Here is a 125,206-nt window from a genome sequence, read left to right as displayed (position 1 = left end):
CTCACTGCAGAAGGAACATTAAGTCTCCATATTCTGAATTTTTCCAGTGACCTAATGGCATTGCTGCTTTTCAGGTAAAGCCCTCTATAGGAGTTGGTAGAGTGATGCAAGCATGGGTGCATGGCTTGGGATGCCAGAGGGCTGCTACATGTGGAAAAAAGAAATGGCAAGGACAGCAGGAAATGACCATCAAGGTGCAGCATGTGGGAAATGCATTTATATCTGAAGCCTCCAGGGGGCCCACTGATACTAATTGTCTGTTCCTTTTCATTTTTAATTACAGCACAGCACTAGGGCGACCATTCTGTAATGAACCCAGCTGTCTACACTCACACACAGGAGGATGAACGCACTCACGTCCACAACCTGAGCAACTCTCCTCTTTGCCTAACGTGCAAGGAAAGGAGACCTCCTCAAACCACAGGCATCGGTTGACTATTAAAACCCAGAGGTGTGTAACAAACTACGTTGGGGGTGGAAGGGTGGGTGGTAACGGCCCATCTACGACCAGAACCCAAGGTAAATACATTACGCCACTGCTCAGATGCCCCATAAACTATTGGAAGTTGTGTGCATGTGTGTGCATGTGTGTGGGAGAGTGAAGGACAGACAGAGGAAGAGACAGACAAGCATGCATCTGATTGTGGCAGCCCAAATTTCATAGATCTGTGACTTTGAAATCTGTTTATCATAACATTTAATTTATTTTCAGGGAAAGAAAAAATCATTTTCCTGGGAAGCTCTGGCTCTGACTGTTGGAAAAAACTAAAAGGAAAAAAAGGAAACTAAAAGAAAAAAAGAACCTAGCCTATATTTAGACCATCAATGAAATTAGCCTAGAGTGGGAACTGGACTCCCGCTTTAACCTAAACCAAAATGATGATCACTTATAGCTCTAAATATAGATAATTATTGTCTCGAGACTGCAGTATCTATCGTTTTAATTGAGGTTTTTAGTCAGTGGAATGAGTTTTGGAGAAGTCACCACAGCTGAGAAATGGGAGGTATTTTGGCTAGGAGATGATGCAGCACAGAAAACCTCAGCATTTCAATATTCCCATTATATTCCTCTTGTGGATGTGGTAGACTTTTTTTTTCTGCCATGAATTTATGACAATCTTGCCCCACTCTGTCTTCTCTACTTGTCCTAATACTCGATTTTTTTTGAATATGCTATTAATATTCAATTCAAACACACAGCTATATAGAATGTACAGTGATACATAGTATCAGAAATTGGCTTAAGCTTGATGTGCACGGAATGGAAATTGCAACGCTCCAGTATTTTAAAAGTCCAGCCGACTTCCATCACGTCCACGCAGGAGGGTGTATAGCGCGCAGTGGCACGTGTCTGGAGAAGAGCTTGATCCGTTTCCAGTTGTGTCTGTACCACAAAGTGAAGTCTTCTGCTCAATTCACGTCTGTTAAAAACTGCCCACGCTGTCCACACACCCTCGATTTGGCCCAATCAGGGCACTGAAGTGGACCACAGGCTCGTAATAGCGTGTGCATCACCGCTGCCTACTGACGCTGCATTCAGGCCGTATGGGAAAAACAACCTCTGGAGAGTTTAGGCACAAAAACCTAATGACCTTTCTGCTGTGATCATTGGCATTTTAACAGCCACAGTAACTTTCAGCAAAAGTGTCACTCTTGGCACGTGCACTTGCTTCTTTCTGCAGCTTTTTCACAGGAATACCTGAGTCCTCAGCGAGTCAGTGCACATCAGCAGTTTGCAAACTTCTTCTGGCATGCTTCGCGTTGGAAGCAGAAACAACTTCACTTCGTTCACCATCCACCACATTAAAAAAATCAGTCGTTAAGAATGAAAAAAAGGATCAAAGTTGAATAAAGTGAAATATTTAGGCAAATACAATAGCATCAACATTTGTTTCACTTGGTTTCACTGTGTACACCCCATTTGCAGTGGCTCTATGTGGAGCCTAGTTGGGCCTGTCATACAGTTTCAGAAACACAGACAACAGAGAAATCACCAGCTGATGGACACCTAGACATGTAAATTTTTTTCATTTATTTCTTTTACCTACAAGATAAATGCAGTTGATGCTAATATCGCAACTCGAGAGATGGTTCACAGGTTTTGTGGCATTTTCATCCTTTTCATATAATTGTGCATCCCAGTATTTACAGATAAGATAACATAAGACTTTATTGATCCCACGACAGGGACATTTTTGCATTACCTCAGCTCAGGTACAGATATCTGAAGGAAATACAAAAATACAAATAAGTACAACCAATGAAAAAAAAAGTTACTTGGTGAATGGTGGAGAGACGAGGACCTCTATCGCGCAATGCATATTTAATGTTTTACTTGAATGCAACACAAAACACCAAGCATTGGCACAGAGAGCCAGAACATTCAGTGGTTTGACAAACCAAATGAATGACATGACTTAAAATGTTGTGCACAAGGTTAAAGATAATCTTATGCTGTGATCAGACATTGTCCAGCTGCAGTATAGTTTCAAAACACAGCTGTAAATTCGACTGAAAAATCTCACATAAACGTCCATTTAGTGACTAATCTGCACCTTTAGTCCAATCGCTTTGTCAGTAGCAGGTTAGGTTTACTACTTGGTACCCACTACAGAGGTTAACATACTATGTTTTAAGTAATGTCTTGCCATCTATAAAGTCTACAGTGCTGATTTGAGCTATTTTCACATTTTGGGGATGTGACAGTGATGCTGCGCATCAGCCTCCAAGCACTTGTCATTTACATGCATGCATGCAGAGCAGTGACGGTTTGTGGATGAGAGACATCTAAAGTGTGAGCATCATTGTGGTCTGGTTCACGTGGCAGCTAAAGCTGTTATTTTTACTTTTTAACTGTGTTTTGTTTTTGGTGTATTAAGAATATTTTTCATGTTTACATTGCACGAAGGCATTGTCTTCTTGCGGTGACAGCGTCCAGAAAAGAGACAAGTGTGCTTTGACAGCCGTAACGTTCATTCACTTTGACTGCTGTACTGTAAACATACAGAAAGCGGACATGTGTTCTGAGTTGGGACCCCTGGGGCCCTGGCAAGTGACCGACCAATGAAACCACAACAGAGAGGCCAAGCTGGGGTGTGTGTGCAAGTGTGTGCGTATTTGTGTGTGAATTAGGGGGACGCTTCACTGCGAGAGAGGCTTCTGTGACAGCAATTAATGTTACTAGTTTACAGACTCTTTACGGTGCTTTACGGGAAGCATGTGTGTGTAATTTGGTTACAAGTTCAGGCTTTGTTGTGGAAAACTGCCGGACAATAACTCCTGAGTGACCCCACCGAGGATTGATTCGAAACCTTACGGTATCCCGTGCTGTCAAAACAGTAACTTAAGAAAAAAAAGCCACCTCAGGTGATATTATTTCTGAACGTGCAACTTGTGTCTGTTTTTTTTCTTTTTAATCTACACGTAAAGTGCAGTTTTATGCTGACAAAACGAGGTTCCCCCGAGGGCGTAATACAAGACTATCTCGCTGTTTTTCTTTCTTTGTGCTAAGTACAGACATGTGCACAAGTGGTGCCAGTCTTCTCAAATAACTCCCAGCAAGAGAGATAAAACGTAAACTATACCTTTAAAACCAAAATATATGCTAATAAAACTGCTATATAACAGTTTTTAATACTGAGTTAGTCGCTTGTGCAAACCAACCCAACCAGTGAGCCACTAGAACTGTGTGATGACATATGACCTCTATATCACTGACATAATTCTACTCAAGCATACCACGTCTTTACTTGCTACGTTGTCTGAGGGCTGTTAAATAAAGCCACAAAAAAACCTTAATAAAAACGATGCTGTAAAAAAAAATCTAAGCAGTAAATCAAAGCAGAATTTTAAACTTTGCTGTGTAAACATAACTCAGTAACTCTCTCAGAATAGAAAGCGCACGAGAAAGCAGGAGTGCTGGGCTGGGAGAAGAAGAAGCTGTGAAATATCACATACCAAAGTCTTCGAGGAACCTGAATATGATATCTTAGTTTCTAAATCTGGCTCAGTTTATGGCTGTGTGCATTTGTGTGTGTGTGTGTGTGTGTGTGTGTGTGTGTGTGTGTGTGTGTGTGTGTGTGTGTGTGTGTGTGTGTGTGTGTGTGTGTGTGTGTGCGTGCATGAGATGTTGCCTCCTCTCCTTGCATCTCCCAAACCCTGACCACATTCAAAACTTATTTTATAAGACCATTCCGAATTTAGGTGTGTTTAGATTAAACTTTTTTTGTGAGTGTGCATACAAATTCGCAGTATTTCAGCAGCAAGCTGCAAAGCTTTTCCCGGTCTCTTGGTGTGTTAACTCACCTGACTCGTGAAAAGAGAGGTTTTACTGGCCCAGCTCAGCAGGCCAGCTCTGGGCTGTGACTCCAAGTGGTGTGAAAGCACCACATTGCAGACCATCACTTAACTTGCCTCAAACAATGTGCTATTATAGAGTTTGCTCTGTATGGGTTATATTGCTACAGTGCTGGCAGATTACAAAGTGCCCCGTCTCATTACTGTCCATATAAGCCCACAGGCCTCGCCAGCACAAAGGAGTTATTGAGTGATAAGGGGAAAGAGATGGACTGTAGCTGCCTGTGAGAGCCCTCACCTTGGATGCGCTAACCTCGATTAGGTCAGAGGTGATGTCATCATGGCTAGAGACACAGGTGGGCATGCTGGGACAAAACGAGAGCAGCTGGGACACAAAGGCCCTGTTTAATGAGAGTGAGACATGAGGCCGGAGTGGACTACGTGGGTGGCACATAGTGTCATAGCTGCTGAAAAGACTGGTGAGCAATTAATCATCTGATTCAAGAATTGGGCAAAGTGTTTATTATGTAAGGTCAGCTTTGACATCATCGTCGAAGCAGAGGAAGTCTTTCTGGGTTACACTTCTGTTTGATTGCACTGATCACCCAAAATGTTCTTGATCCCATAATATTGGAGGGATGCTATATTTATCGTGGTGGTCAGGTCCAACAATTGTGCAACATAATATGACACACTTACCCCTCATTAGAAATGAAGGGTCCTTTGTGGCAGCCTGACAATCATTAAAACTTCTCCTCTGGCTTGGCTTGTTTACTCTCTGGTAATTACAAGGTGATTGTGTAGCCTGTGACCCATATTCAGAGTTAGGTCAGCCAAGACATGGGGGATATTCAGAGAAGTGCACGTAGAGAAAGAGTGTTAGAGTGGATAGTCATTTGGTGCTGCCTCATTAGACTGTGTTAGAAGACAAGCTGGCTCACAGTATTCTTGCATTGGAACACTGTAAGACTAAAATGCTGGTCCTGGCATATAAATGTGTTTGAGAGGGTATATGGCAACCTCATTTATCAATTTATTCACTTGCTAGTAATATGGAAGATACGTGAATGAGCTGACTGTGTGACGTATGCATATATATTTGAGGTGAAGTCATATTGACTTAATTTAGTTTCTGAAGGATTTTTCAACCACACAGCTTCTTCCATGTCATTCATTTCATCTGTCACCACATCTCCTGGCAGCACGCCTACCATGACAGATCACTGCCCTTTAATAAAAATGTGCACACAAAAAATACAGACACAAACCTACACAAACATAAACTTCTTGCAGTCCGTGATCCTGTGGCATATCTTGCTTCGGTACAATTAGATTTTTGCTGTCATTACATCATTATTGTAGAGTCTTTATCTTGAGGTGACTGTTGTTGTTATTTGGCACTATATAAATAAAATAGAACTGAATGTAATTGAATTACAGAGGCCTGTGTTCAGTGGCTGAAACCTCACCTTGATGGATTTATAAATAGGGTTTTGTATTAATGCTGAAATACGTTTTACACTTTTCAGTATGTTTATTGTGTAATTATCATCACATAGTAACACCAGCCTACATGGAGGCCAGTGAAACCTGATGTTAGGCCAACCTGTGAAAAACTAATAGGTTGGATGTCTCCAACATCACTAAGGCTGGCAAACTAAATTGAATTTTGGCGTGTGTTCGGATTTTTTACACATAAGGGCACTGTGAGGTCTTGGGCACTGGGTGTCAATCCAGGGCTATTAAAAGGTATCCAAATGTGAAGGGACATTTAAATCCATTTCATTACTCAAAACACAAAGGAAACAACTCAACAGAGCCCTAAACACAAGGCTCAAACAAGATATTCCAAGAAATGGCACTTGATCAACTGCTGATCAGCGGCAGTTAAATAATTGGCAACATGCATTTCTCCCAGTGCAAATACTCTCGCGTTACATGACCTTTGGACAAACTGACATGTCAGAAATGTCAGTACACCTTAAAAACAAACCTATTAGTCATCCATCCGTCCATCCATTCTCTTCCGCTTATCCTTCTCAGGGTCGCGGCGGGGCTGGAGCCTATATCAGCTGTCTTATAGCGAGAGGCAGGGTACACCCTGGACAGGTCGCCAGTCTATCGCAGGGCTAACACATAGAGACAGACAACCATTCACACCCACATACACACCTATGGGCAATTTAGAGTTACCACTTGTCATGTTAGGTGTAAAGCAATATTTGCTGCTATAATTTACAATAACGCTAAAACCAGAATCCAAAAACAAATAAAACTAAAATTGCTTAAATACGTATTACTCTTATTATTATTGTTTTTTTTTTGTCTTTTTTATAGTAGCACCAGGTGTATTAGTATCAGTAATTCTGGTGATATCAAACGAACCCTCTGTTGTTCCATTTCTAACCAGAGTCCAAAAATCACAATACGAGTACTTCATGGCAGAATGAAGCAAAAGAATTTAGTTAACCTCACGATAACCAGCAGGATAATTTTAGGCTTTTCACCAAAGCCCCCATTTAAGTTGAAAATCAGCAGCCAAAAATGTCTAGAAAAGCTACTTCACTCTTGGTGTGTAGTGCCAAACCTCAAAGTAAAAAATTGTGAATTTTGCCAAATTCTCAGCTTAGCTTTATGTGGGTTTGAAGAATCGCTGGTATATAAGCAGTTACTTTCTGTAGGAGGAGTAGCCACACTTTTATTTGGGTCGTTGATTAGCTTATGCTTCTCAGATACATCTTGGACGCAACATCCGCGAGCAATAATAACCCTGGTAGGCAGCTCATTAGAAAAGTGTTGTTTGACATGGCTTGATTGGAAAGCATTGTTTCTATTCTGGCGCCTGCATATGCAGAAAGCATTTGACTGTTATTGTGTTCATATAACCAGCTTATATATGAGTACCTGTCTTTAAGGAAAGCATTTTATTGTATTGCTGAGGATGCATTTACCACTTTTTTTCTTGTTTGGAAAACAAAAACACCAAGTAAGGAACTATTTTCTTATAGTGGTACAAATAAAGCACACGATATATTTAGAATAGTTGAGGTTAATTAGCCAGCTCATGAATTAGTGGTTGGGTCCAGATCAAACCAGCATGTCACAGATGTTTGTGAACCTCAGTGCCATGAGGTTACAATTGTAGGATGTTTTGGGATATTTGTTGTTTACGATGTGTTTTCTACAGTTAGGGGTAATTGATTGCCGTGATGGTGTGTGTTGGAACATGTTGTATTTTTCCATAAGGCCAGAGGCTGAGAGGGGGCAGGGCTGATGCAGCAGATGAAAAGCCTTCTAGGACCGTGTAGCCTTCCCAGGAATTCACAGAATTCCAGTTCCTAATTATGACATCCGTAGAGCAGAAGTCCAATAACCCCACCACCACCAGCAGGACTACAACACAGATTACACACAAAGATTTGTGCAAATACATGCGCACACATGCAAAAGTGCACTTATACTAATTACCACCCTTCTAACATCATCACAGAGGAGAGATTGAAAGTGGCATTGTACAAGAAAGGAAAGGATGCAAAGGAAGGCAAAGGAAGAGCAACTGGTCTTCAAGGGTCTCCTTGTTAAGGGTTGACTTATGAACTCTCAGATAATAATACTTCCAGGTCCAAGCCTCCTCTGTTTAGCTGGACTCTTGTCCCAACATGCCACAGTTCCCTCATCTTGTTGTTTAAAAGATATAATACCTAAAAAAAATCTTTTTTTCATTCAACCCTTCACAGCTTTTTATTAGCACTATGTGTGCTTAAGCTCAATTTGTAAAACTTCACAAAAACAGGAAGCATTTTGTTCAAAAGAGCATCTGGGGTCAGGGTCTAGGACACTAATATTTTAACCCAATGGCCAACTAAGAATTCATAATGAATGTTAAGCTTACCCGTGTCTTTTTGTAGAATATATGTCCAACCATGTGGCATTGGTGCCATCTTGGTCTGTCAGAACTTTCAAAATGCTGTGCTGACTGGACCTCAGTGTGTAGTGTACTGTTATTTAGAACTATTTAAGCCTCACCCTAAAAAGGCATTACCTGTGGTGATACATAGGTATTTTTAACCTAAACAGTCCCCCTGTAGCTAGCGACATGGTGGCAGATCATTACATGCCATCTAGCTTAATTTCACCAACTCACCAGACTGGACTGTTATAAGTTAGCTAATTATTGTTAGTTATTGCAACTGAGAGAATTATGACACTTTTTACATCTGCGTAGTGTACCCATGAAAAGCTAATTACATGCTAATTCTATTTCTGCTTTTCTATCTCTCCATGATTTTTAACAGTTCTGGAGGTATGTTTGAGAAAAACCTTATCATGGGTATTTGTTTATATAACGATATACTTATTATATTTCACAGTTTAATGTGTATACAAACCATTTGTGTTATTTATATTATTATTTATATTTATATTTATATTATTAGCACCTATTATTTTTTTTTAAAAACATTTCATATAAATTACTTAGAATTAAAATATACTTTGTTTTAGTCATTCATCATTTAGAAATATAAACTATGTTCTCTAATAAAGCAGAGCTGCTCACTGAACTACTGAGCTAAGCTAACATTAGCTGTCAATCCTTGCTACATAGAATTTAAATAACAACTACATTTTTACTTTTCTTTCTTTTACTTGAATTAAGCCTGTAATGTCTGACTATTTTGGCCACATGATGGCAATAAACTTTAAACAAAAAGCAAATGATCACTTTTTACCTTGACATGGTGCACTTTTTAGATAACTGTAAAAGAACCATCTGAAATGTTCAGTTTTCATTTGAGCAATTATTCACATAAATCATACAAACCAAAGTCCAGTATCTATTATGTGTCAGGAATCGCTGCGTGACAGGCAGGAAAAAGACCCCAATGCAGGACTGGCGAGACAAACTTCAACTCCAGGCGGCTTTATTGCTAAATAAAGAAAACAAAATACAAAATAATTCTGAGAAGGAAGAAGCCGGGATTCATGAACTAGACTCAAATGGATCACACAGCAAATGGGAGATTGCGACGAGGAACAGCAAGAGACTCAGACAATATATAAATGCAGTGAACAACATGGAACAGGCCACAGATGCGAAGACTGCTAACACTAATCAGACTGAGGAGACAGTGGAAGCAAAACTGAACATAATACACGTGGAACACAGGGTAACAAAATAAAACAGGAAGTAACAGAACATGGGAGCAGAAACCCAGACTTGACTCTGAAGGTGAACAAATACAGAGACTAAGACATGGAGATAACAGAAGATAAACATGGAGACATGACTAACACGTAGACCCAGACAAAGATGCTTGAGACAAAGATGCAGACAGAAGGAAAACAGAGATGAGGCCAGGATGGACGGGACACAGAAAAGAATTATCATCTAAAGAGAAATCTAGAACTAGAGTCCAAGATGACAAACTCAGAAGCACTACTATCATACACAGGGAGCATGAATATAATAACTATCACAAATCCCAAAGAATAAATCTTGAAGCCATAAAACTCAAAACTTTGGGTCACCAACCCACGGACCATGACACTATCCTTTCGCTCAGCTTTTTGGAGGAAAAAAGCCCAGGCTTTTCAATTAGATGTGCTAAAAAGCAAAATGAGGTTGTTTACAGTTGTTTGAAGTCGTTTGAAGTTTTACTTCAAAGCTTAAAACTGCAAGTGTGCATGATGGACAGAGGAACGTGGCAAAGCTTTTAAAAAAATACTGGCTTTATTTCTTAGTTTGTTTGTTTTTAATGGATACAAGTACACACTTACTGCTTCCATTGGAATTAAGAGGGTAAGTATCCGCCAGGGGCTGCAAAGCAAATGCATTTGATTAATTGATCATCAGCATCTGTGTCCAGCTCCATAAAAGCAGAAGTTTGAGCAGTTTGCTGATCTGCAGCATTGAAGTGTGTTTTAACACAATGCTACAATCTTTCCAGGAGTGGATGCCTCAGCAAATTCACCACATGCAATGCACAGATCAACTACAAAAAGCCTAAGAGCTATAACTCAAACTCTACAGACTTATTTAATGGGGGTGGGGGAAAAAATCGATACTGTGTAGTATCGTGATATTTTGTTTGCTAATAATGTATCGATACAGGGACAGCAGAAATCGATATTTTGTTACAAAAAAGGTTTTTGTGCTCTGACTTCAGAGCATGTTGATCCTTTTTCTGAGCAAGAATCCTGACATTCCTTCGCTGTCCAAATGTGTTTAACTTTTTTTTGGCAGCAATAAACATGACAGTTTACTTATTTTACTTTAAGACATGTATTATTTTAATTAAGTTTAAAACTTTTTTATTTAATGTAAAATTATATTTTGTTTTAATTTACTTTCAAATTCTTCAGTTGCTGAATGGGCTGCATAGTTTTCATAAATTGCATAGTTCAGAACAGCTATAATTGTACCAGATGGTTGCATTCAGTTAAGTTGGACTAGATTGTAATACAAACCGTTCTGTTTGTCAACAATAAAACTGACTGACTGAGAGAAAGACTGAGTGCGAGACTTTGTTATTAGATAAAATGAATATTGATAAAGTTTACCTTTATATACAGAATCTGAATATCGCAAAATATTTTAAAAAATTGCAATAATATCGTATCGTGAGTTAAGTATTGTGATAATATCGTATCGTGGGATGTATGGTGATTCCCACCTCTATTATTTAACATGTTAACTGTTAAACTGCATGACAGTACTATCAGGAAAATGCTTAACAAGTATGGTTGCCAGAAAAAATCCTCCTATCTCTAAAAATAACATAGCAGCACAACTTAGGCTTGTAGATTTGAAACTCAGAAGACCACAAGACTTCTGGATCAATGTCATTTGGACAGAAAATACCAATGTGGAGATGTTTGGCCATAATGCTCAACATCAACCAAACACAGCATATCAGGACAAACAAATTGTAGTAACTGTCAAGCATGGTGGCGGTGGGGTGATCATTTGGGCTTGTTTTGCAACCACATGACCTTGTTTTCATTGACATTGGGTCAGCCATGAATTCCTTTGTATTCCAAAGTGTTGTGAAGTCAAAGGTGAGGTCATCTGTCTGACAACTAGAGCTTGGTAATATGTGGATTGTGCAATAGAACAATAATCCCAAGTACAGCAGCAACTCTACAACAGAATGGCTGAGAAAGAAAAATTGAAAAAGAAATTAATCAAAATGTTGCAATGGCCCAGTCAGAGTCCAGATGACAACCCTGACTGTGCTGGTACCTTAAGAGAACTGTGTACAGATGAATACCTGCGAACCTCAATGAACCAAGGCAACACTGAAAAGAAGTAAGGACCATAATTTCTCTACAATGACATGATGGATGTATAAAGTTATACAGAAAACAATTCAAGTTAATGCTGCTAATGATGGTTCTACAAGCTACTGAATTATAGGGTGTCTTTAGAAAAAGAAATGCATGTAATTAGGTTCAACAGGACAGCAAAAGAAATAGCCGGGATGGAGCTTCTGCTCATAACTGGGGTGCTGTCTCTTTTTGAAAAGTCCAACCCTATCAGAAAAATGCACCTGCACCTGGATAGGAGCAAATGTGAAGCCTTTTAATGGGAGCAGTAACAGTCAATCAGACAGTTGAAATGCTAAAAACAATAACCTAAAAGTTGCCAAAACACAGATGATAAATTGCAGATTTTGCTAATGGCTTTCAGTGGTTTCACTAAGGGAAGATCCCAAGTTTTCTAGTCATGTGATCTGTTGTTACTAAAGAAATGTTAATCGACCACCCTAAGGAGGCAAAGTAATGTAGTCTCTCCAAAAAAATATTTTCTAGCTCCAACATTTCTCATTCACTTCAACTAGTGTATGGCTTATTAACTGTGTTGTAGGCTTGGCTCCACGTACAGCCTCTTCATTTCATGTGCCAGAAATGCTTTTGGACTCAAATTCTCTGGTGTGAATCGTGGGAGGTATGAACTGAGCATGGGTGTTTCTGTTTGCTCTGTACATTTTGTTCCTTGGGGAAATCTCGCTGATTAAGTGCTACTATTTTGACAATATGTCAACTCACAGGGAGCGAAGATGAATTTATGTGCTTGGCAGTTCTGTAAACAGCATTACTGACCAACATGTTTCCAACCTCATTCCAATGCTGTCTGAAAAAAGGGTCAGAAGACTGCCTTTTTTAGTGCTTTTGTCAGACTATAAAGTTTTAATGAATCACTTAAATTGAGAAATGAGGTTCCACTTTTGAAATAAAATTCTTCAAAATGAATATAACAACCAATGAGTATGCATGAATTCTCCATGACCAAAATATACCAGTGCCTAAAATGCATATGTATGTTTCTTTATTTTTAGGATTGAGGCCTTGGCCAGACCACTCAGTGAGTCGCTGTGGGAATAAAAGGGCCCTTTATTAGAGATGGCACAGAGGAGTCCTTCATGAGGCCCACATGGGCACTTTATAACATCTGACATAAGCATTTGGTAGTGTGATTACCAGTGCTTGTGGTTCCATCACTGATGGTTCATGGCTGATAGAGTCCAGTCTTACGTGGTTGGAAGGCAGACTTGCTACCAGAGAAGGAAAGAGACAGAATAAACCCAGAACTAAAGGACAGAGAAAGAAAGGGAAGGCAAATTCTAGATATACTGGACCAAGATCATACAGAAGTAGTTGGATAAATATCTTAAACTTCTTATAAAAGTTCTGAGCACCGCTTTTGGATGAAAAAAATCAAGCTACTAATTATTCTAAGCCAGTGCTATATTAGCCTACATCAGAAGTTTTGGGTGATTTATTGCTTGTTATTCAATCCAACTCTAAAATTACTGATAATGGTGTTTACTGATTCCATGCCCTTTTTGGTAGTATACTCATATGAGCACATTTAGCGCCAACAATTCAAACAATTCAAGCCACATTCAAAGTCACTCGAATCACCTTTTTTTCTCTATTCTGATGCTTGCTTTGAACTTCAACAGGTCATCTTCACCATGTCTGCATCCCTAAATGTACAGAGTTGCTGCCATATGATTGGCTGACTAGATATTTATGCTAACAAGTTGAATGGGTGTACCAAGGTATACAAAAAAGCATCTCTGTCATCAACAATTTTTATTTATTTCATTTTAAACTTCAATAACAGAACTTAAGAATAACTACATAAATAAATAGTTTAAAAAACAAACACAACAACAAACAACAACAAAACAAAACACAACAACAGAAACAAAAAAAAAGCAAAAAAAAAAAAAGCATCTCTAAATGTACAACATGTTGAACCTTGAAGCAGATGAACTGCAGCAGCATAAGATCACACTGTGTGCCATTCCTGTCAGCTAAGGACAGGAAACCGAGGGTAGGTCTGCCAAATCTTGATTTCTGCTGCAAATTTGATAGGGTCAGAATTTTGCATTAGTACCATCCGAGCTTTTTTTTAGATGCCGTGGCCTATCTGAGTCTTGTGCAGGGCTCTAGACTAACTTTTTGCCATGGGCGTACCGGTACGCCTAACTTAAAAAAGCTGCTCACTAGGGCTGGGTATCATCACTGATTTCTATAATTTCTATAATCCATTCGATTCTGGTTTTCAAAGTTTTCAAAGTCCCGATTCGATTCAACTTAGCCTCAGACAGTCAGAAATATTATAATTCTGATCATTTATCAGTACTGACTTCATCAGAATTGTGAACATCACAGCAGATGCCTTTGTGTGAAAGTAACTGAGAATAAAACACAGAAAAACATGAAGGAGATTTTCCTGGTCTGGCTTTTTATAGCAGATAACCTTAAAAATATTCTACAATGTTCTGCATATAAAGTTTACATTTCTTCAGTATTGAACAACAGAAAAAATAGGCTTTCTTGTCCGAGGTCATTTAAGTGAAAAAAAGAAAAGAAAAAGAAAAAGTGGGTAATAAGCGAATGAATAATACAGAAAACAGAGATTGGAGACGGGAAACTGTTCTTGAAGTACAGAGAGAGAGAGAGAGAGAGAGAGCTAGCTGTGCATGAATGTGATTTTAATAGTCGTGGAAGCAAAACAGCAAAATTCATGACGACATTGATCAAATGTGAAGCGCAGTTTAAAGAAGCTGCTTCTTTTGCTGCTGGCTCGGTGAATTTGGGTTGGAGAGAGACAAAACTTGCAGCTCAGAATCAGCGCAAAAAGACGTAATCACAGCGCGGACCGGACGCATCAGGATCGCTAAGCTCCGACAGCGTGTCCGTCTACGGGCCGTCGGGTGAGAAAGCCGAGAAAGACAAAGCTGATTCTGATGCGTCGGGTCCGTTCTGTTTTTACGTCTTTGTGTGGAATCCGTGTACCTGCTCTCATTTGCTGTTTGGTTGTTGTTGAAATGGTTTTGTGAGCTTTAATCTGAGAATCTGGCGTTTCTGGCAAAACACAGTTATATTTAAAAGTCGATTCAGGATTTAATGAATTGATATCGCTTTATTCAAGCTACTCACCTCCCACTTCCACCTGCACTTTCAACTGGACCACGGCCAATCAGAGAGGTCCCACCCCTTACTATCTCTGATTGGTTTAGTCCACGATAGGGGCATAATGTGTGTCTGTTGTTGACCACAGGGAAGGTTGCAGATTTTTTATTTTTTTTTGCTACCCGAACAGTTGGTCGCACAGGTGCAACCAAATATTTTTTTTTAGTCACACCACTGAAAAATTTGGTCGCATTTGTGACCAAATTGGTCGCACTCTAGAGCCCTGCTTGTGGCTGACCATGTCCATCCCTTTATGACCACACTACCCATCTTCTAATGCCTGCTTCCAATAGGATAAAGTGCCATGTCACAAAATACAAATCATCTCAAACTGGTTTCTTGAACGGGACAATGAGTTCGCTGTACTCAATTAGGCTTCTGAGTCACCCGATCTCAGTCCAATAGATACTGTTTGATGTGGTGAAATGATGAGATTTTCTTCACAAATGCGCAGCCATGAAATTTGCAGCAACTGTCTGATGCTATCATGTCAATATGGGCCAATATCGCTGAAGAACGTTTCCAGCACCTTGTTGAATCTGTACCATGAAGAGTTAAGGGAAAACCATATTAGCAAAGTGTGCCTACTAAAGTGGCAGCTGAGTATATGTGTTATTCTCATTTGGAAGCATAAGGAATCACACATAGTACCCCAGGACCAAGAAAAAATGTTTGTTTGTGTTTTTTAAATTACATAATGTAGTTCACCTAAAGTTAAACATCGTGTTTTTCAAAGTAAAATTGCAAAGAATTTGTGGTTTCCATCCATCCATCCATCCATTCGCTTCCGCTTATCCTTTTCAGGATCGCGGGGGGCGCTGGAGCCTATCCCAGCTGTCATAGGGCAAGAGGCGGGGTACACCCCGGACAGGTCACCAGTTTGTGGTTTCTCAATAGACAATTTATGGTATCTTTTCATCCAGAAATGCAACTTAAAACTCTAAAATGCAGAGAAAGAAAACCCACATATAAGATGTATTAATGCTGTCACTTTCTCTCTCGCGCTCTCTCTAGCCTGAGGCAAATTCAGATGATGAATCTACCTGATATATCAAACTTCTAAATTCTTTCTGCAAATCATGAGCACCACAGCTTCAGTGATAAAGAGGAAGGGAACTATCATTTATCAGCACAGAGCACAAACGCTCTGGCAAAAATAAGGGTGCATTAGTGCCTGTGGCATGGGTAAGTCTAGGAATAATCTAGGAATGCACCATTAGCACAGATCAATATATACAGTTTTTAAGGCAGCATATGTGGCTATATATATCTTTTTTAAGGAAGGTGTTACAAACTTCAGCAGGACAATGCCAAAACACATTCCTTGCATATAGACTGGGTTAAACTTGCTTGTACAAAATAGTTTGGAAGTTTGTTGAAATATATGAATGACTAGAGCCAGCATGGCATGGTGTTTTTGTTAAAGTTAGAAAAAGGGTATGGTTTGATAAAAATAATAATTAAAGGATATTAAAGGATCAACGTCACGGTGCTGAGAGCTGGTAGTGAATAGAACGTAAACAACAGCCCTGGTGTCTCCCAGATTTCTTCCATAAGAAGTTTTTTTTTTTTTTTTTGTGGTCCATTAACAACATCACACAGCTTCCACCTTCGCTTCTGACAGACAACAGTCATAATTCGCACAGCCACACGAGATCCTTCTCAGAAAAATCATAAACATAAGTCACTTAAGGCATTCGAACAAACAACCGGTGCTCTAGTTTTTTTCTGGTGAGGTCAAATCTCCAAATTTAGCCAATGCCGTTCAGGTCAGGAATGTTTGATAACCTTCTACCAGTTTTAAAGCCACGCCTGTTGAGTGTTTGTGTTTATATCTGTATGTGTGAACATTCCTGGCATGGGCACGCATCGGAGCTGAGTGCACCGAGAGGAGGGGCCAGTGGAGGACTTGTAGACCAACTCAGTGAACCCTGGAAGGCCAGTTCATCCTTCATCATTACTTTATGCTGAAAGATCACAGTAAGACAGAGGGATTAGGCTGCTTTTAGTTGTTTGTGCACACACAGAGCACACTTTTATCCTGCTCACAATCCTTTATCTATCCCTTAAACCCATTCTTTTCCATTGCCTGTGAGCAACTTTTACTGAGTCATGAAATAAATCTGTTTTGTGTGTGGTTGGAAATAAAAGGCTGTTATTTCTTACATTTGGATAAAGGTTTTTGAAACTTTTTGACCCAGTTTTCAGGTCCTGAAATCCTGTATGTCGGAATTCTGTTTTTTGATTTTTTTTGGTTTTTTTGGTTTTTAAGAGTAAAGTGGAATCTCCTAAAAAGATCCCTTGGGTGTTTGGATTTATTCAGAACTTCTTGTTTTTCATCTAAATATATCAGATGTTTATGTATCAATTTGACAAATCTCTTGCAACCGTGTTTGCAAATTAAACAACCAGAAATTGTCACGGTCTGACTGGGGCAGACCGTATGTGTTGCAGAGGAGGACTCAAACGCAGACCAAAACGTGGTGTGGATTAACAAAACAAGCCGTTTATTGAGGTTAGCAACGAGGGTACAAAATAATAGGGCATCGGTGAAAACTAAACAATAACCTAAACTGGGTGAACTAATAACAAAACATGAAAAACCTTAACCATAGTGAACTGACATGGGTACCTGGAGATGAGACATGGATGAGCAGACGACCTGACAATGGCATGCAGAAAACAAAGGGCTTAAATACATACATGAGGTGATCAGGGGAAGTGGAGACACATGGGGGAAACAGCTGACAGACATAAACCTAATGACAGGACCAGGAGAGGAAAGCTAAATACAATAAACAAAGAACACATGACATTGTCAGAATAAAACAGGAAATACTAAAACTAAAACATGACAACACAACTTAACAGACCTAATATGTGATGAATAAATACAAAACCCCAAAACATAGAAAACCCAGGAATAATAACTGCCTAAACTAAAGGCAGATAGGAAATAACACAAACTAAATCACATAACAAAATGAGACAAATACAAACATGAACTCAGAGCGCTGGGTCAGAGACCCAGCCTGTGACAGAAATAGCATCTTGACCCCACGGCTCAGAACTCTGGTGTAAACATTTAAAGCTCTGTTGCTCTTGTGCAACAAATTGAAATAAACTGGACCAACGAGTACTTGTTGCAACGCTAATGTCCTCCTCCTCCAGTGCGGACCTCTTTTTTGCCTCTGGGAGACCACATAGCAGAGCAAGACATTTTTAAAATCCAGGGAGCCTCAGGGAGGTGCAGCTTAGTTTTCATGACAGTGTAATGGTGGGCGCCACTCATCCTCATGGAAACAAGGCCAAAAAAAAACAAAATGTCCATCAAAATCACAGGAGCGCAGGGAACAGTTCATGACTCCTCAGGGGGCCGACCCGGAGGGTGACGGTCCAGAAGTCCATAGTTCATTTGATCAGGGGGCCGTCCGTGCGGACGGCAACGGCGGCGACACGGAAACGGTTCAGGGGGCCGACCTCGACGGCGGTGACGTGGAAACAGGTCAGGGGGCCGGCCGTGCGGAAGGCGACGGCGTGGAAACAGTTCAGGGGGCCGGCCGTGCGGAAGGCGACGGCGGCGACTCAGGCGATGGCGATCAGGGGGCTGGCCGCGCGGAAGGCAGCGGCGGCGCCCAAGTGTCAGGCGTACCGGCCGAGGCTTGGAGGGCACAGGCCCAGGCGACGCTGAAGCAGAGGCAGGCCCAGGCGACGCTGAAGCACAGGCAGAGGCAGGCCCAGGCGACGCTGAAGCACAGGCAGAGGCAGGCCCAGGCGACGCTGAAGCACAGGCAGAGGCAGGCCCAGGCGACGCTGAAGCACAGGCAGAGGCAGGCCCAGGCGACGCTGAAGCACAGGCAGAGGCTGGCCCAGGCGACGCTGAAGCACAGGCAGAGGCTGGCCCAGGCGTAGCAGAAGCACAGGCAGAGGCTGGACCAGGCGATGACGAGGCCTCGGATGCAGCCGGACCAGGCGATGACGAAGACTCGGATGCAGCCGGACCAGGCGATGACGAAGACTCGGATGCAGCCGGACCAGGCGACGACGAGGTGGTCGCAGGTGGCGGCTGGACAGGCTCCTCGGGCCCTCCAGCTGATGCGGCGTGAGGCTGAACGGGCCCCTCGGACCCTCCAGCGGAGACAGGAGGCTGAACGGGCCCCTCGGACCCTCCAGCTGACGAGGCGTGAGGCTGGACGGGCCCCTCGGACCCTCCAGTGGAGACAGGAGGCTGAACGGGCCCCTCGGACCCTCCAGCTGACGAGGCGTGAGGCTGGACGGGCCCCTCGGACCCTCCAGCGGAGACAGGAGGCTGAACGGGCCCCTCGGACCCTCCAGCGGAGACAGGAGGCTGAACGGGCCCCTCGGACCCTCCAGCTGACGAGGCGTGAGGCTGAACGGGCTCCTCGGACCCTCCAGCGGAGACAGGTGGCTGAACGGGCTCCTCGGACCCTCCAGCGGAGACAGGTGGCTGAACGGGCTCCTCGGACCCTCCAGCTGACGAGGCATGAGGCTGGACGGGCTCCTCGGGCCCTCCAGCGGACGTGGCATGAGGCTGGACGGGCTCCTCGGGCCCTCCAGCAGAAGCAGTGGCAGGACCAGTAGGTGCCGAGACTACTGGCTGAACAAAAGGCTGAGCAGGTGATGGAGCAAATAACTGAGCTGAACAATGGGCTAAGGGCTGAGCTAACGGAAGCACAGGAAAGTGAACTATGGACTGGGCTGCTAACAGAGCTAATGACTGAGCTATAGACTGAAAAGCATGCAGTAGTGATGGTGGTGATGGTTGTGGACTGAATTCTCCTGAGCCCTCAGTAGAAACAGGGACGGGTGCAGGAGCATGCCGGACACTAGCCACTCCCACCCGAGGAGTAGGTACGGGTGCGGAGACGGGCTGTATCCTGGCTGACCTCACCCTGGGGACCGGAACAGGCACCGGCAACGGCTGGGCAACTGCCCTTCCCACCCGAGGAGCTGGTACGGGTGCAGAAAGGGACAGAGCCTCAGCCGGCCTGGAAACCAGAGCAGGGACCAACTGGGCCTCAGCCTCCCCCACCCGAGGAACTGGTACGGGTGCAGAGGTACGCTGGGCCCGAGCTGCCCCGGGAGGAGAAACACGAGCAGGAAAAGGAGCAGGCTCAGAAAAAACAGTCTTAGAAACGGCAGGCTCAGGGTCGACAAAAACAGATCTATCAAAAATGAACCCGCCGTCCACTTCATGTTTTGCAGTCTTAGTATTAGCAGTCCTTGTTTTAATAGATTTTGAAATCCTTGGGTTGACAGTTGTAGAGTGAGCTGACTTGGGGATGACTGAACCGGACCTGACAAAACCCGAACAGACGGAACCGGAACTGAGTGTGTTTGACCTGGTAGAGTGGTTCACAGTTTTCCCTTTAACAGCATTTACAGCCTTTGGCGAGTGCTTATTGTCTGTGATTTCTCCCTGTTCAGAGGGAGCAAAATGAAAAAACTTCTCCCAGTCTATGTCATCGTCCATCAGGGACACATCGACAGGATCAGGAGTGTGTCTATTGTTCTTAATGTCCAGAGAAGCGGAAGAAGGATAATCAGTGTTACTCACCACCGGGAGTTGCTTAACATGGTCCATCTTATTGCGGCGTGTGCGCCGCTTCCTGCGAACAGAGGAAGCTGGCGGAGCGAGCGACTGAGCCCCTGGTGCACAGAACGGTGACACTGAGGCTGGAGCGTGAGCGCCTGAAGCCACACGGAGGACTCCCACCTGAAGCGAGCGAGGCTTAGATGCAGGCAGCGCAACAGGCGGGGACTTTCGGTAGCTCTTGGGACCTCCGAGAGCTAGCCGAGTCCCGTGGAAAATGCACTCGTAGTCGGGGGTACGCCACGGCTTCCAGCGGAGCTCCTCCTCCAGCTGGGCGAAGGCTGCCTCCCGACGCTCGTAAAGCTCGTGGTCTGCTGAGTCCATAGTGGTCAGGTCGTACTGTCACGGTCTGACTGGGGCAGACCGTATGTGTTGCAGAGGAGGACTCAAACGCAGACCAAAACGTGGTGTGGATTAACAAAACAAGCCGTTTATTGAGGTTAGCAACGAGGGTACAAAATAATAGGGCATCGGTGAAAACTAAACAATAACCTAAACTGGGTGAACTAATAACAAAACATGAAAAACCTTAACCATAGTGAACTGACATGGGTACCTGGAGATGAGACATGGATGAGCAGACGACCTGACAATGGCATGCAGAAAACAAAGGGCTTAAATACATACATGAGGTGATCAGGGGAAGTGGAGACACATGGGGGAAACAGCTGACAGACATAAACCTAATGACAGGACCAGGAGAGGAAAGCTAAATACAATAAACAAAGAACACATGACATTGTCAGAATAAAACAGGAAATACTAAAACTAAAACATGACAACACAACTTAACAGACCTAATATGTGATGAATAAATACAAAACCCCAAAACATAGAAAACCCAGGAATAATAACTGCCTAAACTAAAGGCAGATAGGAAATAACACAAACTAAATCACATAACAAAATGAGACAAATACAAACATGAACTCAGAGCGCTGGGTCAGAGACCCAGCCTGTGACAGAAATAGCATCTTGACCCCACGGCTCAGAACTCTGGTGTAAACATTTAAAGCTCTGTTGCTCTTGTGCAACAAATTGAAATAAACTGGACCAACGAGTACTTGTTGCAACGCTAATGTCCTCCTCCTCCAGTGCGGACCTCTTTTTTGCCTCTGGGAGACCACATAGCAGAGCAAGACATTTTTAAAATCCAGGGAGCCTCAGGGAGGTGCAGCTTAGTTTTCATGACAGTGTAATGGTGGGCGCCACTCATCCTCATGGTTTCAACCCCCCCCCCCCCCCAAATCTAATGATCACTGTCTCGGCCATTCAGGATTGTACAGTCATACCTGTGGGTTGGGTGGGAGATGCAGACAGCTAGTGAATTGAATTTGAGCGTTTATGGTGTGAGAAGAAGCCCTGGGTTTAAGCGTGGTTTTAGTGGAGTCTGTCATGGTAGGTTTGGTGAGAGAAACAGACAATGGCTCCTCTGGTGCTTCTGTGGTTAGTGAGAGCTGATCTCAGCTGCAGTACCACATGATTCATGTTAGGTTAAACCTATATGTCTTTGGGCTAGTGCCTTTAGTTAATAGCTAGCCAGTCTATATGCGCAGTGGGTAAAGCTGAGCTGATAATTGGAAGCCAGGCTTTGTTTATGAGATCTAAGCTGGATGACTTTGCTGTGTGGGCTACTTGCTGGTTGAATGTGCGCTGTTGGTTTGGGTTAGAGGGAGTTGGCCTGAGGAGCTGAGGATGTAGCAGACATGCACAGTGGTGGGAAGTATGTGGTAATTATTGTGTTCAGCACTGCAATCTGTCAACTCTCCTTCTAGATATTTACTGGACCTTCATTCCTCCTGCTGGGTTGATGGCTATGATGCACTTTATGTGTGTGTGTGTGCTCGCACACATGCGTGTGTGTGGTAAATGCATGCATTCAGTACTCAAAGTGTTGCATATGGTGTGTACCACCACATTCAAAGCCTTGGGCCATCTTCCATTGTAATGCCTAATTGTCCAAGTGCTCTCCCTTTCTCTCTCACTTCTTTATTTTCTCATGGTTTATATCCGCTGTACAGATTCAGTTTATCTTTTTGAGTTATTTACATTTTTCAGCGACTGAGTTATTTGCTGAATATACAAATATAGCTCAGTCTGTTTATATGTTGTGTGTATGTTAGATTCCAAACATTCTCCTTGTAATGATGTGCAAAGCCTTAGGTGCATTAGTTGTGCCTGTCTCCAGAGAGGATGAATTCTTTTCATTAGGAAAAAAGTGCTTTTTCGCATCTCTTGTTTGCACACTTTCCAGATAAGCAAAGATAGCAACATCTGCTTGGCTGACATTGCTGGTATGGGTTTGAAGTGTACCTGTTATGAAATGAGCTAGCAACACCCTCCATAAATACCTTCCAAATATCAGTCATGTGAAAAAGACAGTTTTCACAAGACTCTGTGAATGAAAAGGTAAGTACACCCATAATGCTTTCATAGGAATCGAGAGGGCAAGTAGCAAGCAGATACTGATGATCAAATGCACTTGGTTAATTGGTCATCAGCAAATGAGAGCACCTCTGAAGCCTGGAGCATTCGAGTGTGTTAATATAATTCCACGATCTTCTCAGGAGTGGATGTCCTGGCAAATTCACCTGATATTCATACTGTGTGATGGACAAATCTGAATGTTTGTCTATAATGCACAATGCAATATTTGGCAATACCCAAAAAGAAAAAAAGCTGTGAATACACAAATCCAAAATCCTCTAAAATGATGTGAGAAACTGATAAAGTCACATAGAAAATGATTATTTCATAATAATGGTGATTCTACAAACTACTGAATCATGTTAGCTTTTCACAGGACTGTAAATGAGCAGAGATCTTGGCTATGCAAGTGAAAAATCCAAGGAGAACTTGTGCACCCATGCACATGGCCCCATGATCGGAAGGTCGGGGGTTCGAATCCACTGAACGGTTACCCTGAGGTACCCCTCAGCAAGGTACCGTCCCTACACACTGCTCCCCGGGTGCCTGCTGAGGGGCTGCCCACTGGTTCACTGAGTGAATGGTTCACATGCAGAGAAAAACAAGTAATTTCCCCACGGGGATCAATAAAGTATACATTATTATCATTATTGCATGATGAATAAGTAATAGAGACCAGCAAATAAAGACTTTGCAGCTGCTTTATCTCTCAGCGATTATTATAATCCAGTCAGCTAACAATGATATTCCTTTACTAAGAGTTAAGGAAGGTTTTGAGGCTTCTAAGATCCAAAAGAGTGTAATTTACAGTAACAAAACTGTACATAGGACAGAATGCTGATGGAGACAGGCTGAAGGTTTTACAGGGACATACCAAGCCTCCTCTTCTTCTCCAGAAACCAGAGGTTTGCATGCATCTGATCATAGTTTCTTATAGCTTCACACAGCACTACCATCCATCCTTCCCAGGCTGCAACGTGCAGTAATGTCTGAGAGCCTGCTCCTGGCAAATGACCAGACAGGTTGGTTGGTAAACACAGCACAGGTCCCCTGTAGAGTGTTTGATGTTCAAGGTCCAAGCAGTGGTCATGGCTGTCACAGTGGGACCCTTGAAGAATGTGTTGTTACAGGAAGGGTCCCAAGCCACGGCATTAGCTCCTATTCCCCACAGCCACTCATGACAAACCAGCTGGCTTCAGATGTGGCTTTTTTGCACACACATGAGCAGAGTGGTTCAGACTAATATTTTATAGACCTATAAAAACAGCACCATAAACAGAGGCTTCACTGAGTAACACATGGGGGTCGCGTCCTGTAAACCAACAACTCATCAAGGCAATGGTTTTACTATATCTGCTTGTATGTGTGTGTGCTGCCTTTAAAATTCGGTTGTAACACAGAGAGTTTAACCCTAATCTATAAAATCAGGTGTGTGATTGTGTATACAGGATCACAGCAGTTAATAGGACCTGACAAGAGATGCTGCATATCTGTAGTCTTTTTAGCACTGTGTCAGCAAACTCCTTATTGACATCTCAGCTTTTCCTTGAATGCCTGGGTTTCTCATGGTAATAAACTTTATGTGTTGGCTGGCTCTCCCACTGGCTTGACTTTCAAAATCACAGGTCCCTGAATCAAAAATTCCAGTGAAGTATAGTTCTCAGAAATACTGCATGGTGAAGTGTTCCCAGAATTCCTTGCTCCTAGAAAACTGGGTGCAAAATCTCTGGAATGCCTCAAAAACCAAAATGGTTTCTACGAAAGTCAAACTTGGGATCAGACTAACACAAAGATATTTTGGGCAATCTCAATAGAGAACTTTATAGTTGCAAATGAGATGATATGGGGTTGTGGTTGGGTCTTATTACTTGTGATATGGAGCACTGAGATGACTGATCAACTGAGTGAGCATTCTTCTTTGGTAACTTTGATGGACCAGTTGGTGGGCACTGAGGCCTGCATTGTTTTCGAAGTCACACGCATGCACACATGCACACACACGCACGGCGATTGCCCAGAGCCAAGCCTGAGTGCCACCACACATGAATGGAGATAAATGCAGTGAGTGCCTGAGGTTTCCAGCGTGGCTGTGTTATATGAGTAAATGATTAATCCGCATAGTTGGACCCTGTCTCCTGTCTGCAGCGGCATACTCCAAGGCCACACAGCTGGTACCAATTTGCATTCCCCCGCCACATCGTGATCCAACTGCATGTGTAGGAATCATGGCTTATCGCGGCAGTAATTCACTCCTTCCTTTCATGCCAAGGCTATTCTTGGCCTTGCTGCCTCTTTATTTTTAGTCAGGGCTGCTTCTCTGGGTCATTTAAATGGCCTTGATGTGGTGTGTTAGTTCAAAACGACAGATCCTAAACTGTCATGAATCACCTTTAGGGATGCATTCTTCCCCACAGTCACAACCTTTCCGACCAACACAAAAAGGAGCTCTGTTTTGCTTTTAAAAGCCGCAGATGTGACCACTCACCTGGATCTGTTGGGAAACAAGAATGTGTCTGTCTTTTAGCTCTTCCGTGTGACGGCTCATGTTTGGGTGTGCATTTACAAGAAGGCGTGCGTGTTTGATTTCGCCCCTAACTCCATCAGGTTTAAATGGTATCATGCACTGAAAAATCTGAAGCTCATTAAAGTTTTGGCAAATGACAACACAATAAAAATAGACAGTCTGCTAAATATTCATTTGAGCATGACAAAGCATCTAAGCGGTCACTCATAGGACGTGCATTGTATTTTTGGACCTTGAGTGACCTCACACAAGCACAGATGCCCCCAGGCTCCTCGTTTCACGACCTCATTCACCGATAAGCGGGGAAATAAACTCCTCTGTGTCTTGGCTCGTCTGTAGGTTCCTGTGTAGACTAAGAGCCACAGGGAACATGGAGTGCATCCCAGATTAACATAATGGAGTTAATTGATCAACTAAAGTTCAGCCAGGGGACAGTTCTTGAATGCTCTCACTCCTTTTCTGTTTGTTACCCATTGAGGTCCAAGATGACCTCACTCCATTCACTGCCTCATACCTGAATCTGAGGTCTCAGCAATGACAGCAGCTTTTGTCTCTCTCTATTACCTTTTCATTATTCAGCTGGACAGCGGAGCCAGATGGATAGCTACCATCAATTCCTGAAGTGGATGCAGGTTACGTTTTTCCAAAGATACTAAAAAATCAGCTTGATAGTTTGAGAAACGGCTATATTTCTTGTGCCAAGAGTTAGGTGATAAATTTAATGCACCTCTTTTGGTCTTCATGCCAAATATGAGGCTGCAGGCCAGAGATAATTAGCTTGGCATAAAAATGAACTAGTAATTGTCCACATATAGTTCCAGGTGTCTTGTCATTACAAACGGTGGAGTTTCACAATCCAAGAGCACGGAAAAATGCAGCCGATTTCAAAGTAGATGTTCTTGGATAAAGAGGACACGTGTTTTAAATTCTGACTTGACAGAAATATCATCATGTTAACATGCCCATCACATGTCCTGGTACTTTATTTTTTTCTTTGCTTTTTCATCTGGATCCTCGTTAGATGGCAAGATCATGACTGAATCCAGCCTACTAGCCTGCAAGATATATGTATGGAGGCAAACCACAGTGAGTTCAGACCAACCTGTACTCTGGCTGGAACAGGAGCGTTTTTTGGTGTGACAACAGGCCAATGATTAATCCAAACGCTTGCCAAGTATTTTGTGAGAGCCTGTGAATGCCTTTTAGAGATAAATTTTCCTTACAATGATGGCTGTAATCACTGACAGCCTTTAAAGCTCCTTAAGCAGCTTGTTTTTCTGTGTGTCCTGCGGTTTGTTTATCTGATTGGTTGAAATTAGGCCGCGGTAGGTGCTGATAGATAGATGGCTCGTGCAATCAACAGCCAAGCACTTTTTGAAAGTGCCAACTCTTTCCCAGTTTACAAGGATGACTTTGCAGATGGTTCTGTGTTATGGGTATGTGAGGGTATTTGTGTGTGTTTGTCTACTTGCAAAATTCCTTCATTTTCAGTCTTCTTCTCTTAATGTGTGTGCTTTCGCTCATGTATGTGTTTTTTCCTCAAGGGCAACCAGAGCATAATGAAGACTTCCCAGCCTCAAAACTACTTTGACATAAAGAGATGGCAAAATAATTATAAAGGCCATGAACACAAAGCCACAGTTTTCATTTTGCCTGTTAAAATTATACTGGGACTGAAGAGAAGCCTGTTGTTAGCTTTGTCTTGTAATTCTGAGTTGTTAGACTCCTTCTTAGCTTCTTTAAACTTTCTCCAAAACTCACAAACCAATATCTCTGGGGTAATTGCATTGATAAATTCTTTCTCAAGTGTCTCAGATTATTCAATTAACTGGTCGAAATCAACAGTTCTTCCGATTAATTGCTCCTTCCATAGTTCTTCTCCTTCCCCACTGCAATGTGGAAATATAAAATATTTAGGTATTAATGTCTCTCCTAAACTTTCAGAATTAACTAAATTAAACCACATCCCACTTTTAAAGACAGTAGAAGGCGACCTGGCTAGATGGAAATCTTTACCCATATCACTCATGGGAAGGGTCGCTGCTATAAAAATGATGGTCTTGCCAAAAATAAACTATTTATTTTCGATGATCCCAAATAAGCCATCACAAGATTGGTTCAGATCTCTAGACTCGTATATTTCTAAATTCCTTTGGAAAGATAAACCCCCACGTATCAGCTTAAAAACACTACAAAGGACCAAGGATAAAGGAGGATTAGATCTGCCTAACTTTAATCACTATTTTTTAGCCAACAGGCTTCAGTTCATCTCTAGATGGTTTAAACACACCCTCTTAGATGAACCTTGGATAGATGTAGAACAGGCACTATGTAATAACCTAGAAATTTCAGACCTACCATTTATCAGCTCAAACATCAAATGACATGAATGCTTTAAAAGCATCAATATTAGCTCTTCTCTGACAGCATGGTGGGAGTTTCTAAAAATGACAGAGTCTTCATTAATCCCATGCAAACGTACACCTATCTGGAACAATCCGGACATATTACAAAACAATAATATGATAAACTTTCCAGATTGGAGTTGCAAAGGAATTAAATGGAACATATGTTGGAAGGAACAGACTTTATTTCGTTTGACAGACTAGTTGCACAATATGGGATCAACAAGAAACGATTTTTGGAATATCAACAAATTAAATCCATAGTAAAACAGAAATTTAATCCCAGTGAAGCTGAATTACAAACACCACCAAGTGTGGTAAAATTTTTAGTCTAAAACCCCCCAAATTATTGTCTAAAATATACAGAACACTTTCTAAAATAGATGAATCAATATCCCTTCCTATTGCAAAATGGGAAGCAGATTTATCAGTCAGCTTAGACCAAAACTTCTGGTCTCAGATTTGCTTAAAAACCTTTCAATGGATCAGAAATCCCAGTTTGCAATTAATACAATACAAAATATTACACAGAGTGCACTATACTGGTCATAGGATGTTCAAGATGGGCTATACGCCTTCCAACAACTGCTCACACTGCACAGCAAATACACCGGACAATTACATCCACGCTCTTTGGTTCTGTCCACCAGTTCAGAAATTTTGGCGTGAGATATGTGAAGACTTATCAAAGTGTCTGAAATGTAACATTCCAGCCTCCCCTTTAGTGTGCTTGCTGGGCAACTTGGATGAGGTCACTGCAGAAATAAACACAGCCCACGTTGTTTTTACGGCCCTATGCATTGCCAAGAAAATGGTCCTCATTAACTGGAAAAATAAAAATAATCTTAATTCTAACCAATATAAAGACCATCTAATAGATCACATTAGTCTTGATACAACCTCTGCCATTTGATCAATCCCTTTGGGCCCCTTTGATCGGCTTCATCACCTAGTGGGGGTGGGGGGTCATGGTTTGATCCTGCCTTCGCTATTGTGGTTGATATGGGGGTAGGGACGGCCTTGGGCATCTGGGGAGTCCCTAGGGACGTTTCCCTAGAGGGCCTAACCTGGCGGATGTGGCCATGACCTGGTTAGGAGCTCTGGGGGCTCTTAGATGGTGTTTTCCTTGTGGCTGCGTACAGCGGAGATGGGGGAGGGTCTGTGCTGGCGGACGTTGGTTACTGGCCTGGTAGCCTGGCTGCCCCTGGGAGGGTCCGGGACGGGCGTGGAGGCTAGGGGGTCTGGGGGTGCTCCGCCCACCGGTCTGGGGTGCTGGCCGGGCCTTGGGGCCTTGGGTCCTGGCTATTGTGTCGCCGGAGCAGTGGGCGGGTGGGTGCAGGGGGGCTCAGCCCCATGCAGTGCTGGGGACCTCTGGTGCATCGGCCCAACTAGGAGGCTCTCTAACTGGTGGGGAGGTTGTTATATCTTTGCAGGTGGTCTCCTCACTACAGGAGCTCACTCTGCAGGTGGGGGGAGAGATATAGGAGAGGTGGAGAATGAACTCAACCTGGGTGTCTATTGTCTTGTGTAGTTTGGGAGATGATTGGATGATGGGGTGGGTGCAGTTTTCTCTGTGGTGGAGTCGGGTGGGCTGCCCCGGACGCTGTGGGGCTGGGCGGTGCTGCTGCTGCGGGCCCCGGTCCGGATGGGCCTGGGCCCCCTTGCCCTGGTGGGTTCCAGAGTGTGGGGGTGCCTACTGGGGTCAGCGGGGGAGCTGGCCCCAGGGAGGGGCCGCTTGCCCCTCCCTTTCTTCCCTCCCCATTCTCAGCTGCCTCCCTATTCCCGCTCTACCACACCCACCCACACACGCAGGGCTTGGGGTGCAGGTATGTCACCAGGGTGCAGGGGAGGCACTCCCCCTCTGTCCCCTTCTGGCCGCCTGTGCCTCAATTTTATTCTGCAACCTAGACATCCACATTACTCACACTCTCACATAACACATACATATAGGGCCTTGGGGGTGGGCACGTTTTACAGCATCCAATCCAGAGGATGGTCGGTGTACTCCAACCCACCTCTGGCGCTGGTGCCCTACCCTCAATTTTAAATGCATTTAGACACTAAGGGTTTTTGGGAGGAGCCGTGCTGCTCTCTGAGAGGAAGCAGGAACCATGCTCTCCTGAGTTTTAAATGCACTTTAGAACAGCACACAGCAACACTACATATGAGCGGGCGTAGGGAGGTTTGAGGTCTTCACTCACCCCGGTTCTGTTAGCCGTCAGGGCTGGGGGGCTGGGAGGAGGTGCTGGGCGTCAGACTGGGGTCTGGGATGCGGGGCCTCCCTGCTACTGCAGATAAGGAAGTGGTCCACTTGCCTCCACCCCAGAGAGAAGGGTTACATCTCCTGGGTCTAGGTGCGGCTTGCCCCTCTGAGGGCGGGGGTACATGGACCTGGGATATAGAGTATGTTTGGGGAGTGTGACTGTCTGTGCAGTGTCTATTTGTGTCTGTCTACACGTTGGGTGAGTGCTGAGTATTTGGTTGTGCATATGGGGTGGGAATGCACGTTTGTGTCCGCGTGTGCCTGTTCGTCTGTGTCTATATGTCAGGTTGGGTCTTAGACTCAACCTCTCTGGGTACATCTCAGGCCCTCTAAAGTACGGAGGCCTATCTCCCCTCACCTCCCCTCAGGCCTCTGGCCTCTGGGCCTGAAGCTCGGTCCTCTCTGGCACAGCTGGCTGCCGGCAGAGCCCGCGGGCACGCCACTGCAACCCCCTCTGGCCTCTGCTCCGTAGCTGCGGGGTGACCTCTCGTTTGGGGCTCTACTCAGCTCTTCCCAGGAGGGTGGCACGGTTCCCCCCCTTTGGTGGTCCTCCTCGGGTCCTTGTACTCTGGGGCCTCTGGATATCTGGGGCCTGGATCTCCTCCATACCTGCTTCATACCCTGGTGGACGGGGCTATGGCTCCCCACACTCCCTAGCAGATCGTTACATGGAGAAACCTTTGGAATGCAAGCATGCTGATCCACACAGGTATGCACACAGGTGTACACACGGGTATTCACAGACGCGGACTACATCTTTCTTGGCTGCTGCCTCAAAGCACATTGTGCGCTGTCTATCTTGCGTGCTGCACAATATCGTTTATTATTTAGTATCTACTGTTATCTACTGCTAGCTAGTTTAATGTGATGGTGATGTTTTTTTTATTATGTTGCTCTTTGTTGTTTGCTTTCTCTTCTGTTTTTTTTTCTCCATACAGGTGATCCAGGTGTTTTGTTTGTTTGTTTGTTTGTTTGTTTGTTTGTTTGTTTGTTTGTTTGTTTGTTTGTTTGTTTGTTTGTTTGTTTTTCTTTCTTCCCCCCTTTCTCACCGTCTCTTCTCCCCTTTGGTTTTCTTTCTCTCCCTCTCTTTCTTTCATTCTTTCTCCCTGTCCTATCCCCCAGTCATGTCTGTCCCATTTGTAGCAACCGAAAATAAAATAAATTCATAATTATAATAAAGGTCAATCAAATGGACCAATATGGCAAGGCCATGATGATCCACTTGGTAAAATAAATCCGCTTGGCATCTTTCTTGGCCTTAAGACAACAATTCTGATGGTTAAAGATCCAAACGGGACACAAAAACCCCCCAAAAAAACCAACTTCCAAACCATTTTATAGAACCAATGCAGCTATAATACAGAGTTTAGCACAGCAAATGGAGAATTCTGGTGCAATCAACAAAGCTTTTGCTGCTAACTTACTTACTGTGATTATATAGATTTTTATTAGTTTCAATACTTGTCAAAGTACTTAAATTAATTGTTATTTGTTTGGGTTGCTCACATTGTTTGGTTACTATCCAGAGAAGGACTAAGACAGTCATTCAAGCTGGGAATCTGACATTATCCCTGGCAGCTGGGATAATTTTGCTGTTTAGGGCTGTCACAATACCAGGTTTTTGCTGCACAATTGTCATAACCAAAAGAATGGTCTTTAATGATGTTATTGCGATATCTATAGATAATTTGTGGTAAGTAAAGGTGTTATTAGTCAAATTTATTTTTATTAGAAAGTGAATTACAGATTAAAAGGGGGGGGGGGGGGGGGGAGGAGGAGGAGGCAGTCTGTAACCATAGTTGTACAAGAGCTATAGAAAAGGTACAATTGCTATTAGGATGTTGTGTGTTTTGATAAGAAGAGATATGGCTATTATCAATTCTGGTATAGAGACACATCAAACATTCAAATTTGTCCACTATTATTGTGGTAAGGGGAACGTGAACCACATTACAAATGCAAAACATCGGGATTAATAGACACATGCATGTTAGAAAGAAGAAGGTTTCAAGGTCTGTCATGTCGGTGGGTGCAAGGTCTGAAATTATCTAGGAGTACACCAGTCACAGCATGTAATGTAGAAGGCCAGTGTATAAGCCAGTCAGAGAGCGCTTTAAAACAACTTTGCATTCAAGCATCAAGCAAGAGTACGAAAAACATTTCACCCACGTTGACTGAAACTGATCATCAACAATATAAAACAGGCAGTGTTTTAGAAAGACCAGATTCCTGACTGGCACTTATTTTCACCATCGTTGCATGCCTTCTCTCTCCCTTTCCTCCAGCATTCTTTTTCTTTAATCAGCTTCACCAGACGACTTGTCTAACATTACCTGTAGATAAGCAAGTTCACATGCATTTATGTCCATATTATGAGTGTGCACTTGCAATTTATGGCAATTGCAGTGATAGAGAAAGAGCCTGAAGTTTGTGGCTGAGAGAATATTGCCTTATTTTTTTGTATAATGCAATATTTATTTGCTTTTAGAACAAAGGGAAACTGTCTTATACAGCCCACAACAAACATACAACTTATTGGGTTTCCTGAGAACATAACCCCAAACCCAAACCCTACAAGTCCCTTTCCTCCCCCTCCCCACCCCCGCCCTTCCTACCAACACATATCACCTTTGCAGTATAACCATAACATTCCAATGACACTACAGGTTAACATAATGAACAAGGAGAAATGTACAGTAGGTCAGTGATTTAAGACAAAAAGAGAATTACATGTATTAACTCCCTATTGCACATTCCTGAGTAACCTTTTGGTCTCTCTAATTCCCTTTAGCCAGTTTTGGACTGTTGAGGGGTTTGCATGATTAACCCTAGCTGAGGATAGTTCTAAGTACAAGATATCTAAGAAGGCATGTAACCAGTGTTTCACCGAGAGATCATGTGGTGGTACCCACCTCTGAACCACTCGCTTTTTGGCCGCAGTTATGCCTGCCAGCTTTCATTGTCATTGGAAGCCTAGAGTCATCAAGCAGAAGGTGTAGTAATGGGTCAACAGGAAGACTGATATTTCTCAGTGATGACAGTAACTTTATTACCTTGCCCCAGAATAAGAACATATCAGGACAGTCCCATAGAGAATGCATTAAGGTTCCAACAGTAGCAGTCGACCAGAATGTGCAGTAAGGATGAGAGGTTATTTTCAACTGGAATCTCTTCTGAGGAGTTAAGTACGTTCGAGGACATATCTTATAATGGATAAATTGGTGGCCGGGATTCTTTGATGAACTGGTGACATTGGCCCAGATTGTGGTCCTGGCCATCTTCTCCTGTTGGTCGACCAGGTCTTTTTGCCATTCTTTAATAGAAAAATCTTGGGATTTTAACCGCTTTAATAGATTCACGTAGATAAATGAAACTATTCTCTTAGGTGAGTTTTGTACTAGCTCTACAACTGAGAGTTTTAAATTGTCTCCCCACTGAATATTATGCGATTTGAGGGCCGAGTGTAATCTAAAATAATGAAATAGCGACTGCTTTGGGACTCTATAACGAGTAACCAGCTCCTGGAAACTGAGCGTGGAATTTGTACCATTTAAACCTTCTAACACCTGGATAGGGCGTTGAGCCCATGGGCCTTTAGCGAAGGTTTTGGACCCAGTTAGCAAGTGATAGTTTTGCCATAAAGGGGTGTGCTTGTGCCACTTTGTCACTCTACCTAAGAACTTTTCCGCAAGTCTTCAATAAATAAAGATTCTCATAATTTCAATAAATATGAAATTATGAGAATAATGTCTTATGTATAGATTGAGGGTGATCTGGGGACAGTCAGTCACTGTCAGGCCCCAGTTGCACAGAGCAGTCAGACCCTGACAACTCTGTGTCTCGAGAGAAAAATGTGTATTCTCAGACTTCTTGCTAGAGGTTTCTGAGAGTCACTGGGTAAAACTGCAAAGAGGTATATGGTGCTGCCCCCTTGCGATTTCTTTGGTCCCTAGCAAGTTGCCGGATTCCTTGCAAACACACAAGAGCTACTGGCCGAGCGGTGGTGAAACTATGAAAAGTGGAGCGCGAACCAGAAATAGACTACTCGCCTTCAAAGTAAAAGCTGTGCCTTTGAAATATGTTGAGAGCTGCGGTAAGGCGTGCCTTTTACTTTGAAGGCAAATGTTCTCCATTTTCTTTTTGTGACTCACTCTTTCAAGTTTCAACTACTACTCGATGAATAGTTGAGGAAGTTGGCATCTTCCCTGCAAAGTACCACTGGAATCTGTGATACCAAAGCAATCACAAGGAGGTTTTTGGTGCTGTGCCCTGTTTGCAACTGCCAGAAACCACTCACCAACCAGTTGGGAATTCCCCCGTTATTTCCTAGCAACCACAGGGGTTTCCAGGCGGCAGGCATCTGGTTGGAGGTGTTATGGCCCTGGCCATAATCTGTTTTGGTGGCTGTTTCTTTGTCTGTGTCTTTAAGTCTTTGCAGGTCCCTGAGTGGATGAGCTGACGGCTGCTGATTGGTCCCCTGGTCATGTGGTCTCATTCAAAATCCCTCACCAGCAGTTGTCCTGGGGCAGCCACTGACAGCAGCAGCAGACCTGACCCTGGCCTCCAAAACCTGTGACATTTGTGACTTTCTGAGTTCTGTATATAATGTGTACATTAGTTTTCATTGTAAATAGCACATTCTAAATAGCACTGGAACAGAAGGGGTGAGCTGCCTTATTGTTTTCCCTTGCACTGTTTTCTCCTGTTTATCTCAGTTAGGGAGTTAGGTGTAGCGCTTGTCTTTTGTTTGATTTTTGATTTCACATAGGGTTTTAGATAGCACCTCCTCCTGACTTAGCTTGTTTTGTTTGTTATTTTGGCCTTCGTTCACCCCGGAGCTTCATTTTGCAGTGTAGAAAAATAAACCACCGTTCACTAAGAAATTGGTTTTCCCTCTGTATGGTTTTGGGGACCAGGGTGGGGCAATCTTTTCAAACTTATGTTGCGTTCCTGTACCCCTAGACTGGGGCGTAACAGAGGCAAAGAAGGTGAGTAGGGCTCCAAAATGTTCTGCTGACCGTCACTTTTTTCTTTAGTTTATCCGGTGAAACTATTGCTTGACAGTGTTTTAATAAATGGCAGCAAACGGCTCTAGACCCTAGCATGGATTTTTGCAAATCCATTGCAGCTATAAGCCTCTTTAGCCTCCTAGTGGTTGATTACATAGTTATTTGTTTCAAAACAGCAAACTGATACACTTCGTGACATTAGCAGATCTAATTAGAGCTAAATAAAACAAGTGGTTTTAGTAGCAGGATATCTAATTAATAAACGTCAGCAAAGGACTGGGGTTAGTCTGATGTGCTGCAACTCTAATTTGCAGCTAACGAGACATAAAAAAAAATCTGCTGCTAACATCATAACACCAGATATTTCAGGGCACCTTCAGGGTCCATCCCTTGGCAGGTTTGAGTTGTTCTGCTGGCACTGACAAGGAAAACAGCATATTAGGTGGAATTGGTCACAATGTTTTGGCTCATCAGTGTCTCAAACAGTGAAAAGGCTTCTGTACTCAAGCTTGGGATAAACGTACACCATTCTGGAGTCCAAAACTATTTTTAAAAGCCTCAAGTGACAATGGTCAGTCAGAAAACCCGAGGTCATACTTAGGGATGGGTACTGGTATCCGGTGCCATGATGGCACCGGTTCTGACATAAACGGTAGTAACAAGACCGAAAAGCAGAGCACATTTCAGTGCTTTATTTCGGTGCTTTTTTTTCCTGAGCTGTGATACACTTTAGATTCTAGCCAATCATTTTACGTTTCCGAGAATAGTAGGCGAGTCCAGGTACGTACGTTCTTTTAGAGCAGAGCTACAGATTAAAACTGACCAAGGAGAAGCGGTCAAAAGTCTGGCTGTACTTCACAGCAAAATATGCAAACTCAGCAGCCTGCAACAAGTGCTTTAAGCTGTTACTGTGATACTGTCAAAGGAGGTAACACCTCAAATCCGATGAAACACCTGGCGACGCATAGTGTTTTTTTTAAAAGCCGAGAAATGCGCTGTATTTGATAGCTTGCTGCGAGACCTCACACTGAGCACATCTACTTCGGGTGTGGTGCCTGTTATCGGACCCGGAGTTAGCAACATCCCCAAAAACACGAAGAGGAGAGTCCTGGCCCCTAGTGTAGCAGAAATGATGACTGATGATGATGGCAGCAGCAGCCGTTCTTCTCTGCGTGAGTAGCTTAATGTTGTTCGTGTGTAATTTACGTTGAGTAGGCTAACCACGTTATTACATTAATGCATGTAAGGTGAACTAGCAAACATCATCATAGCTACATGCGGCTGTCTTCTTGTTTGATGGCAGATACTCCCTTCACCCTGGCCAAAAAGGCTAAAATGACCAAAGAAAAAGTGGAAAACAGCTAAACATGAGAGGTTTTTTTCCGTTGTTTAAGCACTGCTTCCAGCCAAGAGTGATACCATAAATCCCCTATAGCTGCAGAAAAGGCTAACATTGTTATCTTTTTACAAAAAAACAGCTGAACATGAGAGGTTTTAGGACCAATTTTGTGTTCTCCATTCTTTAAGCACCGGTTTGAGCACCTTTTAAGCACCGGCACCGTTTCAAAAGTACCGGTTTGGCACCGGTATTGGATAAAACCTAAACGATACCCATCCCTAGTCATACTGAATAACCATGTCTACTGCCAGAACACTTTTGTTGGAATGACACAGACACTGTGCCACGTTTGCGCCTCTGCGCACACACATGTGAAGGTATGTGCATATTCACACACATTCCACCATGACAGTGAATTGATGCTTTAAAGATTCTCACACTGAGAGGGTGTTGTATGGCTGGTGGTGAAAATTATGCTACTCTTTGGCTTGTCACAAAACATTAGCTGGGAGACTGATGTTGATGTTTGAGTCGACTCCAGAACTGTCATTAGGCTAGTTTTATATGGTCCAGGCAGAAGTACCGGCAAGGGGTACTTTTGCTCGCTGACTTGCATGAATGAGCCAAAAAGCTGTCATTCTTCTGCATTGATGAAACTCTAATAGATAGGGGGGGGGGGGGAACGAATACAGGTTAAGGATCAGAAAACGGAGCAGAAAACTAAATGGCACAAAAAGAAAAACAAAGTAAATGACATATTTCTGTAGCCATGAAAAATACAGAGGGAAAGAGAGAAAAAGATGCGTGAGCTGAGAAATTAGTGGAAGCATGAGGGATGAACTGAGGTAACGTCTAATGCCCTCCTGCTTATTGGCTTATGTAGATCAGAGTTCCCTCATTAAAATATCACCACGGGATGTACCGCGTGCACAGCTTAAAGGGAGCAAGACACTCTCTTTAAAGCTCCAAATTAGCTTAATAATGTGTGCGCAACCATGGAGGAGTGAGTGTTTTTGCAGCTGCAGGGAAACGTGTGTGAAAATCTGTACACAAGTGAGACAAGCTGAGAGAGGGTAGCTCCTGTTGTGACAGATAAGCTGCCACTGGCTATTCAGGGATTTGCCCACCGATATCAACTCTCATTATCAGACTCGCTGCTAATTACAGAGGGAGAAAAATACTGAAGGAATGTGGAATTTGGAAGGTGGGTGCAGCTGATATGCATACTTATGAAATTCATTTTTGAATATGTGTAACTTCTGTAATGAGTTTTAAGTTAGAACTTATGGCTGAAACAATATGAATAACAAATTAAGGATTCTAAAGATGCATGACAATTACTTTTCCATTTAGGTTTGGCTTTGATTTATGCTAGCATCAAAACAGGATCTGAGCCAAGATCTATTCAATACCAGCTTTTACACTATGTACCAAACTATCAAGTATGTGTTTGACCTGGCAGAGATGCGCACAAGGTGTTGGCCTTGACACAACATTAGACTCCAAGAGATAATTGTACTCTTTTAGAGAGCAATAAAGTCTAAATTACAAGGTTGGTTGTGGAGTAAGTTACAAGTTTGATGGCCATGACGCTGATGTTCATGTCTTGTGTAGTAGTTTTGTGTTTTGCATTTGATTTCAGTTTATTTTCCCTCCCTGTTTTGCTTTTCTTTCCCTCACTCTTTACTTTCACTGCTTGGTTAGCAAACCGCATGAGTGCATCACACATACACAGATAGCTCCTAGTTAGTGCTAATTATCAGACCAAAAGAGGCAACTACATTTAGCAAAACTGAAGCTCAGACATCTTGGATAGACTGTTAGTAAATACATTACAAATGTTCCAAACAAATGCCACAAATATGGCTGAGAGGGTAGAGTTCGGAAGCCTAGCAGACAGTTCTTAGCAACTGCCCCCTTTTATGGCAATGACGTATGAAATGGCAAGGAAGCTTTGCTCCTTATAAGCAAAAACTTAAAAACAAAAACTTTCCAGTAAGTCAGAGACTTTTTGTTAAAGTGGTCTTGAGTAACAGTTCTCCAGCCTCTTTTGACAAACTTTCAAAAGTTTTTTTTTTTTTTTTGTACTCGTTTTCAATCAAGTTCTTGTACCTGACCATTTTTTAGAGGAATTTTTTTTTGTTTGTTTGTTTGTTTGTTTGTTTGTAAAGCCACTTGACACCAGCCAGTCAGTCATTCAAGCACTAAAAAAAGGCACCTAGTTCAAGTGATGATTCAGAGTTGCGTCCACATAATGGACAACAAAGACATGATACAGGACCTGAGAGATTCAACTGATCCGTCAGTTGATGCATTTACTGTAAACTGTTCAAGCATCATCAGAAATGGTTTCAGTTGAAGGTTGGCTGTCAAGAAGCCATTAAGAGAATTAGGGACAAAAAATTCTGAGCTATGCCTAATAACACAAGAACTGCACTGATAATTAGTGGCAACATGTCTTCTGGAGTGATGAAATTTGACATTTTTAGTTCAAATCATCGTCAATATGTACTATAGGTGCAACAGCGAGTGTCTCCACCCATCTATAAAACACAGTAGATTCTCTGTAATCTTCGGAGCTGCATTTGAGCCAGTGGTATCAGGGATCTTGCCTAATTTGACTGAATTATGATCATCTTGACAGACAAGGAGCAAACGACAGCCATCATCCAAAGAAGAGCGCTGAATGTCCTTCAAAAAGCTGAGAATGAAGAAGTCCATACAGGGGCCAAGACATTTATCCTGCCTGTTTTTGTTTTTTGTTTTTTTTGTTTTGTTTTTTTTCTTTGGAGTGAGCCTCAAGTGGTCATTTTATGAAGTGCAGTTTATGAAATTTCCCAGGTGTCTTTAAGTCGTCGCATAACTAGCCATTGTGGTGAATGTGAATACGCATATTTAACAAAACCGTCAACTATTTATTTAATGTACTGTTTTTATCTCTCACTAAAGCCATGTAGGTACGTCATTATTGTGTGTGTGCATGTGTCTGCGTGTTTTTGCTAGCCTGGATTTCAATGTGGTCACCACATCAGCCTGCAAATGATCCATAAACAACCTAAGTCAGACAGAAGCACAATTAAAACCTAATTTGGGTCTTAAACCATTGCACCTGTTTGTGACAGGCTCTCTGGTTATTGTGTGTATGTGTGGGTGAAGCTTTGCCTGCTGCCATCACTTGAGTTTTTCCTACATCTGGCCAAAGATAACATTGGCACAGCAACAAAATGGCCATAAATAGGGCAGGGCCATCCAACAGGAGAATGCCAAGCTGAAGCGGCAAAAATCAAGTCTACGCAGGAAAAGGTCACACCCTCACCTCTGCTGCACACTGCAAGCTGCCACAAAACAGTCTTCAATGACAGATTAGCATCTCACTTTAAAACCCATCAACACACCACTGCTTGCATAATGCATCTTAACTTCATGGTCATATTTTCCGATGTAAGCCTTCAAGGAAAATGTAAGCTTCTGTTTAAAGGTAGCTAAATGCATATCATGAAGAGCAGAGATCCATGTCCACAGACTTCACAGACTTTGTCTCTCACTGAGCATTAATCAAACTCAAGCACTGAAATCCTTCCTGTATGTTATAATGGAATTTGTACATGTCTGCTGGTCGGGCTGTAAATATTTAACTGTTTTGTGGGAAAAAACGGAGCACTGATAGATATTATTTGTCAAGTCCAGTTTTTCCACCATTAATCACAGGGATTGGAGTAATTGTGGAGGGTACAACATATGGAACATTCCACCGAGGGAGGAATGTTGGGGGGTGGATAGATTCAGCATCTCCCCTGTGTTGGATGGAGCCTTCGAATTGTCCTCCATTAAGGCATGTACTCTGATGAGTGATTCAGTGTGTCTATATTCAGCAGGAACTCGAAACAGTGACATGAAAATGCAGTTGGCAGTGGCTTCACAAATCCCACATCAGGCCCTGGGAAACCATAATCACCACTTTCATTTTTCAGCCTTGTTTATTTCAGAGGCTGGGGTTACAATTAAGACCATTTGCCTTGCAATTACTGTGTTAAAAATAATAAAACAATTTCGGCCTACCTAAAATACCTGCATTTTGTGTAATGATTCAGGGCGTGCAAATTGAAATTGCAATGTTTGGACATTGTCGGAGAGCCTTGTGAAGTCGCCAGAGTGATAGAACTATGTTTATCTGGATGTTTGTCTGCTTTTGGATTGCTAGGACTTTGTCAGAATGCAGCCAAACCCTGGTCACAATTTTCTGCCTGACCTTTGCTGGATAATTTTAGGTGTGTGGATGTATAATGTCATGATTTACAGCGAGGATTAGTTTTTCAACAGCCACAGCGTAACTGAGGAACGTCTCCCGAAGGCCAGTAAGTAAATTCCGCTGTCAGTAACTCACCCCCGCCCACATGCTCCCCACCACACCACTTACCCTAATTTTCCCAATAAAGTCGCACAACTCAGCCAGCGTCTAGCCAGGGAAGTACACAGACGCTGTGGGGGACAGTGGATTGGTTCAAAACACGTCTCCAGCCTGCACACACCTTTCCATTGTACTGTCCTGATTCCTCATCCTGGCTTTGGTAATACCATCATGTTAAACATTTAAAAACCCAGAGTTTCTTGCTAATTAAAGTTTATCACATGCTTGTGGCAGTCCTGTTCAGTACAAGATCACTGTGTGCAAATAAAAACAACTGTTGAGCTCACATCTGTTGAGACAATGTGAAGTCCTTTAAAAAGGTTTCTGATAATGAGGTCACTTCATAAGTAATTCCTTACTACATAAGTTTAAAAAAAAGAAGCTATTTTTACACGTTTTAAAAAAGCTTTTCTACTTTTGAATGAGAAGGCTTATTACAACTGTGGAAGACAAAAACAAAGTAAAAATTCTGAAATTAAAGTCAGAAATCTTTGATTTAAAAAAAAAGCCTGAATTCTGAAAAGTACAGCACAGCGTGAATGTGTCGGCCAGGGAACACTTGTGCACACTTGATGCGGTGTGACGTACAGTGGGCATATATACAACACATGGAGACCATTAGTGGCCACAAAAATGACGTAGTAGAGGCACCGTGCAGCGGTCTGCTCAACACAAATTCTGGGCCGTTCGCTCAAACTAGCGGTGAACGCGGTGCATGCCACTTCCTGTGTGAAAGGGCCTTAATATAATCATCAGAGGCACAGAGCTCTGAAACCTTCTATTTGTGAGGGGCAGCCAATCAGAAGAAAGTTGACTTAAAGGGAGAGAAGCTTAAAAAACTCGATGAAGATAGTGTACACTGCTCAAAAAACAATTTAAAGAAACACTTTGGAAACACATCAGATCTTAATTTAATAGAAATCATGCTGGATCTCTATAATGAAATGAAAGGGGAACACATTGCTTAATGGAAATTGAACATTATCCACTTACAAATTATTGAAATCAAAGTGAAAAAAATGATGTAGCAGGCTAGTCCATTTTGATGAAATTTCACTGCAGCAATTCAAATTGGTCCTCAGCTGTTTTTATTGCCTACATGTCCTTGTATGCATGCCTGAAAATATCAGGGCATGCTTCTAATGAAATGAAGCGTGGTGTCCTTGAGGATCTCCTCCCAGATCTGGGTCAGGACATCACTGAGCTACGGAACAGTCTGAGCTAAAAACCCAACACCATCGGTGGACCAAAACATTGTGTCCCAGAGGTCTTCTATTGGATTTAGGGGGCCAGTCAGCCGTATCAATTCCTTCATCCTCCAGGAACTGTCAGATGCTCTCGCCAAACTGCCTGCAGAGTCTTACCACATGAGGCTGACCCAGGACCTACTGAATCAGTGTAAGGTCAGGCAATGGGTCCAAGAATTTCATTGCAGTGTCTAAGAGGTACTGGGATGAAATCGCAACAGCCCAGCATGTAAAGCTCTGTGTGTGCCTCCATGGATATGCCTCTTCAGATCATCACTGCCCCGCCACCTAACCTGTCATGCTGAACGATGTGTCTGCAGGTAACATTCACGGATTCTCCAGACCCTTTCACATCTGTCATATGTACAGATGTCAACCTGTTCTCACCTGTGAAAAGCACAGGTGGCCAGTTCACAGGGCCCACTAGAGGATGTTAAACTCTGTTTCTGACTGTTTGCTCCAAGATATTCACACCAGTGGCCTCCTGGAGGTCGTTTTGTAGCCCTGGTAGTGCTCATCCTGTCCCTCCTTGCACAAAGAAGCAGATACCTGTCTTTCTGCTGGGTTAAGGACCTTTTACAGCCTTGTCCAGCTCTCCTACAGTAACTGCCTGTCTCCTGGAATCTCCTTCATGCTCTTGAAACTGTGCTGGGAGACACAGCAAACTTTCTGTCAATGGCAGAAAATTGACGTGCCATCCTGGACTACCTGTGCAAGCTCTTTAGGGTCCAGGCATCACCTCATGCTACCAGTAGTGACAGTGACCCTAACCAAATGCAAAACTAGAGGAGGGAAAAATGTCAGAGGCCTCCACCTCCAACCCCTCAGCTACTTAACTGACCAGATCACTATCACAGAAGTTTAACTGACTTATGCTCTGACTAACAAGTTTTTCTATTTTTTTTTTAGCAGTATATGAACTGAGGCGCTGCAGCCTGGGTCTGTTTAAGATAAATAAAAGTTATCTTGAATACCAAATCATGCAAAGCTAAACCAGCAGGGTCCAAGAATAAAATGACAGAGATGCAAATTAGCATAACTCTCTCCTTTATGATTTTGTGATGAAAATGTTAGCAACATTTTTCTTATGTACACATCCAGCATGCGTCATCTGGAGTCATGTTTGTATCCACCCGAATCTAAGTCTAACATTCAGTCTCTGCCAACTTCTGACAAACAGTTCTCACTGTCATCATAACAGCGGTAAGATTGAGGCAAAGCAGTAACAATTTGGATCATAAAACCAAAACAATGCACTGAGGGACACAAAACAGCTCTGAATTACTGAGAACAGCTGAGTTGCAGAAGTTTTCTGTGCATTTGTCAGCACAAAAATCTGATTATGAATTATTAAAACTAACTGCAAAAATACCAACAAGTGGAGCTTTAAGGATGTGTTTTCCTGAAAATAAACATAAATAATCTATCCTAACAGATAAAAGCGTTAAATTCTTAGGTATTGTTCCATTCTCAGAAACCCACACCTATGTTACACCTATGCTTCGCAGCTTTTTCCCCCTGTAGTCTTAAAGTTTATTTTACAATGTGTGCATTGTACAGTGACATATCATATGAACTTTTCCCCACAAATCCCCTTCCTTGCAGCCCTCTGTTGTCTTTTAAAAGTTTAAATCCACCCACTCTTGTAAGCTTTGGAAGACGTTTAGCACTGATGAGCACCGTGATGTGTGTGCGAGGGCAGCACGGATACGGCTGTCCGTGTTTCATGTTTTTGATCCAGTTGTTGTGGAATCTTATTCAGACTGTGACACATGTGCTGTTAAGATGAGAAATAGAGAGCCCATAAAACTTGTGCGTCACATCCCACGCAATACATGCTGTATAGGCACGAGGTCTGGTTGTGCCGTGCAGGGGAGAGCTTGCAGTGCACGGAAAGCTCATGTCTCACAACAAGCTCTGTGCTGCAGGCCCCACAAACACTAATTAGACCTGATATACAGCCTGATGTGAGCTGATTGAAAGCAGGCTCATCTAACTCAGGACAGAGTCCTGCTGCACTGCTGTGGAATGCCGGAGGGTGTCATTTTGTTTCCAGGCACTAGTCTAAGGTCAGTTTCACAGTCTCGAGACAAATGTCTATGGTAGTGATTTAGAGAGGGTAAACTGATGCAGATCCTATGGACATTATGCATTCAAACTGATGTTGTAAAAAGGATGTGGCTGTTTGTGGGGCTGCACAGGCCTCAGCCAGCTGTCCATGTGGCGACAGCTTCAGCTTCACGCAGAAATGAGTGGCATGCACCAGGCAGCACAGGCCACGGCACTGTGCCAACCGTGCCAGGCACTCCCTCAAAAAGTTTTCCAGTATGCGCCTTGTGTTGGAAGTGCTAGACTATAGTATCTGTATCTTTCTTTTCTATGTGACTTAGTCTTGCAGTTTTTGTCTAACTTGAATGAGAAATGCTTGGAGGAAAACGGTCCGATGCCTAATTTTTTTTTTTCCAGGATTCTGTCTTCTCTATTCTCTCTGTCTCTCACAAAATGGATCACTTGGGAGGTAGAGAGATGGCAGGACAATTATCCAAAAAAGTTGTTTTCACTGGAACTGCAATCAAGCACCTGGAAAACCTAGCCATCTACAATCAAGCGCTTAGCCAAAGCTTTACTATTTCCTATTGAAGCCGTTTATAGATTCATTATTATAAAGCTGTTTATTTGATTAGTGTAGATTCCATCAGTGGCCTTATATGAGGTTGATGCATGGATCTGCATTTACAGTGGATATGCAGTGAGAATGCTCTCAATGACCTCCAGCAGTTTCACTTTAATTATATAAAGAATAAAGAAAGAAAGTGCTGGGACATTTTTGGCAGCTCATGCCAACAGCATTTAGAAAAGGGCCACACTTGTGATTTTACAGCTGGTTTGCAATTGCAGAGTAATTAGAGATTAAGAAAACATGACTTATGTCAATGAAATAATGGCAAGCCATTGACAAAAGTGCCTTTAGCAGCCCAAAAACTGGTGAAAGACCAATTGTTAGCCTTAACTGCATGCCAGCTTGAAAAAAAAACACCGCGGGTTCATTTTTCCAACATTAGTTCTTGTAATGAACCAACATTTTTTCTTTTGGACCTGCCATTTGTATCATGCTTAAACAAATTTTGTTCCAATAACTTTTTCAATCACCCAGAGGTGATTTGATTTTCCTTCAACTCACACATTATTAGTCAAAATATTACATTTCCATCTGCGAGGACTGCATGTACAATCACAGTGTCCAGTTGAGTTGGTGACTTGATTGATGGCGGCCTTGACTTAACAGTCCAGAGTTTTTGCTTTTTTTTTGGCCCTATTACATTCTAAACACAGGACTATTTAATCTGTGTGGCTATGAAAGTGGGGAATCTCAAACAGAAAGGTCTTCAAGCAATAGTGCACGTGCTTTCAAATGAGCAGTGATATTTTTTTTACCTGGCAGAGCATGCTTTCTTTTATTTTTTTAAGGGCTTTTAAGAACTTCCACCATTCTTTGACTGATGTTGTAGTCTTTGACATTGCATTTATCCCCTTTTTGTATAGCAACATGTAATATCACAGTGTGACAGTGGTTGTAACTTCCCTGTAGTAACACATACTTCTTCTGATGTGTCGTTTAACAGCAAATGTATTGCCATATCCCAGTAAGTATGAATTATCAGGTGTTATTTAGTTAAAAAGTAGTTGAATAAATCATAAATCATTAAGTCATTTTCATTATTTAACAAATTGTTATACTGACTAGCCCTCATTCTTGTTCATGTAGCATGTAGAAATAAGTTGGAACAAGCTAACTTAATTTAACTGCATCTGCCAGCGAAAGTTTACCAAAAAGCACATTATCAAAATAAAAGTCAGACAGAAAGCAAATAACCACATGTTAAAAATTTTATCTATTCTTATATGGACTTGTATGGTCCACGCAGGGACTACTTGTCCAGTTTGTGAATTCTACTGACATATTCTAACAACTATAAGTACAAATTAGTAATATAGACATCTACACTGGCAAAAAGTCATTACAGTAACAGCCTAGCTCGTGTTAATTTAGCTAACTGTAGCATAATGCCTCTGACAAAACTAGCATTACTGAGGAAACTGATCCCACTGGGGATAGGTGGCTGATTGAAATCACATCTAGACTGATGATTTTGTAGCGTTTGAGCCAAAGCAAGTCAGGTTTGCTCATGTCCCTTATGTCTATTTGGAACTACGAAGAAGTCATTCATCAGTTTGTGCAGCTAGCTTTAAAGTATGAGCTCACTGAAAATGGCAAAACAAATGGAAATCTGCTGAGGAGATCCTGCCCTCAAATTTGGCAACTCCAGCTGTCCCAGTGTGTGGTGAGTTCACTAATCCACTTGTGCACCTTGAGATAGTGTCTCTCCTGCTTTGTACACTGTGCTCCCCAAGACTTTTGAAAATGTGGCTACACTGACATTTTCCTGATATTTGTTCTTAATATTCTTGAATTTGTTATGTTGTCTATAAAGGTGCACCAGTGCATTACTTTATTAATTGCAGAATTCGTTTTAAAATGAAATCTTACACTTTTCATACTGTGCATCCTCTGATTTGCGTGTTCAAATACAAACACAGTTGTGCACATACTGTATGTAACAACTTCTCAATCATAGTTTATCCCTTTCTGAATCGGTTATCTAAAGGCCCCCACTGTCTCAAATGTTTGCCTGTCCAGTCCTTTTGTCGCATCCCTGCACCACAATAAAATGATAAAGGGCAGAACTGTGCAAAAGCCTTGAGCCACCCCTCATCTCTTTATATTATGCTTCCAAGGAGTTTTACTGTCTTGTAGTTATTGGTGATCTGAGCAGTAGTTCTCCAGGCTTTCTGAAGCTCTTTCGAAGTTTTTCTTTGCACACCTGCTGCTTTTTCAGTCATTTTCAGTCCACTCCTTGTACCTGACTATTTTCAGACAAATGTTTTTTTGGTTTCTGTGCGTCTGTTAAACCACTTAACACTGACGAATAAATCACTCATGTACAAAAAAAAAATCCACTCAACTCAAGGTCATGTGTCAGGTCTTTGCTTGAATTTTTTCCTATTTCTTAAGGAAATGACATGATACTGTTCATGTGCCACTCAACTGGTGTTGTCTTTACACATTGCAGACAACTTAGCAAAGATCTAATTGTGTCTTTAAGTACTTTGAGTACTGTCTCCAAAACACACAATTTTGTTCCCATTTCTTTACCAGATAATGAAAAGATGACACAGTTTGACTGAGTATTTTTGCACCAATAAGTTGATTCCAGTGAGCTATTTGGAAACATGGCTGAGAATGGTATGCAGTCTGTCCTTGAAAATTTGAAGAAACTGGACAACTGAAGGACAAAAAAGAATTGGCAGGCTTAAAAACTATCTACAGCACATGAACAGTATCATGTCATTTCCTTAAGAAATAGGAAAAAATTCCAGCAAAGACCTGACACATGACCTGAGAGATGCATCTGGCCATTCAGCTGATCCATCTACTGTTCACTGAAGCCTAGTCAGAAATGGTCTCAGTAGAAGAGTGGCTTTCAAGAAGTTATTCTTAAGAAAGGGAAACAGTAAGAAAATGCTGATGTATGCCAAATTACACAAGAGCTGGACTGAAAATCACCGGCAACAGATCTGATGGAGTGATGAATCCAAATATGAAACTTTTAGCCCAACTCATCATCATCATAATCGTCACGTTCTGAGGAGGTCAGGAGAGAGGTACAACAAGAAGTATCTAAAACCATCTGTAAACATGATGGAGACTCTTTCCTGGTTTGGTGCTGCATTTTATCATGTGGTGATCTTGTCAGAATTGATGGAATTATGTATGCAGAAAAGTCCGATTTTGATCCATTGTGCAATACCATCTGGAAAGAATCGGATTAGCAATATTTTCATTTATTTTTCAGCATTACAATGATCCCAAACACATTCCCATTTCAGCAAAAATTATACATGTATAGCGGAGCACTGTGTTCATCCAGCATCCAGAGCTTTGGAATATCTCTGGAGAACTATTCCTGAAATTTTCTTATAGAAATTACAAGAAAGCCTGTCTAAGAATACATATCACTCCATCTATTTCCCATCTTTTCTAGCAAAATTTCAAGAAATATGGGTGACACACTACTTTTGCACAGACTTGCACGGTACTATAACACAGGGAGGGCATCTTGGAGTGGTAGTTAGAATAACCTGACAGGTAATGTCCTGAGTTCAAATCTTTGGCCACCTGAGGCCTTTCTGTGTGGATGTGTACCCATGTTTAGGGTTCTTTCCAGGTACTCCAGTTTCTTCCCACAGACATGCATGTAAGGCTAAATTGGCTGGAGGTGTGAATGTTAGCCTTATGATAGATTGGCAACCTCTGCAGGGTGCACCCTGCCTTTTGCCATATGAGTGCTGAGATAGGCTCTACGATTATGAATTGAATGGGCAGAAGAAGATCGATGGATAGATAACTGACAATTAATACTGTATAATTGTTTAAATTTTAACTAACTGTGTGTTATCCATTTGTTTTGAGCCATTAACAGGCTGTGTTAAATCCACAGCTGAACTATGACCATAATGATGTAATAAAATCTGAATCTTCTGATTTTTTTCCTTGTTTAATATATAGATTTATTTTTGAAAATGATCTAGAAATAAGGATCGTGAGCTTTATTTAACCAAAGTAAATTTAAGGTTAGCGTGATTCTGTTTGCATTTGCTATGCTCCAGGTTTTATCTTGCTGCATTGTTAGCATTTAGGATAATCATTAAAAAAGGTCTTTTTTTCATGTATTTAGGCACAAAAATGATGTGTGTTCATGACTGTCTCACACATGGCTGACATGTTACTTTTTGACCTTTTATAAGAACATCCGTATTTCAATTGGTGTATTGGATTGTGTAATAATAGCCTAAATGACGATTTGAAATTATCTAATGATGTCAGGGCTCTGTGTGCAGGCGGATGGAGAGGAGGATCCAAATGCGAGACTCTGAGACTGAATTGAAACTGAGAACCTTAGCTTTATTGCTGGTGATAAACAAAAACATGAACTGAACAATGACACTGAGAACTGAACACACAGGCATAATTCTGAGGGTACGACGTGACACTGAGCACAGGAAAACACAGGGCTAATATACACAGGGTGGTAATCAGGGAATGGGCAATAGGAGGGAGACACAGCTAGGAGAAATTGGACTAACATAGACATAGACTTTCACAATAAAACAGGAAATAAGACACAAGGGCGCAGACTAAGAAACACAGACTTAACACGGGCAGAACTAAAAATAAACCAGAATAAGCTGGAACATAGAACATCATCATAATCATCATCATCATCACAAGCACTAAAAGAATAAGGAAACAATCAAACACACCAAAGTAACTTGAAATGCAGATTCAACATAAAACCCAACAAAGCACCAGAGAAACATAAAGAACAATCCATCATTCAAAAATAAACCAAAACATATCTCAAAATACTGGGTCAAACTGACCCAGAACCGTGACAAATGAACTTTTCTTTTCTCTAAGAATACAGGAAAAAACAAAAAGTGTATAAACGCAGCTGGGTATGACACAGTCCTACTTCATATATAGCACACACAGGCACCCATCATAATTGTCCCCGCCACAAATTATATTTTCATCTCATTATCCATGCACTTCAAAATTAAACTTCTTTCAAATACCAGACATTGTAGGGAATAACATAGCTATGAGCCAACGCAGAGACACAAGTCTGGTGTCTGAAAATGCTGACTCGGCCATACTTCACTATGCTGTGTTTGAAAAAGAGCAGGGTCTGTTACAGATGACAGAGGATAAATGCAGGAGAGATGCTTTATGGGGGATATGGTTTGTCCTGTGATTTAGCTACCAGTTGGAAGGTCTCACAGCGGCACTGATTCACTTATACAAGTCATGTCAGTAGCATCAGCTGAAGCCAACAGTAATGATGAGTACAACCCCTGCAGTACAACCACATGGCAGTTGCTGCCTTACTAGCAGCCTCCTCAGACCTCATACTGTCTGCACAGAGATACACTTTACTATTGATGTTTTATGCTTTAATTATCAAGATTTGTGGGCAATGGACCCCTCGTGCTTAAATGGAAAGACACGGACGTGCTATAACTTTGAATCCAGGTTAATAAACTTGAAAGCCAAGGCCGTCGCGTCGCTTTCCGTTCGTTTCTCCTTCTTTTTCATCTTGTCTATCTACTCATCTTCATCCATCGCTTTTCTGTCTCCCACTTTAAAGCCTCCTATACTCTCCTGTTGACAGCTTTGCTTGGCTGAAGAAAAAAAAGCAGTAGAATTACTGAGTAAAAGGGAAAAAGAGAGCAAATAACAGTTCTTAGAATGTTTGGATTGTGAAACCAGAACATTAGTACAAACCATAATGGCTGGCCCAAAGAGCCCGGTGCCTCTCCAGAACTTCACTCTCACAGGCAATGATGTAACGCCAGCCATTTCATATGAAGCATTCGCTTGTTGCACTCAAAGTCTATTTATACTTTCTCCGTCTACTCAAAATAAAGCAGCCTATGTTAGACTGATGCTCTTTAAATAGCCTGTTAGTTTAAGCTAAGGGAATTAGAATACAACTCCATGGTGGCGATCGCTCGCTATAATTATTATACTCTAACTTTAATTTGCTTAAAGCCTGAAAAGTAGAAAAAGATGTGAGCAATTCGTCATACAATGATGAAAAGAGGAACACTTTAATGCTTGTTTGCGATGGTGTCCTGCACTCAGATATCCACAAATGACTGAATTATTGGACATAAAACACAAGTGAGTCACTCAACTGGCAGGTACAACCTGTTCAGAATAGATACTTTTTACTACTACAAAGCAGTGTGTGTGAGTGCGTGTGTCTGTGTGTGTGTGGCACGTGTGTTTGTGGTGCCAACCAGGCCTCAGTGTATACTATGCAGCAGAATAAACAAGTCTGTCTGTGTTCACAGCCTGTAATTAAAGCCGTATAAAAGTGCACACGCATGCAGTAACACAGCACACGTCATGGCCCTGAGAGGCTCTGTTTCCCTCAGCCCTCAGCATGGGTTTGACAACAGCTGACCTAAACCACCTATGGCTAACGTCTCTGCAAAGACATATAGGAAAACTAGAAACATAACATGAGGAAAGCTGCGTAGGCCAGACGTGCAGCATACAGTAAAATGCTGTTTAACAACATACTTCCATTGCACACAGCAGCCCTGTGCAGCCTTGCTTCATCAAAACTGGGTTCTCAGTGCAGCACTCTGTATCAACCACTGCAGACAGCTTTGACTGTGTTGGCTTTTTTGAAGGGTAATCAGACCTCCCAGTGGTTTCACCACCACCTCGGCCATAAAAATAACCTAGACATGAGAAAAGACTGCATCGTGCTGAATCCTGCCAAAATTTGGCCTAAACGTAAGCATACCACAGGCCATAATCTGCCATGAGCTGAGCTAATAGACTGGAGCCCTAGCAGCTCAAACATGACAGTTGTGCAGATGTTAGTGGATTTAATTGCTGGGTCAGTTTATTAAGCCAGCGCTGGATTATTTCATGTGATAACACTGCTCAGCGAGATTGCTAGAAATCTAGATTGACTGTATACATTTTAACATTGGTATATGTAAAAGGGCTGCTGACATTTTAAAGCCATCTATGCACCTATGTTTGAGAATATGTGTGTTTCTGTGCCGTTTGCTCACGTGCACGTGAGCTCCAGAGACACTACATTAAGGTTTCTGACCAGATTTTGCCCCCTGGTGGTAAAATTTAGGCAGCACTGGTTTTGCCTCCCACCCATCTGAGTGAAAAGGACATTTGTGTACTGTGTATGAGTGATGAGTTTAAATGATTAAAGAAATGTAAGGCTCCAAAAGAAAACAATTGCAGGCGAGTAGCTTAGATGAAAAGTGATTGCCTTGCTGTTAACTCAATTGTGTTTATCTTTGTGTGTCCTTGTATTACTAATGTTGCGGGGATATAAACTTATTTCCACAACAGGGTCCTTACTCCTCTTACGGGGACAAAAAGCAATTCCCATTTGAGGTGGATAATTCTAATAAAAAAAAGACTAAATCTGAGGTCTGGATGAGGGTAAGCCAATATAATGTCATTTGATGACTTGTTTCCATACATATATGTGCATCAGTTACCAAACAGATCCCCATCATTGGTGCCAACGATGGACCATAAGTCCCACGCATTTCCCATGCTCACTCACACCAAGCAGAGAGTTCCACCTCACTCTCTCCTCTCTCTCTCTCATTTCACCCTGTATGTCCTCTTCTTTTCATTCACTCGCTTCCTTCATCACCGCTGCCATTATCATCCCACTTTGTTTTTAGCTGATTTTCAGCCTGACCTCATCTCTGGAGGAGGATAATTACTAAATGGGGACACTGTGTTTTAACAGTGATTTTTGAGGTCAGCAACTCGCTCACGTTTGCTAGCCTTTTTTGTTCCGGGCTGTCAGTAGGGAACTTGCCAATGTTCCCGTTCTCCCCAATAGTCTCTCTTTCTGACCCCCATGCATACATCGGTCCACACTGGGACTGGTTCAGGAATCAGGAGTAAACACTGTTATCTTTCACTGTTGCAGGACTTGGCAGGGCACTTTCTGTACACTGCGTCTTGGTACATTGTGTTCATGCAGTGTTAGATGTTAAAGAGTGGTGATTGCAGAGAATGTGGCATGGTTTTGCAGAATGCCAGCTTAATAAGTTCAGCCACGCCAAGAGCTATATTTGCATTCCAAACGCTCTGCTGCTCTACAATCCAAGGCACTGTACATTGTTTTCCCATGTCTGGAATATTAAAATGAAAAACTGCATATCGACTTCATAAACATCTGAGTTGCAACTCAGAGTCATTTGCAGCATGGGCGATTGCTAAGCGGGTTTTATCGGTGTGACCTGGATTGTCCTGAAGCAGGTGGCCAGTTATGCAAAGACTTAGGTACCCTGAGTGAGTAAAACGCTGGGCTAACAGAGCTGCGCTGGTATTCCACTCACCTTGAGCATGTAAAACACTATCCCTGTGGAAGCACGAGGCAGGCATGGGGGAAGGGGTCAAACTTTCTTCCCTGACTAGACATAGATCACATAACTGGGCCAGCATGGGTCTAAGTCGGCTTCAGCTGTGGAGGTAAACCTCTTGATAAAGGAAAGGGGGGGAGAAAGAAACTTGCCAATCAGTGTAAGTTCAGTGCTGCGTGTAAATCAAAACTAGAATGAAGACACTTCTGTGGCTGAAAGTCAAGCCTTATTACACAAATTCAGAACAACACGACAAGAGAGAGTGGACAAATCAATTTAGTGTCTGTTTAATGGACACATGCCTGAATTCGAACCCATCTATTTATTTCCCAGTAACAGTCATCACTGGCTCTACGTGTCAGTTTGAACGTGCAGCATTCAGGGAATGTAACTCCTGTCGTACGTGCCTCGAGGTTGCCACAGAAATTAAGCACATAGGTGTAAAGAAATGCCAGCCAGCCTCTCCATGGCTCCTTCAGTCCAGCTCCTGGCAGTGTGCTGGCAAGGTCCAGGCCCAGGAATGCTGTGCCCATCTGTCAACACAGAGCTGCCTTCCATGGCAGATGCCACAGAGAGGATTTTTGTAACCTGGCCCTGGGTGGATTTCATAACCTGGCCTGGCAGTAGCAGAGAGCCTTAGGGCTGCGAGAAGATTATATGTTAAGATAATATAGAGCTGCATGGATCCCTGTGTCTATGTGTGTGCATCCCAAGAAGGTTTTGCTCACCAGAGTGGTGAATAAGGGCATTCAAAAGCTTAAGTAGAATTCATTGGGCTTATAATGTGACAGATAACTTTTACCTGTGCTACATGCTCACCTCTGCTCATCTTTCTGTCCTGTACTCTCTTCCATCCCCTTCTCCTCCCCCTCTCATGTCTCTCCTAACCACTCCTCTGCTCTGAAATTTATAATGAATGGTGTTCTCTATGTGGGGCCTGAATATGTGTGGTGGACTCAAGGGATCACCACCTGAGTGATGAGTCTGTCTGCCCAAGTCTCTCTAGCTACCTCTCGCTCTCTCACTCTCTCTCTCTCTCTCTCTCGTTCACACACACACACACACATGCTTGACCTGCTGGGAACACAGGGTCTTGCTGTATCAGGCCTGTGTGGCAGGGGCAATTAGAAAGGTCCAGACGGAGCACAAGCTCTCTTCTCATACTGTCCCCATTAAAGAGGGAGAGACAGGCAGTGAGGGAAGACAGGAGGAGGATACACAATAACAGTCTCTCTCTCCCACTTATAAACACACAGTGGCCGTACAGTAACCTTATACAGACATATGCTTACTAAGGTAGTAAGCATGGTGTCTCAGAAGCACCAACAGTACAGTACAGTATGTTATAGTAAGCACTGAAAAAAAGTGTTTTTTTTAGCCTGCTTAAAAGACGCCCTATTCATTGGGTCAAGCTATCACATGGGTTTCCCAGAAGTCCACTGTCAAATACTGAAAATAATAGGCCAGAGTTGGATGAATCAGTGTCCAGACCTGCCCGGCAGGATCTGTTTGCCAAGATAACAACACAATGATCGAACCCCTCAACGCTGCAGAACCTGCCACACAATTAGAGGTGATGAAAATTGATTCAGAGCAAGTGAATGACGTGTTTATGTGTTTTTCCACAGGAAGCAGTCATGAAGATGCCAACGACATGATAGCTTCTGGAGGAATATGTTACAGCTGACAGTATCGTGTGTGTGTGTTTATGTGCATATCAGGATCTGATGGGTGGCAGATCACTCATCCATGAAGAGAGATCGGCGCTCTTTGTCTCCACATGAATTTTCATGCATTTAGCCATGTGTGTAACTCAAGCTATACCAACAAGACTTATTCTAATGTTGGTCATTTAGCCTATTAGCAATGCTCTTACCTCATTTCTTTGTGAACTCCAGTGGTGTGAAAAACAGACTACTCAACATGTGAACTTGGCTGGTAAACTCTGGGTAATTTAAGGACCATAAAGCAATGGCAGCTGATGCAGCACAAACGGGCTGGCAGTGAGAACCTACAAACCTCGGGGCACGTAGTCGGTCCCAGTTCACTTGAGGACCCATGAGCTGAGGATCAAGAAAACTAATATTTAAAGAAGGGAGAACGCAGAATTCATATATATTTATAAATAGGTAAACATTAGGGGAGTAATACAGCTCCTAATACATAATTTACGCAGAATTCAGATAAGACAAATACACTTTTATAAAGAACCCCATATTTTACACAGCACAGAGGGAGATTTTAAGGAACAGGGCTGTAGATGTTTATCTACCCTGCATTCAGAAATTTCCAACAATTTGGGTTTAAAAAAAAAAATCTGTCATTTAAATTTGACTGGAGTATAAGATAAAATATGTCATGGTGTTTATTTAGATAAACAATATGATGTTGATGTGTGACAGTTAGTAAGTACTATGTGATGCTGCCCCCCTGTGGCCAGTTTTCATGATAACAATAAATAAGTAATTCAAACTGATGAGGTCAGGGAATAGTGTTTATTTTATTTTATTTTATTTAAGACATTTTTACACAAGAAGTGCTTTACTATGAAATGTAAAATCTTGTGTTACTAAGAAATCTCTTTTTGGTTACAAAAAAGAAAACAGATTTATTTAGACTTTATTTAGTTTTTATAGCCTGCAACCACCTGTGTCACTGGGTCGCTGAACAGTCTCAACAGTTGGTGAAGGCAACATGTCAGGCAGCAGGACGGGAGGAAGGGTAAGGGAGAATCCAGAAGACAAAGCAATCACATGAACACCAGGAAAGGACTGCAAACCTGGTGGGTGGGTGCAAGCAAAATACACTAGCAAGAAAGAAAGAAAAAAAAACTGTGATGGCAGGTAAACACAGTGCAGGAAATCACCCTTGGTCAGAATGGACATGAAATAAGACAAGTGAAAAAGAGAAACAAATAAACAAGCAAAAAAAAAAAAAAACAACAACCAAACAAGTGTGACAAGATAAGGCTTTTTATGACTCTGGAGGGAACTTGTGTAACAGATGTGTAATAAAATGTAAAAAAAAATATGAGGGATGTTAAAAAGGACTTGGTTGCAGAGATAAGTGCATAAGTTTAGGAGTGGCTCCTAAACTGTTCTACTGCTCATAAGTGGATTACCCCCATTAAAATCACTGTAGCATGTACAATCTGTATATGTCAGCAAAGCACAATCTGCCCATTTAAAATCCATTCATCAGCTCATAAGCTACAACACAGTATCCCACTACTGACCTCAAACATCAGCTGTGAAGGGCCGTAGACAAAACTAAATTAGGCGCAGAGTTAGATCCATCCTCTTATGTCCCCTGGGGGCTCGAACATCACCTTGAACCCAGCAAAAGATTGTGTGAAGCCTTGCCAAGCTTATGAACATGACCTGGGGAGTGTGTATGAGGGATGGGGGAGGAGGGTGAGAGGATGGAGGGTAGATAAAGGGGATGCTGCTCTCTCCATCACAAAAAAAGATAAATGATCCACAGACAGATGGCACTCAACATCACTGCCATATTCAGATAGTTTCCAGTTACAACAACCTGAATCTGGATCAGCGGATGCTTATGGTTACACTTGTGTCGCTTGATGAATGAGACAGTGTTGACCCCTGAATGATCCCTGCAACAGCATGACTTCTATTGCTTTAATTCACTAATAAAAACCCACTTCATCACGACAGCAAGCACTTTTTTTGTTTCTTGTAAGAACCACATGGAAGTCTTAGAGCTTAAAATTAAGAGATAGATTTAGATTTGACTTATTGATCAGTAAACCACACCAGTATTAGCTACATAATAATCAGGTCCCCTTCTCTTACTTATGTTGTGAGAAACATCCAGGGTGCAGCGTGGATGGAGACACAGCATGAGAGTGCAGTTGCCAAGACCTGACCTTGAACTGGAAGCAAATTGGACTGTATAACCCATTATGGGTTATACATGGGGGGAAGAAGAAAGTACACAAGGAAACATAATATGTAATGAAGTCTTGAAAACAAGGATGGAAAAACAGGTGGTGATATGAATTTCAGCTGCATCTGACACTGTAGGTCTTCTGGGCCACACAAGAACTGTGATGTGTTATATTAAGACCGGGAGAAGAAAATACTTTAGGGCTCATCTGTAATTTGAATTTTAAGGAGATACATATTTTAAACACAGAAAAAACTGTGCACACAGTTCTGAAAATGGAAACTCATTTAACAACACTTTAACCCTAAGCACAATTCCACTGGTCTCACTCAAATAACATTGTGGAGGTTTTGCAAATCTCCAAACACAAACTGCATCATTTAGTACACTTTGTTCACCTAGAGACACAGGCATACAACACCCTGATTACCAATTAGTTTCACTCATGTTGCATCCGTTCATCTCAATTGGAAGAACCATTCAATTGTGTATGGATGTAAATATGTAGCATAGCCACATGAAGCTAAAACATAGATCAAATGATCACGTCAGTGTTTATTATGATACTCTATAAGACAGACATATAATTGCTGTGCATAGGCTGTTGTTTTGATGCAAGAAATTCGTTTTGAGAAGAGAGAGCACACCGTTGAGTGCTGTGTTTCATTTGTTAAGAGGTGTGTGGATTTTTGACAAACTCTTTAAGTATTTTCAGTCTGTGTTTGGAGTATTGAAAAACTGAGCCACAGTTTCTGGAGATGTGTTTAAATGTTTTTGGAAAAAACTGCAATTTGAAATCCAGTTGTAAGTTACAATGAATTACCTTAAAACGTGACATATAAGTTCAGGGTGGAGCAGCCTAAGTGGTCTCTGCATAAAAAGGTTACACTACAGTTATGCTGAACTAGGATACAGGATACAGAATTTCAATTTAACTACTACTCTTTCTGAGTCTTGGGACTTTGAAGATATTCAGTTAAACGTTTTTTAATGGTTCACAAATTTGAACTAACTGCTGTTCATGTGAAATTGATGGATTTTTGCTGAAAATATTCTCCTTTGGAGCAGTATAACATGCTGTTGTATGCTTAGATGGTTGGTTGGATTAGTTTGATTTTGACTTAGTGTATCACAGTAGGAGATATGTCTTGTTCCTATGGGACAAGTCACTCATTGTTTTCATTTCTGTAACAGTAGGAAAATGTAACTGTAATGAAAATGTTAATGTTAATCCATTAGTCACAGTACAGAAACGAGCACTGCGTATTATTCACAAGGCTGGTTATCTAGATCATACTCACAAATTCTTTCTTCAGGCAAAGTTACTTAAATTCCAGGATCTGGTTAATTACAATACATCCATAATTTTGTATAAAGCTTTTACTAAACTTTTACCGGCAAATTTACAAACTAGATTTGAAATTCGAGAAAAGGTTTATAATGTGAGAGGCTTTGGAGAATTCAAATTACCCAGAACTCGAACAACCCGTAAAGGTTTTTGTGTGTCTGTATGTGGTGTGAAAATCTGGAACAGTCTGAGTTTACAATTGAAACAATGCAAAAATATTCATAGATTTAAATTTCTCTACAAACAGTTGGTCTGGTCACAGTATACTCAATGATGGGTTTTAGTGTGCTCTGTAATGTCTGTTCTCTTACCATTGCTGGTATGGATTCCAAAAAAAAAAAAAGTGTGCGTATGTATGTACATATATGTACATGTGTGTGTAGATATATATGTATGTATATGTATGTGTGTTTGTTACTTGTAGTTATTACTGCCTGTTACCTGTGGTAATGCAATTTATAATTTATATATTCTGTATTCAGTTATGAAGGCTCTAATTGTTGTTTGCGAGCTGCCGTTTAGATGCTTGTATGTGCCCGGGGCTGTTGATGGGTCTGTATGCAATGATGGGCGTAGCTGCGGGAAGTTTGTTTTTTTTGTTGATGAGTGAGTATAGGGGTGGGATTTAATAAGTTTTCTTCGTCCCACTCCTTTTTCAGGCAATTTTTGTTTTTTGTTTTGTGCATTTTATGTTCAATATAGGTATTTGTTGTGCCTGAAAATGAACAAATAAATGAAATGAAATAAATGAAATGATTGGAAAATATAGCAACAGACTATGACAAATTTACATTCCAAATTTTCTGAAGGAGCTTTTTTGTAATTAAATAAATAATTCTCAAGCAGTGCTTCTTTTTCTTTTTTTTTCTTCATGTAAATTATTGTTTCACATTTAAATTTACATCAGATATCCCCTAATTAAATGGCAACTTTCAAAGAAGTTTAGAGCTGTTACAGAGTTCGGCATCATCCATTCCTTACCTCTGTATGAACTCGGGTGTGTTGCTGTTCTGACTGCCGGTATACTTTGGTAGAGCCTTCATGTTAAAGTCACCACACTAATTCACTTTTCTCTGCCTTTATTTCTAGCAAGTAAGACAAAAGTTTGAGCGTATCTAGTGTGTAAACTTGGGTGTGTTGCTATGTAAATGTTTCATACTCTACATGTATAATTAGGATGCATTTAAAAATAATAACATTAACATTTTGTATTTATTAATAAACATCATATAATCACATAAAGCTTAATAATAAACTACATAACATGGATTAAAAAAATTAAACTGATGCAGTGTCACAAACCTTTCCCTTGAAGAAAAAAGAAGGACTCATTTCTCCTAAAGAGTGTCTTCAAAGGTTTTCGGTAAGCAGGTTATCCCAAGCAGTTTGGAAAGCTTTGCCACAATTTCTCATTGTCTTCAGTCTCTTCACATAATCCCAGACTGACTATGATGTTGAGATCTGGCCTCTGCAGGGAGCGGACCAAATCTCCCACAGGCATTGTTCTCCTGTATGTTTGGGGCTGCTGTCTTCCAACAGACTTTGTGTGCCTGATCAGACTCTGACATAAACCTTTGCACAGTAATACAGTTTTCGTATTGTTTTGCTTTCTGTTTTTTAAATAAGTCTTTCAATAAGCACTATTCAGAACTGACCACATATTTGTGTTTTAGTGTATATATGCCATAATTGTTTATGTGCATGCTTACCTGCATATTTACATGTATTAACAGTAGTTTCTGTGGGTTTTTTGTTTTGGTTCCTTTTTTTATTTTTTACTTAACCACTGGAATAACAGACAAATTATAGAATATAATATAGCTGGTGTAATATATCATGTATAAAATGTAGATTATACTATTTCTTTGTTCTTCCCAACATTAATGGATAAAAGTATTTGGACTCACGAATTTCAATAAAATGTTGAATTTTATTTTATTTGAAGAATTCCTAGAAATGTCCTTTGTTTTCATCACTGACTGGTAAAGTTATTTACATTAGTACATTCAGCGTTCGCAAAATAAACCTGACTTTATATACATGCACGCACAGCTAAGGTCAGCTGAAGGACAATTTTTAATTGTATCGGTCTACTCTGTCCACCACTGCAATATTCTGACATTTGAAACAATAAAGTTAACGGGGAAAGTGTAATCTAATTGTTAACTATTATATAGCAAAACGCAAATAATCAGCCAGTTAGAGGATTTAAATTATCCAAAAGCCTCGAGGCCAGAGAGCACCAGCCAACGGTCTAAGACCCCACAAAATCCTGCTATCTTTCTTTCTCTTTCTCTCTCATACACACACGCAGTGAGCCTCCCTCTAACACACAACCCTCAAAATACCCACACGTTCCTGCAGCGGAAGTTTTTAAGCAACCTTATCTGAAGCTTTATCTGAGCTGGAGATGTGCTGCAGAAAGACAGGTCAAAGGGGACCGCGGGGCTTCTGCAGGACGAAGCATTAGGGATATGAAACACATGCCAGACCTGTCATGTCCAATTTACAGTTGACAGAATAAGTTAGTATCCAGTAGGACTGGGAGTTTCACTTAATTCTGCATGCATGTTCATAATATGGCTCCTTTCTTTAAATCTCTTTTTGCAATTGATGCTATAAAAAATATGGAAACGTTCATTCTGACTGCGCATGGGCAGCCTAAATTAATCATGTCGAAAACGTTTCCATCACGTTCTGAGCCTCCCCGAAGCGCGTTTACTTTATTTAACCAATTATTACGACAAGAGCCGGGCCAGTGTTGACTCTCGCTGGGCCGGAGAAAGATTTTATGGCCATTCATCAGCTCGCGAGGCGCACAAATAGTCTTTAAAACTATAAACACAATCGCTGGATCGGAGACGGGGGGACCCATTTACCCCGTGGCTGCGCTAAACGCTTAAGATAAAACAAACGATAATACTGTCTGTCTCCTGTGACCGTCTCCACAGGCATTAATAGGAGGTTTAGTGCCAATGGTGCGAGGGGGAACCCATGTAGGTTACGCGTCATTACGCACAGCTGTCTCTATTTCACTGCTGACAGCTGAAGTCATATTGCCCAAATTATCATTGTTAAATTAAGAACTAAATGATTGTATGCTTAATTGATATCTCAGTGCGCCTGTATTTAACAGGACAGAGAAGATGCACAGAAAATGTAAACCCGGCTGAACGAATTGGGACTTTCTGACTGCCATAAGACAAAAGTGTCACACATGACACTTTTTTAGGATAACCCGGCCTGCAGCTTGGGTGGGAGCTTGTTGTCATCTGTTATCACGTCCCGATAAGACAGACAGCGTCTCCAAAAATCTCTTAGAGGCAGACAGCAGAGTATGTCACTCCTGGTTTCAGGTTCCTTGTTCAGGGACCCAACCTGTTGTCTGCTTCCCTCCTTCTTGACGCTTGTCTGCTCCGTTTCCCCTCAGAAGAGCCACGGGCCGACACCCCAAGCACACACGCGCAGACGACCATCTAGGCGCATTAATGGATTTTGATTCCACCCAGAAAGTTAAACAATGCAAGTCAGTGGTCGCTAATGCAAGTTTTTGATGTGTATGTCAGATAAATTATTTATTTGGTACTTGAAGACCTGTATAAACATCCGGAGCTTGTATTGTGCGTAATGGACTACAGCAGTGCTAAACACTATCCGGCGAGATGGATACTTCATTTAGAAGCTTTATAAACCAGTGACATCCTCAATCAAAGCACAATAAGATGTGTTTCTCCAACAGGATGAAAGGATGTACTGATTTAGTGGAATATTTACAGCAATCCTATTTGCTCTGGGCAGAGTATAAAGGCTGGTTAAGCAGGCTACTTTGCTGCAAATTAAGAAATAGACCTATGACCAACATCAGGCCTAACATGCAACCTACCAAACATCACTTTACGTCAGTAAATGGGAGTACCAGAGCTCAAGGTCCCACTGGATCCCCCGTCCCTCCCTCATTCTCTGCGTCACTGAAAGGAGGGAGAGAGAGGGGCCAAGAAAAAAGTTTGGAGTCAGAGTTGACATTCAAAATGCACACTTCACTCAAGAACAGTCCGGTATACCAAACTTATACGTAAATCCAAGAAGGAAAGGTGGGTTTTTTTGTTTGGGGTTTTTTTTTTTTTTTTTTGGTGACTTCTTTTTGGCCTCCATGTGACAGATTAACAGATTATTTTTCTTTTCCTGGTTTTTGACAATGTTTCCCAGCCCTAGCACGTCCACTCCCTTCTCTGTTAAGGATATATTAAACTTGGAGCAGACTCATGACGTTCTGGCGTCTTCTTTGGACGATTGTTCTCGCATGGACTGCTGCACCGTGGCGACATCCTCCTCCTCCTCTTGTATGCTGGGCCGAATGAAGCAGGAGCCTCTCCGGGACATCTCGTCCACCGCCGCCTCGCTTCTTGTAGAGGACACACACGACTCCAGAGCCGGCAGAGGCAATGCACTTAACTTTGCTTCTACCTTTTATGGCAAATCCCTCATGGAGATGGAAATAGATAAGGGTGGAAAATCTGATGCGTTTGAGGGGAAAAGAAGAAAAGGTGAGCTAAAGAAAGAATTGTCTTTAGTTTGGAGGCCCATTAAACCTAGGCCTGGATACACATGTGCTTGATTTGAATAATGGCAGATTCTCTGAATGTTATCTGCACTAAAGCAATAAGTACCACAAGAAAGTATACAAGAAAAACGGGGGCTGCTGGACAAAGGCCCTAAAACGAAACCTTTGAAATTTAAACATAAATGAAAGTTGGTGAGCTTTAATACTGATTTGAAAATTAATTTGAAAAATGTAATAAAATCCAAACTATCATTGACGTCTTTGGTATGAAATGACAAATCATAGCGTTGTGCGTAAATCATATTAGGAATGATTGGTCGCACGGATGGCCGGGCAATCTGCCCGAATCTGTGCCAATTATTATGATCGTTATAACAGCGCAAAATAAAAAATATGAATATAAATTCTAAAATCGTGAAGAATTCTAATCTAATTCAGTTATTTCTCTGTGCTTTTTCTGTCTGTGTTTGTCTTAATCAGGCGAATTCAGTGTTCCGTCAGAGTCTGTGGAGGACATAAAGGCCGATGATCAGGACCGGCCCAAGCCTCGGAGGCGCAGGAAGCCCCGGGTCCTCTTCTCCCAGGCACAGGTGTACGAGCTGGAGCGCCGCTTCAAACAGCAGCGGTACCTTTCGGCCCCGGAGAGAGATCACCTCGCCGGTGTTCTCAAACTCACCCCGACGCAGGTGAAGATCTGGTTCCAGAACAGGAGGTACAAGTGCAAGCGGCAGAAGCAGGACCAGAGCCTGGAGATGGTGTCCCTGCCGCCGCCCAGGAGGGTGTCGGTGCCGGTGCTGGTGAGGGATGGGAAGCCCTGTCTCGCGAGTGACGCGACCAGCTACAATCCTTCCTACAGTATGGGTCACATTAACCATTTTAGTTATAACAACTACACAGCCTTCAGCAACTACACCGGCTCCAGCTGCAACACGAACTATGCATGCAATTACCCCGCAGCCGCAATGCAGACTATGCAAGGTACCTCCAGCAACGGCAATTACATGAACTTTGGGGTAGGGGATTTCAGTAACGTCCAGAACACATACTCCTCCAGTAACGGGGTGTCTTCCTTACACGGCATTAGGACGTGGTAAACAAGAGAAGAAGAAGAAAAAAAGATGTTAATTTACCTTAATAGTATTTTATGACTGCATGCGTGTATACCAACGAATTAAAACATTGAGGAGTTTGTGTAATTTACTTATATTTGATGAATTATTTCTCGTAGTTTCCGTTTGAATTCAGCACCAGTTTTTCCTCTAAACGTGTTACATTTTAAGTTATTTTCAGCGCACATTTAATTTGAGCGAAAAACAACATAATAAATGCCATTTTTTAATTTTAAAAATTGCCAGATTTCACTTTCTATTTTTCCATATCTTCCTTAAGGTGGTTATTACATATTTCTTTTTACGAAAAGTATTTTCGGTGGAAAACAAAACAACTTACAACTTAATTATATGATATAATTGTATATGTATTCTATATTATTATTGTTACTACCATTATTATTATCATTAAAATTTTTAGCATACAACCACGTCCTCATCGTGTCTGTTTTGGCTCTGTTATCTAACTGTACATCACAAACCCCCCACAAGAATTCAACTAAATCATCCAATAAAAAAACGATAATTTTAACAGCACATATAATGCACACCTGTGGGTTATATACTGGTAAACATGCATAAAAATAAAATAAAAAATCTGACATCTATCAAACCACCCCATGGTTTGTTTCTGGTTAAACTGCTCAAGTACCTATTAGAAAGCTTCATTCAGTAGGCTTCAACAAGGTAAAAGGTTGTTAAATGTTTACACTTTTTTTACAACCTACTGTCAGCTGCATGTACTTTTTACACATGTTTATAAGGTTGCTTTGACTAGCCGTGACCTTGACCTTTTAAAATGTTTCAAACTGGGTTCCAATACGGAAAACCTGAAACGAATGATCAGTTTTTTATGTAGATAAATTTTATATGAATTATTTCTTCATCTTCTCTTTGTTCCTGAAAGTCAATAGTCTTATTCCCTGAACTTGGAAACATGGTGGCAAATACAAGGTGTGACCAGATCAAATATATGTAACTTTTTATGGACAGTACACTGGATTACTGAAAATTACTGTAATATAACCTTTCGCTTTTTATTGTAACACAGCTGTTACTCTCCAACTGAACATACACCCAGTATCAAAATGATGTATTAAATACTAACAATACCAAAGCTCTATAAAGTCAAATTTACTAAATGAATGTGAAGTTGCAGAGGTCTCCCATTAGCCACCCGATCCCCGTGTTTACACCATCAGTGTGGTGTCGTGTACACTTCAGAGACCTCTGCCCACTTATCCAGATACAAACCCAAACACTCAATTGTCAGTATCTTGGTGCTAAATGCAAGAATGGCCCAATTTGCTTGACAGAGAGCCAAAGGCTTTGTCTAAGTGTGCGGCTATACGAACAGGCTGGAAATTGGCTCTGTCCAACTGCCGCCACTTTACACAAGTAAGAGATGCTTAGGCATCTCTCAGGTCTCTTCACACATACTCTATTGTCTGCTATCTTACTGTAAACAATACAGTGACAAATGCACATTTGAGACACACTAAAGAAGACGGGAGCCACTGTGTTTATTAATAATTAGCGATGACATTTACAAATAATAAAAATGAAACAGCAATGCCAGGCAATTGCCCAAAGGGTGGCAAGGTCATGTGGCTTCTCTGGCCACCCTCTCCTCTGTAGTGTTGAAAAGGGAACGTCAGATAACAGCGCCACACAAACCTAAAAATATCCCTCACCCTCCACTCACGCTGGAAAGGGAGAGGGAAACAGGTTGGAATAATCTGCTTTTCCGGGTCTTATCTGAAGAAAGGCAGGGCTGCATGCTGTCCTATCTCTGCCAGTGCGAACACTGCTGGTGCTTTTCGGAGCTTTTCTGCTCTGCTGCAGAGCCACACCGGCAGAGACGGAGCAGACTGCATCCAGTCTTACACTTAATAAAGGGTTTTTTTTTTTAACTTTGATTTGCATGCCAAGTGAATAAACATAGGGACAGTTAGAAGTGTATATACAACCTACGAGTGCTGTTCAAGTAGGAAAACACAGTGAGGAGTGAGTGCAATTGAGCCTGAATCATAATAAAGTTAAAAAGTACTTAAATATTCTTTTCACATAAACAACATTAATTCATCATTACGGAGTACAGTAATGTAAGTTGCACAGTGCATTCCCACAAATAGCATTTACATATAAAGCTGGAACGTTATTAACAGTAATTGTGGGAAACTGGATCGTGGTAAATGGCTTGGTTTCCACTGGTGATGCAAAAACATGTACAGGCCTTGTTTTGATCCCAAATATATATGTCTGTAATATAATGTCATTACATAGCATTTTTTGCCTTGAATTAACAGTAATTAATAGCATTGCATGCTACTTTAATAGTTCAGTGATTGACTTGCCAATAAAAAAACTGTTGAAGCTAAAAATGACTTTTCTTTTTTCCAAATGAAACCATGATATTACTCATGCTGTACCATATTTCATGTTTCATAATAATCAGCAAACAAGTTTCCCCTCACACAAAGACACGTTTTACATCCTGAAGCCAAAATATTTTTTTTCCTTTAGTCTGCCTCTGAGCTGCAGGCCTGTAGGTCGCTCTCCCTCTGTGTGGACAATATTTCACTCTCAGCAGCGTCTCAGTTCAGTCAAGTAAGCGGTTCGCATTCTGCCGTGCAGACACCGTAATGCGTCTAGCATAGCACGCAGCATTCAGAGTTGTTTAAATCATTCCCACTGACTATGGAAAGTACCATTCATGCTCACGGGAGAACCCTTCTGGTCTACAGGAAGGGGAACAGTCTCTTCTTTAGGATGTAGAGCACTGTTGCGAGAAACAGAGCTAACGCCAGGAAGATGAGCAGCTTGTCGGTGAGCTCCCTCCGGTTGTACTTGGTGATGAGTTTTCTCCCAATCTGAATGGTCCCTGTCATTGTCTTAAACTCATCATTTGTCTCTTGGATCGTTCTGGAGGAGGTTGCTTTAAACAGAAAAGAAAAAAAATGTGGGGCTACACATTTGTCACTGATATAAATAGACATTATATTCCGAGCGTGTGCATTAACACAGTATAACCTGTTAAATTACTCTCAGTAAACAAGAATGCTTCAATGCCATTTAAAATTAAACAAGTATATCAAAACAACAGGATACTGTTCATTCACCAACCTAGTGACGTTATGGTCTCCTCGCTCTGCTGAACTTGCTGGGCCATCATTCGGCTGATGCTCATAAGATTTTCGGTGATGTCGCTGGTGGTCTGGGCCAGACCCTCTTTGGTCATCTTCCTGATTTAAAAAGAATGCATGCAAACAGAATGCATCACATAATAATAATAATAATAATAATAATAATAATATTTTTATCTCTTTATTTGAAAATAAAGAGATAAATAAATAAATAAAAGCGATACACAGCAATACAAGTTAAAAACACAATAACAAGTTAAAAACATAATAAAAGTTAAAAACAATAAAAAAATTTAAAACTAAATGGCATAGAATTAAGACATGTAGGATAGGGTGAACAAGTGGGTCTTCAACTTAGCTTTAAAAACCTCCACCGAGCATGCCTGCCTAATATCTTGAGGGAGATTGTGCCACAAAAATGGGGCACATAAAGAAAAAGCATGCTCCCCGATAGTCTTTTTTCTTTGCATTTAAGCAAACGTTGCTTAAGTGCAAAGCTGAGATTTAGTGGTCTTTAAATATTAGGACAATCTTCAGCTCACCTCTGTCTCACAGAATCATCAGCTCCATTAAGAAGGGCCTGCTTTTCCATGTTGTCGATTGTAAGTTTGCTGGCCAGGTTGGCTTTCCTCCAGGTTGTCTGGTTACTGCAAAAAATACAAAAAAGAAAATGAATAAGCTTTTATTAAGTAGACTTTTAAAGTGTTAAAGTGGGCAAAATGCATTACCTGAGCATCTGTTTTCTGTGGCCTTCTACCTGAGTCATCAAGGCCTGCTTGTCTGACTCTTTGTCCTGCTCCATTGCCATCTGCTCAAAGTCCTAACATGGAAGCAAAACAACCACAAGGGCTTACAATTAAAAGAAAAAAAAGTTCAAGCAACCGATGTACAGCCTATTAATTGGGAAAAATCTCTCACCTGAATCCGTAGTCTTAAGCTGAGGAAGTTCTTTTTCACTTCTCCATTTAATTCTGTCAGCTTGCTTTGAGGGCCTGTGCACTCACTGATATCCTGGTAAAATGTTGAACCAAGGATAAAAGTCATGACATTTCATTGCTACACTGCTGTTACTGTTCACATGTTGAAACGACAGCTGTTCTGCATATTAACACTGCTTTCTCAAGCTGAACTGTGGAATTCGCACTGTTTTAGACCTCCTCCTCACCTTTTAACTATTTTCACTTTTTCCTGCAAAGCGGATTTTTTAATGTATTTATTTATCGACACTTCCCCCCAAATTAACCAGCTTTCTAATATTTTTTGACAAGTTTTGCAAAATAGAGTTTAACTTACCCATTTATATTTAAATATGCTCTAAAATCATTTTAAAATATGAATAGTTTCTACCAAATATGGTCCTACACTGCCTTGTGCTTACTAGTGTCGCAAAAGTGAGGCACTTGATCCGGTACATGTTTGGAAAATAATGCTTGATTTTCCAGCGCGCCTTTTATTGAACTGCTTTCCTGTCCATTGACTACTTGAAAAAGATTAACGTAGGTAGATTTTTATTTAGGTCCATAAGTTACATTAATCCTTCGTTTAAATGAAAACATCTAAATACCTGCTGCCAGAAAGATTTTTTTTACACCGATAAACAGGTTGTAGTCAACAGGAATTAAAAACAGAGAATAAAGAAATAAGAAACATTGCAAATATTTCTTAGCCTCTTGGCCACATCTCTCCTACAAAAAGGAGCTGTTTAATCTCAATCTCAATTTTCTGAATCTAAATGGTTTTCTATTATTCATGATAGAAATATTTAACACACTAGAGCTTTAAGTTATTTTAAACAGTTTAAATACAGGTGATGTACCAAAAAGTGATCTCAGATGTGTTTTCATGGCAAGTATTCGTTTTTCTTATAATGTAAACGGGCTGCAGTCAACGGGATTTATGAAGGGGTTATATATAAAATAAAGAAGTGACCTGTTTTGGGAGGATCATCATTTGGTATATACCGGAAATCACTAGTTAGCGCAACACAACACCGGCTGGTTATCTACATTATTATTACAACATCTTGTTCATAAAATCTTGGCTGAAAATATTCTTTTTTTACAGCCTCTTTGTAACTTTGATAGAAAATGTTCCGGTGCAGGCTTTCGGAGACGGTCGCTACACCTCATAAAATCAGGCCAAGTTAATACAACTCCGCTATGTGACACGCTCAAAAAATAACGTGTCCCGTCGCAGCACTAAGCAGTCTTACCAAAGAAATATTCGCACCTGGATGAGAGCTTTAATTTCCAAGTCATATTTGAGTATTTCTTGTTCGCATATTCGGACGTGGACATCTGACGACGCCATGTTGCCAACGTAGCCGGCTGGAGCTACGGAAAGCAAAGAGGCCAATTTGAAGTCCGTACGTCAACGTCGCTGTTTGACGTGTTTTGTTACGCAAAAAACGTCAACGATAATGACTGCATGAAAAATGTTTTATGGGGTCATTTTTTTCAGATAAATTACAAAAAAACAACAGCATTTTCTATGCCCTATGAAAATATTTTAGTGACATAAATGTGTTTAATGTGTAAATGACTTTCAACATAATTATGTAGAAAGGAACACTTTTATATTTGAAAAAAATATATAATTACAAACAATTATGGATGAATGATTTGTTTATTAATTTATTAATTATCTGATGAACCAGCTGACACAAACTTCACACATACACACACACACTCACACAACAACTGCTATCCATGCTAACAATATTGTTGAACACAATGTACATAATATATAAACAAAACTGCAACAAGGAAATGTTACTTTAATTTAGGTCACAGCACATCCACACAGATCTCACAGCCCTTTGGGAGTCATTATATACACAAGGCACTGGTGCCACTCAATAATCATACAGGGTTCAGAGTTTTAAGGCAATTGGGGACAACTGATCTCTGCAATGGCAAACATCCACTGGTGTGCAGCACTGCAAGGTCATCCTGCTGCTGAGAGAATAATAACACAACATTAGACGAGAGGCATCCAAGTATTAATATATTACATAAAAGTAGCATGTAGGTATAGTCTTAAGCTTACCTTAAGGGTTGGGAGCCCCAGAAAGGCAAATTAAGGCCAGTGATAGCGCAGGTACCAAATAACATCAGTGGACAGGCTAGGCCCAAACAGCGGGTTCAACTGGGCCAGAATGGCTATCAACCAGCTGGGTGAACAGAGAGGACACCATCAAGATCGCAAACAAAACACTCACATCATATTCTCTAATAAAAATGTCATCTTGAATGAACACCACGGTTTGTCACAACACTGCAACCAGCTCCTGGGTTTATTATAACAGCATCAAGCTTGGGGGGCATTTGGGAGATTAACCTCACATGGCTGTAACACTACTGTGACTATACTGCCCCCTTTTGTCTGCCAGCATGCAACAAAACACCAGATGCATTCAAAACTGTGAATGTAAATAATTTATGACTTAAATAAGATACGCATAGTCTGCTTTATTTTCAAGCAACGTGCATCAATTAACTTGGAGCAACAGAAGTGGACCAATTTGTAATTATCCAAATGCATTAATCACCTATCAAGAAGATAGTTCTCTTATATTTAACTGACTGCTCACTTCAGCCATTTATATTATAGGCCTGATTCATTGCAGGCTTCCTCTATTGTTTTTAGATATATATAGTACCACTGTGTGTGTGTGCCTGTCTGTGGAAAAAAAAAAAAGGAATCCGGATGGTGAATACTTACAAAAGGTAACAGCAGACTGCAGTTAGCACCAGCATCGTCACTATCACACTGTGGGGAAATAATATACATTTTAAATATATAAACAGCACATCTAATATTTAATGTCTGCGAGTTTTTGGATTTAAAACACATCCAGCCATTCATCCACATTCACGAGCTGGATCTCGTGATGCAACTGAAAATCAGACAAATAAAGGAAGTTGTACTGACTTTGGCATTTTTTTTCCAAAAATAGAATCCATTAATGGTCGTATTATGTACTGAAATACAAGAGCAGGATTCACTGCCAAGGGGTGTGAGGAACTTTAGCACGAAGCCAGAGTAAAATTAGCTTTAGTTAGCTAACTCTTAAGTTTTAGTAACTAGAGTAGCTAACAGGGTTTAAAGGTGATATGTAAGTGTAATAAACAGCTTTACAAAACGCCAACAGTAAATTTAGCTCACGCACACTTCACCTGTTTGTATAAAAACTAAGAAAATAATACAACGTTGACATAAAAACCTTCCGTAAACTCCTTATAGCCAGCCGGAGCTAAGCTAACCAACTTACCCTCTGTTTGGTCCTTTGGGGATAAACCAAGGCACAATTCCTCCAACAATACCCCAGAACACAGTCATCACGGAAATCGCGATCGCAAACGAAGTTATTGCCATTGTGAGTTTCGTCTAAAAACACAAGACTTCAGAGGTATAAACTTTCAACTAAATGTATGCTGCCCAGCCGACGACGACACGCAGAAGGCAACACGTATCACATGACTGTGAACCGGAGAAAGAGGAAGTGGAGGGACTGCACTGCAAATTTCAAAGTGCTTGTGTTGTGAAACGTTTTCATTAATTCTTAAATTAAATAAATGGCGAAAAGTATTTGCGTTTTAACCCAACTTTTATTTGTGGTTATATTCCATATGCATAAAATGAAGCGGACAAACTGGAAGACAAACTGTGCCATATTTATGTTTATTTCTACTACATTTCTCTCATTAACGTGAAAAATAGTATATGAATATTACACATTGTTATACAGGTGAAACTCGAAAAAAAAAATAGAATATCGTGCACAAGTTCATTTATTTCAGCAATTCTACTTAAAAGGTGAAACTAATATAGGTTCACCTTTTAGATATTTCAAGCCTTTATTTATTACAATTTTGTTGATCGTGGCTTACAGCTTATGAAAAACCTAAATTCAAAAGCTCAGAAAATTTGAATATTGCATGAAACCAATAAAATAAGGATTTTAAATAGAGAAATGTCAGACCTCTGAAAGGTATAATCATGCATATGTACTCAGTACTTGGTTTGGGCCCTTTTGCATGAATTACTGCATCAATGCAGCGTGGCATGGATGCTATCAGCTGAGGTGTTATGGAAGACTAGGATGCTTCAATAGCAGCCTTCAGCTGTTCTGCATTGTTCGGTCTCACGACTCTCATCTTTATCTTGGCAATGCCCCATAGAGAATCTATTGAACCAGGTTTTAGTACGTTTGTAGGTGTGGGCAGGTGCCAAGTCCTGCTGGAAAATGAAGCCAGCTTCAGCTTCAACAGCTGCCTTGACTCTGGACTTAATAAAGCACAGTGGACCAACACCTGCATGCCTCCCCAAATTAACACAGACTGTGGAAACTTAACACTGGACTTCAAGCATCCTGGATTGTGTGTCTCTCCATTCTCCCTCCAGACTCTGGGACCAAATGAGATGCAAAATTTTCTCTCATTACAAAAGAGGACTTTGGACCACTGAGCAACAGACCAGTTCTTTTTTTCTTTAGCCAAGGTGAGACACTTCTGACATTATTGTTCAGGAGCGGCTTGACAAGAGGAATATGACATTTGAAGCCCAAATCCAGGATCCGTCTGTGTGTGGTGGCTCTTGATGCACCAACTCCAGCCTCAGTCCACTCCTTGTGAAGGTCCCCCACACTTTTGAATGACCTTTCCCTGACAATGCTCTCCAGGCTCTGGTCATCCCTGCTGCTTGTGCACCTTTTTCTTCCAAACCATTCCCTTCCACATAACTTTTTATTAATGTGCATTGATACAGAACTTTGGGAACATCCAACTTCTTTTGCACTTATCTTTTGAGGCTTTCCCTCCTTATGGAGGGTGTCAATTATGGTTTTCTGCGCAACTGTCAGATCAGCAGTCTTCCCCATAATTGTGATTCCTACTGAACCAGACTGTGAAACCATTTAAAGGCTCAAGAACTCTTTGGAGATGTTTTGGATTTATTAGCTAATCAGAGTGGGACACTTTGAGCCTACAACTGGACCTTTTCACAATATTCAAATTTTCTGAGCTTTTGAATTTGGGGTTTTCACAAGCTGTTAGCCACGATCAGCAAAATTTTAACAAATAAAGGCTTGAATTATCTCACTTTGCATGTAATGAGTTTTTATTATGTTTCACTTTTTCAGTAGAATTACTGAAATAAATGAACTTTTGCACGATATTCAAATTTTTTCGAGTTTCACCTGTATATCTTTTTTTCCATTCAATTGGTAGCCTCTCCTCCTATGATGTTTTAGTTTCGCTAAATTTAATGTAAAATTTCTTGCAAAATCTATTTTTTTTCTTCTTCCCTCTCAAACACTGTCAGAGATGGCAGCAGGGACCCAGAGGCATTCAGTGAGGAGCAAGAGGTCACTGAATTACCTGCTGTCCACCATGGACAGCCCATCACGGTCACCACAGTCCTCATTCATCAGCTCGTTTAAAACCAAAATGGTTTCCTACTGTTCTCTTCTTCTGTGACAGGTGAACACACCTGTCAGGATATAAGATTTCATTTTTATCCTTTATCCTGGTGCCTTAAAAGTAATTTCCTTTGGAGGATTCATAAAGTATATTAATCTGGATCTGTTAGAGCAAATGCTGGGTTTCCATATTTTTGCTTAAATGCTTTGAAATATTTTTTTGTTTCTTGCACAGTATTTTGGATTTTCACCTCATCATTTCATAGTGAAATCAATTAACATAGAAGCTGAGGTGGTGTGTAGTCAGTCACATGAATTTCCTTGCCTGTAACAAAACTACACTCATATTTGCAGTTAATTGTGCAATTAAAGAACATTTCTTTGTGTAGTTCACTTTTAACATTTTTAAACAATAAACCTATGCAATTTTGGCCACAGCTTGTTTTTAATTAAGCAGCAGCACTGGCCAATTCATTAAATTCCTTATAATACAGTGTGCTGTTTAGAGATTTGAACATGACTTTGAAGGCATACAGTATACCCAAGTGTTAATTTCCATAAAAAAGACAAGCATGTTTAAAATAAAACATTAAAAAACATTCCCGAGTTTAGGGCGTTACAACGAAAATATGACAGACAACATGAGGTCCATTTACAGAGTTTATTGATAGCAAAAGATCATTTTCACTCCTGCATCTTCTCAATGGTCTCCTCCTTGTATTTGCCCTTCTCCTTTCCATCAGCACGAGACTTGGCCTTGCGCTCCAGGATCTTCTTGCGGTCTTTGTCCAGCTTTAGCCTGGTGATGACCACCTGCAGACACAAAAACATCTTGGTAAACAAACATGTATTCTCTCATGGATACATCAGCAATATGTCTGAAATTACCTTCAAATCTCTTTAATAAAATTTAACAAAAAGACATTGCTTAATAATTGAAACATTTCCCACTGTTTTTGTAACCAAGGATTATTATTTTTACTCTACAAGGAAAATCTTGCTTTTCCAGTTTACGTTTAAAAAAATTAAAAAAAAATAAAAAATTGAATCAAAAGGGACATGCTGAAATTCAAATATAATTCTTCTTAAATTACTAATGTTCCGCATCTAGGATGTCACATGCTCTCCCATTAGCTCTGTACTTGCTTCAGCTATCCACCAGTGTTTACAGATTTACAGAACTGACAGAAAGAGGTTCTGTGGTAGTTTAATGCATTACACTGCAATTTAAAACCGAACAGCATCAGCAAATTTAAAAAAAAAGAAAGAAAAAATCTATAATCCAGCTAAACCAGAGCAACTGCACTTCACAAAATGTTATTTGGTCACTTTGATTTTTCAATTTCAGTGCTCATAACACCAAGTGTCAGAGTATGATGAAACACTGTGTCAAATACCAAGTGAAATTTCTCTCAAGTCTACCTGTAATCAGAGTTTAGGGTGTGCACCCGGGAGCAGGATTAAGACATAATTAGTTAGAAGCAAATCTTAGCCCAACAGGCAGCTTTACACACGTGTAATATAGAAACCTGAAGTCTGGCTTAGATATGGCATCTTCTTATATCTAGTAATCCTAGACTGTCCACAAAAGAAGTCCTTAGTGAGTTGCTGGTGCATAGTGAGATTTGGTGTCATTTGGGCTCGATGTAAAGTTTCCTTTTCTTTTTGAAAACACTGCAGCCTCACTGGAGACAAGTGGGAGTGAGTTGGTCCCTTGATAAATTAACTTCAGGAACATAGGGATTTCCCAATAGCACAGCGGGATACTACCGCAGCAGTTGAAAAATTCTCCATAATAAAAATGTTTACTTGTTTTGACTTCTTCTTTACCAGCACTAATGCAGTGATTGAGTCTTGAAAATGTATAAATTTAGCAGCAGACTACAGCGACTGGACAACACCCAGTATCCAGATTTAAATGGGTCTAAGGTGGCGTTGAAGTGCAATGAGCAGAATCAGATACATCAGAGTCACCCTTATTTGGTTTGTGCTTAACAAGTAAGGAATTTGACTCCACTTTACTTTGCTCTCTGCATACATGTGCAGAGAGTATGCCAACGACATCAACCATAACACCAGTTTACAATCTCCAGATCACAACACACACCGCCTTTGGCTACTACCGTCCCACACAACCACAACTAGTCAAGTAGTCTGTCCGACTGCAAGATGAGAGAGTCAAGCACCTGAATGCTATTGAAGTTTACAACTGTAGTGACTGGGGCCCACTCATGGAAGCAGATTTAGCAAACATCCCTCGGTTTGTTAATCCAGACATGAGGAAAATGCTGGAATCCCACGATCCTATGATTCTGGGTGTCAGAGCTCCACTGATGGCTTCCTTTACATTTTTTCTACTCATGCATGTGCTTAACTAAAGGTGAACACTCAAGTTCAATGAAGATATTCTGATCAGCTGTTCTGAAACCAAAATCTTTAGCAGTTCAAAGCAATCTGGTAAGCAGACAACAAAAAGTGAATGATATTTGTCGACTTTGAGTGAAGTAACTGTTATCAATGTGAAGTAGGTGGGACCCCTCACACTTTCAGACCAGTGACTGAAAAGACTACCACAGAATGAAGAATACGGCTAAAAGGCACAACACGACAATTGTTTTCAGTGTGGACACAGCTTAAGAGTTGCAGATCTTAGACTTAAACTCAAAGTTTATATATAAACTTTATTTGTTGAACATGCTTCTTGGAACAGGGCTCTGAGCCAGCTGTTAGGAAAAGAAACAAACATCAAGAGCTAAAATACCTCAACTTTCAAAATTACAATAGATAAAAAACACTAAGAACCCCAAAATACCCAAGAAATACTTATATAGCTACCCTCCACATTGAATTTGTGTTGATCAGCTTAAGAGCTTGTGACATGAAAAGCTCAAGACTACATCTTCCTGACACAAACAAACCAAACAGATATGAAGCCAGTAAGCACCATGTGTGACTATACCACGGAACAAGTCTACTCACACAAACTCAGTATCTATTCAATTACGTCTCACCTTGCTGGGGTGGATGCCAACATGGACTGTTGTTCCATTGGCCTTCTCTCTCTGCACACGCTCGATGTAGATGACATACTTTTTCCTGTAGACCTGGACTACTTTGCCAATCTGCTGGCCTTTGTAGTGTCCACGGACAACCTGTATGTAAATACACAAGGAGGTCAGACTAATCTGCCTAACATGTTGCACATCAGCTATAAAAAAGAACCACTCAGCAATACAAACCACATTACCTGGACTTCGTCATCTTTGCGGATGGGCATGGACCTCACGTTGTATTTCTGGCGGAGCTCCTTAGACAGGGGGGAAGACATGATCTTCCTCCTGATGTGTGAGGGGGCATTGAAGTGCCTCTTACGGTTCTTGCGACGGGAGGATGTTACAAAGGGATTGAGCTTCATGATGCTGTAAAGAAACAAGTAATGGCACATTGACAAACCCAGGCGATAAAGGCTGCACTTGCTTGCAAAACAGTCCACTCAAATTGTGGATCAGGATCGACAGTTTTAAGAAAATATAAGAATGTAGGGTTAAAGTACACACTACTATCTTCCGACACCACATAAAGCAACTGAGAACCCAAACCTAGAATGTCCACTATGTGTGTTATTTTGCTGTATTAGGTACCTGGCTAGGTTGTGCTACGTTTTAAAGGCGACTATTAAGCTAGCTCAAGTAGTTAGCATAAGATAGCCGTCAGACCGAAGCGGGATATTTCTGCAACATAAACTCGGTACAGTGGTTGAACAAACTACACACTTCCAAAACAATGTTTTTAAAAGCCCATTACAGTTACAGAATGTAAAATTGGTCAAATATTAAAGGCTAGCACCAGGAGTAGAGCTGGTTCACTATCGCTAACCGACATGCGGATACTGAAGGACCTAACAGGGAGACCAACTACTGACAGCGTTTATTTAGTAATCCATCGTCAACACGAAGCCAATATTCGCTGATTTTTAATTGTACTGAAGTATATGTGGGGTTTACACTTGTATACGGACACACAGTGGTATTAAAAGCAGGATGGATAACGATAACTTTGGCGAATTCATCTGCCGGGAATTCTTACCCTGCCTTTGCTCCTCTATGGCCGGCGGAAAAGAGACTCGCAAACTACTTCCGCTGGCATTAGTTCACACTCAAGTCTCGCGAGAAGTCAGTGTTTAAAATGATAACACAGATAAACGCAAGCGTAAACACAGAGGGGTCTGGCAAAGATGACACAATTTCGTCGTACTGAAACTTGTTTAAGTGCTGCGTGTGCTACGAGGAGTTAAATTCGACTAAAAGAAGGTGACCGTTAAGATTTTTATTCACCATAACAAATTTATTTTTTAAATAATGCCACGTAATAATTTTTAGTTGATAAAATTGCAGGGGCGTTTTTAGTAAACATGCACAACGATGTTTACTAGGTTTGTTTTTTGTGACGTTATAACTTATGTTTTCTAGCTACATTAAATATTTCCACAAGATGGCGCTAAACTTAGTTAATCGGTAACCTGGTCTACAAACAAGTTTTGTCTATGATTCATCAAGTTCTGGGCTCTGTGCACCACACAACCCTCTTTTAGGCATCAGGGATAAGTGTGAGTAGCACTAATAGATCGGCAAAACACATGTTCTATCGGTAATACACACCCCAAAAAACATTCAGTGTAATTTCCAATCAAAGTATTTGCCCTTAGCTACATTTAATATAAAACAGACTACCAAATTTATAAGGCAAAACTTCCTGGCTCTCGCAGATGTAATTGCGCTTTTCCTGCTCTTTTTTTTATTTTATTTAAACCCAAATACACTGAGAAATAAACACGAGGAGGGTGTTCACACCAGCAGACCACACATACATTGACCTCCCATGATAAGAGGACAGAAGCGACCCCCTGTCCTGCTCAGACAAACTCGCCCACATACACGGAGAGACCTGCCGAAGCGGAGACGCGCTGACACCGTGCGCTATTCGCTCCCCGGGTGAAGCGCAGATCTACCGGAGCCTACTGCCTGCCTGCCTCCCTGCCTGCCTGTGAAAAAGTGATGCTGTCATAGCCCCCCTGCACCGCGGACAGAGCCTATTTCACTCCCCCCTCCTCCTCTCCGAACCTCCCCGGATCCTCTGTGGCTGGCTGTCGGCGGCAGCAGTGCGGATGTGGAGCCCGCAACGCAGCGCTCTACACCCGTTAGCAAGCACCGGAGAAGAAGATGAAATGTTTTTCCCGTTATCTCCCGTATCTCTTCCGCCCTCCGAGCACCATCCTGTCCTCCACTTGCCACACCGAAGGTAGGGTGGAACGCTTAACCGGGGGTGGCTTTCACGGGTCTGTGAGTCGCTTAGTTTGTGCCTTGTGACATCAATGTTTTTATGCTGCTGCACATATGATACACATGTGCAGAAGTTAGGCTGGCCACTTGAAGGGCTAAGGCTTAACCAGTAGTTAACCCAGACCAATGCAGATTTGACACTATGCATGAAGTTGAAGGAGCCCTTTCTCAATTTCTGATGCAAATTATAGAAAGTGTTCCAAGGCTCTGTGTGTGTGTGTGTGTGTGTGTGTGTGTGTGTGTGTGTGTGTGTGTGTGTGTGTGTGTGAGAGACTGTGTCTTGTAAACAGTATCACTCCATTCGCATTTTGCTCCCTTTAAAGGTGTCAACACACAGGCCTACAGGATGCCAAGAGAGAAAGTCAGTTTGTGGAGTTGCATGACAAGTACCCACATTGCTCCTTACTCATGGTTCTCTCATTCATTTCACCAGCTCACACTGCCTAGATCACTTAATTCAAGAGCATCTAGGCATCTCCAGATATCGCCCAAACCTCTCACATTCACCCATTCCAGTTATTCCTCTGGAGTCCCTGAAGTTAAAATGGTGAATTGACATGCCGTTAGACCGAGAAATGACTTCATAATCCTGTTGATTGTGCTGTCAGACACAGCCCAAGAGGGTCTGAGTGTTTGTATAACCAACCACTTACTAGGTCATAATGTGGAGACTGAGGCATTGCATTATTTAGCTTTGCATGGTTGCCCTCTTTCCTGTGTGCGCTCTGCCCTCAGCCTTCTGGTAGAAGGGAAGATAGTGTGATACACTGTACATCCCAGTATGTTGTGGGCATCAACAAGGTCTTTCACAGCATGTAGAGCTGACCTATATACTGTATATATTCACCAAAGAAGAAGAAGCACTTGAGGCTACCTACTCTTGCACTTTTTACATGTCTTCTCTATTTCATCACAGATCTTTCCCGGTCCTAAATTTCATTTTTCTCCCCCCCATCCTTCTGGCTAATTTAATCTTGATTAGCCATTAAAAGTATGAATATCAAACATTAATTACAGCACTTAAAGCGGCATCAGATGTGAAATTATGGCTAACAGTTTGCCTCATAGCCAGTGCCAGTTTATTTTGTTTTTTGTTAGCTCTGATTGTGCAGTGGAAGTAAATCTGAGTGCATTTTGAACATATACCTGTTTCAAAGTCATTTAGATCTCCATCACACAGCTTTTGAACATTTAATCAGCACAAAAGTGACACAACACATCAGATCAGTATCTGACGTCAATAAACTTCATCTTATTTATATCGGCCACACTAATGTTGAATCTGTATAAAATCCAAGGTCCAAGGTTTAAAGTGTGTTTATCTAATACTGGATGCAGGCTATTAATGAGATCAGGAGCAATGCATTGCACAAAATGTGAATCACAACAAAATAACTTACAAAAAAGGTTTTTAACAAATGAGTTTGGAAAACATTTCTTTTATACTCAGAGTGTACATATGTGTATTTTAATAAATTTGTTATATTTATCTTGTAAAATATAAATTGACCTGCTTGTCCTGTAGCCTAGTTTCTCACCATGATCACATGGCGTAAATATGATAGAAATGTTTATCATTACTGCATTCGATCGCAAATACAACCCAGTTTGAGCTCCCCGATGTTAAGAGGTGCGGCCAACATACAAAATGTTTTTCACTGCCTTCACTCCAAGCTTGTTTACTCACTTTCTGAGTCTCCATCCCTCCGCCTGACATGAGAGAGTGGTATAATAGAGGAAGTGATAGATCAAGAAGAAGAAGAAAAAACCCACGGCTGCCTTGTTCAGCCTCAGTAATATGATACACGATCCTGTGCTGCTCCCTGTGTGAAGAAATATGAAACAGTTGTAAGGAGAAAGCAGGAGTAAGAGATGTTGAATCTCATGTGCTGGAGGCCAGCAGAGTGAGATGACACAGCAGATCACCTTAGAAATATGATGTGTTAAAAACAAAAGAAAGAAAAAGAGAGATAAATACCTCTGCACACTATGTGTTTGGGTGTGTTTTAAAAAGTAAGAGAAGGTAGATGTTTTTGTGCTAGAATCTATGCATGCGCTTGCGTTGCGTAAAAGCTTTTGCTCGCGTGTCCCGTTTTGACCTTGTTGGCATTTATTGCCCCTTATTCAGACATGCTGGTCTGAAGGAAGCTGGGTGGTGCATCACTGTAGTCCTCCTTCATGTCCGCTCCAGCTGAGCGGAGTTCACCGCAGGGAAGATGAGTGTGCAGTTACCATGTTAGTGGAAAATATATTATATAAGCACTGCACTGACCATGGTGTGTGTGTCGGTGTGTGTTCTCTTTGTTTATCTGGGCCATTGTAGAGAGCAATGTGCCAGCATCATTCGGATTCACCTGGGTCCAGTCTCTGAGGGATACACTGCAAGCTTTTGTCTGCCTCCCTGTATAAGTTTATAAGTTTGCATTGGTCTCTCTGTGGCTTTTATCTGTCTTTTTTTGTCCCCTGGTGTTCACTTTTCTCCTTTTTTCATGAGTCTGTCAGTAGGGGTGTGATGGATTAAGTCTTCAAGTTTTCTGAAGGGACTGCATATGTGTGTCTCTCTTTGCTGATACTTTGTGTTTGAGTCAGGAAAAAAAGAAAAAGTGCAACCCCCAACTGACATCTCACCACATCTCAAACTGCCATCAATCAGCAGAGCAAGTCCTGCATCAGCTTCCTCGTCTATTGGCTGTAGTGTCTAAGGGGAAACCTGTGGTACATTATTATGCTAGGGGGGAAAAAAGCTGAAAAGGGAAGTGATTTTTAATTAATTAATTAAACTTTTGAAGATTAGATCTGTGTCAAGTCTCTGTGATTATTAGGTATAGCTGACACGTGTCTCGTGCCACGCATGTGCATTTGTGTATTTTTGCTACATCGTGGTTTTTTTATTTGTAAGAGCTTTTCGTGGCATTGCCGGAGGGGAACTTCTGTCGACAGTCTGACAAAGCATGACACTGAGTTGGAGTTTTCTGTTTGAAGAACACAGCATGTGTTTGTGTTTGAGGAACATCGCATATGCTTGTGTGTGTGTTCATTCCCTTATCTTACATCCTGCTCTGTTGTTGTTACCCTGGCAGACACCCAGTTCACGGCTCAAAACACACTTGTCGTAATCATCCTGCCCTTGCATGCCGTTGGGGACAAACACCCTACATACCAAACTCACATAATTCACACACTTACAAGTGTGACTGTTCTGCTTCAGCTTGTCAAAAAGGAGACAGCCCTTGAAGGGATAGGATACTCCTGCAGTTAGTATCGCATGTCCATTAGCTCGCTTTTTAACTCGTTAATTAAATAGTATCCAAGCTGAGATAGGAAAGATCAAATGGGGTTATTTCCACATATTCTAGAAAGCTTATCTAAAACAGAGAAGACAACTAATAGGAGGTTTCAAAGACTGAACAGTACCCTAATGACAAGTAAAGTAAACTTGAAAAGGTTTTCTTCCCACCTGGATTGCTCCTCTGACGTCCCATGCTGTATCTCCCCTAGAGCAAGACACTTTTCTGGCTTGTTGCCTGCAGGTGCTCTCATGACATAGGCCTAGTGGTGTAAATGTAAAAAGAAGTGTGGCTGCATGCAAAGGATTAGAATGACAAAGTAGAAGATTTGTTTCGGTTTTAGCAAACGAATGACCAAAGCTGTAGTCATGCATCCATTCTTTTTTCCCAGCTGTGTAAAGATTAAAGTTGTACTAAATAAAAATGTATTTTAACATGGGGCCGAGCAACTCCAAGTAACTAAACAATTATGCGGATCCCTTTAGTGTCATTCAGTGCACTGTTTATGTTTTATGACCTGTATTGCTTTGGTTCACTGTCACTGTTCTTAACCAGTAGATGGACTGGCCCGTCCTAAATGGGAGATAAATTAGGTGGTTTGTCAAACGAGTGGCAGCCTAGGCCTAAGCTTAGAAATATGTATCTTAGTCTGGTTCTTGACAGCTCCTGCCCTTGCTCCACAGGCAGTTTACAGTAACATGAAAACAAAACTGTTCTGTTCTGTTTAGTGCCACTTTAGAGCTACAACCATCTCGGGTTGCTCTATATTGCAAGGTAAAGAATTTACAATAATTTGAGAGAAGACCTTAAGAGGAAAATTCCCTATAATCAGTCACCTCGGAATATTGGGGAACTTTAACAGGACGAGACCTCAAGCAGAACCTGGCTCAAAGAGGGGCAGCCATCTGCTGCAACCTGATGGATGTGAGAGGAAAGAGAGAGCAACAAAAGGAGAGCCTAGATAGACAATGGCGAGGAATATGAAGTATACAAGAATTATTTAAATACTGAATTAAATAAAGCGAGACAAGTTGGGTGCTTGTAACAGACGGAAATAAATGGCAGATAATACACTATCTGGAAAAAGCAGAGGATCTCAGGAGCCACTGACAACTGAAAGAAACATGACGTTCTCTTGCACAGTGAGACAAAAACACCATAACATATCAGTGTCCTCCTCACACAGGATTTTCCCGTAATCTCACTTTACAGCAAACACTTCCTGCTAAGTTTCCGCAGCAAATCTGCAGGAAAACAAGAAAAGAAGCGCACATTTACAGTATGAGTGAGACTCTGTGCCTCACAGGGGTTAGTGTATTATTACAGCAAACACAGTAACACAGGTCTCTTTGTCCTGTTTCTTTATCGCTGTTTCGTCATATGTGGAAGTAGAATAAACATTATGTTACATCCTTTGGCCTGCAACTTAACGGTGAGACGACCCCCCCCCCCCCCCTTTCATTTTTGTTAAACAGCATCGACTGTGCCCCGGTTGGGAGCCAGACAAAGGGGCTCCTTTGCAAGCTTGACTGCTGGGCTTGTGCTCCAGCTGACGGGCTGCAGCAGAGACACAACTACTATTGGGACTGAGGTATATATAGAACATCAGGATGGGCTTCCTCTGCCCTCTCTCTGCCCATCTGCCTCTGTGGTTTTATAAAAGAGATGTTGAATGAGGCAGGTTATTGTGAACATGCTCACAGTGGTGCAATAAAAATCAATTCATTAAACCCTTGGCATGACAGTGCTCCTGTATCTTGTATTATTATTAGGCCCTGGAAAAAAAAAGATAAGGCAGTCAGTGCAATATATAGTCTTGAGTGTGCTAAACAAGCTTATAGAGGAAGTATTCGTTTGATACTGTTGTGGTGTAATTAAAATAGTTTTGATACCTAGCTCTCGTCTTTAATTCCTATTTTGGTGATTTCCATTATGAAGCGCACACAATACGATTAAAATTAGACTTCCCGGAGTGGAAGGCATAACAAGTGTTCAGCATGCCAAGGTGACACACACAGACTTCTCTTGTTTGCGCTGCAGCCTTTTAAAGCTTTGTGAATTTAGACTGGAAGAATAGACTAGCTTGGATGAAACTTTAATGAGACTGTGCTGCGGCTGTGACAAGAATATACAGCCGATTAGAAGCACAAATGGTACAAGAGATGACAAAACAAAGCGACCACGCGTATTTGAAACAATGCAGCCCAAAATGGAAGAAATCAGGTTTTTCACTTTAAGCAGACGTACCGATTGTGTGGGTGTTGTTGTATTTGTTGTGTAAGGGTTGAGGTACACACTGGCACTTGTAGTTCAGTGGGGTTTTTTGTACAGTTCAGATGTAGGGGTTGAGCTAATGTGGAAAAAAATAGAACTTTAGGAGTGCAACAGAAACATGTAGCACAAATGCAAACCAAACTACCGGCACTTTTAACAATGTCCAATTTTATTACAGTTAATAGTCTTAAAGTAGCTATAAATAATGTATCTGTATTAATGGATCATAACTGGATGCTTATCAGAGGGATTATAATAATAAAACCACAAAGAGCTATAAGGTTTATGGCTTCATAGCCTACAACATTATTTTTCGGTCCAGTCTCAGCAATGGATCCATATGAATAAATTCACATGTTACAGCAGCACAAGGCTCAATGAGAAAAAGTGAATTATTAGAAATATTAGATATTAGAAAAAAATGGAAAATAAATAAATAATGGTTTACAAAAATAGTTGCTATATACAGTAAATACAGTCACAGATATTTTTTTCATATGTATACTGAGTGCAGTGGGGATGATAACATATATATGTGTATACTGGGGCAGGTATCTATTTTTCTTGATACTGCATAGTTTGCAGCACTTAAAATACAAAGTTAAGGCTAGCTGGTGAGGCCAGAATAGTTAAGCTAGAGTTAATATTGATACCTGTTTATTCACATGTAGTTTCCGCTGCCCCCAAGTGGCTAAAAATCTTTTTATTTAGGTTTCGAAAATATACAGAAAATAATTTAAACTAACAATATAACTGCATGAAAATTGTAGTGTTACTGTACCATAGTTCTTTTTTGGGAATAGTGAAAATAAAATAGAATAATGCTGTTTTCACATGAATCCTACCAAAAAGCTGCAGGAAAACAGTGAAGGAGAGGTGACAATGTCATCTGCTGTGAGGATAGTAAGCATTCAGTTTAAGGAGCAGACATGACTTGGTATTCCTTTCAGCTGCCTGTAGAAACCCAAACCCAACCGCACCCATAGAAGCAATAGCTGTGATCCAATTAGATCTTGGTTTAGGTGCCCGTTTTATGGTTTCCCAGCATAGTTTTTCCTATATCCTTCTGAAAATAGCCATCCACCGTTGCAGAGTCATTGCACTTCTGATTGTACAAAACAACCTGAGCATTAGGGTCGATAAGAGGCAGGAATCAAAACCAAAACATTGTCTGGAGCAGAGACAGCTTTAGATAGCAGGATGTTTATGAGTCATCTGTTATGTTTTCTATCTGTCAGAACCACAGAGTATAGTGTTGCATGTGTGTGTGTGAGGGAGAAGGGAAGAGGGAGGAATGCTTCATCACTGCTCGCGCCATACTGCAGTGAAAGCTTTTACTGTCCTATCTGAATGGTGTTATACACTGAAGACATGGCACTGGATAAATAATGTAACCAGATGTTACAGTATGAAGCAGCAGACAACAGCAGTACACGGAGTACCAGTCAACCTCTCCCTGCGGTCTCTTTTCACTCACTGTGCTACCCCACAACCCCCGAGTCCTGCACATGGAAGCGCACACAGAGTACAGAACATCCAGCTCTCCGACACATGATGTCACATGAAAACCAGAACTCAGTCTTTTTATATTTTGTTCACCTATAAGTCACGTCTGATATTGACGACTTGTGATAAACAGCAGCTATCTGCCGCACACTTAAAGTGAGCAATTTAGTATTTATGATTGCTTATATGTTTCTTGGGTGTAATAAAAGATTTGAAGTTGAAGGTGTAGAGTGATGTCAACAATCCATTACACTTTGGCTTAAATCCACCAAGGTCTTCAGAGTCAAGCTAATGATTTATGCTATACAGGGCTATTAAAACTATGTTTCTTACTGCCATTGTTTGTACTGACAACATATAAGTATATGGTGGATGATATATGAGCAGAGATGGGCAGTAACGCGTTGTAATCTGATTACTTTTTTCAAGTAACGAGTAAAGTAAGGGATTACTATTGCAAAAACGGTAATTAGATTACCATTACTTTCACGTAGGAACGCTGCGTTACTGCATTACTAAAACTGTGATTTTTTTGCGAGAATGTCTCATGACAGTGACGTAAGCAAGTGCAACATTCGTGAAAACAGCTGTGTGCAGATCAACAGTGGATAATATATCGAGTGCGGGAGCGAGTATGAGCTTGCAGCGTTTAAAGCGTGGAAGTACTGACCTTAGTTTAAGTTTGATTCCATAAAAAGTGACAAAAACATTAGCGTCCATCGTGCGTGGGAAGAAAACTTCTTTTTACAGCAAAAAACCCCCCTAAACTTCCGAGCAAGCACCGAGAGCGCTACGACGTAATGGGAAACTCACAGAGAAACTCGCGGATTCTTCCACTGACCGCTGCGGCACACCTGCACCAGGGTAAACCTCCGCCTACCCTGCTCCTGCTTTACAGGTGAAAATAGAGCAAAAGGGCCGCTGAGTCTTTGACTTTATTTATTTTCTGCTGTGTTTTACTTGCATCTATTTGAAAGAGTGAGTGTAAACACAAAAAAACCAATAATTTTATGTGCTGGAATGTGCAGAAAATAGGTTTAAATATTAAACAAATTTCTTCCAGTCAGAGAATGTTGCATATAATTAAATTTTTGCTTGATGCATAAAGTTAAAAGATTAAAACTAATAAAACAAGTTTTAAAAAAGGGACTTTTCCATTTGATTACATTTTGTATGATGGATTATGTAGAAAAGGTAGAATTGGGCTGAAAGATCTATCGCTTTATCACCTCTTCAGGTTGTAAATCGTGTTTTTAAAAAGTAACTAAGTAACTAAGTAAGTAATTACTTTTGAAAATAAGTAATCAGTAAAGTAACGGGATTACTTTTTTGGGGAAGTAATCAGTAATTAGTTACTGATTACTTTTTTCAAGTAACTTGACCAACACTGTATAGGAGGACTCTAAATATCGCTTTTCTTTGTTGTGACTTTGTTATGTACATTACAGTACCAGGTAATAACAGCTTAAATTTTGAATACATTCTGAATATGCTTTGATTTGATTCTAGAAGAAAAATATCAAATCAAAAATATTTGTGCTAGATATTTATTACATAACATTTAAACTAATTTTACAAAAGAATGAAATGAATGCAACACATGTACTATATCCACATGCTTAAAAATAATTTAAAAAGTAAAGGATGTCAGGCATATTAAAACAGGTTTTAACTGGATGAATATTTTTCAGTAGTTCTGCTTTTTAAATAACTCTTAGCCAAGTGTTCTGTTGACCACCTTTGTCTCACTGCAACCAGATTTTAAATCCCACCATGACACCAGCACCATACTCTGGGATTATGCAGACGTGACTGGATGACAGTCTGTCAGTTCAGCACTTGTTATCTCATTTGCTTAGGCGCCATCTCTCGAGCCTGCTGAGGCTCAACAGAAACTGATTTGAGTCAGAAGGCAATGAGTCCAAAAAGGAGGAAAGAAAAAAGCTTAACTCAAATTAAATTAGACAATGCGATTTCCCAAATCACATTACTGATTAAATCTCAGTCTAATCAGCCCATATTATTAAACCCCAATTTACATAATTGCTTGTAAAGAAGAAATTTTCAAAAACATTTTAAAGCTCAAACATTGCATTTCTTACATATAAAATTGTGCAAGAGAATTAAAGACAAACAGGCAGTTATTAATCTTCCAGCACCTGTAGTCTGACTTTAACTCAGACTACAGTGGGTTTGTACCCACTCTGTTACGATGTTCGTTTCCTTCTTAACCGTGGCTTCCTGTGATTAGTTCACATTGTTCTGACCAAATGCCTCTGTGACCCACGTAGCACAAAAGGTGTTTGGCGGCCCGGCAGGTGACAAAGCACAATACTGAGGCTAAATTAAGTTTCCCTCCAGCAGCCAATTTTACGCTTGATAGTAAATATTTTTGAAGGCCAAGACCCAACATGCTCTGACTGATCTAACATGAGAGGTATTGCTTTTTTTCCCCTTAATGAGCCACACATTAATTCATACTGTTAGACCTGCTCACAGTGATCCAGTGCCAAGCTGGTTTTGCAGCAGTCACTTTAGCAAAACTGTACTTGGAAGTAAAACAGCTCAGGAGGCCGGTAGCATTACAGTGATGTCGATGGCAGCAGACAGTGGGGTGTACTGAGCCCATCTGGTCTGTTTGAAAGTGTGGCTGAGTAAAAGGAGAGGCGGTCGGGCTGTGGAATGGAGTGTGTGATGGATAGGGTGATGCATGCAGGAGGAGGGGTAGAAGATGAGAGTGCAGATTTTTTTTTTTTTTTTTTGGTGGGGGGAAGGAGCTCTCTTCCGGCAGAGTTAAATCTCAGGCTTGGCTGCCGCACACTGCTCTGCCTGTTTTCATACCAAGCACTCGCCTCTGGCTCCAAACCAGCTTCAACCAACCATTGCCTCCAAACCCCACAACTCACCCGTTCCCCCTCTTTCTCTTTCCTTCTTTCAGGCAATTGGCTCACCCTTGATTTCACCCGTCTTCATTTTACTGAATCTCATTCACTAGCTTCCATCCTTTAGCACTCTCTGTTTTTGATTTTCCTTACCTTCGCTTTCATTTTATTTCCCCAGTTGGGCTTCTTTTTCTTGCAGCCTTCCGGTAGTACACAGGGGTGTGGGACAGACCCAGGGCCTCCAGGTTTCCATAGTGATACTTTGTGTCCTGATGTCATTAGTATTGACAGTGTGCCGCTAGACCAAGCTGTCCTGGCGCACAGGGCTGTTTACTGTTTACCTCAAACTTAAGCCATTAGCTGTGAGATTAGTACGTGTGCCCCGCAGATGTGTGTGACATATTTCAGTGTGTCTGATTGCTGCTATTTTACATTAACATAGCACTTGAGTGGAAAAGCAACAGTTTGAACATGTAACATGTGATTGTCTGAGCGTACTGGTTTTCACTGTAAGCAGCAGGGTCAGGTTCCAGGAGCTAGATTTGCCAGGAAGAACCTCCGCATGGAGGAAATGGCTGTTTCACAAAGAAACATCCTATCTGTCTGCCTCCTTGCTGTGTGATTACTGAAGCATGTCTGTAAGGCAAAACTCCCAGCCCGACTCCCCGCCTCGTTTCACATTCTCTCGGCGGTTTCACTCACTCGTTTGTCAGAGGAGATGGAGGTCCTCTTAGCGCCACTGCCCTTAAAAATCCGTATGAATGTGTTTATCTGCATACTTGTGCAGCCAAGTGTATGGCCTCTAACATCTGTGGTGAACACTCAGAAATCACAGATCACAGGGCCGCTTCCACACGTCGACCTCTCGCAGCTAGTTCAGCTCAAAGCTCTCCTCCAGGCCCTCAGCTGGCAGCTTGTGCCCTCTGTGTCACCAGAGTAATTAGCTATGCTTTGTTTCTGAGGCCAGGGGTGAGCAAATTATGGATTCCATATTGATGCTGTCACATCACATGCAGGGAGAGCAGTACACATGCATACATGCACGAACCTGGCATGACCATGAAAAATGTGTAATCTTATACTCACATGTACTTCTTTTAATTCTTTGTACATGATGATACAGTATATGATAACTGTTCCTACTGACATGTGACCCACATCTTATACACACACACACACACACACACACACACACACACACACACACACACACACACACACACACACACACACACACACACACACACACACACACACACACACATTTAATTTATGTATAATTCATATCACATGGCAGTAGGGTGACCAGATCCCAACAAACTAAAACTAAATCTGAAGCAAAGAGTGTGTTTGTCTGAGACACTAAAGCTGAAAGTGAGTCCACATTGTGTATTCTCCATTTGTGAAATTGAAAAATAACACAGTCACCTTCCACCAGCTTCAAGTCCTAAGCAAATTCCCAGTGTTTGTTGTGGCTGGTCCATCAAATTGTGGCCAAATCAGTGTACCTGGTGACTTTTTGAGGGTGGCCTTGGAAGCAAGTAGACTTTAGAAAAGTTCCTGTCCCTAGGGTTGAGTCCATAAAAATTATGGGACATTTTCTCAATGTGGAACAAAGAATGAGAAGTTAAAATGCTGATACGCCTGATCAAAGTATATATATCTATATCTATAGATAGATAGATATGAGGGGTGCAACGATACACAAAATTCACGGTTCGGTTCGATACTTTGGTGTCACGGTTCGATATTTTTTCGATACAAAAAAAATGTTCATGCCTTTTTAATTTGTCATTTATTAAAATTATAAATATATATTTTAACTCAAAAGTACAGTTTTTAAATTTAATGTTGCTGAAAGAAAAAAGTAAGAAAAAAAAAATATCTCAGGGCTCGCAAAATTTCAAAATCCCTGGTAGCCCTTCGGGCAGGGACTCTTCAGTTTTTGGTAGCCCAAAATAAATTTCAGTAGCCCGAATAAAAAAGAGAGCAATTTTTTGATTGATGTTTTGTTTCCTGTTTTGTTTCCTTTACAATATTATACATTAAAGTATAATACTCACTTGCTCATCATATCTTGAGGCTTTATAACACAGCCTCACAAACCAAAGAGAGATTCATTAATGGCTACAGCCATCTTTTATATGCAATCTATATTTTATCAGAGAAAACTACTATTAACGTCTGCTGTCCTGGCAACAATTGCATCTCAAATCGTCATGAATCTATTAAAAAAAATCCACAAACTTTCTTGGGATTCAAGGATAAAATGATTAGATTTCAGTTTTAACCTCACAAAGCAAGTTCTTAGGAAATAACTCAAGAATCAGTGTGCTGGAAATAATAAACACATTTTTCAGAGAATTATGAATTGATGACAAGTTATATATTGAAAGAGTCAACGGTGAATTTCACTTTTATCTTAATTTGGCTTACTATATTTGACTGTTAATATATTTTATTTGTGTGTGTGTTTAATTAATTTGGTTCATTCACAGTAGAACAATAAAAAGGACACCTGTTTGTTTAATCATTTATAAATAACTGTTAATGCCCGCTTCAATGTCTGAACTGTGTTATGACCCATTATACTGGAACATTCACAAAAGTACTTGTTAAAATGACATCCATTACATTATATGTTTATGACATTTTTCTTTTTCGTGCTAATATTGGTATATTTCTCTGAATTCTAATATGGTTAAGGTCTGCTTTTTGTTATCTTTGACTAATTTATTCTACAAAATATATTCAAAACAAGGGATGCACTATAAAATTTAGTGTTTGAAAAAATGCATTTGCCTGCCAGCTGGTTACAAAATCAATAGCAAGATGGTTTTTTGTATTGTTTTGATTATTATTTATGCCTTTTTGCACCAGATAGACAAGTGTCAAATAAATAAAGTAATTACATCTTTGAATGTTGAACACAAATTCACCCCTCCCCCCTCCCACACACACACACATACAATCAATGTGCCACGACTTTCAACCAGTCAATAGGTCTCTTCCAGTGAATGACCTTCTCTAAGCTTAGCATCACATGGAGACACTTTAGTAAATGAATAGTGAATACAAAAGGGCGAATAAGATGGGTGCATCCCTGCTCAACAATGCACATGCACATCCTGCTTTTCTGGTCTTAACAAAGACAGGACCCAGCCTCATTTATCTTTAACAATGTAGGCACACTTATGTCCAAAAAAATCAATAAATATGTGAATGTAATAGTAAACAAACCCAAATTACACAGATGCATAACTGTGGTACTGTAAACTGTACAGGCTGACAAACAGCTTTTAGGGATCATGGCCGGAGTTAAAATAAGCTAAATCAATCTTAAATCGTTGCCTAGGTTCAAGCATGTAATATTAATTTTTTACCAGTTGGTGGTGCTATAAGATTATCTCCTTTAATACTGGAGCCTCGAGCACATGACATGCTGTCATTGTATGTTTAATCTTATTTTGTATACATTTGTGGATGCTGTGATGGGTGGATATAGTTTGTTGTTGTTTTTTATTAGATCTGTAATGCATATGAAAGATTTAGAATGATTTTAATATTTTATTTTATTATCCAAGTCTCATTTCACATCAACAGAGAAAGTGTTTTTGACAGCCAGCCAGCACGATAAGCAGACAGATGGACGGACCACTTTTGCCAGAAAGTCTCCTCACATCATGCTACATCAAAAATGGCAAATCCCTGCAGCTACGTTGCAACATAGATCCCACTCATACCAAATCAATAAATTAAATAACAAAGCAAAGCCCTGTTTAAATGAGAAAAAGGCTGTTTGAGCTTATTGACACCTACCTATTAGAGTGGCAAATGGCAAGAATTTACCATCACAGTGGTAGGGCCTGATCCCATCTTAAGCTCATCTTTAGGTGTGCGTGTCGGTTTCGGGGGTGGGTGGGTGGTTGGCGACTCTACTTGATAGAAAAGTGTGGATGGACAGCTTGCTACCCTGTGGGCACCACAACTACAGTCTATCTGTGATCCACGCTGGCAGCTGCTCTGCCAAATGGGATTTTCCTGGAGATTACAGCCTCTAAGTGTGACATGCTTGCATGTGTTTGTCTTTGTTGTTGACGGAGTGCGTGTGTGTGGACTATTGTAATAAAGCAATGTGCATTTGCGTGTGAGAGCTTGAGTCTGTGTGTGTGTGGGTGGGGGAGTCTTGAACCGAGGTGCACAGAGAACATGTTCTGTTGTCACATGGGGCTGGTTGAAACATGACTGAATGGCTGCAGGGAACCCTCTCTGGCAAGCTGTAGCAAAAAAAAAGAAGAAGAAAAGAATGTTCAGATGTGGGGTCAGGCTATTTCCACACTGCTGCTTTTCTTGTTAGTAACAGGAGTTCTTCTTGAATAGACACTCCCTGTCCAACAAGCGTGATTACCTACATGCTGGCACATAACAGTGCTTCAGCATGGTACTACAGCACACACAGTAGGCATGTACATTACAACAGCGTATAATTGTGTGAAAGCTGGAAAAGAATTCCATTTACAGAAAAGAGTTTCTTTGTTTTGTTATTCTTAGTTTTTGATTGTTAGTTTGATACAGAGAAAATATTTGAAGACACAAAAGGCTGTGAAAACTCGTGATAGTCATTTTTTATTATACTGACTAGTTAATTCATATTAGAAGCAGCTCCTGAACTAACTCCACTAGCTTTTCTCTCTGATTTGTTCAAATGAAAGCCGAGCTATACGACATCTGAGAAACATTTTATAGAAATTGTATTTCCCCTTTAGGCCTTTTTCACTTTCTGCTAGCTTCAGCACAGTGCAGAGCTGTCCACGGTTCTGAACATAAGCTGCGCATTGATCCCTACTTGTGTATGGGTAGGTGGCTTTGTAGGCACTCACTAACCTGCTTAACCTACTTTCTACCAGTCGGTCTTTCATGCGTCCACACATAGAGGAAAGTCCTGTAGGTTAAATATAGCATACTTGACAACACACTGTGTTTGTCCAGTCTTTCAGGGCCGCACAGACAGACTTTGTTTTTGCTGTTTTCTCCCAATAAAGCGCTGATCATTTTCACTAATGAAAGCCAGCGTTCCTCCGAACATGAGCCCTCTGTGTTCTTCCCATTAACCCAACTAGTACAAAATGTGTTGGGACGTGCTTGAGCCTTTATAGAGATGAATATAACCAAAATAATGACATTTTAAGATCTTAATTGTCCAATTATGTGGACAGCTGTTGTGTTGCATTGCAATGCCAGTTCAATTGCAGTTACCTAGCAACCGTAGCAGCGCAATGCAATGATTTTCTGTTAAGTGGCACCATTTCCTCTCAGCAAGACTAGACTGTGTAGTCAGAAAACAAATCAAAATGTGTAGCAGCGTTGTAGGATTCTTCACCTGTCGGCCAATTTGTATGTTGCTTTATTGCTCGTAACATTTTAACACAACAAAGGCTATTATAAGTGTGTATATGTGTGTGTTTTGTGATTAGGGTACCTGCTTTATATAGATGCCAATGTGGGTCATGCATCCATGCCTCTGTTCTTGAGGTGTGTACATGCAAACACAATCATTTCGCTTGATTAATGTTCAACCAAAATGCTACGTCCTGCGCTAATCATTGTACATGCATTCTTTTCAATTAATTTATTATCAAGGGAGGCAGAGAGAGAGCGAAGGAGGGAGAGATAGAGAGCTAAAGGGGGGGAGGTTGGGGGAGGGGACTAGAGAGTCAGGGGGAAACAGAAAATCCAGTCCTGCTGGTCTGAAGTCTCGGAGCAATGGAGCATTAGTCTCATCCTGATGTAATTGGAATGACACCAAGAGTAAAGCCTACTGATTTAGGGACAGCCTCTAGGCTTGATTTAATGCCCTCAACCAAAACTATACATCCATCTTTTTATCTTTCTCCCCTTCCTTCTTCCAGGCCCTGAGTTCTCCTCTGTTATCCCTCCCCCACCCTGACTCAATTCATTTGCCGACTACATGTATCTCCATCTGTAGTCTATTAACAGAAGAGTAGCAGCATTTTATATTACTTAAAGCCAGGAGGTTATAAACTCCCACTAGAGACTGTATTTTCCAGCTTTTTACCTTTTCTTTCTGGCATTTATGTGCTTGAATGGCAGTGTTTTAGTTTCACAGAGGTTACATTTAAAAACCGTATAAATATTTCCGTAGTAGACCGCAAAGAAAGGGCAGAATGAGAGAGCGTATCCAGGCCAGGTACTTGTTCCTTGGGGTTTGCTGCTACTCAGTCCCCTGACAGATGGACTGCCAGGCCAATCCTATTACCCCCGTGTGTTTAGCTGCTCTTAATGCCAGGGTGGGTTGCATGGCTAATGGCAGGCAATGAATGTTTGGAGAGGGAATTTAATGCCATTGAATGATTATCATCCTGATTTGTTGGGTAACACAGAAAAAATCTAAAACCGGTGAACAGACATTAAAAATTATGACCATAACAACTGTGTAGCTCAGCATGTTGTGCTCTGATACAGCTTGTCCCACTGAGGCATGTCATACGAAATCAGCTCAACTACTAAATAGGCTTTACTGTATATGTTTTGAATTACAGCTTTACCTTTCTACCTTAAAGAGGAAGAAAATGGCCTTTTTTAGTGTTTTTAATGTATTTTGTTTTATTTTGCATTTTGTGCTTTCAAACCTCTGGACTATTATAATATAATAATACAGTCCTTTCTTATGTTCAGTTAAAGCATCCTGGTCAAATGATGGCAGTTTTTAGGAACAGCTGTTTTGTGAGAATACCTGCTTCATAATTCTACAATAAATCTTGAAACAAAGTAGGTCAAACATTGCCTAGGGTTAAATCTTAATTCTGTAACCACAGCTTTCCTGAGTAAAATAATCCATAGTTTTCAATTTGCATGATTGTATGACTTCAGGCAGTTTAGATTTGCTTTCCATCACAGATTTTGTTGTGCTGTTCAAGGGACGGCAGCTATTCATTTAAAATATCTGAATGTATTAAAGCATTGTGGGTAGTGCTGTAAATCAATTAGCAATTATGGCAATATTGGATTTGAAGCTGCAGCAGCGAGCAGTTTTAGGCAGCCTCAGTCGGTCAGTCCACCACTTGTTCCAAGTGTCAAATAAATTGTCAAGAAATTTTGAACATGTCATGCTGTGAAATCTTTTATAGATATTATTATTGCTCAGCAGCTCAATCTTAATGCTCCGTTCATCATTAATCAAATGTCACGTGAACATGTTTCTTCATATTTGAATGAGTGCCCTGGTCATGTTGCATCCAGTTAAATGAACAGGTAAGACTATAACATTTGTGTTCTGCCTTCTGACATGGGCATGTTTCAGTCAAGCTGTGATGAACATGAACATAAAATGAATGATAGAAATTACTTGTGTGGAAAAAAAGCTGACTTTTAGTCTTACTCTGCCAGCACATCAGAGTTTTGACATCTGATGAAATATATGATAAACCAGCTCGATGGCCCGGGGCACAGTTTTTTGCGTCTTCATTTATGTTTCCAAATGGCGTGTCCCTATGACTGATCATCTCTTGACATTTCCCTCTGTGAAACCACGAGGTTCTCTGTTGAAACGCCTCCAACAGCTACTCAATGATATTCCATGAAATGTGGCACAGATGTTGTTTTTCCCCTCTGGAATAATTGTAATAACTTTAGTTACCTCTTCCTTTTGCACCATCAATTGAAAATGTCATGTTTATAGGAAATTTGATTTATGAATCACAAACCCTGCAAAACATTCCAGTCTCGTGTATACTGGTAGTTGAAGAACGATAGCATGTCAGTACATTGAAATAAATAGTGAACATGCTAAAAAGCATCACTAGATTACTTCACTTCCAGCCACACTGGACCAACAGGTCAACAGTGGTTCTTATAAACGCCGTCTCCATGCTGCACTGACTCACCTTCAACACCTGGGGACATATGCAGGATTGTTGTTTGTAGACCTCAGCTCTGCGTTTGATATAATCATGACCAAACTGCTAAATCTAGCTATCGGTGATGACACATGCAGGTGGATCAAGGACTTAACAAATCTCTCAGAGAGATGATCGAGATTTTGTTATATAGCCGTACAATAACAAATAAAGGTATTCTAGTAGCATTGTGTCTAAGATTTGACATGACCAATTTACAATCAAGATAACTGGTGTAAAATAAATTATTGCATTTTCAGCCCAAAATATGGTTACCTTGCGTATATGCTTTGGGATTTATTTACCACAACCTCCTATTTATTGGATTAACTGATGACAATAGTCAATATCTTCGCCTATTTAAACCTGACATTATCCACCGATCAATACACTATTGACTGAAGTTCTGAGATATGAGGTAATTGCAATGAAGGTGTAGAAGTATAGGGAACTGTGCCGAACAGCTGCGGTGTTCTCAAGTATCTATATGTAAAAGCGTATGCATGCGTTTTTTTGGTATGCAGACAGCGTCTTTGCCTCCTGTAGCCCTTCACCGGAATCCCCGGGTCAAGCAATTACAACACATCAAGGAAAGCAATTGGCCATGACTAAAATATCATTGCCACGTGATTGTGTCCCTATGTTTGGTGCTGCTGGAGTCTAATTTAACCCACTTTGTCCACACGATCGAGGAGAATTGAGGACACGCTCTCCAATTCTGGCCGCCCCCCAGAGCATTTCCTACAAGTCTGACACGCAGCAGCTGGGCTGTAGACGCTCAGTCACTAGTGTCTTACCCAGTGGAGTGGGAGATGGGGTGTAATGAGCGAGAGAGCTGAGGTAGCGGAGGAGAACAAGTAGCTTGGTGTTCTGAGGAGGAGGACAGCATCAATTGAGCCGCGGGGTGAAGAAACTTGGGGCCTTTTGAGTGAAGGCTTTGAGAATATGAGTGTATCAACCTGTAATTACTTTCTTAGTCACATTATGAAGTGCTGGAGGGGAATGGAATGCAGGTAAGGACTTGTATGCACAGCGAATGGGACCAAGGCAGGAAGAGAGGATATTGTATGGATGTTGTAGCATTGATCCCAGGCTCTGGCTCCAAGCAGCAGTCTCCACTTATTCCTTCATTATACAGTCAAATATCTGTGCTTTAACCATGTTTCTGCCTCATAATTTTCCCCCCTCAACTCCCAACAAAATCTGACAAAACTGAACCGCTCATCCATGTGGCTTCATTCTATAAAACCCTTTTGTCTCGCCGATTCCATTTCAGTTTATTCGGCCTGCTCAGCTGTGACTTAGCCAAAGTCTTTGTTGAAGAGGAGGGCTTTGTGTTTCTTTTGTCCCCGTATATCCTGTTTAAATATTGATAGAGGTGGGAAATGCTATTGACCACTCAGTTAAATCTAAGAGGGTCAAGGATGGCAGCATTTCTCTGCTGATTTCATTAAAGGTGTGGAGGACTGTAAATATGGAAACGTGAACCACGAGTCCTCACGGATGCTCCAGCAGCCTTCATTATCCCCCTGCATGGATAATGCCCCGTAATGTATTCTGATGGAGATGGAGTTTGGAGGTTGATGGGGTGTAAAACAGCATGTGTAGGAGGCCCCTGTCTTTTTTGCTATGTGCAGCATGCCTCCCTCACAGCCAGATCCCCATTAGTAGAGGAGAAGAGGATTGGATGTGCAAATGGTCCTGTGGATTAGAGAGCTAATGCATTTAGTAGAGGGGGCTCCACAATCTCTGCTGATGCTATGTGCGCTGAGGCTTGTGCAGGGGAGATACCCAGTCCCTTTGTGGTACCAAAGAGATTTAGCGTAAAGTGAGTAGATAGAGCTGAGATGCATTGCACTCTGATGCTGCACACACACACACTCATTAAAGATTATGATTTGACCAGAAGAAGCTTCGTTTTGTGCGTCGTCATTAAACTCAGCAGTGAAATCAGATCTTTCCCGAAAGAGCCGCAGATGGTGACCTTACTAATCTAATTAATCAGCCTCTGGTTATTTTTTCTTATTCTTTCTAGTCACCTCTGTTCTCTAGTTTAAGTTCACCTTTCCTTCTCTCTGTCTCGGTCTTTCTGCTTTGTGACCCCTCTCTGCCTTTAATTTCTGAATCCTCTGTCATGTGTTCGGACAGAAATGTGACATGTCATGCACCTCATAACACATCCATCCAAACCTCAGTGTTGTGGCTTGAATAGCTGTTTTTAGGGTCTTAATTAGAAGAAAAGTAACACAAGCCACTGCAGTGCATAGATGCCTCTGAAGCAGAATGGAGGAATGGTAGTTTAAGAGCAACCTGCTACCAGTGACTTTACACCCACACACACACAAACCTCGGTGGTTCAAAAATCTGTGAACAGATTTTGAAGTCTTTACTAGTCCTGGTGGTTCAACTGAGCGTCACGTTTGCTGCTTGTAGGTTTTTAAAGAGCCAGCCGTCAAGCAGCAGGGAGGGGCCCCTGCTGAAGCGCAGCAGCAGAGTGGGCAGCTACAGTGAAGCTCTGCGCTATCCGGCACAGTGAGTCAGCTGAGCTGCAGGGATCGCAGGCGCCGGGCCGTTTCGATCAATGAATGAATGAGAAAGAGCGAGGAGACCATGCAGAATCTGGATCCAGAAAAAGTGGAGATGCATCGCTGTAGGCTATGACATGGAAATGCGGAGGTGATCGGAGCAAGCTTGTTGACGCATAATCCCGCCCGCCCCGCTGGCACTGGGAGGGGAAAATCTCGCCTGCCTAAACTCCAGTCCTCCAGAACAGATTTACGGAGTGCGCCCATGCTGCTGCTGCTACTTCAGGTTCAACCTTCAAGAACACGTTTATTGAAATCATCATCAGCTCTAAGCTGCAGGTTTTCCGTGCTGACATTTTTGGGAGATACGCGTTTGAAGAGTTCCCTGAGGCAGACGCACCTATGACGCGCTGCAATAATTAGGCTATTAAATCCACTGTTGGAGTCGACACTGTCACTGCGTTGCGGACGGTCGGTCTGTTGGATGCCACCCGAGGTGTGGACAGGACCTGCCCCGTGCACCGTCGTCATCACAGGTATTTGATCGCGATTGTGTTGATTACACCGGAGATCTGGAGCCATGACAGGCCCCCCGCTGGTCCCACAGCCCGCCTGCTGACGGTACCGGGCAGGATGGGAGCAGGTCTGCCGCTTTCAGGATTTCGAATCAGCCGATTTTTCAATGGAGGAGGAGAGTGACACCCGGAAAATCAACAACAGCTTCCTTCGCGACCACAACTATGCAACCGAAGGTATTTTGATGTTGAAAAGAAACACAGTTTAAAGGTGTTTGACAGTAAATAACCTGCGGCTGTAGCTAAAGGGATGCTAATATCACAGCAAGAAATTGGTCAATCTAATTATTAAGTAGCCCGTAAATGACAGCAGGTTACACATAAGATGGCATAAATAGATGATAAAAATAAATATCCTCATGTTAGGCTATATAATGATGCTGTGCGGGGACTATTAAATGCATAAAGGTGGGATCACTTAAAGCTCGTTTAATCACCTTAGTCACAGAATAAGCTGGGGTTATTACGGGAACATTCTGGTCATTTGTGGTGAAAATCCAGTGAGAATGTAATAACTGGGCAGGATGGGGTGGTTTCCCATCACCGGTTAGCGCTATAATAAGCATCTTGATCAGAGTAATCAGGGTTTTTTTAATCTGTTTGGATTGTTCCTTGTAGAGGCACCAGTACAGAATGTTTTATTCCCTAGTTTCTGAGTTTAAAGAGAATGTGTGAAGTAGTGGGAAAAAATGTATTTTTTTTCCTTCTGTGTGCACTTGTTGAAAAAAAAAAAAAGGAGCAGGCAAGGTGCCCTAATTCAAGGAGACAACACAATGAAATATGGATCCATCTCTCTCTCTCTAGCACACATGCATCCACAGACACACGTTTTCACTGTATGCAATGCACATAACCTTTTTTTCCCACCCTGCAGCTACAAATGTTGCTCTGTTCCATGCATGTGTTTCTCCTCATTGACCACAGACATCAGCCTTTTGAGTTCCAACCTGTTAAAAGTGATGTTTAATACTTCCCTTATGTTCTGCCAATTAGCTCCAGCTTTTCTCTATGAGCTCCTTGGATCGCTAATGAACATAAAACACTGATTTATAGGTGAAAATGGTGGTTGATCTCATTATGCAATTATGCAGATTGCTCATAGACATTATCTGCTGCACTGATAGCATTGAGATTACAAAAACATTGAGGTCTGATGGCTTTTTGTTTTAAAATTATTGCAGTACAATCAAACTTCATAGAGGCTAAATGCCCTTCTGTACTGTATTTGTTGTAAATGCCAAGGGCCACATATGAATAACTTTATATTTTTAACCACAGATTAAGCTCAATTTTCAATTCCTTAATAAGTGGACATCTCCCATCTTCAGCTTAATTGTCCTATTCTGTTGAGTGGTTTTTATTGTTCAGTTTGATGCAGTGTTTCAGTGGAAGGCTTGCCAATTGTATAAATAGTTACTGCAGAACTGGGAAATCCTTTAGTTTTTTTCACACCAGACACATTTTGCCACCCACTTACCATAAGATTGGGTGAGGAACAAAATCAGTGAAAAGAGGAATGTAATTTCAAATATTATGGAGCTCCACATGGGATAAGATATTTATGGACACACTCTACACAATTGAACAGGATGGATGTTGTTGGAGGTTATGAGTGGCTGCAGGGTGGGTCAGAGCCACCACAGAGCTTCTGTGGGGCTCAGGTTACAGATGCCATTGCAGGCTGGAGGAGAAACAAAGTCAGGGCTCAAAAGACATACGTATGTTCTCATTCTTGCACGCTTTTGTGCCGTTTCCCCTCGTCCCTTTTCCTTCCTTTTCTTCATTCAAATGGAGAGCACCATTATTTGCCTAGGGCTTAGATGATTCTCTTTCACAACTAAACTCACTGCCACCGGTTCGCAGCGAGTGCGCGAGAGGGTGCGATGAATATCTTTGTTTGATGTGTGCGCTGAGATTTAAAAATGGCAGGGAATCTTCATCTCCCTGTCGCTCCTTCTCTGTCTCTCCCACTCTTCCATCTACCATCTCATTCATTCAGCACGAGGACTGTCAAATATGTCCTCCCAAAACAAAGGACCATCTAGTCTGAAGCCCATCTGTGCTTTTCAGATGTCTGCTTTTGTTATGTTTTATTGCTGTAATTTATGACTGATCATCACACTTCATATATCATGAATTACTGTGTGTGTGTGTGTGTGTGTGTGTGTGTGTGTGTGTGTGTGTGTGTGTGTGTGTGTGTGTGTGTGTGTGTGTCTCCTTTCAACCTCTAAATCCTTGTCACCCTTAAGTGCTATAAAGTCAGTCTTCTGCCCATCTCTATGAATTCCCCAAACTGCACATTTTTTATCAGACCCAGTATGTGCAGACCACACACACGCACACACACACTTTCTCTTTCTCTCTCTCACTCTCACACACACGTTATCTCTCTCTCACACACACACACTCACACACACACTTTCTCTCTCACACACACACACACACACACACACACACACACACACACACAGTGCTTGGTGGGTCTGTGGGTGGTTACACTGACTCTGTTGAACACGCTGTAGTCATTCGTAGTCAGGCATGAAATTTCAAAGTCTCCTCAATTTTAAAGTGAAGTTTCCAGAGTCATCATTATTATCTAGAGGGGAGAAAATTGTATTACACTCTGATTTGCATTCGGCAACCGCCTGCAGATGACACGTTGCTAATGGTGACAGAATGGATGATTTCTCACCGTGGCTGTGTATACGCGTGTTGAGTCAGTGGACTGTGGTGCTCCTACAACAGTTCATTTTCAGCCACCTCCTCCTTGGATGTTGTGATAATGGATGAAATAGCACCACATTGGGTTTAAAAATGCAAATAGCTTTCTGGCTGTGAGGCAGGACCTAACATAACGCCTGCTTTAGTATTGATTTCTGGTCCTTTACAATTTTGTTAGTGGAACAATGACTTAAAGAACAACTGGTCGGATATGTAATCCCTTCCTCTTTCTCTCCCCTGCCCCCCCCTCTTCTTCACATTCTACCTCTTGCTCTTTGCTTTGCTGTTATACATCTGTCTGATACAAGCTTGTGTGTGATGTGACCTCTCTAGCCCCACTGAATACTGATGCAGTCCCACTACAGAGGGCTCACAGCCTTTATTGCTGCCGCCGCTGCTGCTGAGAACAGAGCCAGAGCTCTGTCGGCTGTGCCAAGGCAAACGGCCTGGGGCCACACTTTAGGACCCCGGCATAAAAAGACTTAGCCCACCATACCCTCAGGTCCCATCCATTATTTACTATGAAGCACTCAAAACGCCTCGCCCCGCCTCGCCACATAGTGCAAGAAAGACTGTGCATGTACATGTATGGAGATGGTGAGGGGGGTAGCGGAGGCTTAATGGCAAGCTGTGAAGTTGGGGCGAGTCGCACTCCTTATTCAGCAGCTGCTTTCATCCCCTGATTAGCTTCTTATTAAGTCTGAAGCACCATGAAAATTTAATGAGAATTTATTAAAGAATACCCGTGGTGTTGCTACTGTAGGACGATGACAAAAATGTCCTATTTTTCTACTGTGATATGGCTTCCTGGTCAGTAGATGAGTTAGCACTGGAATAGACGTACTGTGTGTGAGTCATTCGGGGTGCAGCTAGCCTCAAGGCTAAGCAGTTCTTGACCTTTCTGGGATTTTATAATGGGATATATTTGTAAGTTTTGATAGCTAATTCCCGTGTCCTGTCGAGGAAGCAGCGCCACTCAGAATGCTACATGTGCTGGTGATAAGGTCACTAATAAATGTAAGGTTTTAGTCTGTACAGCAGCCATCTAATCTTTGATGGAAACAGGAAGATGAAAGGGATTTCACCAAAGCATCGCAGGCAGACAGATCGAGCGTGAGTGTCAGCTTTTGTTTTTGGTGGGGGATTATAATACTGCGCATCCTCGCTTTCCTACCATCCCCCCTGCTCTCTATTTTCAATTTCTAAAAGAATACCAAATAACAAGAATTTGAAATCACTCTTCTTGGTATTCAGCTTAGGGCCTGCAGGGGATGAATGCTGGTTCCTCTATCCCCTCTTCCTCTGCTCCATTTTTGCCCCGTGTTGTGTCTATAGTCAGATGTGTACCACGGCGACGTGTTAATGAAGTGTGAGAAGAGAAGCAGTATCACGTCTTGCCCATTTCACCCTCAACTCCCTGGAGTGTGGGGATACAAAAAAAAAAAATCACACATGCACACACACAAAGATACATGCACAAAAGAATCCACACACACACATGCAAGAAAAAGGAACACAAAATACACACACCCTGTCTCAGTCTCATGGGGCTGATCCTGGAGAAACCAGGTTAATTAGCTTGTTCACTCCAGATCTTACAAAGAGTCATTCTCTTCTGATGAGGAGACCTGCATTGTGCTCTGTTGCTTTATGTGAAGGTAATCGAGTTGAATAAACCCTTAATCATCTGACGGGGTACCGGACCAGTAGGTAGTGGGGTTTATTCAAAAATGTGATTGATCTCTATTGTTGGTGGTGTGAATTGAAGTTATTATCAGCTGCTTGTTCAGCACATGAATGGTCTCCATTTCCAGAGCATGTAATACTAGCGTGTGTTTATTCATTCCCTAGGAAGAATGGCACTAAAGACACATTTGTTAATTGTCATTGAGGGAACAAGACTGGCAGGTGAAAGGGAGTGTGAGAACAGACTTGAATTATCCTCCGGCTTGATCCTTTGACGCAGGCAGCTCAGCACAAGTGCTGTAATCCTTTCCCCTCTACCTCTAACAAAGCTTTTGCACAGCACCAGGTTGCTCACGTCCCTCCTTCTACCTGGAAATACTGCACACCCCTTATGCAACTTGCTTTCTATTCAGGCACACCTTTTTCAAGTCTTTGTGTCTTACACAACTCCGCAGTGCCACGAGATCAACGTCAATTTGCTTTCTTGTTGCCTTAGCTCCTGACAGGATTATGCGTTGTCTAGAGGTTAGGCAGGGCACTCTTATTTTTGGTCTCTGCCGGTGTCTGTGCCAGTGAATCTTGCTGTACAAGCTTTTATTGAGCTATTTTGAGAAACCGACTTCTCTCCCCAGACCTTTCCTTTCTCTGTGATTGCATTTAGTGGCACCTCTCTCTTTTGGGTGGTGTGCTGTGCACAGGCCTCTATAAATAAACTCAATATTCTCCCTCCCTTCCTGGTTTTCCTGTGTCTCTGGCTCTTCGTACGGGGTTTTCATTCCAGAATCGATGCATATCTATGTTTCCATCCAGCTGGTCTGATTGCCAATTCTATATTGCACAGTGAAGGGGTTATTGGGGGTCAGATTGTTGGATAGAAGCAGATAAGAACTGTGCCATGCCTGTTTTAATTCAGTCTTCCATGTAGACATCTGAGCAGCAGGCCAGCAGGCTCGTCTGAGTTATTACTGGTGATGGATGTGTGTTATCTCAAGCATCCCTCTGATGCATCAGGAAGCGCTGACCTGTCTTTGTCAGACCTGGCTGGCCACAGGATTTATAGGCTTCATCTGGTTGTGTGTGTGTGTGTGTGTGTGTGTGTGTGTGTGTGTGTGTGTGTGTCCATCCAAGTAAGCATTTGATCAGTCCAGTGTCTGGCTTCCCTCTAATTCAAGTCATCTTGGTCATGTAACAACTGACAACAGCAGAAATCATTTGAGACACCCTGCCCACCTGTGACAGTGCTGCGAATTTATTTTTCTATTGTCATAAAGTTTCATTTGAAGAAGATGTTTGCCATTCACAAACGCAATTACAAGTCATGTCTGGTCTGAAATCATTTGCATGAAAGAAAAAAAAACTCATTTAAGGGAGCATTCCATCACGTTAGCGTGTGTTTCAGCTCCACTGGCTCTGCCTGGTTGATCATTCAAAGAGATGATTGAAGGATGTATTCGTGTGTAAACTTGTTAAATAGCATCCATCAATTACTGTTTCCCCTCAGTGACTTAATGTGTGGATGATGATGATGAGGGAAGGGAAAAGAAGAGAGGCAGTGGGGGGGGATGGGGAGGGGGCAGAAACAGAGAGGAGAAGGGCAAAAAAGGGCGAAACCAGCTTTGATTAAAGAATGCTGAATGCTAAGCCGATTCCATTCGATTCACATGAGTGACTTTGGCCTGGTGGTACTGGAAGACATTACTGTGTATGTGTGTGTGCGTGTGTGTGTGTGTGTGTGTGTGTGTGTGTGTGTGAGAGAGAGAGAGAGAGACCTCATACATGCACTACATGTATGAGGTGTACAAATGCATTTACAGAGCGCCTTTAGCATGTGTTGCTACAGTACATGCAACACCAGCATGGTGCATTGAAGGGTTCTCCCAGGCTGCAATTAGGTCAGACTTTGTCTTCTCTGTGAAAGGTCATTATTTCTTCATTCAAATATAATTAGTTTTGCCCTCCCACATCATGTCATTATCAACACGTGCTCGTAAGAATCCCTCTGGCCTCATCTGTGACTTTCTCTAACATTTAAATTAAAACTGGAGGAGGACAGAGCCAGATTCACAGTATACACACAGACAGGATGCATGGTCATTTCCACCATGCACGACAGGTTTTTGTGAAGCGATGAGTCCGTCTATGGGGACTCTATTGTCTGAACTTGTGTGCTGCATTGAACTGAACTCGTTCCCCCAGATGCAGTAGCAGGTTTTTCACTCTATTGCAGCTCTCTCTCTCTCTCTCTCTCTCTCTCTCTCTCTCTCTCTCTCTCTCTCTCTCTCTCTCTCTCACTGTCTGCTGAATTACAGCTAGCATCAGCAACTAAGTCAGAGAGCTATTGACACACACATACACTCTCTCTCTCTCTCTCGCTCTCTCTGACTGCCGCTAGAGATGGAAACGGTCTCCATAGCAACATTCCCCTCTCCTGTTCAGAGCTCCACCAGCAGCAGGTCCACAGAGGGCGTGGGGGGTACAAAACGACAAGCGCTCTCTCTCTTTCTCTCTGTCTAATATTATTGTCACTGTTTAAAACCGGGCTAGCCTCTGCTGTGGTTTGCGTGTGTGTGCGCGCGCGCGCGTGTGTGTGTGTGTGTGTGTGTGTGTGTGTGTGTGTGTGAGAGACAGACTTTATGATATGACAATTTATCCCTGGGCTGTATAATACGTAATTACAGTCACCATTAGCCTTTCCTAAATTCAGGCAGTTGTATGTCTTTGAGGAGAGGAAAACCTACCTTAAGGGTAGGTGTCCGATATTTACTTTCTGGTGAACCTGTAGCTATGCAGAGATGCTTCAAAATGTAAAATACAGGCAACTGATAACTGATGTTGCTAAAACACATTAAAGCTTTTTGAATGTGTTTTGTGATGAGCAAGAGTGCGGCGGCAGAGTCCTCTAATAAGCAGAAGTGCAATTAAATAACACAGATTGGCTCACTTCAATCAGACAAGAGTCTCAATTATCATGCAGTGACTCATCCAGTGGTTTCTCCTAACCTATATTTCCTCCAAACTGGGCTGTCTGCACCGAGGAGTCCTCTGTGGGACTGTCATGAGATTCCCCTCCCTTTTCTCCTGAAGTGTTTTCTAGAAGATCCCATTGAAAAAGTGTTTCCTTTTTTCTGTCAGATACTTGACAGGTTTGTTCACACTGACATTTTCTCCCCCTGTCTGCTCTGCTTCCTGTGTTGCAGCTGACATTATCTCAACGGTGGAGTTTAACTCATCGGGGGAGCTGTTGGCCACTGGGGATAAAGGAGGTAGAGTGGTTGTCTTCCAAAGGGAGCAGGAGGTAGGAAATGCCAACAATGCAGTGATAATTATGCTGTCCTTCAGCTGAAAAGGATTTGACAGCCTTAAAGCATTAACATTGGATTGTTTGTTTTTTTGATAACTAGCAAGCAAGAGGATGTATTTCAAAAGGACAGCTGTAAATATGCTAAAAAACAAAAAGCTTTTGTTGGACCAACATTATGAGGACATGTAACAATGTGGCACAAAAGTACTGTTGAAAGCCCCAATTCGAAAATCTAGTCTGTTCTGTTACTCAACATATAATATTCCAGAATCTATGTAAATATATCATAGACTGTATAAAAAAATGGATGTGGCCACCATGAAATCGCTCATTAATTTTTCCTGTGGTATTAACATTTTAATATTACTAAAAAAAAAGTATAGCTTCCAGGTCGGGAAATGAAGTCTTCGCGGAAGTTCCTTAAACCTATCCTGCATACTGTCTGAGGGCCACCAAATGCCAATGGCTGTGGTTGCATAAAAGACTTCTGATCCTATATTTTCCCATTTTCCTACATATGGGAAATGCTAAACACTTACCTGCTGCGTTTATGGTTCATATTATGGGTCATACGGCATAAAAATTAAGTCTTTTTTTGTAAATTATTTTATCTACCCGTTAGCTCATTGGCTAACAACTGTTGTTGTTTCAGTCACAAGTTGTTAGCCAGTGAATGACCTGCCCCTCCTGGTCATATCTCATTTTTCCAAACAAGATGGTGACCCCCCCAAAACCCTTATCTCGCAGCCTCAGAACGAGATATCATTTCCATGTAACTTTTACTTTTCATCCGTGGAGGTAGGGGCTTGATGTAATTGTGTCAAACCAGAATTAGGAGAGGAGATCCCCAAATGCAAAGCTTGACTAAAGTGTTTTATTACGTTTTGTCATTGTTCTACTATGTATTTTATTCTATTGTCAAGTGTCCTTGGGTGTCTTGAAAGGTGCTTTTAAATAAAATGCATTATTATTATTGGTAGTAAGCTTCCTAAGGGGGAATTTAAGATAAATTAAAGATAAATTACATCTTTTCCAAAATGCTAGATCTAATATTGAATCATTTACACCTGTCTTATAATCACGGGAATCTAATGAAACTTTCACCAAAAAAAACAAAGTCTACCTGTGCTTCACTTTCTTTTTTTTTCTTCCTCTGCAGAGTAAGAGTCAGCCCCAGCGTCGTGGGGAGTACAATGTTTACAGCACATTCCAGAGCCATGAGCCAGAGTTTGACTACCTGAAGAGTTTGGAGATTGAGGAGAAGATCAACAAGATCAAATGGCTTCCTCAGCAGAATGCAGCATATTTCCTGCTTTCCACCAACGGTCAGTACACCTAAGGTGCTGTAAGAGCAGCACAACTATCAGAATGGTCAAAAGAACCAATAATCTATCACTGGAGTAGGGGTGGGCGATAGAAACGATATACGATAGAAACGATATAAATTTGGCCAACGATAAAGATTTTGACTACACCGCTCTATCGTGATAGCGCATGTTGATGACGTCATCAAGCAGCGCCTGTTTTGGTCGAAAGCATCGCAGCTATTGCATTTGTCCCTAACCACCAGAATCCCTCACGTTAACTGTTATCGAATGGAAAAAAGTTGGCGTTCATTCCCCAGCTTCACTGCGCTAATGTTATGCTAACATAGCTGTGTCGCTAGCAATCACGTAGCACAACATTATATACCAGGTAGTCCTACTTCAGTAACCTTGCAAACACCAATGCTGTTTAGTTTTCTGTCTTCATTTATGTTGGAAGTGGTAGCAGAGCTGTACGTTTGAATTAGTTTCAAAAATCTCTCAGTCAGAACATGGTATATCATGTTTAGGTGGAAACTAGCGAGCTAACTTCCTGTTAACTTCTAACTCCGTTAAATTTAATAAATTCTGTTTTCATGGATGCCTGGATGTTAAACTTAATTGTTACACCTGGTAAAGCAGCATCGCTGATGATTTTATTAAAGATGAAAGAATTTAGACCGTTTTTAACTCTGTGTTCGTTTGACTTTGGGACCTGAAGAGGACGGAGTTTTGGACCCAGATTACTCCGCGAAGCTCCTCACTACGGCAGCCGTAATGCTCTGACAATTCATCAAGCAGTGTGGCTTACCAAAGTTGTACTAAAACATTTTTTAACAGATTTCTGCACGCCAAAATCTGTTCGAGGTCAGTAAGCACAACCAGAATTCATACATAAAGCACACTCTCGATTTTTGAGAAAATTAAAGGATTTTAAGTGTGCCTTATAGTGTGGAAAATACCTTATACAGAAGAAAATAATATATCGCGATATATATCGTTACCGCACGTGCTTCAAATTATACCGCGATAGGGATTTTAGGCCATATCGCCCAGCCCTACACTGGAGTATGTTTACATGTGAGCTAGTGTTATTAGTCAGGTACTGTGCAAAATGATTCATTCGTCACTTTGCAGAATGCTCAGATTTGCAGTTGATGTAAAAGGAGGTGTGATGAATATCACTTGACAGTGTCTTTTTGACTTTTTGGGAGAACACAGTGTTGCTTGTTTTGCTTGGGTGAGCAAGTGTCACCTGCAGAAGAGTTTCAGATTAAGGGCTTCATGCATGGCTGTCACAGCAGGGCCACATATTAAGGCATGTGCCACCACACACGCCGTACATGTACGAGAGCCACAGCAGACAAGTACACACATCAGCTGAGAGATGTCTTGCAGATTGTGGGCTTCACGCATGGCTGCTACAGACGTGCTTGCGGTGGCTGGAGCAGATGGTGGAGAGTCCTGTGGCGATGGCCTCGCTGCTCTGACACCGGCATCGCAGCGGAAATTAAGAGGGGAGAGGAAAAAAAAAAAAGCAGACAACCTGACTGCGGCTGCCATCCACTTCAGTAGACCGAGAAGATGAGATGTAACCGATGTTTATATGATGCAAAAATTGAAAAGCAACCCAGATGGCTTTTCCAGGGTGTGGGAGGGGAGGGGCGAGGGTATAAACAGCAGCAGGGAAATTAAGTCAACTTGTAGATTGATATCGGTGACATCAGAATCTACGCAGGAGTCGCCATTCATCATCCTTGCTGGCTTCTGCCCAGCTACTTGCCAGATTGTATCCCCAGCCCCCCGCATCCATCTTGTATCTGAGATTCACTCTGCTGAGCCGTGATCTAACTGTATTTTGTGTATGTCTGTGCGCCTGTGTGACGTGTCCACCTCAGACAAGACAGTGAAGCTGTGGAAGATCAGTGAGAGGGATAAGCGCCCTGAAGGCTACAACCTGAAGGATGAGGACGGACGGATCCGAGACCCATCCACCATCACCACTCTACGGGTATGTGAAACTGTTGAATGTCACAACACCCATGATGTCACATACACTGCGGTGAAAATAGGCTGCGACTAGATTACACTCACTTTATTAGACAGTGCACAACATTTGAGTGGAATGAAAACATTGCATCGATGGCACTACTTTGAATTAGTCCACAATGAAATGGACTGCAATTTATGGACGTGAAAATTAGAGTCAGTGATGGCAGAGTTTTTATTCTCTGTCACTAAAAACCACAGATTTTCTATTTGAGGGGAGGCTGGATGACCCAACGAGACTGCGATAAATCTGACAAAAATGAAATATTTGAAGCCATGCATCAGTGGTCCGGGTGGCTTAAGACTGAAAAAACTACTATAGAAAAAAGTAAAACATGACAACTTACTGCCACTATATCCATAAATAACAAAAATGAAGAATATTTGTGCTCTGTGGAGGCTGAGATAGGCTCCAGCGCCCCCCATGACCCAGATAACAGATAGAGGGTAGATGGATGGAGAACTATTTATTTATGCATGGATATCAGAAATATTTAAGAATATTTGTGGTGCTCAGTTTAAAAATGAAATTAAAAGCATCACCTAGCAGTAGCATCTTTCATTTAACCTTTTGGTAGATTCCTGTTTTACAGATCCCACAACTGCTGCTTGTAACCCAGGCTCACGTATTTTGAATGAACCAGCGTTTCTGGAAAGACCTGCACATGGAATCCAAGCAAGCAGAGTTCAGATAAGCTGATTAAGTCAAAATTTAGCATTCAGCCTTTTATGCTATGATAGCCTTTAATCCAGCATGAACTTCTTAGTGACATATGCTGCACGCCTGTGTGTGTCACAGTTGTTTTTTCATTTGTGATCAGTTTCAGTCCCGATAAATGAGAGTCTGACACCAACAAAGCAACCTGCTATCTTTGGACTCTTTTGAACTTCTGGCAGAAGAAATTGAGAATGAGCGATCAATATGTGCGCTGAGATGAACACCGTGAAGGGATCATCCTCTCTCTCTCTCTCGTTTTTATCACTCCGCTACCTATTTAATTTTCACACAAAAGAGGGCACACACAGACACACAGGACTGTGTCTGTGTGTGTCTGCCATTGCAGATTAGTGCTGTGTTCAGCGTGTCTGTCCCTCTTTGTCTGGCTGGCCAGGGGATCATAGCAACCTGGAGGACAGGCCGGGACTGTGGCAATCCTGTTTAGAGGCTGTGAAATCTCAGCAGGGGGAGAAAGCAGAGGAGGAGAGGGAGGAATTCACTAATATTCATCCTAGAATTCATACAATGATTTAAAGTTTATCATTCAGTATCTCATAAAGACATATATAAAACATTATAACCTACTGATTTACTTTGAAGTATTATTTTTAAGGCAGAAATGTATAAATATATTATGTTACAAAGACAATCAGATCACAGCGAATCTGCAAGGGGCAAGCTGAACGGCACAACTGTCAGTGTTCGGGGGTTATGGGTTAATATGTTCTGTGTCTCTCTGGACAGCCAGTGAAAGACATGGAAATAAAGTGACATCCACGGAGATACAGCAGCCTGCTGGGCTGCCATGTCTCTGTCAGTGCCAGCAACGGACGAGAGAAAAAGGGAAGAAGCAGCCGATTTGTTCTCCTCGCTCCCTCCCCTCTCTTCTCTTTGTCTGGGTTTTATCTGGCCAACGGGGGGCTGCATGCAGACTGGTACTGGGCTTCTTTGAAGCCCGAGCAGCAATGTGCAACTCTGGGTTCTTGTGTGTCTGCGTGTGTGTGTGTGTGTCTGTGCAAGCTTGTCTTAATTCTGCAGAGTTCAGTTATCATTCCTCAGCAGGGCCTGCCGATGCCCTCGGGCCATGTCTTTTTTTCCACCTCCTTCGATTTCTCTCCATTTTCTCTTTCTCCATGACACACACACACAAACAAGAAAGCAGGAGTGACTTGGAGAAAGAGAAGGAGGCGTGATTACTGGGTAGCTGTGTAGCAGAGAGATATTTGCGGTCTGATTGAACCAACTCATCAAGCAGCCCTTGAGCTTCTGTGTCATTAAGATTTGCGGAGTAAATGTCAAATAAATCCCCGGAGTCATCCGATTGTGCCTCACACACAGACACACACAAAACTGCCCAAATGGTCCTCACTAAAATATCTGGACAATCACACACACCGACACAAGTATAGACACAGATACACTCACAGAAGGCCAGCCTAGTAATTACTACCCTCAAAAACCTCAAGCTGATTTTTCTATTCTTGCATATTTGTCTGCATTACTTTACATTTTCCCTTAAATGTTCACTCCAGGTGCCGGTGCTTCAGCCTATGGATTTGATGGTCGAGGCTACAGCCAGACGGGTGTTCAGCAACGCCCATACCTACCACATCAACTCCATCTCTGTCAACTCCGACCTTCAGACCTTCATCTCCACCGATGACCTTCGGATAAACCTGTGGAACCTGGAGATCACCGACCGCAGCTTCAGTATCCTCTTGTTCTGTTTTTTTTTTTTTTTTTTTTTCCTATGATTATCATTGTTTTCATTTTTAAAAAAGACAAAAAAGAGAAGAAAAAAACACTCAAAATCATACTTAATTCTTTTTAATTAATAATGATAGGGTGATAAATAGATTTGAGGTTCTAAAAAAATCATTGTTAGTAACAGTTTGTACATAAAATATGTATTTTTTTCCAGGGCTGCATTTCAGTAGTGGCACGATTTTTCATTTTACTCTGTGGGTTACATGTCCACTGTAGTCTTCTGTTCCTTAGCGGTTCTCTCTCAGACATTGTGGACATCAAACCAGCCAACATGGAGGAGCTGACGGAAGTAATCACCTCTGCAGAGTTCCACCCGCAGGAGTGTAACACCTTTGCCTACAGTAGCAGCAAAGGTTCAATACGCCTCTGTGACATGAGACAAGCCGCACTCTGCGACAAGCACTGCAAATGTGAGTACCAGAGCATCATGGGAGCAGATTTAATAAGTGTCTTAGTGTTCAGGTAGACCTACCAGAAACGTGGCTGTTTTTATCTAGCCACAATTCTTTAAAGGTTCACTGAAATACTGAACACCTTTGTTCTATTGTATTAATTTATTCCTTTAAGGCAGACAAAATTTAGATACTGGAGAACTGCAAAATTCACGGGACGCAAAACCGCAAAAATCAACAATTTCCATCGATGCCTTTATTGCCATTGAGGTGATGGTAGTCAACAAGGGAAATATAGCCCGATTCCAATATTCCACACCTTGGCTGTAAATTCACACTCAGCTCCACCTTTTTTTTTTCAGCTGTGACATGTGGGCTTCCCCTGCTCAATATGCCACGATTGATAACACACGAATAAATCTTGTAGCGCGTCTCAAACAATGAATGGCCTTCTCCGAAGCTTGACATCACATGGATACACTTTAGCTGAATGAATAATGAATACATTGACATTTTTGCTGGGAAATCAATGGCTTAAGAGCAATCGCATTAGTCCCTCATGGACACACCCTGTTGTTCAATAATGTCACTCATTTCCTCAGACGTATTGATGGATCCACTGGACCCAGCACCAACACGGCCTGTTGAATTTCACATGAGCATCACATGAGAGCTGGAAAAAAAATGTTTACATTTGGAGACATTGGGCAGTTGAAGTTGTCGGCTTCATACTCTGATTGTTTGGCATGTGTGTGCCATTCCTAGACAGGTGCTTGTAGCAAACACACACAGGCAAAGCAGGCAGGTGCTCTTGTTAGCCTCAGGAGAGGTCTGTTAATACCAACCTACTGTCTCACTGCATTAACGTTTACGGCTCAGAGCAATGTAAAGCCTTCTCTCCTGCACTCACACACCACTCCTCCTTTTTGTGACACACACACAACACAAACTCACAATCATAGTGTATCTCCTTCTATATAGAAGGATATATATATATATATATATATATATATATATATATATATATATATATATATATATATATAATTCTGGAGCACGCTGCTATCAGTCAGTTTTACAGGAAGGATGAATGGCCGCCGAGGATTGCCAGTGAGCTGAGCCCCAGGACAAATAGAGAGAGGGACCAAACAGCCCCCCTGCTGACTCCCCGGGGACCCTATTATCCACCCGTGGATCTGGATGGGAGGGAGGGCAGGGGCACACATGCATATATACATGCACACATTACACTTGCTCTTATTTGCACGCATTCGCTGGCGCGCGCACATACAAATCCAGCAGGGCTCATATGGACCCAGCACTTTGACATTGATTTGTTTTTCTTATCCCTTCCTCATCCCCCCATTTTTTTTTTCATCTCTCACACTGCATCCCTAGTTAGACTCCCCACTGACACATCACAGAGCTATTCTCCAGGCCTCAGCTGAGGAGTGGGATTGAGTGGAAGTGGGGGGAGAATGGTGGGGGAATTTTTTTTTTTTGGTTTTTTTTTTAAAGAGAGAGAGAGAGAGAGGGTAGGAAGGGTGGGAGGAAAAGAGGAGGAGGAGGAGGAGGAGGAACAATAACTTGACAGCTAACGATGGAATGCCTGTCTGTTATCCCCAGCATGCTGGCCTACACACGGAACAGCAGCTGCCAAAATCAATATGAATCATAACCAATATTTACCCACCATGCTGACCCACAACTATCTCCCTAAACACACATGTAATTCTGTGAGGAGATGCAGCTGCTGCAGAAAACTCAGCATCCAGGCATTGTCGTGGCTGTCATTGTTTTCTAATAGCAGCCTCCACTGCCCAAACCGAATCTTCCTCCTTGAAGCGATTTAAAGTCTTTAAAGCAGCGAGCACCAACAGTGTAAAATCTTCTGTTGAAAGATAACTGCTTTATACATTTTCTTTTACATGTAGACTTTGAGGAGCCAGAGGATCCATCCACTCGCTCCTTCTTCTCTGAAATCATCTCATCCATCTCTGACGTGAAGTTCAGCCACAGCGGACGCTACCTGATGACAAGAGACTACCTCACTGTAAAGGTGTGGGACCTTCAAATGGAGAACAAGCCGCTCGAGACGTACCAGGTACGCTTTTCATTGTTCTCTCGTGTGCTTTTTGGATAGCTTGAGGGCTCCAAAGAAAATGTTCCGCTGCTGAAGTTAGTAAATAACCGCTGTGCCCAGATCAAATCAAAACTTATTGATTTCAGGCTTATCACTCAATATAATCCTGTTTCACTGTCACCCTGCCAATCTGTAACCGTGTCATGTGTAGCAATTACCCCAGGAGGGCTTATTGAGCTGAATGTCCGTAAGAAGACGGATAGTATAGGCGCTGATGGAACCCGGAGGGCAGAACCTCCCACTGTGTGGTCACGGCAGTCACGTCCACGCTGTCTGATCAGGGGAAGCCATCTTAGGGCAGATCATGATTGATAAGGCCATCAACCGGGCTCAAGGGATTCTCTGTCCAGTTCCACCTCAGCCTCCACCTGCTACCTAGCATCTTAGCACAGGTCACCAGGTCTTGAGGGATTACTGAAAGCAGAGCATATGGTGGTGCAGCTTATGGTTTCGGTGTGTTTGCCCACTAAAAGGCAATGCGAAGAACTCCAAAGGCCTATAAAGACTGATCCAAAAAGTACTGCAGATTGTCATGTTTTTGGTTTTGTTCTTCAGGTTCACGACTATTTACGGGGTAAGCTGTGTTCTCTGTACGAAAACGACTGCATCTTTGACAAGTTTGAGTGCGTCTGGAATGGATCAGACAGGTGAGACTTCTTTTCAGCGCCGCCATCGACCAGATCTACCAACCGCTCGGTCCATCCAGCCACCCCTCTCGATAACACCCCCTCTCTTCTTTTTTCCCTCCTCAGCGTCATAATGACCGGCTCTTACAACAATTTTTTCCGAATGTTCGACCGAAATACCAAACGCGATGTCACACTGGAAGCATCCAGAGAGAACAGCAAACCCAGAGCTATTCTGAAGCCTCGCAAGGTACCATCACCAACACAAGTTATCCTTTTTAAATTCAAAGACATCTGGTTTTAGTCTTATAATGCCTCACCGCAAGTGAGTTTCTAATGGAGAAATGCTAATTATTCACTGGTTCTCCAAAATTGTGATTCTTGCTGGATTGTGTGGATCTGTGACAGTTAATATCTTTTGATTTGTCAAGCAAAAGTATTCAATTTGTTAATTTGGAAACCTGTGATTGACATTATTTTCACTATTTTCTGACATGTTTTCACCAAAGTATCAGAGGCAATCATTGACAGACTCATTGATAATGTAATTAGTTCAGGGTTTAAGCAATGATTGTCATAATCGATTAATTTGTCAATTATTTCCTAAGCCAAATGATTTATTGAATATCTATAAAAAGCTGGTCAATAGTGAAATTTCCTGCTGTAATTTTCACTGATTGAAAGTGGCACCTCCAGATGTCTTTGAGTTCATCTATGATATTCATTTATGACAAAAAAAAAAAAGGATTAAGTAAATACCAGCAGTTTTTGTGACCAGTCGGTTTTGAGATTTTAAAGTAATGGTGTCACTAAAAACAATTCACTTCCCCTCCTTATATTCTGTAACTTTGATAAAAATGTCCTCACTAGAAATCTGCTGTACAAGTCCAGAAATTCAATATCAAAACAGACCTGACTTAACAGTGACAATCATGACTGAATACAACACACAAATGAACAAAAGAAATGTGTTTAGTATATGTACACAGTGCAGTCTTATGTTTCAAACTGCAGTAATCCGGTCTTTAAGTGATGACGTGATGAATACTGCTTCCGGGCCCAAAGTAGTCTGCATTTAATAAGGCTGTCATGTGTTTTAACATGTTTTAATGCTTTGTATCTTGTTCTATTTAATCTCAACAAGCCCCTAAAAACAGTCAGTGATCACTGTCAGCTTCTCTCGGTTTTTATTACTGCTAATCACTTTAAAGCTCAGTTTTTAAACCCTTACGATGTAACTACAGCCCAGCCCGTGCAGCAGTATATTAATGACTAACCTTGTATTGTGAATGGATTATCTAGGTGGTTCTCCTGACTGACGTTTGGTCAGTTTACAGTAATGTCTTCTGCCATGCAATTGCATTTGCCCCTAACCATTGGGAACCCTTATGTTAACTTTTATCGTGTGGAAAAAAGTCCTCCGTTTGTTAGCGTTTGCCCTCCAGCTTTACTGTTTATGTTATGTTAACATAGCTTTGTCATGCTAGCGATCACGTAGCACATCATTATATACCAGCTAGCCCAACTTCAGTAACAAATGTCGTTGCTGTTTAGTTTTCTGTCTTCATTTATGTTGGAAGTGATAGCAGAGCTGTACGTTTGAATTTGTTTCATAAATCGCTCAGTCAGAACATGGTATATTATATTTAGATGGAAGCTAGCAAGCTAACGCCCTGCTAACTTCTAACTCTGTTAAATATCATAAATTCTGTTTTCATGGATGCCTGGACGTTAAACTTAATTGTTACACCTGGTAGAGCAGCCACATTGATCATTTTATTACAGATGAGAGAATTTAGACAGTTTTCAACTCTCAGTAATGCTGCAGTGATCATTTGACTTAGGGACTTGCAGCGGAGTTTGGGCCCAGACATGGCTAATGACGTCAGACTTAAAGACCGGATACATGTTTTCAGTGGAGAGAAGAATCTTTTGTATACACAAAGCTGTAAAGAACAGCTTTAGGTTTAGGTTTTGAAGCACTTTAGGTTTTGCTTGCTCTCATCAAAGTTCTGTTTTCTGCTCATGAAAGATAACTTTAGATTTATGTTCTTTCATGTGTAAATATGGGGCTAGCTAATTTGCTAACTCAATCTTATATCAACTTTGTAAAGTGACCAAACCTGAAACAAATGTTGGTAATAGCCCTTTTTAAGTCCTATTTTTAGCATTTTGGCTATCACCATTAGAGGTTTTTGAACCAAACTGACCATATCTGGAAGGGTGCAAAGCTATCAGCTAACACTAGCTTGGCTCGTTATCAAGATGCATCCATTTATATCTCGCAGACACAGATACCTAATAAATACAGCCAGACTTTTAACTCACCAAAACTGGAGCATGGGCCTCTTAACGCTTAGCACCAACACGGTTTAGAGGTCCAGCTCAGTGACGCCATTGACGCCAGCTACAAGCCTAGTCAGCACCCCACCCACCCCGTCATCTTTCAAATGACTGACATCAGTGAAACGTGCGAGCTGCCACACTCCCACTTCTTAATGCCTCTTCATTTTTGTTGTTGTCCTCCAGGTGTGTGTAGGTGGGAAGCGGCGTAAGGATGAGATCAGCGTCGACAGCCTTGACTTCAGCAAGAAGATCCTTCACACGACGTGGCACCCACATGAAAACATCATTGCTGTAGCAGCCACCAACAACCTATACATCTTTCAGGACAAGGTCAACTAAAGGGCAGCCTGCCCCCTGCTGACCCCTGACCCTGCACCTGTAAGGGGCTGCTGTCTTGAATTCCCCGACTCTGCTGATGACGACCAGGGTAAAAGTATCCAGTGACTAAAGTGGGGGAAGTGGACAGCACATGTTTTAGGAAGCAACAACTTGATTCCTTGAAATCAAGAATGAACTTCTTCAATTTGACTTATAATTTAATTTATTTAGCCATGCGGACACCCGAAGAATTGTTTCCCATGCGTTTATGCAACAAGAGGATTGCTACCATCACATTATGACGTAGCAGCACTCTGGACCCTAAGGACAGAGGCAGATGTGGGCACAATGAACAGAAAATAGAGCACACTGACAGAAACCAGGCCTACGTGATGGTGGCTCACTGTCATGTAGCAACAGTGCCCCCTGTCTTTCGGTCTTCTCATGCTGCAATGCATGTGATCAACCCTGCAGCCTCTACGTGAGGCAAAATTCCTGAACAGCGCAATGTGCTGCAGAAGAGGAAAAGACTGTTAATCTCTGACCCGCAGAAACTGAGTTCTCGCTGCCTGTGACACAACACAGACAGTCTTTCTAGTACCAATCTCGTGTCTCCTTGTGAGACTGCTGTAGTCTGTAATGTGAATGAAGCCCTTCCAGGCTGTGTCATTGGGTTTTATTTAACGCTTTTGTTTTTGTTGAGTCCTTCTCTCGGTCAATGAGTCTGTTTAGAAGCTGTGGTGCCTTCTTTTGGTATGTGGGGGTTCGATGTAGTGGAAGGGAGGGGAGGGGAGGGTCGGGTGGGGAGGAGGGGTAATGGCTACAAGGAGGGAGTGTGTGAATGTTTCAAATGAAATGTTAACTTAGGATTTTTTTTGTTCTTTTTCTTTCTTTCTTTCTCTCTAAATAAACAAACACACACACAAAAAGCTCCACACAGGTCCCAAGTAGAAAAAGTGCTTGAATCAATGTAGTCACAATTCTACATTAGAGCACTGGTTTCATGCTTGTGAGCTCAGGGGAGAATGCTGTGATATGTACAAAGTAATTGTTGCTCTCACCTTGCAAGTCAGTCTGATGTTGTCAGTTTGCAAGAGACACAAACAAAGTCACATTCATTTCTAAATTTCTTGCCACATTTTCTCTTTATTTGGATAGTACTAAAAATGATCTGTAGACTGTAGATTGGTCGACTCATCGTGTTGACATATTGAATTTAAAACTTGAGATTTTCTTGGCCTAACAATGCTAGCATAGCTTTTTTTTTTCTTTGCATGCGTTGGATCTGATTCTGATGAAGCTGACAGCCTGCGTATAGCTATATTTGTACATCTGCAGATCATCTGGGGCACTATTCAGTTTTTTTTATATAAATATTAGATTGCTGCAATGCCTTTCCATGTTTCTCATCAAGCTGAAAATGGGTAACATGGAACAGTAGCAGATTGTCTTTCAGCACTCGGCTCTTACCGGCCAACTCCCGTAAAGCAAAGCAGTCAAAGGTCTAAGTGAACTCTGTGAAATCAGGGAATAATTAAGTGTGATTCCTTTAAACAGTAATGTCTTCTAAACAACCTCCTTTGTGACACTCTAATTGAAAAAAAAAAAGACTTTTATAGCTCAGAATGTATTGAAATGCAATGAAATACCATGCAGTCTTTATGCTTACTGGACTTTCTTTTGAATAAAAAAAAGAATAAAGATGTGCAAGTTCAAATCATGCACTGGTGGACTTTCTCTGTTAACACCTGCTGAATCAATTATCAAACTTTATGTAAGATGTTTTATGGGCTAAGACCGTTTCTGCTTGTGGTGTTAGGGCGCCCTCGTGTGGACAAAAATTAAGACAAATAAAGGCAGTCCAGCTGATGAAATGGGATTTTCCTCAACCTCCTAAGACCCGAACTCTTCCACAGCATGCATTTTTAATTTCTCTTTGATATTTGGGCTGATTGGGGCCTGATGAATGTAAAAACAAAGAATTAACAGATTTTTTTTTTTTTACCTTATTTTTGTTTTTAAGAAAAATAAGAGCCACATATAAGGATATTTGTTTACAATTTTGATAGAACAGTAGCAGTATAATGTCCTCGTAAGTGGATATCAGGCCTTAGGAGAGCAAAATTTTGGTCTTTGGTATTTTGGTCTAAATAACCCAAAATGTGATGTCCATATATGTGGATGCCAGGTCCTAGGAGGTTAAGCAAAGTTACAGCTAGGTCCATAAGTACTTGTAATATTGTGCCTGTATATCACTATGTTGGATTTTAAATCAATCAAGATGCAATTTTCAGCTTTAATTCACTACACATGAATTTCTGGACCACACCTCATACTACATATTCCTACATTTTAGGCTGTTTGTTGTCATTTCATCAGTATTTGCTATGACCATCTTTATTTTTCACCACAGTCTGAACATCCTGAGGCAAGCTTTCTGTAATTTCTTTGAGTAGTATAGACATTCAAAGCTCTTCTTTGGATGTTGGCTACCTTTTGTCCTCAACTTGCCTATGAAGTTTTCCAGCTAATAGAATCAGAATCAGAATCAGAATGGGTTTATTGCCAGATGTTGAGGTTTACAACATTAGGAAATTGCTGCGGTGCTTCAGTGCAGACAATAAGAATTAAAGTGCTATGTAGAAAGAAAGATATGTGCATGAGATATACATGAGATATATACATGAGAATAAGAATTATGAGTGCTACGTAGAAAGATATATACATGAGTGCAGGTGGTGATCAGTGCCAAACATGAAATGATGCAGTGACACAGCGTAGGGTCATGTGTTAGTGGCGGGGACAATCATGTGGTTATTGTTCATGTGTCCAACAGCAGAGGGGAAGAAACTGTTCTTGTGGCGAGAGGTTCTGGTGCGAATGGACCGGAGCCTCCTGCCTGAGGGGAGCAGGTCAAACAGACTGTGTCCAGGGTGAGAAGGGTCAGCTGAGATCCGGGCTGCACGCCGCAGTGTCCTGGAGGTGTACAGGTCCTGCAGAGATGGGAGTCTGCAGCCAATCACCTTCTCAGCAGAGCGCACAACACGCTGCAGTCTCTGTTTGTCCCTGATAGTGGCTCCAGCGTACCACACGGTGATGGAGGAGGTGAGGATGGACTCGATGATTGCAGTGTAGAATTGCATCATCGTCCGTGTTGGCAGGTTGAATTTCTTCAGCTGCCTCAGGAAGTACATCCTCTGCTGGGCTTTCTTGATGACGGAGGTGATGGTGGGCTCCCACTTCAGGTCCTGGGTGATGGTGGTACCCAGGAAGCGGAATGAGTCCACAGAGGTGATGGGGGTGTCAGTCAGGATGATGGGGGGGAGTGGGGCTGTGTGCTTCCTGAAGTCCACAATAATCTCCACTGTCTTCTGGGCATTCAGCACCAGGTTGTTGTGGCTGCACCAAGACACCAGACGTTCAACCTCCCTCCTGTAGGCAGACTCGTCCCCGTCCGAGATGAGCCCAATGACGGTGGTGTCATCTGCGAACTTGATTAGCTTGACAGACTGGTGGGTGGAGGTGCAGCAGTTGGTGTACAGGGAGAAGAGCAGAGGAGAAAGAACACAGCCCTGAGGGGAGCCGGTGCTGATGGTCCGGGAGTCCGAGACATTCTTTCCCAGCCTCACGTGCTGCTTCCTGTCCGTCAGGAAGTCAGTGATCCACCGGCAGATGGGATCAGGCACATTCATCTGGGAAAGCTTGCCTCGGAGATGGTCTGGAAGGATGGTGTTGAAGGCAGAGCTGAAGTCCACGAACAGGATCCTGGCGTAGGTTCCTGGGGAGTCCAGATGCTGCAGGATGAAGTGTAGGGCCATGTTGATGGCGTCGTCTACAGACCTGTTGGCTCTATATGCAAACTGCAGGGGGTCCAGGAGGGGGGCCGTGAGGGTCTTGAGATGGGAGAGAACTAGGCGCTCAAATGACTTCATGACCACAGATGTCAGAGCCACGGGTCTGTAGTCATTTAGTCCAGTGATCCTAGGTTTCTTGGGGACAGGGATTATGGTGGAGGACTTGAAGCAGGCAGGCACGTGACATGCCTGCAGTGAGGAGTTGAAAATGCCAGAAAACACTGGGGCCAGCTCGTTTGCACAGTGTCTGAGGGTGGCAGGAGACACACCGTCTGGGCCGGGAGCTTTCCGAGCATTCAGACTCCTAAACTGCTTCCTCACATCTGCTTCATGAATATGAAGAGTTGTGGTCGGAGGAGGTGGTGTGAAATCCTCTTTTGTGTGGGGTGAGGGGGCGGGTGTTGCAGGTGAACAGTTTGAAGGTGGTGATGGCTCTATGGAGGGGGGAGAGGTGGGGGAATGAGTGTCCAAAGTGCCTCTATTGTTGGGGTCGTTGGAGGTGTGAAGGCTGCCTGATGGCTCGTCAAAACGACAGTAGAAGTTGTTAAGGGTGTTGGCTAAGAGCAAGTCATCAGTGGAGTGGGGGGTTTTAGGCTTGTAGTTTGTAATATTCCTAAAACCTTTCCACACAGAGGCCGAGTCATTCTCTGAGATCTGCTGCTGCATCTTCTCAGAGTGCTGATGTTTGGCAATGTCCACTTCTTTAGTGAACCTGTACTTGGCCTCTCTGTAGCAGTCCCTGTCTCCGCTTCTGAACGCCTTACTCTTTTCCAGCCACAGCTTTTTGAGTTTAGGAGTAAACCAGGGTTTGTCATTGTTATAACTCACCCTGGTGCGTGATGGCACAATGCTGTCCTCACAGAAGTGGATATAGGAGGTGACAGTGTCCGTAAACTCGTCCAAGCTGTTAGAAGCAGCCTTCATTGTGTCCCAGTCTGTAGACTCCAAACACGTGCGAAGCTCCTCCACAGCCTCGTTGCTCCACAGTTTTTTAGTCCTCACGACAGGTTTGGAGAGCTTCAGCCTCTGTCTGTACGCGGGGATTAGGTGGATCATGACGTGGTCAGAAAGTCCGAGTGAAGCGCGGGGCACCGCGCGATAGGCCCCGCTGATCGTACTGTAACAGTGGTCCAATGTCCTCTCCTCTCTGGTCGGGCATTTAATATGCTGCTTATATTTTGGAAGCTCATGGCTCAGATTGGCTTTGTTAAAGTCCCCAAGAGCAATGATGAGAGAGTCCGGGAATGTCCGCTCCGTGTGGAGAATCTGCTCCGCGAGTGCGCACTGAGCTGCCTGCGCATCTGCGTCTGGCGGGATCTAATAGATCTTGTTGTTGCAAAACTATAATTTTATGCCTCTCAAACTTATCTTTGGTATGATTGTATGTCAAACTCTAACAAATTATGTGTTTTTGTGACAGGCTGATAGTAAGAAAATGCAACTAGAGCAACTAAAGGTGGCTGCAATGAAAGGTCTGGTAGGGAAACACAACATTTGGTGATAGACTTCAGGCACTCGTTGATTTAAAGGAATTTCACCCAAGTATTAAAACGTGTTAAAATTAAAATGATGTTAGTCTGTGAAGTTACATTTGAGTCGCTGAAAATGAGGGGCTGTATTTCTTAAACAATTAATGCCATGAGTGTTTAACTTCAAATTCACTGTGGTGGTTTACAAAGACAAAATTATAAAAACTGTTCATCTGAGCACATTTACAGGAGACTTCTTCTGATTGGTTCTGGTTGGTTTATTCATATTAATATCCATCCATCCATCTTCTTCCGCTTTATCCGGGGCCGGGTCACGGGTCAGCAGCCTAAGCAGAGAAGCCCAGACCACCCTCTCCCTAGCCACCTCCTCCAGCTTATCCGGGGGAACACCAAGGCATTCCCAGGCCAGCCGAGAGATATAATCTCTCCAGCGTGTCCTGGGTCTGCCCCGGGGCCTCCTCCCGGTGGGACATGCCCAGAACACCTCACCCAGGAGGCATCCTTGTCAGATGCCCGAACCACCTCAGCTGGCTCCTTTCGAGGTGGAAGAGCAGCGGCTCTACTCTGAGTCCCTCCCAGATGGCTGAACTTCTCACCCTATCTCTAAGGGAGAGGCCAGCCACC

At 41.8% G+C, this 125,206-nt stretch overlaps 5 protein-coding genes across 7 annotated transcripts; 2 read left to right on the top strand and 3 right to left on the bottom strand.

Annotated features, from left to right (window-relative positions):
• Nucleotides 1-62,521: 62,521 nt before the first annotated feature.
• nkx2-5 (NK2 homeobox 5) lies at nt 62,522-63,981 on the top strand. The gene is made up of 2 exons (XM_085369271.1): nt 62,522-62,870; nt 63,368-63,981. Exons 1-2 carry the CDS (start codon nt 62,522-62,524, stop codon nt 63,979-63,981), a joined length of 963 nt encoding a protein of 320 aa, XP_085225397.1.
• Nucleotides 63,982-66,472: 2,491 nt separating this feature from the next.
• Nucleotides 66,473-69,452, bottom strand: bnip1a (BCL2 interacting protein 1a). The gene is made up of 6 exons (XM_085369260.1): nt 69,372-69,452; nt 68,061-68,153; nt 67,871-67,962; nt 67,685-67,789; nt 67,123-67,241; nt 66,473-66,934 (listed from the first exon to the last, which is right to left on the bottom strand). Exons 1-6 carry the CDS (start codon nt 69,450-69,452, stop codon nt 66,738-66,740), a joined length of 687 nt encoding a protein of 228 aa, XP_085225386.1. The 3' UTR covers nt 66,473-66,737.
• Nucleotides 69,453-69,758: 306 nt separating this feature from the next.
• Nucleotides 69,759-71,612, bottom strand: atp6v0e1 (ATPase H+ transporting V0 subunit e1). 2 transcript variants are annotated; one of them, XM_085369240.1, is made up of 4 exons: nt 71,416-71,612; nt 70,866-70,913; nt 70,191-70,314; nt 69,759-70,099 (listed from the first exon to the last, which is right to left on the bottom strand). In XM_085369240.1, exons 1-3 carry the CDS (start codon nt 71,517-71,519, stop codon nt 70,221-70,223), a joined length of 246 nt encoding a protein of 81 aa, XP_085225366.1. In that variant the 5' UTR covers nt 71,520-71,612; the 3' UTR covers nt 69,759-70,099; nt 70,191-70,220. The 2 variants fall into 2 exon arrangements, with proteins under 2 accessions (XP_085225366.1, XP_085225374.1); XM_085369248.1 differs by having other exon boundaries at nt 69,759-70,096.
• Nucleotides 71,613-74,214: 2,602 nt separating this feature from the next.
• rpl26 (ribosomal protein L26) lies at nt 74,215-77,688 on the bottom strand. Its single transcript, XM_085361772.1, has 4 exons — nt 77,650-77,688; nt 76,811-76,982; nt 76,575-76,715; nt 74,215-74,376 (listed from the first exon to the last, which is right to left on the bottom strand). The coding sequence occupies exons 2-4, from the start codon at nt 76,976-76,978 to the stop codon at nt 74,248-74,250; spliced, it is 438 nt and encodes a 145-aa protein (XP_085217898.1). The 5' UTR covers nt 76,979-76,982; nt 77,650-77,688; the 3' UTR covers nt 74,215-74,247.
• Nucleotides 77,689-77,792: 104 nt separating this feature from the next.
• Nucleotides 77,793-119,994, top strand: ppp2r2ba (protein phosphatase 2, regulatory subunit B, beta a). Of its 2 annotated transcripts, none has more exons than XM_085361761.1 (10): nt 77,793-78,861; nt 107,472-107,569; nt 108,735-108,900; nt 110,778-110,890; nt 113,179-113,356; nt 113,659-113,823; nt 115,740-115,909; nt 116,504-116,595; nt 116,701-116,824; nt 119,104-119,994. In XM_085361761.1, the coding sequence occupies exons 1-10, from the start codon at nt 78,783-78,785 to the stop codon at nt 119,257-119,259; spliced, it is 1,341 nt and encodes a 446-aa protein (XP_085217887.1). In that variant the 5' UTR covers nt 77,793-78,782; the 3' UTR covers nt 119,260-119,994. The 2 variants fall into 2 exon arrangements, with proteins under 2 accessions (XP_085217887.1, XP_085217888.1); XM_085361762.1 differs by lacking the exon at nt 77,793-78,861 and adding an exon at nt 99,924-100,044.
• Nucleotides 119,995-125,206: the final 5,212 nt, after the last annotated feature.

The sequence above is a fragment of the Diplotaxodon limnothrissa genome, linkage group LG2, assembly GCF_057381915.1.
Source record: "Diplotaxodon limnothrissa isolate DT_005_m linkage group LG2, D_limnothrissa_male_GT1.1, whole genome shotgun sequence".
Taxonomy (NCBI): Eukaryota; Metazoa; Chordata; class Actinopteri; order Cichliformes; family Cichlidae; genus Diplotaxodon; species Diplotaxodon limnothrissa.
The sequence above is the reverse complement of the archived record's forward strand: the minus strand, read 5'-3'. Positions and strand labels throughout refer to the sequence as shown.

Bases quoted from the DNA above. Each gene is read 5' to 3' on its own strand.
- ppp2r2ba (XM_085361761.1), top strand. From the start codon at position 78,783: ATGAAATGTTTTTCCCGTTATCTCCCGTATCTCTTCCGCCCTCCGAGC. The intron at 110,891-113,178 runs GTATGTGAAACT...TGTTCACTCCAG, and splicing joins CCACCATCACCACTCTACGG to GTGCCGGTGCTTCAGCCTAT. The intron at 116,825-119,103 runs GTACCATCACCA...GTTGTCCTCCAG, and splicing joins CTATTCTGAAGCCTCGCAAG to GTGTGTGTAGGTGGGAAGCG.
- nkx2-5 (XM_085369271.1), top strand. From the start codon at position 62,522: ATGTTTCCCAGCCCTAGCACGTCCACTCCCTTCTCTGTTAAGGATATA. The intron at 62,871-63,367 runs GTGAGCTAAAGA...TGTCTTAATCAG, and splicing joins TGAGGGGAAAAGAAGAAAAG to GCGAATTCAGTGTTCCGTCA.
- atp6v0e1 (XM_085369240.1), bottom strand. From the start codon at position 71,519: ATGGCAATAACTTCGTTTGCGATCGCGATTTCCGTGATGACTGTGTTC. The intron at 70,914-71,415 runs GTAAGTTGGTTA...ATTTCCCCACAG, and splicing joins CCCAAAGGACCAAACAGAGG to TGTGATAGTGACGATGCTGG. The intron at 70,315-70,865 runs GTAAGTATTCAC...CTGTTCACCCAG, and splicing joins GCAGTCTGCTGTTACCTTTT to CTGGTTGATAGCCATTCTGG.
- bnip1a (XM_085369260.1), bottom strand. From the start codon at position 69,452: ATGGCGTCGTCAGATGTCCACGTCCGAATATGCGAACAAGAAATACTC. The intron at 67,790-67,870 runs GTAATGCATTTT...TATTTTTTGCAG, and splicing joins CACAGAAAACAGATGCTCAG to TAACCAGACAACCTGGAGGA. The intron at 66,935-67,122 runs GTTGGTGAATGA...TTCTGTTTAAAG, and splicing joins GGAGACCATAACGTCACTAG to CAACCTCCTCCAGAACGATC.
- rpl26 (XM_085361772.1), bottom strand. From the start codon at position 76,978: ATGAAGCTCAATCCCTTTGTAACATCCTCCCGTCGCAAGAACCGTAAG. The intron at 76,716-76,810 runs GTAATGTGGTTT...ATTTACATACAG, and splicing joins GCAAAGATGACGAAGTCCAG to GTTGTCCGTGGACACTACAA. The intron at 74,377-76,574 runs GTGAGACGTAAT...TTGTGTCTGCAG, and splicing joins TTGGCATCCACCCCAGCAAG to GTGGTCATCACCAGGCTAAA.